Source organism: Semicossyphus pulcher, unplaced genomic scaffold, assembly GCF_022749685.1.
Source record: "Semicossyphus pulcher isolate SPU_LCO1_2020_fin unplaced genomic scaffold, fSemPul1.0.p SCAF_13, whole genome shotgun sequence".
NCBI lineage: Eukaryota > Metazoa > Chordata > Actinopteri > Labriformes > Labridae > Semicossyphus > Semicossyphus pulcher.
Window position 1 is genome coordinate 14,877,059 of NW_027211637.1, and position 118,727 is coordinate 14,995,785.

Genomic DNA, 118,727 nt, shown 5'->3' on the forward strand with positions numbered 1-118,727 from the left:
ATGTTTTTTTAACGTTCCAGGCTTGTAAGGTCAGGTCATTTATTTTAATTAGTATTTTAAGAGATCCCATAACAAAAAAGACATTTACAATAATAGTAACAATAGCAGTAATAATAATACAAAATAAATAGAAAAATAGATAAAAATAAGAAAAAGACAAGACATAGATGAATATAAAGGGAGAGAAAACAAAACAACTAGAAATAATTACATTATCAGTTTATAGGATATAAATGATTAATAGCTCATTTTAAGTCAGAGGATACATTTTACCCACATAGAAAACGACAGGTACCATAAATACAGTATGGGTACACATGCATACTCATATATTCCCTCATACCCATGTGCTAGGAGAAAAGCATCATAATTATTACAATATATAATACAATATTCCTCTCTCTTAACGAACACACACTTTTAAAATTTGAGTATCGAGTTAGATTTTTTTTAAATGGCAAAAATAGTAAGATAAGATAAAATGATCCTTATTGATCCCCACGGGGGAAATTCATATTAATGAAGAAAAATAAATAATAACTTGCCCACTACAATAAAGGGGCTTCAAAAAATGCAAGGTAGTAAAACAGTCATGTAAAAGAAGTAACTTTCCGTGGTAAAAAAAGAAAACAAAAATAAAAACGCATATAAATGAGCACAAATGTAAAAATGTATACTACTTTATTTTGTCCATGGTCACCTTGAGATCCTGTCTGCACCCTGCTGCTCTTGTTTTGTTTTTTAGTTGTGTCGTGTTTTTTCTTTCGTTCTTTCATTGTAATGTTCAATGCCATAAGCTGTAAGGAGACAGGACATTACATGGTTTGTTATTGTGTAGAAATATATTTCAAAAGCACCAATAATGATACGTATTTTATTTGTAAATAGATCTTAGATCTCTCATTACATAGTTAACTATATTGATTGAATGCTTGATTAAAAGTCTTGACAGGTAATGTCTTAAATAGCTGTTTCTTCCAACAGTCTGAGCAGCTGTAAACAGTGAGTGGCTATTTCTTATACTTTGTAAATGATTAATATCAGAGTATCAAATTTGTCGCCAATATATTACCTGTCCATTTAATAATACATTTTATTGACGCATAATATCACAATACTGTATGATGAATATTTAGGTATTTTGCAGAACAGATCATTTCTCACCCCCGTGCTCTATTGCTTACTAAACTGACACCTCGTATTTATCAGCAGGAAAACAATGCAGAAGCACAAATTTAATCTTTAAAAGGCAGTTCACGGTAACACATTGCCTTACCCATCAAACACGTAAGCTTTCCATTGTAGGAAAACCTGAGACCCTCAGAGAAAAAGAACTGTCAAAAAATAATCCTTAAATTAAATTATAATACAAATTTAATTAAACTGTGTTGCTGGTGGCCACCGCTTGCCTTAAGTTACTTCATTATAAAACAGCTCTTTGGGCCCACAAGCCCTTCATAATAATGTAACAATTTGTGACATTTTTGAGTGATGAGTAATGCTTTATGTCCAGCAGCTGTTCAGTCTTTGTTGGCCTAGTTGTGGTTCACCAAAGAGTCCAAGTGTAGAAAGGTTTAACGCATTAAAGCAGTGACCTTGTGTGAGGGCAGGAATTTAAAGCTTCTGCATTGCTGCAGCCCGGAGAAAAACTGCAACCCTTTTTTTTAGTGTTTGCAGCAATGCAGGGGCGCATTGCCTTTTACTGCGGTCTGCAGCAAACACCTCAGCATTACCATCAGAATCACACATGACAATCAGTTTTAAAATGAACAGTTTTCAGGAGAAGTATTAACAATAGATACACAAAAGATTCAGCGATTCTGTAGACAAAGTCAGTTTATTCTAACTGAAATATTCAGCTGCGTCTGCGTTTGCTGTGTGTGTGTGAACGCTTTAATAAATGTGCACCTGTCATCCAGGTTGTTCTGCCTCATCTGCACTCATTAGTTCTACTGTGGTCGCATGGCAGCGCTATTTTTTCAACGGTCTTCAAGTGGTTTTTAACGCTGCAAAGTGGTTTATGCAACACAGATTTTTAATGATGATGAAATGCATGTGTGCCGTGAAAACAAACAAGACAAATGACAAAGTAATTCTAAAGTAACTTTTATTTACTCCTTTTTCACAGTAATAATTTATAAGATGAAGAACTGATTAGCTGCATCTAATAAAGTAGGAATCAATCATATTACTGTTAATGTGCAAAACTGAATTAGCCTAAGTGACAAAAACTTTGTGCATTTGCAGCCAGAAAATACAGACTTTTACGTCCTGGAAAGATGTTCTTTCTTCATGAGGGATTTTAGACTCTCTCAATGGAGAAATAACCATGTAGGTTTAACAAATTGCTGCAGTGAACAAAAACATGCCTGGAGGTTGCTTTCAGTCACAAGATGGCAGCAGAGGATCATAAAGGAAAGCAGTGCAGTTTGAAACTTTGATCCAAATTGTAAATATTGTAGAGGCTGTTAACTAAAAGGCCCATGCTCTCAGTAGATTTATCTTCTCTTATTTCAGTATCAGCTCTTGTGTATTTCTACAGCATCAGCACACATGTAACAACTTACAGTAGCAGCAGGATCCAGGTTTAGCTACAATGCTGACGCTTTCCTTTCCTCTCCTTTTTGTCATCGCAGGGCCTGTTATTGCGAAGAATTTCTGCGGCAGTATACTTGCTGATTGCTTCGTTCTCACTCCTCACAACAACCAGCTAAGACACTGCCAGAGAAACACCCACAGGAGCCATGTCCAACCGACCGTCCCCTCCGCCTGCCTCCCTCCCAGCAGGGTCCTGACTGCTCTCTGCCACGGACGTCCACCTGTGAGTCTGGCACTGCGGACGCTTGCACTGTTCATGCCCAGCTTCGTGGTGAAACGGCCTCACACTAAAAAGCCCCCGGGGGTGGTGTTGTCCTATGCCAACAGCCAGAAGCTCTAAAAGAGAAGTAGGAAATAATGATTGAGTTACAATTAGTTCACTGAATAACCCGAATTTAACCTGATAATGTCAAAAAAGAAATCTTGATTTAAGATTTAAAGAGGCACTCTCCCCTGCCCCGCTCAGTTTTATATAACTGCGATGCATTGATGAGTCTACGCTCCGCTGCCCAAAGTGACCTAAAGCTTTTTCCCGAACAGATCCTTCATACTCTTCTAGCCTCTTGTGCAGCATCACTTTAAGTGCACACAACTTGGGCAAACACAAACAGCCCCCCCAAACTAAGAATAGACTTGCCATGACTCATGATGTTGCAACAAAAAGCTCAGTTTGATTCAGCTCTTATCTACATACGTGTGTGTTTGTGTCTGCGGCTCAACCCGTTCACATGAGTTGCATATAATGCAAGCGTCTGTGTGGTTGTTTACCTAAAGGGCAACTACTAAATTCCCCTCGCTATCAGTTGCGTTTGCTTGCTGCAGTGCTATTTTTGGGCCAGCTGACCATTCCATACTGTCCTCCCCCTGTGGACTCTACTTTGCTGACAGGACAACATGGATACTAGAGAACGATCTGCAAATGAACACGGGGAATTATAAAGCAGATAGAGAGGTGCTGGGACACAAGGGTTGTTTGGGAATCATACAGTCTGAAGAACGTCCTCTGTTTGGTGTATCTTCACAGTTGGAATCCGCAGATATGCTATTTGTAGCTCTCTATGTCTGCTTTGGGTGTATTTTATGACGCATTTTTGGTTGTATAACGGGAAATTCCAAGCTATATTTGTGGTTGGAGCATTTTGACCTTATATGATGTAAAAGAATTTCGACTCTTCTAAGAAAAGATGTAGTTGATGCTCTAATGCAAGCACATGACACATTGCCCCAGGTAGTTACACTAACTATTTGTCCGCCTCCTTCTTACACACTCGGAAACATTTAAAGTCCACGGACAAACACAGAAACTCCTCTTGACCTGCTTTAGGATGCCAAATCGCTGCATCCGTGTCTCTTTGTGGCGAGCCAGACGCTGCCTCCACCGAGCACATGATGACAGGAATTCCTTCCTGCTCAGGGCTTGATGTAATCCCTAATGCAGGATTGAGGAATGCCAGTGAAAACAACACCCTGCTTGCTAAATGAATGACTCTCTGCCTCGCTGCATCACACAGCAAACAGCAGCAGCAGGAGCGGCGACGAGCCTCGACTCAAAAAAACCTGTCAACAAATATGTTTCAGGCCTCCGGCTGGGTTCAGCGTTACTGTCAGAATTACGTCTCCCTTTTTCTGTATTACCGGCCAAACAAACACAAAATAAGCTGTGGGAAGTGTGTTTACAGATATTGGTGTGCGGTACGGATAAATATTGAATGAGTTAATCCAGCAGGAAAATTGCTTTCAGGTGTGTCAGATTAAAACCCATGTTTGACACCTTTATTTAGCCTTTTGAGTTGTTATACTTATATTACCTAAATATGCCTTAATCGTATATGTATTAATATCAAAGTAGCTTGCAGTGGATTTCTTTTATGTCCTAAAATAAGCAATGTTTATGACAAGTCAGTGAGTGCTGACGCAGGAGTGTATCACTGGCACAAATAAGGTGGAGAGCAAGAGACACATCCAGAGGAAATAGCATTTTAGGGCTGCTCCTACTGTAATGATTCATTATCAATTAATCTGTCAATTATTTTCTCAATTAATCATTAAATCACCTTCTCTCGAATGCAAGGACGCGTCCTTAAAAGTCAAATTGAAAATTGAAAAATAACTTTATTATAATATATAACTATTTCAACTCTAACACAACAATGTTTATAGAATTTGGATATTTTAGTTAATATTGTCAGATGCTTAATCATCTTAATCAGATAGCAAAAGTGTTACCAAATATTGTAATCACATTCTGATTAACCTTTATATTTAATCGGATGCTTCCTCTTCCCCCTGATTTAATTCATGCTTTTCTTAAAATTAAAATTAAATTATCTTATTTAATAAGGAAACCTTCTTCTGTTAATATGACCTGAAACACTGCTGCATCGTGCATTCCGCAATTTACTTGGATTATTTTTTTAGAGAGCAAAATATAGTATCGTCTTGTAGTGATTTTTGGTGTCATTATTTATAATTATTTTTATTAATAGTTTCACACAAGAATAAAAAAGATACAGAGCACATAAACAAATGATAAAAGCATGTGAGTGGATGTGGTAGAAACCTGTAAATGGCTTATATAAAAACCACATCCAGAAGTCATGTAAAAGGTAATACAAAACCACCAAGTGTTAAACTTTGAACTATACATTTTCCTCACCCCCCCGCCCCCCCCAAAAATTATCTATATATTATATGTTATGTCACTATATGTTAGTCCTATACTGCAATTCGTTTAGGTCACCATCCATCCTAATAAGTCTATTAAAAACATGAATATAATTCTGTTGTATTCATGACATGTTCGACCTACAGACAACAACCTTTCCTCTCTAACACAGTACATCCCTCATCACATCAACACAATAAAGAAAACACACACATACAGATATAAAGTACAACCCCGGCTCCTCTACACTAAAAAAGGCTGGATCCCTGTGGAGGCTAAAAACACTCACCCAGCTTCACAACATATTCGACTCTGTGCAGTGTTCTCCACATCCTCGCTCCTCTCTCCGCCGTGCATTTCATGCTTGTTCTGGTGTCAGCTAACAACGCTCACACAGGCACACTTCCCTCGCTCACGTCTCTTTCTACAAACCTAATCATCTTATGGCTCACGATGACATTAGTATTTACTGCAGAGGCATGTTTTCTGAACAATGCTACACATGACACGCACACTGATGGCGTAGCCTCGCCTGAGGTTCACGTAGCAAAAGTGTGTGCATTGATTTAGCTTTTTCAATTAATTTATTTATAATTTAAAATTAAAAACCACCAATATAGGCATTTTACTTTGATTGAAAATGATTAGAAGTAATAAGAGCTTTTATTCTGAACATTTGTTGTGAATTTTCTGAGAGTGAATTGTTTTCATCAGTATTCACTGATCAGGATTGTAAGTCAAACTGCAGTGTGTTAATAATTCAATGGTTTTGAGTCTTACCCACATCGCGCACCACCCCTGGTTACCAGAAAACAGAGTTGCCCCAGTAACTATCAGCCGACTTGACCACACACAAGTGAAAACACGGGTGGTAGTACAAAACGCACTACGTAGTTATTAATATGAGTTTTTGCTTTCAAGCTTATCAGTCACATTTTGCAATTAAACAGTGTTTTTCTGTACAATGTGTGTATTGATGTATTATGTGATAAAATAAGGCTTTTTTAATTCTATCAGCGTTGGTCATGATTGACAGACGTTTTCATGAGTATAATCAATTTTAACCACACACAAATCACTTGTGAGAATCGAGGCTCTTTTCATCTCTTTGCTCTGTTTTCCAGGAGGAAGCGACGGCCTGCCGGGTGTCCTGATGGAAACCAGCTTTTTTTTTAAGAACAGAAGAGAAAACAATAATAAAAACAGCTGTCCTTTCTGAGAGAATCAAACTGTGGTCGGACAATGATCGTTGAGTCCCCGGGGGACTTGTGAAATGGTCCCTGGAGGCTGCTCTGTGTGTGTGTGTGTGTGTGTGTGTGTGTGTGTGTGTGTGTGTGTGTGTGTGTGTGTGTGTGTGTGTGTGTGTGTGTGGAGGTTACTGTGCCACTGTGTGATTGGTAACTGTCTGTTCGGGTGTATCACAGTTCTCTGGTTCACTAACCTTTTGTACAGTTACCATGGCATCATGTTAGCATCAAGACTCAGCTTGGATGCTTTCAAAACGCTTCGAGCTGCAAACTTCAAATTCTCATATATACTTAGATCATATTACAGTTCTCGTGAAGCAGATCGAAAGGCCTCAATTTAGTATCTTTTAAATTTCCTGCACTCATTAATGTTTCTGAAGTTTCACTAAAAAGTAAAAGTGTGCTGTGCTGCTTCTCTCTGCAATAACAATTAACCTCCACGCTCACAGAACTGCTCAATGTAATATAAGATGTCAGCAGCTTTAATTCAAACACTTATATCCACTCACCAAGCAGCCGTGCAGCTCCTCCATTCACGCTCGTCTCCAGCCAGGGCACCCTGGCGTTGACATCAACAGGAGTGTGTCCACGGGTGCTGCAGGGCTCTCCCATCACGCGGGTCACTTCACACTGGCAAACTGTTGACCACCAGCCTCTCACCCTCTTTCCCTCTCTCTCTCCCACTCTCTGTGTTGCTGTCTGTCTCTGCTTCACTCAGGAGGAACAACAAGTCAAGGCATGTTCCAACACGCCACCAGCAGCCAGGCCGGGTGCATGAGCCTGCTCCTAGACCAGAGGGGGAGGAGCAGAGGATCAGAGAGGGGGGAAACCCAGGAAAAAAAGCCCAGCATGACTCAGCCTGCTTCAGTCGGTTAGCATACTCTGCTTACACTTTGAACACTTTAACACATGAAGGAGTTACGTCAAGATTTATTCTCTGTTTGACATTTGTTAAGTAGAGTTCTTTGGTAATGCACAGTTATTAGTCTGATGTGAGTGTTTGAAAGAAGAGCATTCTTAAAACAGACAGACCCGTCAGATCAACTTTATTCTATCAAAGATCCTAAAGAGTTCAGCTACACACACTGACTTCTTTCTCCTGCCCACAGTGTCGTCTGTATTTACAGGCTAATGCTAAAACCTCAGTGTCACTAGTGAACGCTGAATGGATGCAAGTGAAATGTATTTGCAGTGTTGCAATTCATTCATACTCTCAATAGCGAGCAGTCTTGTTTCGTCCAGCAAAATAAATAGTTTATAGATGCTGTAAGTGTGCATCAGCTCTGCATGCTAATGAAAGCTGCTGATTCATCGAATCATCATACACGGTAACCAACAGTAGGTCACATCAATTACACATGGAGCCCATCATGCATGCTTCAAGAGATATGTAAAGCTGGTGAAATATTAATATTTCCCTGGATCTGTGATGTTTAATAATGTCATATATGAATCTAAAACAGTTTATTAATGCCGCAGAGAAATCATTTCCTACCTGATAGATCACACAGATTTATATTTACAAATGTACATTTGAGTCTAGTTAGCCACTGACACATTAAACCGTACAAAATGTGCAGACTCATCACCATCCATAAGTGCTAATTATGCAGAGCCGCTCTGATGCTTGCTGGGTTTTTTTTCACTGGAGGAGGGGTGATGCCAGTTCATCACTGCTGTAGTGGAAGTTGATCACTAGGCAGATTCTGAGTGCAGCAGCAGGAACCAGCTCAGCAAAACTCACCTGCTACAATATGGTCCAAGTCTGGCTGCCTGAGCATCTCTAAAGCACCGTGCTGTATATCACTGGTGCTGCTCTCCACTGCAGCCTGTCAACAGACTGATGACCTTATCAATGAAAGAGCAAAGTCACTATGATGTTACGCCCAGAAAGAACTCAAAGTACTTTTAAGCTCCGCTCCGAGGTTTGTCTTCTTCCCGCTGAATGCGACTAGAAAAGCAGAACAACTTTGTAAAAGAGCAGGAGAGGCGCATTTGCCTGCAGATAGTTGCTTTAATTTATTAGAAGTGGTGATGCGGCACTGCACTGCATTGCACAGCAGCGTTTTGACTTAGCGCCAGCAGTAGTTTCACCAATTGAGTTGGCTCTTAATTTATGGATGCGTGAACTATCTGTTTGCACAAGAGTGAAATATGGACCATCGCTGAGCGGGGCCACTCACAGGGAATTATTTTCTGCTCTTTAACAGTTAAATCATCACATTAAATCGTAATTTATGCTTCTTCCTACCTGGGACACAGACTGCAGCCGAGGCCTCACTCTTGCATCTGTGTAAGTCGGGGGGGAGTCGGGGAGGGGGAGGGAAGGAACCCCTAGCCCAGCAAGTTCAAAGCTTGCTGCATTGATTACATCATCGGAACTGGAGTGCTGGAACGGGACAATGCACCATTGGGGGGGTGCAGAGGGAGGGGGGGGGGGGCAACCGGCTAATCTCACCATTGCCTACCAGTGGAGCTCCATGAGCAGAGTGTGTGTGTTGCATGTGCATGTGCATGTGTGTGTGTCTTTCTTTTTCTCGGCTAGTCCGGTCCAGAGTCAGATGGCCTGCTCTCCCTCACATTTACCACCACTGTGTCACGTGACTGAAGGACCGTCTGTGTCTGGGAGAGAAGGATGTGCGTCCCTGTATGTCTGTGTGCGCCTGTGTGTGTGTGCATGTGTGCTATTAGAGGCCAGCACTGCAGGAACTCAGCTGCTGCAGGACACTGCAGGATTGCTGTTCTGCTGCTGGCTCACTGGCTCCTGCTTTTTTTTTCTCCCTCTTGCTCTCTCTTCTCTCTCTATTCACTCAGGCAAATTGCTCAAGGAGGATGGTGAGAGCATGTGCTGCATACTTTTTCAGCAGGGGAGAGGGGGGGTGAGAGGAGGAGAAAAGAGGAGGACGAGGAGGAGTAAGGGAGGAGGGGGAGGAGGGAGGAGGGGGGGGGCGAATCACAGAGGTGCAAAGCATGCCGGTGAGGCGCTGTGCTGGGCAACTGTACCTCTGAGAGAGACTACAGTAGAGAAATTGGAGACGAGGAAGGAGGAGGAGGGAAGACGAGGAGAGAGGGTAGGAGGTGGGGGGAGGGCAGAAGTGAGGTGCAAGGAACATCAGGTGAGTGCGGCAATTTCCTTTGCTGGCGGTGCAGCACCCACCCTCAGTGAAAGTGTGAGCAGGAGAACTGCAGATGTTCCAAGATGATGTCAGGCTCCGGATGTGGACCTACAGTTTGCAATCACTCTGATCCCCCGCGCTCGCCCGCCTGCAGTGGGGAGAAACCCAATGGCGATAGAGATGCATGGGTCTTCTGCCTCACAAAGACCCAGCTGGCGACGCAGGGTCGACTTTTTTTTCAAGGTCTTAGCACAGTTACCTGAGGTGAACTCAGAGCTGACCGAGCGTGCGTGCGAACTGACCCGGCTGGATCCATCATCAAAACTCCCAGACAGCTTTCAGAGCACATTTCCAATACTGACTCACTTTTGTATGAAGCTTTTTCGCCCACAAACTATTTTTACATGGCCTTTGAAAAGGCTCGCACTTGAGCATAGACAGAGCAAAATGGCATAAAATACAAAAGTAGCCACATTGACTTTCAGAGCAAGAGAGTTGCTGAGTTGCTGCTGCTGCATAGGTATTACCAAGTTCGCTCTGAGAGACCTTTCATGTCTGTTTTTATCCAAGAGACAAATCTAAATGTAACTCAATGCAAGTACAAACGCCTTTCTGCCTCACAGTTTTTTTTAAAACTTTAAAAAAAGACTCTTAAAGATCTGCACTCTTCCCTGATATTCACTCTCAGGACGGTAGAAGAGTCCCAGCAGCTACAGCTCAACTTCATGACTGCAGCACAGCTCCCCTGTCCCATGCAGGCCACTGTAGCCTCATTCTCATTTCCGCATTCAGACACTGACAGCCCAGCACCCTTGATACAGTAGATCCTTCTTACCAGTTTCCAGCATCATATTCGCAACTAACACATGCTGCTAAATATAAACACACAACTAGCAGGGAAAAGTAGAGAGCTGGGACTGTCTGTCCTCTCCTCAAAGCTAAGTCAGCAGAGAGAGAAGTCTCCTCTAGACGAGGAACTCTTTGCATCCTGGTTATTTTTTTTGTGTCCTTGTGTCAAATGGCGAGTCCTCTCAACCAGCCGCTATCTGACACGCCGGCTGCTATTTCCAGCCTGTACCATGTGTTAAACATGGATGAGGGAGCAGAAGAGCCTGACTGCTAACTGGCTGTCTGCTGGCTGGTTATTACTGGTGCAGAGGAGGCTGACACTGATGAGACAGAAGCAGCCAGGAGCTTCAACACTGCAGGCATGCACACAGACATACGTACATCAACTCCCGTAAGGCTGATTTAAGAAGTAACATCCTATGCAAAAAGACAAGCACATAAGGAGACAACATACAAGGTGAATAAGAAATAAATGTATACCTACGGATGAGTCTGGGACCGCATCACGCACGGGGCGGAGAGGAGGAAAACTTCTCTGCACTCACTCTCAGCCTCATGCTCGCTGGTGATGTGCTTTCATGGCGCGGCAAAGTTGACTGCAGCATTGCCTCCTGAACAGAATGACATTGTTTGCACTCTCTCTCTCCCTCTCTCTCTCTCTCCCTCACTCCTCCTCCTCCTCCTCCTGTACGCGCTCGCTCCCCCTCCTCTCCTTTGCACGCTTGCTGGCAGCACAAACTGCACAGCTCAGCAGTGTTCCCCCACTGCCGCAGCAGATCCTGCATGAGCTCTGCGTATCTGAGTGGGATGGGACTTTTAAAGGGGAACGCAACCTCCAGGGTCAGTGTGTGTGTGCACATCCTCAGCCTGCCCTCCTCTCCTCCCTGTCCTGCTCTGCACCCACCCCCAACCCCAACCCCCCCCCACATAACACCCCCGGAGAATCATCAGTGTAAAGGACTCCTCACAAGAGAGACCCCCTCCACGCACACATAACTCTCCATCCCCTTTTATTCATTTCCACACTACAGCAAAAGCTGCTTTGAGATATGAGTGTGCTCAAACCTCTATGAGGAACGGTTTGCTCCACAGAGAGGCCGTCTCCACTGGTGTGCTTTGAAACTCATCACTGAAAACTAATTTTCCCTTAAAATGTTTGGAAGAATTTCTCCAGGTATGTGCTGTTTAAAAGATTAAGTTTAAATAAAAGACGTCAACATAAGATCAGAAAATGTGACACTTTGTCAAACTACATTAAGAATATCGCAGATTTATTCAACACTTTTAAACCAAAATTAACATTTCTCACTTGGTGATAAACAAAAACAATGTGCTTGATTTATTTTACTCTTTCGCAATTACTAAGAATTATATTTCAACAAAGCACACGAGGTACGCAGCAGGATTAGTTCACCACACATTTTGACTAATGAGCAATAATCCTGCAATCGTTGAGTTTATGTCATTATCTGAAAGCTGCTATCTCAACACAAAGATTCCCAATTCTCACAGGTACAAAATCCTCGTCTGTAAAGTGAAATGTCCTTAATCTGCATTTCCTCTTACCTGCCTTTCATTACCCAAGATGCACTGCTGTACTGGTGCTATTCTGCAGTGCGCTAAAATATAGAAAAATCTTGACCAACCGAATTTGTCTTTTGCGCGTTGCACAACTCTGCAAGAGTGAGATCATCCATCATTTAGTCAGCCAATGAGGTTGAACTTCTCTTTCTGCAATGTCTTTACTTCTCGGAGGTACTCCCTGCTCTCAGTGCATGGGCTTTGCATTGATAATGGTCGCTCCATTAAGAATTCTGTTCGGTTTAGGCATCTGCGTCTTGGTCGAGCTCTGCAGCAGTGCAGCGGTCTCTGCTCCTCACTGCAGGAGTGCAGCTTTTTTTCCCCTTTTTTTTTTTGCATGACTTTGTTCCGCCTGGGCCCTCAGGTGAACTCTGTGATCTCTCCTCCTCTGGTGAAAAATTAGAAACTGAATGCGTCTAATATTAACCTTGAACCCTGCAGGTCATAGTCTTTGCTCACCTGTTTTAAGCACATTAGTTTATCCTGTATATTCGTCAAGGCTTTTTCCCTGATTAGCTTGTTTCTCTAATCAGATACACCACAGCTGGGTCAGACTGCTGAATCAGCTAAACTCACATAATTGAGCATCCCTCACTATTGGGGGATACATAAAGCTGTCCGTCATAGCCATCAGCTGAGAGCGAAGCATCATCCCCTGCATGTGCGATCTGCATGCAGTGCTGCAACTGCATCAGTCTGCAGAATCTCGCAGCATCTGTCCTCTCCTCTGTACTCTGTGACACCGGGGGAAAATGCTCCCGCCAGCATATCCCTCACATAGCCCACGCTGTTCTCCGTAATGGCATCCCCTGTGATGAATAAGCCATGAGGAGGGGCCCTTTTACACGTCCTATTAGATTACCTCCCTATGCTTTACCTGGCTACTGTCACCTCATCGCCTCTGGCTTTCCACTCTTCTTAATATTCCCTCTTGTTATCCCAGCCAAGGGCAGAATGTGCAAATGTGTGTTAAGGCTCATAGATCATATGAGCGTGGAGATTCATAGTTGACTCTTCTGTGCAGTTCATTGAACGAGTACATACACGGCACTCGCTCATGTTTATGATCCGCATTAAGGTCTGCGAAAACGGCCTGACTGTTTGCAGTTTTGCAGTTGATAGGAAATGCTTACCACAAATGGTGAGTGTGTTTTTGTGCCTGGAATCATCGCGTTATGTGTTATCAGACACACGCTGTGACATAATTAATGCTCATCAGAGGGAAAAAAGGGAATCTGTCAGGTATGGACAATCTTAACACACGCAGATAATGGAGTCGAGTCCAAACATCGGCTGGTGAGTTTGTGTGTGTCTGTTTTTTGCCATTCACAGCCCATTCCTCGGCTCCATTGATCTGTCCGGAAAAGATAATAGACACATTGATTTACAAGCTCAGCAGCTTGCCTGGTTTACACATCACCTCAGACTAATTCTCAATAGTCCTCAGTCAAGGAAGAGAATTGCTTGGATTGACGACTGACTCCCAGAGTCTCTGAAGCTGTTTGTGTGCGCAGCAAAGCAGAATTTATTTGTAAAAAACTGACAAGATCTAAAAGAAAAGGATTTCAGCAGGAATAAGTGCTTTTAAGGGAAATTCTCAGGGGAAATCTGACATTTCCAATGAAAAAAATAGAGCCAGAGAGGAGGTAATAGAGGCTAGCTGGCAATAAATTAACTTCACAAAAATTCACCCTCTCTGCTCGCTCAGTTAATCTGGAATAGAGGGAGTTTGACTGATGGATCTGATTCTGTGGAAGAGGGTGAGAGGTGTGTTTCACTGCGCCAGTGCTTCTTTGTTGACCTCATTTTGTGAAGCTGAGCAGATTCCTCCTCCAAAAGGAAAAAGAACCACAAAAGAGGCGGAATCTGTTTGAACAGAAAGGACTGTAAGCAGACAGGAGTACAAACATTTACGGAAGAATTACTGTTTATTTCAGTCTCTCATTTGATAAAAGAACCACTTACCGCGTTATTTAGCGTTTAATTAAAGAAAGAGGTTTCTCCCTCAGTATGAGAGAGACAGTAGTAAAAAGGTGGATTGCCATAATGGTTAGTGGCTGTACTTCTGACAGTCAGTGTCAGCAGCAGCTGGTTTGTCTCTACTGTGGTGAGAAAAACACACTTAGCTGAGGCAGACTGGAGCTGGGAAAACCGTGATTAGGCCTTAACTAAACATTAAAAAACAGAGTTTTAAATAAAGTTTACTCTTCAGCATACTGTGCATTAAAGATGGCGGCAGTAATGTTTACACTGTGAGCAGTGTTTCTCTGTTCAGACTTTGGACTTTGTGTCCATCTTATCTGTGGCATTGGCAGTAAACTATAAACCAGATACATTACACTTGTCTCATGGCTAATTTGCACTCCTTTACGCTGAGCAAACCCAAGGCAGTGGCTGGAAGAAAACAAAATGATCATCTTAAAAGGCCTCAAGGACCTCACTTTGATGAAAACCATCCTTCAGAAGGAGCTGCCACAATCAATCACTGTAATGCTGCTCTGATTTTCTAAGCATTAATCTTTGTGTGATAGCAATACAGAGAACAACTTAAGGTTTAAAAGGAAATGTGAATATGAAACTTCATTCTATTGAATTCTATTGACTATAGTCTCCAGTGTTGTTTGTATGTCATTTCCATCGACAGAGATGACTAGCAGCTTGTTATTTTGGTCTTTCTTCCCTGTTGCATTGTGCTGTGCGCTCCAGGTTCTTGGAGGAGTGTTCCATATCCTCAACAACAACCCATGTCATCTAGAGATGTGTGTTGACTCCTGGCCTACATTCTCTGCTGCCATTTGTTACCGTCAAAAACAGGTATAGCACACAGGGACAAAGATAACTTATAGGCTCCTCCAGAGTGGCCTGCTGATGTCTGTATCGGCCTGTGAAGTGTTTCAGCAGCAGCAGCAGCTCCGGGTTGATGCCTGACATCTGCACCGTCTTCACCAAGAACCAGACGACTCTGAGAAGTCTGCTGCTTAATGAGAGAGTCGTACGCTGGAGGGACGGACTCATATTCAGAGGTAGTGTTAAAGAATGAGGGAGTAACAGATATGAAGTATGTAATGTGATCTGAAACACAGGTCAGGTAGGCCATTTATTTTGGATGCACTTGTTTGTTATATTTGTTGAAATGTATGTTCTGACAGCAATCAATGAATTAATTCTCTGTAAGAAGAGAGAGAGGATCTGTTGTCTGGCTGCGGCGTAACTGTAATAAGTCCCTGCATTCAATTCATGAGGACCTAATGAAACGACTAGATGCCTTACCTGCCTTTCTACCTACGACCTGATTACCTCTCCCACTCTCCCTTTGCACTTATTGCACAGGAGCCGAGTCAAAGCACTGCACTCCTCTTCCCAGCCCTCTCTCGTGGACTCGTCCTGCACCATTAGAGAGGCAGAGCACACTCGTGTGTTTTGGGGGAGAAGCTTTGACTTTTCCCGGTTTGACACTTTTAAAATCTAGCTCACTCTTGCTGTTTTTTCCTCAGAATGCACCGTGTAGAATAATTATTCATTAATGTACGACCTATATAGTCTTCTTAAGGAATAATTATTCCTTTAAGTAAATTGTAACTGAGGTACGCTGCAGGTATATAACCTCCCTCATTCTCTGATGAGATGAGCTAAGAACATTAAAGATAAGGCCGGCTGTATTCTTATATTTATGTTAATGTCAATAAATCCCATTGACAGATGGAAACTAATCATTCATTAATCACAAGTCTGTTTCCCAGTACATCAGCCTCTGTGTGCTTCAGCCCTGAAACCTTAAGTCACTAGTGAAGACATTATTCTTTAAAGCTTCTGTGAGGAACCTACGGTTTGTGTTGATTTTGCCGACCTCTGTGGACAAAGCCGTACCTCTTATCACTTTGCTGATTTTGTCCTGCACATGCTTAAAGGAGCAACTTGCCCCTGGGAAAAGCCACCGTCAGTCAAAGCTGGTGTTCTCTGTAATCGATAGAAGCAATAATATTTGAAATTGGCGCCATAGCTGTGGAGAAAGTTGTACAAACAGCTTGTAGTTTTGCCCATTCTACATTCCTACAACACCCAGCGTGCATTGCGCCCCTCCCTCTGAAAGGAACGGCCCAGCGAGAGGCACTGGAGCGAAATACTACCGTTTTCCAGTTAAGGATATTGATCGCTGCAGGCAACGGCTCAGAGCAGTACAGAATCTGAACTACGACATGAAAATGCTGGTGAATCATCTAAAAAATCTTCGGGTCTGCAGTCTACATTTCAAACCTGACGATCTTGAACGAGACATGACATCAGGGGCAGGCGTCCTAGATTGAGAAAGTGTAGTTTAGCAAGCTCCCTGGCCTCCGCCAGATGACGTGTTTTATGTAGGCTAGCGGAGGTTTTTCAGGGCCCATTGGAGAAGCGGATAGTGTCCTCCAAAGACACAGAGCAAACTGCATTTTTTTATAGCATAATGGCTTCCCATAATAGCACGATAGGACTGAGATAGAACTGGCCCTTTAAGTGGTGGTTTTTAAAAAAAAATCTCATCCTGCTTTCTTTAACAGTCATATGTCTCACTTTAAATTTTTGCCCTGGAAAATGTAAACAAAGGCAGTGTGCTTAATCGCTTCGTCTGACACCTACCCCCCACCAGTGGTTTAAGAATAACTATAAAGAAATAATATATCTTGATGATGGTCTGGTTTGCTTTTGTAGGTCATAGAGAGTAATCAGAATTCATTTTATTCTGTTTCATGTCCAGCGAAAAATTCCTCACAGGAGCTTTAAAGCTTGTTATTTTTCTAAAATAGCTGGGCATTGTAGTTTTTAGCAAATGTTCTCAACAAGAGGACACTATTTTCACCAGCGGATTAATACACATTTGGTGTGCTCGTGAGTTTTTGCAGCAGCAGGACAGCCTGCAAGGGAACAAAACAAACTACACTCACTGTTGAAGAAAGAGGTCATTCAGTGCACTAGTGTGGCTCATTGAATTTTTTAAAATAGTGTTCATGATGAGTTCATTGTTTTTTTTCTCCCTTGGAATTTGTTTACAATACTGAACGTAGTATTTCACCAACCGTAAATGTGGAACAAAAGCAAATACCGGATACCCACTATGGTGAAGTAGTAAACTTCATCACTGAGTGTACTCGCGACGAGCACAGCATGTGGTTATAATGCTTTTATAAGTTTAGGTCATATCCTTTTTACCCATTTCAAACCACACTGGAGTATTCGACAGTGAAATGTGGAACATTCAGATATGTTATGCTGTTTAGCCTTGCATTTTCAATCAAGCTTGCAAATTTTAATGTGTTGGCAATTATTAAAACCTACAACATGATAATACAACCAACTGACTGTTCATAAATATCTCCCTTAAAATACGACGTATATTGTAATGTTGTGCAATACAGTATTTTAACACTTTTGATATCAGAGCAAATTCAGCCTTTTTTTAAGGAGTTATAAAAAGTTGTATTTTTCACTGGTCTGGTTCTGTCACATGTAATTTCATCTTACGTGCTTGAAATATTTGCGCAGAAACTGACCGTATTAAGCGAAAGGCCGTCAGCCATGATGTGATTGATGAACACAAAATACAGTGTCTTTTTCACTGTCATGTGTCAAATTTGGTGCCCTTTTATAGTACTCAGTGTTTTGTGCCAGTAAACTGCCTGACCTCATGCTACTTCACATTGAAATGATTCCAATTAGTTTGAGGCAGTGTTGTGTACAGATTTAATATTTTGGAAAATTTAGAGGTCTGATATCAGATTGGTTTTCTGTGTTATTTGTAGATACCCAGAGTTGAGGTGTGAAACAGTGTTTGGAAAGAAAAATCTGGATTAGTGCATAGCCATAACAAATAAGGCGATTAAAAACAAACTGTCACTTTGCTTGTGTTTGTGAAAGGTATACCAAGCTCCCATTGTCATCTCATCAAAGAACTGGCCTCTCTTCAAGGGTTGGATATCACGGAATATGGAGGTTATAACACCTTCATACACCACAGCCTGGGGAGTATGGACAGGTAAGAGTGAGTTTCTGAAATATATTTGTGATCTCAGTTTATTTATTACAACTCCTTTATCCATGTATCCACTTTTTTCTCTGTGGCGCAGGAAGGCGTTACTGCTGCTAGTTTCCTTTCTGCACGAGTCCCACGCTGAGCTGGTGGACGCACACTTGCCTTATGGAGGCAGCCGGGAGAGTCTCAACCACGTGAGAGCCTGTATCCGCCATCTGCCAAACCACTGTGTGACGGATGAGGAGGGCCGGCCCGTGTCCTGGATGCTGTCCGACGAGCTGTGTGAGCTCAGGATGGCCTACACTCTACCGGAGTACAGACGGGCCGGCCACCTCCTGGCTCTGTCTGAGGCTATGATCCGCAGGATGAGCTCCGTGCGGCTGCCCATCTACTGCCACGTCAACCGGCAGAACCAGGCCACCCTCAACGCTGTGACCTCACTTGGCTTTTCCGCTTGTCCCGGTATGGAGAACATCTCAGTGCTGCTCATATGCAAGGACAAAGTCTGACGTAATCAAACTCATGACTATAAAATCTAGTGAATGAGTGAAAGCCTGCTGGAAAAGTGATGTTTTATTGTGAAAGAGGAAAATGTAACAATCACTCTCCTTGTTCTGTCATTCCTGTTTCACTAAACGACTCAGAGATGCTGTGCCGTAGATGGTTTAGTCTGTCTCTAACAGCAAACTGCAAGTAGCACAAACTCAAAAATAACATTTGTGTGGCCTTAGGGTGGATTTGATGGATATGCCAGCCATGCTGCTCCTTTTTACTCACTAAAAAGGTGTAGAAATGTCTCTCAATATGGAACAATTCTCTAAGAAAGAGGCAAATCTATCTAAAGTTTGACCCACTGGCGTGTGCTGCTCCGCTTTTCTTGTAGAAAAGACTTCTTAATCTGCAGATCACCAAAGGAGGCTCTGCTCCACCTGGGACCCCTCCCTGGAGGTGTGCTGTTCCACTGCTGATTGCCTCTCTGTATTTTAGCAGCAATGCACCATTCAAGTCTGCAGGCAACTTGACAAATGAGCAGGGATCTGAGCGGAGGGGATACTCGTACTGCACCACACATCCTGTCCCATCCACATCCCCCCTGTCCCGCAGTGGTGCACCTCTCTCCACTGACGCCCTTTCCCTTCTCTAAATCAGCCAGCGCTCTTCTCAAAGTCACACAAGTACGGCACACACTAAATGCATGTTTGCTGACGCATGTGCGTAAAAACATTCAGTCTGATCAAGCCTGTGCATTTGTTGTGCTGCGTCTTTATTAATTTAAACTTTGTTGTCATTTAATACCAAGTTGCACCAATTATAATTCTAGCTCCTTTTTATACTTCAGCAAACAATTATGCGATCAACGGAATTGGCAACTATTTTGGTTACCAATCAATTGTTTTAGACACTAATTTTACCTTTTTCCAGCTTCCTCTTTTGGAGGATTTCCTGCTTCCTTTTTTCTTATTATAGTAAAATTAATATCTTTAGTTTTGAATTGTTTAAATGTGTCAGCCTAGTTCTAAGAAACCACAATTACACAATTTTAGACTAATTGTTTTAATGAGAAAGTAATTATCTGATAATGAAAAAAATGGTGAATTCTCAGCCAAATGTGTAAATTTAATGTTCTAATCTTTTAAAGAATATAATATATGAATATTTTTTAAAAGTTTATTATTTTCTTCCTTTCTCTCCAAAATGAGACCATATTTGGTAAACATTTTAATATTACAAAAACCAAGCAGGGAGGCGCACAGTAATTTCAATATGAATTGTTTCGTCACTGCGCCTTTTGAATAACGTACAGCAGAATATAATAAAAAAAGTAATCAGAGAGCTCGTCAGAGGTCAGTACAGATTGGGGGATTTTCCTCACCTCACTGTCCATTCACAGTACGCTCATAACTGGTAAAGATGATTTTGTTCTCTATTCAAAGATTCCTTCTTTACAAAGCCAGACGGTACAGGTCTAGTATTGCATTCAGCCGTCTACTGAAACATGATATATCTTCTCACCTACAGCATGAATCTATTTAAGTGCTCACCCTTCAATACAGTCAAAGAGTAGGACGATTAAAAAAAGGCATTGGGAGGGTTTTATTCAAGCTGCATCGGCTGCAGATCTTTACTCATCTTAAGGAAGCCTTGTGAGTCAGCGAAGGCGCAAAAAACTGAGAACATGAAGTACCTGACAGCTGAGCTGCTTCTGTGGCTTCATCAGTATGTTGCCTGCAACTGCAACCACCACTTGAGGACAGCATCCACCCACTGGTCCTCCTTAGAAACTGCATCCCATAACGAGTGAGGAGCCGAGTGTCTGACGCAGCATGCGATCATTCACCTTGGCTGCGTGTGCTGCTCGGACTTGCTTCGGTGCAGCTGTCCACACATACCCCCGCACCCCACTCCACCCCCCCTATAGAGGCAGTGCACTCTGCCAGCCGTGGAGTGGGACGTACTATCGATCCTGCTGAAATGATGGTTTCTAAAAGGGAGGCAGTAAGCATGTCTGCACTCCCCTCCTCCACTGTGGAGGGGCCCTGAGATATCACCGAGCTCAGCACATTGCACCATCACCGTATGGGAAAATGGGATTTTCACTGCGAGACAAGCTGAGGGGAAGGTAATTCAAGTCGCCAAGCTATGTTCTCCACCGAGGATGTAAAATGAGCCTTTTTACCTTCAGATGCCTCATACAGTGGACAAATAAGGTCATTTTAAATGCCCTATTAATTCATTTCAGTGTCAGAGAAATATGAGAAAATGTGCATGAGGGCTGGAGAGAGGAAGGATGTGAAGAGAAGCAGGATGTTCATTCAGCATTCAATAACTCATATTTGCAGCTCTTAGCACTTGGATGCATTCTTGCCATCATGTGCAACTTCTATTATTCGATTCTACGATGAATTTCTTGTTGTTCTGAATAAGTGATTATTTGACGAAGCAGAGTTTTATGGAGACTAAGTTACTAACCTAAAACGAGGCTCTGGACCCAAAGCAGGAGGTGTGCGTTCAAGAGAAACCACTAGATGGCAACAGAGGCCTAATGTTCCAGGTGAATTTTGGTGCACCTTTATGCTGCGATTCACACAGGGCTGCAGATTTACAGTACAGTCTGAGCAGCATCTATAGCAGTCAGTTTACACTAAAAAACTAAATAGTATTCATAATAAATAAATTACTGGGGTCGATGTCATAGAAAGATATGAATGGACCCTAGTTGTTGAAAGGAGCTCCTGTCACTGAAGATATTTGCCTGAAAGATTAGACATGACTGCATCAGCTGTCCGGCACATGAAGGTCGCGTGCAGGGGGCATCATCCTTGTCGATTCAAATTGCCTGTCAGTCAACATACTAGACATTCCCCAGGGGTCAGTGTTTCAGTCATCGGGGTATGATAGTGACATGCTTAGCAGCAGTGACTGATGTTTAGGATCTCCTCCTTTCTTAACATCGTTTCTCAGCTTTTTTAAACCCTGTCAGTGACGGACTGAGTGGCTTGAAGGTCAAGCTGAACAAAAAAGTGCTCCAGTGTTTCAGCGTGTGAGCAAACATGGGTCAATGGTGCTGTAATGTATTGCTCCTGCTGAACTCGGTCATATGGATGTGTGTGTGTGTGTGTGTGTGTGTGTGTACTTGACAGATTGGAGTGTGAATGATCAATTATGGTCCCTTTCACCAGCACACATCACATGTGTCACTTAGGACAATCCATAATAGCATGATTCTGTCCTTGAATACGTTTAAGGACACACAAGTTCACACCACAACACAAATATCCTATTGTTTTTTGGTAAAGCCATTATTAAGCACTTAGCACTAAATGTAAACATACCAGAGGATAGGCTTCCACGGTCGTTGTACAAGACCAAAGCACCTGGTTATAGTTTCACTCTAAATTGATGTTCAGTTGTTGCCTCAATAGTAAATTACCAAAGAAGTGCATGAACAGTGACAGCTTGATGTCCTACCTTATGTGTTCAGCATGTTAGCCAAGTGTAGTCTGCAGTTTAGATTGCACAGAAAAAGGTTTCTTAGTTGGTAAACTGAAGTTAGTTTTATATTGGGAAAGCCTTTTTTTCTAAACAATAATATTTCAATGTCAGTTTATGTGTTAAGAAGGGGTGTGTGCATCCTATATTTCGTCAAATAGTCAAAGTTAATCTAATAACTTTTTTTTCTGATCAATACATTTGGAAACAAGATATAATATTTCAATACTCAAGCAATATTCAATAGTATATTTTCTTGTAGCTATAACAAGAATCACTTTTCCCTGATGGCCAGCTGTGAAGCAAAAATGTTCTTTTTACACTCTAATTCTTGCATAATATGTATATGCATATACATATTTTTTTTGTAGTTTACACGTTTACGTTATTATGTTTTTTTGTCAACATAAACACTTTCTATAGTCTTAAATTTATTGATATTTATTGTTACTATTATTGTTGTTGTTGTTGTTGTTGTTGTTGTTGTTCTTCTTCTTCTTCTTCTTCTTCTTCTTATTATTATTATTATCACTTAAAAAAGGAAATATACATGTTGAAAAAAATGATCATACATAAGTTAAATCTCCACGGAAAAATCATAAAATGTGGTTATATAAACACACACAAGGAGGAAGAGTTGTGTTAAAGGTATTTATCTTTTGCTATCTAACAATTTTTTCAGGATTGTGCTTCAGTAGCTTTCATGAATATTTAAAAACCTCAAAAACAAAACACAGCATCCGCATAAACTGCTATACCAACATGAAGCCAACTTTGCTCGGTCTGCAGCCCGTCAGTAGGGAGGTCCTAATCTAGCATAGCAGCTGGGAGCATTTTACCACGTGATGCGAGAGATGTTAGAGAGCAGCCATCATCATTTCACCTAATTCATGACCAGCCTGAAATGGTAAATGGTAAGACGACAAGAAAAAGGAAAACTACGATGGAGTAGGGGAAGACTGAAGCCTATCCTGTTTCACTGGCTCTCAAATTAAGAAGGTCTGTTTGCTGTGTGCTTTTCGTGCCCCTCTCCCCCTGTTTTCCGCTCATATGGTGGCTGCCGAAGCGCTTGTTTCGGTTTCTGTGTTCATCCTTACATCACATTTATGTAATTGATATCGAAAACAGCAGCCGTATAGGTTTACCTCTTCCCAAACGCTAAATCAAGACGGGATAATGAGTTGTTTAGTGTTTACCGTCATCCCTCATTAACATTAGCCATGTTTTGTTGCTGTCTATGCTAACACGGTTCACGCTGTTTGTTGTGTAACGAACCTTTTCGAACGCGACCGAGCTTCAGGTAAACAGAAACAATGTTGCAAATCAACGGTTAGTAACGTTCGTTTCAAGCGCTGCTCTTGGCTGTGGTCGCGCGTGGACGTTCGTTGAGTTAGGGGCACACGGCTTCTTGGCCCACGAGAGCTTGTTTAAAGATGAGCTAGCATGACAAGCTATTATAGGTTAACAATCCAGTAGGCCTGCATACAATGATTTGCCAGTTTATCAGGTGTCTTAAATTGTTGCTCTACAATACAGCAGCTATTTCACTTTCATAAAAGTTACAATCAGTTACGTTTTATTTTAAGATGTTCAGAGAGTTGATTATTCAACTTTTCATGGTAATTGTTGCTGCAGTTTGTGTTACTTTTTACTTATGCTGCTTGCATTATACTGAGAGGTGTTTCTGTGTTGTATTATGTCCATCCACCTTGATATAAATGTGGTGTCCTGAGAAGCACCGTCCAAGCAAGTAAGGATAGACAAAATATTAGAAACACATCTCAGTATTGTATAGTACAGTTTAGGGTAATAGTGCAAACTACAAAAATGGCCAGACTTGCACACTGTTCGTTTTAATTTATTTTTTAATAGGATGTAGAACATCAGAGACTTAAATTATATTCTGCAACACTTTTTTACGTAACACATTCATGCTTTGTACCGATACAATGGATGACTTTGTCTTTGGTAAACCTTACTTAGCAGGTCAACAAACAGGCTAGGGTTTAAGTTCAGGTGGGCCCAGTCTAAATTGGTCCTTACAATACAGACAAGTGTTTCCTTGGATCAGCAAATCCAGCTAGCCCTTCCTCATGCATTTTAATAAGTTCCAAACCAACCCAGGGGCCCAGGAACCCCAAACCAGCCCAGGCCAGGATCCCAGCCCAAATATATCCCTCCACAAGCCGCCTTTTCTACTACTAATGGGCATGTTTGTTTTGAAGTCCAAGGTAAATGTGGAGAGACCTTTTATTGTTCGGTTAGTTTTGATTTACTTGTGTGCGTTGTAAGGTGGCCCTTTGCCATGGCGAGGGGGAATAGTAAACTCTTGGCTCTAAAAGTGTGCAAATGAACATGTTTCACTCTCTCTGAATGCTGGACAGGCATTGAAAAAGAGATTGTTTACATTCAGATGCTGGCCACCCGCTGCTTGCTTTTTCTTCCCCCCTGTTTTCCGATCACTGAGGAGACATGACCCATTTAAATGGTTGTTTACTTGCATTAGAAGAAGAGCCAAAGCACTTCTCAATGAACTCTTGTCTACAATTCAATTAGAGTGGCCTTCCCAGCAGCACAGTTTTCCACATTACACAATGCTCTCTTTAGCCTAGCTGCAACACAGGCAGAAGTACGAAGAGCAGAAAGCAGCAGTAGTCGGTCACACCTGCACCTACAAAAGTCACATTATATATTTGGGATATTGTTCCTAACATTGACTGACAGGTATCTGACCAAATATGGATTATTATATAATAAAAAATACCAGATTTTTGCATTGAAGCTGCTGGCATTCAGTTTGAAATGAAACACAGAAAGAAAAATGAGCCTAAGGCGCTGATATATTTAGGCTTAAGGTTCCCTATCATAGCTGCTCATTGTAATGGAGTAAGCGAGGTGAAGGAAAGCAGGTATTCATCAGGCTTTTTTCTGCGTTCCTGAAACCGGTTCTGCCTCAAAGGAGCTGTGGTCCAGCAGTGTCTCCCTCAAACACGACAGAAGGTTTTTTATTTCTTTAAGCCAGACGTTTTATTACTGCTTTCCTGTTGCCCTCTGACTAGACAGGCATATAATAAGAAATGGCTGGAGTGTTTCCCCTCGTTTTTTTTCCTCCTATTTTTGGAGATTGTGGGAAAAGTAGCTGAATAATGTGTCAACCCAATGAGGGCCTGGGATGCACTTTATTTTTCCTGCTTAGCACTGCTTTTACATTCATTGGCTTTTGAGAAACCAGCGCTATAGATGACATTCATACCATATTACCAAATCACATGTTAATTTTATGATATCCTCCCTAAGTGGTTATTCCACCAATCAATGTTATCACTTGACTGAGACAAAGTGTTGTCTTTGTACACACACACAAAATATCAAGATGTCCTCTGTGTCAGTATGACAGAAATTTCTAGAAAATCTGGAGGAAGTTGTGTAAACTTGAGGTCAACTACTCAAATAATGTTTAAATGTGTTTTTTATGTTTGTGTGCCTGAGTCGTAGATGAGTCACCAAGCTAAACAAGCAGATAGAAACATGGGTGGTAACCTGTTCTACATGTCTAAACATTAATAGGAAGTGATGATGTGTACAGTAGGCCCAAGGTAGCACTTTGCCCTTCTCACAGACATTGTATTATTATTAAAGGAGCCAGATTTTCTTTAACTTTTATATTATTGTTACGATGAATCTCAGTGTATCACCGACATGTTTTAAGGTCTCTTTTGGGTCTCCAGATTTTGACTTCAGATGCCACATTGGTCATAACTATTTTAACAATGTCTTTCGCGGCAACTGTGCAATTGTATTTGTGTAAATTTAAATTGTGCCGGCTAATTAAGGCTAAACACAGTCTATAAGGAGGGGGCATTTTTGGCTGACTGCCGGGGTCAGCCCCACACATGGGTCTGTACGTAACTGATCGACTGACTGAGTGACTGACTGTACTTTCACAACCGTAGAGAGAAAGTGAGAGTTCATCAATGGCAGACCATGGAGCATATTGGACCTCCACTGACACGGCTCTCTGTCTATACGGCTCTTGATACTTTTTTTGGGGAGTAGGCGGGGCTGCTTTGCCGCTGTCCTCACCTTTGTCCGCAGCACGCACCTACTTTCAAACACGTCGTCATCGGCCTCATGAGGACAGTCCTTGTAACACATTGCCCACAAAAGTGCACATTGACCTGATGCGGTCAGCCACATACTAGGTTTTGACCTAGTCTTGTTGTCTTTCTTTTTCTATACCGTAAGTGAAAATATCCAAAGACAGAAATTATCCAAACATAATGCTGTACAGCACAATTTAAGAACTTTATGTCAAAATATTTCAGCTGTTGGATAATAAATGTCATATTTCCTCGTATAAGACGAGCTTTAAGGAGCATGTGTGCTCTGCTTTTTTAATTTTTAATTACATTTTAGCAGCCATTTTTTTGATGGTGCGTGCGGTATTTGTTAGGCCTATGACTGAGGTAATATGTAATTTTATGTTGTGATATTGTTATGTTATAAATAGTCAGGGAACTGTTTACGGACAAATGACCAGAAAAGAATATCTGTATTTGTCTTGTTTGCAACATTGCCCTCAGTTACAGTACAATCAGTAACGCATAAGAGATAGCAGCCTGGTAATAAACAACATGGCAGCATCTCTTATCACTTATCCTGTCTCATGTATATACTGTAAAATGTACCAACTGGAGTAAGCCGTGTGTTAAAGTGAGTCTAGCGCTGATTATTTTCAAGTATCAGAAACTTGTTGGTCTTGTCTGTCTTGGTCGGCTCGACGTTATTGTGAACTGGTTTGAAGGGAAATTAGTTCACACAGTCGATGAGTCCGACAGCTCCAGACTTTATATGAACTTCAGCTGGTTGTGGGCAAATATGTCACCGTGATAGTGATGTATTAACCATCTTTACTGAGGCTTGTGGAAAGAAGGCCTTGGTCAGCAGGCACATTTTTTTCTGCTGTCGCTTAATGATAATGTTATCAGTGTTTTTCAGTATTTAGGTTTACAACTCAGATTTCTCAGGTCATGGGACTCTGCCTTCTTTATGTTTCAGACGCTTAGCATCACATGAGAACAAAGCCACTTTTGAGGCCGCTAAACAGCCCTGCGGTTTATATTAGTTGTTGTCCACAGACTACAAAATGGATTAAAACATTAAGTGCATTTTCCATTAAATATTCTCTCGCATAGAAATGGTTTTTAAAAAAGCAGTTTGAAATGTTATTACAGAAGGGTACCATCAAAGGGCATGGTGCAGGCAGATTGATAATGTGTCTTCTGTGTAGCTTGCTGCTGTGTTTTTTGGATCTGTTGCTAACATTTCTGCAAGATGGCTCATGAAATGAGTCAGTAATTATCGTGTTGTCTCATACGCTCTCATCTTTTCTAATCTCTCCAGGTAGGCTTCAAGCAACACCTGGTCTGACCTTGGCTGTCTGAGTCTAGTAACACAAGAGCACAAACCTGCTGCTTGGATTGAAGGAGCACAGTGGAGGAGAGGGTCTGAGGCTGATTACTCCCCCCGTTAGTCTTTGAGGAGGGGGGAGGAATAGGAGGAGGAGGAGGAAGAAGGAGCTGCTATAACCACCCAGAGCATGGGGCAAAAGGTCCCAGGTGGCATTAAAACCATTGATATGCGGGATCCAGCATTCAGCCCCCTGAAGCTGGAGCTACAGGCCCTGAGTCACACCAAGCCGTCTCGACTGGACCTGCTGCTGGACATGCCGCCGGCCGGCCTGGACATCCAGGTCCAGCACTCGTGGAACAACGACGACCGCTCGCTCAACATCTTCGTCAAGGACGACAACAAGCTGGTGTTTCACAGGCACCCTGTTGCGCAGAGCACAGACGCCATCCGGGGTCGAGTTGGCTATACGAGGGGACTGCATGTGTGGGAGATCAGTTGGGCGATGCGTCAGAGGGGCACGCACGCTGTGGTCGGAGTGGCTACAAGTGACGCCCCGCTACACTCAGTGGGATACACAGCTTTGGTGGGAAGCAACGCAGAGTCCTGGGGCTGGGACCTGTGCAGGAGTAAACTCTACCACGACGGCAAGAATCACCCGGGAAAAAGCTACCCGGCCTTCCTGGAGCCAGACGACACCTTCATTATACCAGACTCCCTCTTAGTGGTGTTGGACATGGATGAGGGGACTCTGGGTTACATAGTGGACGGACATTATTTAGGGGTGGCGTTTAGAGGACTTAAGGGCAGGAAGCTGTACCCGGTGGTGAGCGCCGTGTGGGGACACTGTGAGATACGAATCCGGTACATAAATGGACTTGATCGTAAGTGAAAACTTCACACTTTTCTCATGAGAGATGGTGTTCTCCCATCATTTTGAAAATGTCTTCTTTACAGCTCTTACAAAGTGTTGCATTTATGGACGTAATAAACAAAGGTGTGACGGTGCTGGGTTAGTCAGACTGTCTAAGCAGGGCAGTTTACTGCAGGCATGGTTTCAGCATTACTGTCTCTGACTCACATCAGTCTGGCTGCCTCCCTGGCTATTATGTAAAGCAGTTCATGTTCTCTGTTAACATGACATTTATATTCCTGCCTTGCAGTCCATATAACATTTAAAATGATCTTGGTAAGGAGATGTGACCTGCTCCAGCTTTTGTCATGAACTGTACTTTGCCTTCGTTGTTGACTAGCCTGTGACGCCTCCATTATAGATGGTGGTGTTTATTAGTTTATAATCATCCAGCCGTCCTTTATGTTCATGTACAAAACAACAATCTGCTTGGTTTCCCCCACTGACAAATATAAAATGGTCTGTAATTAGATTAATTCCAATTATTCAATGGCAAAGGGGTCATGAGCTTTAAATGAGGAGACAAAGGTGCTTATCCAAACATGCTGTACTACCCACATGTCCCAAGTGCTCTGTGCTCATTAGATTTTTATGCTCAGCTCAGATTCCTCGACCTAGTTTAGGCCTGTGGAAAATAAGTGCTACAGATGCAGTGATATGCGTCAAAGTCTGATTTGATTTCGTATTCATCTTGTTGTTGGATGAGGAGACAGGGGGGGGAATGTCCCATCTTATGAACTGTTGTTGGAGGCAGTTTGTCTCACAATATGTAGTTAATCTTGGATACTGTATGCCGAGTTGGCACTGCAGTAAAGGACTGGCTGCCAGTAAAAATCATTACCACTCTTTGTGCTTTTTCTGGCTCAGTTTACATCTAAATAAAGAACTAATAGTAAACGGCCATAGAGCTGGATATTGATATTTTGCAGGCCTGTAGGCCATTGGGAATTTTGTAGTCACAAATGTTAGCGCTTTTAACAAATAATAGTTTGGGCAGTGCGTGCTACATTTGCTGCATTTCATTTATAGATGGAGGTTCTCCATATTCCACACTCAGAGCAGGAGTGAGAGATCCACCGCAGCACCCAGATGTGTTAATACGACCACTGGGAGACGTTCAGCCGTTTCATTACCTGTGGATTTCACATTAGTGCAAACCTGCTCCTTGAATATCCTTCTACTGATGGGACCTGCATGCACTGAGGAGTCTTGTATTAGAATTTCATATTTCTTGTTCTACGTCACAACATTTTTGATTATCAAACTGACTGCAGGCAACATAGATGGGTAAAATGTTTGTAAAGTTATGGTGCATTTTTATTAAACACAAAAATGTGTTTGAGGCACACAAAGGCTCTTATTTTGTCCTCTTTGGCAATACAAGATAAAGCTTTTTATTCAGTCCAGTTTCTAATCTCAGAGCAGATCACTCCCCCTCTGGGTTTTATTTAAGCTTGTGTTTCCGTTCCCTTTTAGATTTGACATTTACATCCTCCTGAAATAAGATTCAGCTTATGCTTACAGATAAAACATGCTCTTCCTCCCCTCTTGTCTCCCTCCAGCTGAACCCCTCTCTCTGATGGACCTCTGTCGACGCTCAGTGAGGGTGGCGTTAGGAAGAGACCGTTTGAGTGAAATCCATAGACTGCCTCTGCCTGTCTCACTCAAGAACTACCTACTCTACCAATGACGGCGCTGACGGTCTTTCTCTCTCACAAACACACACACCTGCCCAGCACACCCTCGTCTCTTTCTCTTGTTTCTCTGGGATCCTTCTTGGGTTGAACCCGTTCGGCAACATTGCTCGAGCCTCCAGGACTGACTCAGCCTTCGACAAGTATGCTTCTGTGTCAGCGTTTCTTATCCTGTTTTTATGAATCTTTGCAATTGTACTCTCTAACTTTATTAAATCAGGAATCACTGAGCACTATGCACATGCTGATCCAAACGATGCCCTGACAGTCACCACGTTGGTGCACCTCCTCCAGTGTGTAAGTAAATGTGGCATGTGTGGTCGGCATCTCTGCTGTGAGCTCCAGACTTTATGATTATGAATTTCTGTCTTGTAGACTTTTTTAATTTTAATGTTAGTGGTTAAAATAAAATAAAACTGTGATGGAATCAAACCTTGAATGTTGGTACAGAAGTCCACTACCAGTATCTGACCACAAGGTGGCAGCACAGACACATGTCGACCTGTGCGTCCTCTCAAATTGAGAATTATAACATGAAATTGTTGCTTTTAAAACTTCTGCTTTTTAAATTGATAATAGTTATACAATTGTTATTTAAACATCACAGAAAAGAGATGCCGTCCACTCCACAGTAAGCCTGTAGTGCAGTGGGGAATGAATGCACTGTGAGGCAGCGGGAGAGCTGCTCCGACCACTCGCTGCACTATCAGGTTTCACTGTGACAGAGGAGTGTGCCCTATTGCTGACCACCAAGGCATCGGACAGGAACATCATCAGCAGAAACTTTAACGGAAGGATAATGTCACTGTGATTATTTGTAGCATGCATCTGCAGGAATTTTTTCTCAATACAATCACAAAGTCTTTTTTAAAAAAATCTTCTGTCACTCCTGCTTTCTGTAGTGCAGTACGGTAGTTTTCAAACACATGCTGTCGGGGCCCAAGAGTGCTGTTTTTCCTTTACATTATAATTCAACCAGTTTCTCCATCAGCTGATTTCACTGGTTCGCACATATTCAGCCAGAGAATGGAAACTAACCAATGAAATAGCCACAAAAGTGGTTTACTGGAATGAAAACCTGCTACTCTTGGGTCTCACTGGCACATAGCTGAGAACCATTGATGTAGTGTTTGTGTTTTAAGACATGTAAAAGGGGAAAAACGGGGTACATTATGTTGGTTAATGACGTTTTTTCCTGAATCAGCATACTTCAGATTTAAGGCACCATTACGACATAAAAAGACAATCCACAAAGTGCTGCACAAATGTAATGAAAGAAGTTGAGATTGCCAACGTATTGTCCAATGCCATATCATAGCCCTGTTGACTCTAGTATTTTAAAATGTGCAGACACGGTCCTGACTCAGCACTCGGCTGATGTGGACCCACTGTACCACACCTTTACTTTTCCTTGCTTGCAGCTTCCATTTTATTTGTATTCCTTGTTGTAGATTTGTTTGTAAGTATCTATTAAAGTTTATTTCAAAGTATTTACTTTTCATTGTGCATTGTACAGCAGTCTTCTGTGCAAAGGTCAAAGTACAAGGGATTGAAAAATATTTGTTGCAGTGTTTAGGTGAAATCTTGCGAATGGAGGCTTATTGCGCTATTATGGAGTACAATTAACACCTGAAAATTGCACTACGTAAAGTTCATACAAAACTAAAACTGCACATTAACACGCTCGTGTCTGAAAAAGCACAATCTCTTTTAGACGTGGAAAATGCAACTTTTACATACATAACATAAGTCCCCTTTAGTGTATGTTCCGTACGGCTTCCACTTCAGAAATAAGGAAAAAAATAAAATGTTTACTGCTTTCCTCACAAGGTTTACTCTGAAATATAATGTGACTTTAGTTGGTAAGTGCATTCTGTGCACTCTGAATATGTTATGTTCACCCACAGACAGCTTGTGGGTGTGTACACAAACGGTTTTTCAGTCACACTCATGTTACTTTTGATGCCGCAGTAAACCACAGGTGTAAATATTATTGATGGCTGAATTCCATTTAGCTGCCTCCTTTCAGTGTCCTGGTGTAACATGCTGCCAGACTGATGATGCAATGTACTGAGAGACATAAAATAGACCACAGCCATTGTTTGTTTGTTATTAGAAACGCCTGTGTTTTTCCACACGCCTGCTGTGAAGAGGGCCTATTAGCGCAGGACATGTTGCACTTCAGCAATCAGCTTCAGCAAGTACATGGAGTTTGGTGAGCGCACAATGCCTAATCAAGGGTCTAATCAGCCAAATAATTGAAAACACCTGTATGAATGTGCAGGGCCGTTAATTTCTCGAGGCAAGAGAAGTTTATTTGCACAGTTCCTCTCATTAACAAGGAAAGCCACAGTACCTTACATAAGGCAGAAATACAGGCCAAAAAGATGAGAGAATAAAAGGGTTTAAAAAAAATTCCAGTGAATGACATGAACACGGTACTTTGCTTCAAACATACTTACATAACTTGTGTACTGCTTATGTGTGAAGTTTGACTCTGGGGACTGAAAAACTGGTTTGGAAGGTTCACAACCTGGCAGTAGATTGGCCCTAAAACACTGCTTTGCAAACTGACAGAACAATTATAAAATCAATCCTTTGACAGCCAGTGTAAAAGGTTTGAGAACTAGATGTGATCTTCTCTCATAATCTTGGCGTGGACTCTGGCAGCTGCGTTCAAAATCTGCTGCAGCTTTAGGGAGAAACAATTAAAGGCACAAGTGACAAACCAGGAATGTTTTAGCACTTGGAATGATTGGGATGTAACCCCCCCTCTTCATTCCCCATCTAATGTAAAAGTTTCACTGCATGCAGAAACTTAGACAGAGGACTAGAGTACACATATAGGATGGTATTTAGCATGCAAAAGTATTCAGCCACACTGAAAACTTGTATTTAAAGACAGTTATTCGACTGTTTGTAACTAAGCAATCCTATTTCGGTCACACCACACTATTTCATAATGTCCAACGTTAAATTTACGTCCATAAATAGTACATGACTGTCTTCTAATGTTGTTTCCAGCAAGATGTTCTTTCCTTCCTCAACGTCAGTAAGATGTGAGTCTTGCTAAATGAGCCACATTTATACCGTTTACATCACTAAACAGGTCCTGCAGCATAAAATAGAGTAAAGTTGACCCTGTACTTAAAAGTTTAGACCTGTTAAGTCTTCTAAAATGTGTACATGAGGTTCATTTAGCACTTGGCAGAACACAATTACCCTGTGCAACACAGTTTTATTCCCCGCTGCTCCCTTCTTCAATAAGGAATGTGTTCAATTTATTTGTAGTACCTCGTCTCGTCTGGTGCATAAAGAAAGGAGATAGGCCTATATTATATATATGTTGTTTTTTTACTACAAGCTGCAAGAAATGAATGTAATAGAGTTTTAAATAAATATGTTTTTACAAACTATCACCTCAAACATTGAGGTTTCGTCATAACTTCAATGTTTTAAGCAAACAAAAATGAAGTATTCATTATATTGTAGCTCAAAGGGATATGGTCTTGTTACATGCTAAATGCAATAGAAGAAAATAACTAGCAGGTTTACATTAAAAACTATGGGGGTATGGAGAAAGTTGAAACAATTAAATGCATTTAATTGACATGAGCCAAGCACTGAGAGAAACCAACTTCTAAGGGGGAAGGGAGTGGTGGGGGCAGCAGGGGGGGATTTGAGCCTCTTTCACTGATACGGAAACAGAGACATTTTAATTCCTGTGATGGTTTGAAAATTAACATAGGGCACAGTGTTAAAAGGCCAAAACCAATAAACTGAGACAAAATAAAGGGTGAAAAAAGTAAAAAGGTGACTATAGAAAAAAAACTGAATTCAGCTCATGAACAGAAGGAAATAAAACCATACCATTTTTTAGATGTCTCTTCTCCACAGGTCGCGCTGTAAGGAACAGTTCTGTCGCTGCATGTTGCATATTTGGTCACTTGGTGTCAGCCTTTCCAACTTTTGACTGTGAAGATCATCCAGTCTTGTTGTAGCAGAGCACTCTGGTAAAAACCACAATCCCAATGTGACTGACAGTTAGTGGTGAAAGAGGTATTCAGCTGCAGTACTTTAGAAACAAAAACAAATACAACGTGAAATAAAAACAAAAGGAAAGAAGTACACATAAAACATGAAAGGGATCTCAAAACAGTTCTTACTTTGCTTACAATACATAAATACATTAATGAATAAATAAATAAGTTACTTTTACCCACAGCTGGGAAAATATATGAGCTTAATACTATTGGCTTTATGTTTCTTTTTCTTGACTCTCCTCAAATGTCAGTTAAACTTAAACCTTCACTTAGACTGTTAATGTTCATAAGATTTATACAGACTTGTTAATCAATACATGAAATGCAATACCAAGCTAATAACTGACAGGATTTGACTCCATTGGAAGAACTTAAATTTAGATCTTTGACAAAGGGCAAATTAAGATAATCCCCAGTTCATCTTGTTTACAGATTGATCACAGAATCAATCTTTACTGTCAATGCAGCGTGACAAAAATGCTGTTATGATTTCAAACAGGACACAAAGCAAGTGCAGCTGGTTAGACGAGGATGTTTTGACACAATGGTACACATGTTATGGTGCAGACATAAGGACAAACAAGGTGCACCCTATCTCTGTCAGGTCAACCTAGATATCCTCTGGGGGAGAGCAGGAGTCACATTCTAGCTCCTATTACTCACCGGTGGACAGCACATACCGTGACACCATGTGTCCTCTGTCGCACACATAGAGTCATACGTCGTCTCCAATTCAAATCAGGGACTTTGTTGCTCTCTGGGCTCCCTGCCGAAAAAAAATGTGGTTGTTTATCTTGATTTTAATCAGCCTGTCTGTTTCTTATCAGAGCAAAATGCACCATTATGGCATGTGCAGGATATTTCTTCATAGATTTTAGACATCAAATGCATACAAGTCAGTAGGGGTTATTTGTGTTTGCAGTTTGCATCTCTCCCCCATAATATACCAAATGTAAGTTTTTAGTCTCTCTATGTCACATTCTTACTTGAGTTATCTTTTAAATCTACTTAGTTTTAAAATGGGATTTTGCAGACATTTTGTAATATATGTTTTTAAAATAATTGTCGCTCTATATTTATTTGATATGTTAATGTATTCACAAGACTATCTACAGGTATTACTTAACCCAGATTCCCGCCATGAATGAATACAAGTCTAAGATTAATGTTGTTTGAAAAAGTTTGTATTTTGCACTGAAACTAGTGAAGGTCAGGAAAAACTCAGAAGTCCAAAGTATTGTTTTTCGGATCTTTGCCGCTAGTAATTATTATGCAACATCTTGAAAAGGACACAGCACAAGGTGGCGAGCACGTGTGCCAACGTCATAGACAACACCCCCGCCCGGCCCACTGACGTAAATGTGAGCAGATCTTCAGGTCATCCTGCCTCTCCGCTCGGCCCACCGCTGACAGCTCTACCGAGCCGGGAGAAGGAAAGAAGGACGGCAGAACACTGGGATCGTAAAATCGTCGCTTTATTGTTTTGTTTTCGATCTTAAACGCGATTTTAACAGAAACAAAACACGAGTATGGTGGCTGTTTGAAAGAGAAAAAGATGCCGCAGAAAGACACACTGCTACATCTCTTCGCCGGGGGGTAAGTCACCACTGTTAAAATAACTCAAAGGTTAGGGTACAATTCGCGACCTAAGGTTACATAGGGTTTCCTATTAAAGTTATATTACTTATAAATTAGATAACGTCTGGAAAGCCAGAGTGAAACAAATTTGATACTAGTTCCTCAAACGCAGTTTCAGCTGTTAGCCTCTGAGCTCACATGTACACACACATGCGAGCTAGTTCGCGTTAGCACAGCGTGTTCTTTCTGTAAGACTGTGGTTTCTTTCACTCTGCACTTCGATAGACGCATTGTTTATGATGTAAATAACTAGCTGAAGTTAATGATTCAAATCTGTACAAACCCTACCAGTTTAAAATCATAGCTAACCACCCGGCAACATCTTTTATTTCCACTGAGCAGCAGCGAGCCTCACCGGAAGTCTGCTAATGTCTGAGAGCTACCGTAAGCTAGAAAGATATCACCGTGTTTGTACAGCTAGTTTCAACCTAATTATTCAGAATTAAACTATAAAGGTTGTTTTAAAACGTTATTTAAAACTGACGCTTATATTTATACTATTTATAATACTCAACTCAAGGCTGCGCCTGAGCTTCCAGCTGAGCATTCGGTCGCCGTTGTGGCTGGACGTGGCGCAGTCACGAGAGTCGTTAGCCTGTAGCCTTGTGATGTGCTGCTGTTACCTAACACTGAAGGTACACTTGGCCAACAGCCATAGCTCCAGCAGCTCGTGACCACCTGGCTTGATTATGCTATTAATAAGCCTGGAATTTTAATATTCAGCACTGTGACATAACGGAGAGCTGGATGGTCTCAAGTTGATGTTAGGTCACATTTAAACAGAATCAGCTCTTTAAAGAACGACGCCATTTTACCCTTGAAGTGTTTTGATGAGCCTCTTGGTTATATGGATGGATAGAAAGACGGAAAGAAAGAAATATGTACTTTATTGATCCCAAACTGGGAATTGTTGTGTTACAGCAGCAGGTTATCAAAGTGAATACATCGGAGGAGAAAATAAATACACCGTTAAAATAACCTTAACACTAGAAGAAAGGAAGATGTACATCCAGGAATTCTAACAGCAATGATAAATAATAACCTCAACTATATTCATCTAAAATACAGTGTAAACTAACATATATCTGAAAAGTAAACCTCGAGAGGAGGTGTATGTTTACCTCTGCAGTGTATAATTGCTCGGGAAACCAGCTGAGCTTGTATGACAGCATTGGTCGTTTCTAAACTAGGTTTTATATAGCAACTCCAATATAACAACGTCAATACTTACTGCGCACAACGTAAATGTATTTACGCATTCTTGCTATTTCAGAGGACCCAATCTTTTGCAGCCATTTCTCTGAATTTCTTATCTTTGTGGTCAGTGGTCACGGCCACAACGCATTATTTCAACATGGTTACCTTTGTTTGTCTGATTCGCTTATGCAATTTGGAGAACATAATACACTATCAACTTTAGTTTTCAATACTTTACAATAATTATATAGGGGTCGACAGTTGACTAATGATCAGTGAATAGACAAGTAGGTCGGGTGTTACTATCCCTTAAATGTTTGACTCTGTCCTTCAGGCACAAGAGAGTAACACAGCAGAGGCTTAGTTTAATCTGTTCCAGGCTTCAAAGCTCGTCACTGGTGAGGTTAATAAGAGGAGACGCATTGTATAACAAAAGATGCACCAGTGAGAGCTATAAAGAACCTTAATGATTGTTTATGCTGAAATTGGAAAAAAAGTGATGTTAAAAACAGCCGTTCGTCATTTAAACAGCTCTTTCTAGGTGCAGTTACAGCGTCTGCACCATAAAAACCCTGTGCACCCAGTGTGTTGGGTTAACTCTGAGTATTTCCACTGCAGGGCAGGAGACTGCTTTTGACCATAATTGTTCATTGCACTCGGCCTGTAGCTGCACAGCTGTATTGTGGTGGAAAAACACTCTCCTCAGTCTTAGCTGCTTTGAATAACCAACCAAATTATAGAGCCATGGTACTCTTACCAGGATAGCCGTTGTATAACAAGTATCAGAACATGCATGCATTGACTCATAGTGCATTGTATAGTTTATTGCAAGATCTATTATCCCTAATTTTATGTGATCTCTTTGCAGGTGTAGTGGTACGGTGGGAGCCATCGTGACCTGCCCCCTGGAGGTGTTGAAGACACGGTTGCAGTCGTCTGGCCTCGCCCTCCGACCCGTCTTCCAGGTCCAGCTGGGCACGTTAAGCGGTACCGGGGTTATCCGACCAGGGACTGTTACACCGGGGCTGCTGCAGGTCCTACGGTAAGACGCTTTTTAATGTTGTTGTGCAAACAGTGCTGCAGCATCCTTTTCCCTTGAGGCTTCTATGTTTTCCTACATGTAAACAAAGGCACAAAGTGTTCCACCCTCACAGATGGTGCACTTGACTGTTTTGTCAGGTTTACCTTGCGGGCGCTGACATAATTATTAGCTTGTGATTTTGTTGTGTAAGTGGTATCTACTGACTCTTTCCCTGCTAGGACCTGCGTGTTTCGGCATGTCAGAGTTAATGATGTAATAAATCAATCAAAATAGCCATTTTTCTTTTGAACAGTTGTATAAAGTCCTGTGCTTTTCCTTGGGATTTAGTCCATGGGAACACTTTAGAGAGCCTATCATTTGCTTTCTGCTTTCGTTGTCTCTAAATGAAGGCCTTTAATCCTGTCTCACATAAACCGAGGATTTAGAACACAGTATCCTGTTCGTATTTAGTCTATCAACGGCTGTTTGGGTGCTGTTGGTGCTGTTTGGGAAAACATGCTATCCCACCAGGCTATGTGTTGGGCAGAATTTTTAGTTTAGTAAGATTCCGCTTAAAGACTTAGAGCAGCCTCAGGGGGCCAAAAGAAAGGAGGGCCGGTTTTAAACAAGGCATGTGTGAGTGTTAAATTACACTCGGATGACTGGGGCTTCAAACTCAACTGGTCTGGTCTGGTGGTGTCTGCTGTCGCTGTTAAAATTACACAACCGTACGTTTTTTATAATTCTTTTAAACTATTATTTCCATGTCAATTGAGGTTTTATGCTAGTTTCAAACGTACTTTGGCTGACACAGGGCATGAAAGCTGTCTTTGCATTTACAGGTTATGATATCAAACATGCAAGAAATTAATTGTGAGCCCTAACCCCCCCTCCTGCCATTTAAACTTAGATTGGGCCCTCCTTTGACCTGAAATGAGGTCATTATCGTGTTTTCAAAAAGGTCCTTGTCTGAGAAGAGGTGTTGGATATCCGTGAGAGAGACATGTTGTGCATTACAGAAATCGCAGTTGTCCCGTCCCCCTTTGCGTGGCCCCAGGCTGACCAGTCTGTCATCCGGTGAATGAAGGTCACTACCTTCAAAAGCTGTGGGGGTGTGGCTGAGTGACAGGCCAGGAGCTGCAGAGCACTGGGTGCTGTGTAAAAAGCCTCCTCAAGTGACCAGAACTGGCCCAGCTATCATACTCAGTCTTATTATAGACATGGAGATATTCCAACATGTAACAAATTTAGAGTCAGTTTAACATGTACAGATATGTCTGAATAAAAACTGTTAATATATTAAGGTGTTTTGATGATTGATGGCTGTTTATTTTTGTTTCAGATCAATCCTAGAAAAAGAGGGACCAAGATCACTTTTCCGTGGCCTGGGACCGAACCTTGTCGGCGTGGCCCCTTCAAGGTACATCTTTAGTTGATAAGCATCTTTCCCCATTGCAGTTTTGATTAACAAAGTCCTGAAACTATACGGCAATCTCAGTTTTAATGATACCTGCCTGTTCAGGTAAGTGTTAACACATAATAAAGTGGCCCTTTTGAAAACAATAAAGAAAGCGGAGGCTAAGAAAGCCACAGAGTGAGGCACACTGTTGGTTTCAAAATTTGGTTTCATGTATCGGACCACTTCAGTCTTATCAATAGGGACCAAAATAGAAACATGCTTCAGCTCTTTGTTATGTTATGAGTTTTACTTTTATGTAAACGCCTTCTGTTCCCCAGAACAGACGTTTGTTTTTTTCGTTTTTCACGACACAAAAAAAAGGAACCGGTTTTGACTGCATATATCGTGCACTTGGTGGTTGAAAGCATTAAGTGGCTTTGTAAACAGGAAGCTTTTGTCATGGCAACAACTTCCGAGCCCCCAACCCCTCCCCTTCAGCCTTACAGTGTTCAGGTTCAGTTAGTGTAGACTTCAGTTTCTGTCAACATGAGCAAACTCTGTATTAAAGTAAAGGCTCTCTTGACTCGAGGCAAATATGATATTGCACAAATAACGAAGTATGTGTGAGTCATGAGGTACCCAGAGTTTAACAGAGGCTGTAATTACAATAGCTGGATAATTATTGATCTGATTTTAACGTTTGTGTGTGACTCTTTTACACTAAGACTTCCGTGAGTACACCATATGAAGTTTTCATTTCAGCTGTGTTTTTAGTGTCAACAAATGTTCAGAACTTTGCCCCGTTTCCTCATGCTTGATGATCTAGGAAGTTAACTCATAATATAACAGTGAGACACTCATAAAACAAATAGTCCCCCTGCATTTGGCACAACATCCTGATTAGACTTTGAGACTGATCAACTAAAATAAAGGCCATGGGTTACATTTACTTTGCCCATGGTTAATGAGTAGTCGCAGCATAATCCTTTACTCAGTAAACCCACTGCCCCTCAGTTCCACTGGCCAACTTGGATGGGCTAACATTCACAATTCACAGCAGCTCTGCGGGCATCTGTGGTGCCCAGTGCTTATTCAGCCCATTCTGGTGCAGTGACAATTTGTTCCAGAAGCCAAGCAGGGAGGGAGAGAGAGAGAGAGAGAGAGGGAGAGGGCGTCAGGGAACAGACTGCTCTGGATGCACTCTGTCAAAGGCCAATATTACATAATATCCCAGCTGTTTATAAAACCTCCCTCACATATTGAAAATGCTTTCATATTCAAGCACTGTGTGTTAATCCTTACAGCTGAGTCCTAACCAGTTTGTTCTCTGTGTTTCAGGGCCATTTATTTTGCTGCATACTCGAAATCTAAAGAGATGTTCAATGGACTGTTCGTGCCTAACAGTGGAGCAGTGCACATGTCCTCTGCTGGTTGTGCAGGTGAGCAGTTAGCATGTGTTACATACTGCATGTAACAGACATCACAGTTAAACATAATACAGTCCAGTGCACTGCAGATACTTCTAAAGGTTGTGAGTTTTGTGGATATATTAACAGAAGGCCAACATGAACCTTTATTGAGTTCTTTAAAATGATCCCCTTTTATATTTCTGAGCTAAACAAAAACACTTTATTATGAGCTACACTTGGAGAATAAAATAAATCTTCTGTTATGTCACGGCGTAAAACTGATTATGCTTCTTTTGCCCCCTATCTTTAGCTTTCGTTACTAACTCTCTGATGAACCCCATCTGGATGGTCAAGACCAGGATGCAGCTGGAAAAAAAGTGTGTACACTCTAAACTTCACCTTTTTTAGCTGTAGACCGACTCTAGCACACTGCTTTGAGTCTGTGTAAAACAATCTGACCTATTTTAGGGACTTTGCGGTCGGAAAGGTACTCCATGTAAAGTGACCTTGTAATGGAAGTCTTTAACAGAGCCCTCCTTCACAGCACTGTCCTTGGTCTATGCAGCGTGTGAGCCTGAGCGTGTGATCTGGATCCATAAATACACAGAGCTGACGCACTGGTCTACGTGCAGGGGAAGAGTCTATATTTACATTACCGTGTACAGGGCAGTCGTTTTATGAGAGGTCAAAGAAACGAGTCTGTAAAAAAAAACACCTGTCCTACCCAACAAAATGTTTTCTGAGAGAGAAGGACAAAATGATGAAATTCAGTCAAGGTTATAATAGTTACTCATTCAACCCAATAAGGAAACCATTATTGATGCTTCTTTATTAGGTTAAAATTTGACCAACTGCTTAAACAGCAAACACGAAATTGACAGTTTTCAATGTGATAAATAAAATAGAAAGATGCGAAATACATTTGAAAAACTGCTTTCTTTAAAAGTCATATTATAACGTGAAATGTTTGTCAAACTTGTTGTGCTCTGGCAATTTCTAATGGGCTCTCACTTTCGGTATTATGTAGACTGTTAGGATTATAAAGAAAGGAGATAGATTTTCATAATGAACACATAAAATAGTTGTTGGATCATTACTAATAACCCCGACTTGTTTGACTTTTCAGAGCCAGAGGAGAGAAGAAAATGAACGCACTGCAGTGTGCCCGCTATGTTTACAACACTGAGGGGATTCGGGGCTTCTACCGAGGCCTGACAGCATCGTATGCCGGCATCTCGGAGACCATGATCTGCTTCCTCATCTACGAGACACTGAAGAAAAACCTCGCTAAGAGCCAGTTAAACTCCCCGAATAGTGAACAGGAGAAAGGAGCATCAGACTTCCTGAGACTGATGCTGGCAGCTGCTTTTTCAAAGGGTTGTGCGTCTTGCATAGCCTACCCACACGGTAAACACATTGTTTGCTTCTTGCAACATGAGAACCTAATGTCAGGGTGAAGAATTTACTTGAATAACTGGTCCTCTTTTTGTTTGTCTCCACAGAGGTCATTCGGACAAGGCTGCGTGAGGAGGGCAGCAAGTACAAGTATTTCTTCCAGACCGGGAGGTTAATAATGGTGGAGGAAGGCTATGCAGCTTTTTATAGAGGACTCATTCCACAGCTAATTAGACAAATCCCCAACACAGCCATCGTCCTCTCTACATATGAACTCATTGTCCATCTGCTCGGAGAGTCCAAGTGAGGACAGGCTTGGAAGTTGGGATTTTCCTGACAATGGACGCCACATAAAACCCAAGACACACTGGGCGAGAGACTTGTGAAAATGCAGCACATACATTTTTCTTATGTGGTGCTACAGAGACTTTACTGGTGGAACTGAAGCAGGTTGTACTGTTATCCAAAGAGCTAAATGCATAATTTTATTGAAGCATATCGTAAGGATTTCAGAATATCAGAATAAGTCGAAGTCTGAGGTACTTTATTCAAACTCTAAACCTGTGAAAAAGGTCATCTTCTTGGAGGACTCGTGTTAAGTTAACTAAATTATTTTACGTTTTGTTATTTTATGACTGTTTGTTTCCTTTTATCAGTGGTAAATGTACCCACTCACACACGACGATGCAGTTTGACTCATTTAGTTAATGATGGGAAGTTGTTCAGATGAAGTGCTAGTTATAGTGCTGTTCCTTTGAGCATACAGATTATTTTGAGATTTCTGATTCACAAATACAATGCTCTGGTTTTTAAGTTTGAGAAATGTATCATATTTTTCATTAATATATATATATATATATATACATGAACATATAGTGTAAATATAAATACAGGCTTATCTGTATGTTTTCTTTGTGAAAAAGATGGTCACCTTTTACAGAATAATGACAACTTGGATGCTTACTTGACCAGTGGCTCAATAAAATGCATCAAGAAAAACATCAGTTGGTTTTTGTACCCTAATACTGAAAATGATTCTTCCACTGCAAAAAAACCCAACTATTTTTGCAGTACAAGAAGCACAGCGAGAACAGCTCTTTACTGAGGTGGCTGGTTCTTGAGTCCAAACTAATCGATTCAACATATAAGGACTTTGTACCTGGTGATGACGCAGAGATTGTGCTTAAAATTCCAATTCTGGGAAGAGAAATATTGTGTCTCCAGTCAGAGCTCTCTTTAATGCGTTTAATTTAATTCCACTTCAGGGACTCGGCATCCCTCTAAAGCCTGAAATATACAGTAAAGGCTCTTTTTGGTTATATCAAGATGTGTTTTCAAATCTTCCACACACTGCAAGTTGCTGAGAATGTGTGACTCTACCTTTATACCTGCTTTATCAACAGTCACACGTACCAGGAAACAGGTCTTGCACGTTTCTGCCTTCACGTACGCCTATAAAGAGTATTCACACGAGGACTTTTTCAGGTATCATTGTCACAATAGAATCCATCAGGCAATTGATGGGAAACCCTATTTGATCTCAGAGTGAAGAAAATACATACCAATTGATCTACATTAAATAACTGCAAATAATTCAGTGCATACTTGACACCCTCTGTCACTAAGTCTATAACTGTAACAATTATAAAGGCCTTATTCAGGCACCTTTGGCCGCAGTTACAGTCTCAGTTAGGCCATGTAGATAAGTTGCATCTGTACAGCGAGTCAACAGATTATGGATTGGATTAAGGTCTAGACTGACTTAGCCACTTTAAGGAGTCTAATGTTGTTAGGAAACATCTTCCGTTTGCATAGAAACAGAACTTGCCGTTCTCTTTCAGACTGAAGCAGGATCTCTGTAATCTTTGGCTGTTTTTTTAATGTTACCCACTTCCTTCACATGTCTGAACATAGGTACCAATGAGCAGTTTACACATTGCAATAAAATGTGATGACGATACAAAAAAAAGCCACAGGAAAGCCAAGTGATCTATGATGGGAAAATCATACAAAATCAAAAAACTGAAAAAAGCCACAGAGCATTTTTTGTGTTAGTCATATGATTGTGTGTGAAAACATTTAACAGCACAGACATGAATCAGATGAATCAGCAGCAGACCTTTCTTCCTCTTGTGGTTTTGGTTGATTCATGCACATTCTTTCCAACTGGAAGGACCAGGCGAGTGACCAGATGGTTTAAAGTGGGAGGACGACAGCAGGAGAACTGTGTTGGTGTTAAATCTCTGAATGGTGGATATTTGTGTTTGGCCTTCAATGGTGAAGGAGGTGTCTCTGTGAAATGTACACAGCAGGGTACAACTTTCTAATACATCACCGTTTATAAAGGCTTTTCAAGTTGTAATCAATAGGTCCAGCAATGTTAATAATTTACTACTGCTTTATAGGTCAGCTGTCAGACCATTATAACTACTTCTTAGCTAAAGTAAAAAAATAAAAAAGATCTTTAAAACATCATCATTCTGCTGCTACAAAGGATAATAAAGTCATCATATATATACTGTATGTGAATGTAACAATGAATATTGTGGGTTTTTAGTATGAAATCCCCTCTTTGTGCTTAAACAGACAAAGTTTACTTGAGGCACCAAACAGAGGTACAAAAAAGGTTGGATTTTGTTACTAATAAATAGCTTTTGTGACCCTGATAACAATTTAAAATATATACCTAATGCCAAAGTGAGAGCAAATCTGTACATACTGACCTAAATTGAATATAATGGCCATAAATTAAAGCTATCTTGGGCAACCCCTCTCACCCTCTCCACGATGAGATGTGGTAGATGGGCAGCTCATTCAGCCAGCGCATTATCCCACCCAGGTGCAGAACTGAACGCTTCAGGCGCTCCTTTGTGCTCACTGCCATCCGACTGTACAACAGCAATGTAAGCCACGGACTGTCATCATGCTGAACAGCCCCCAAGCATACAGTGACACATACAGTTCCTGTCACACTCAGGACTCTCATCACCTTCACTCTTCAGTAACTCTCTGCTGGTCCGACTTACTTATATACAGTACTTGCCATATACTGTTATATTTTTATATTATTACTTACCTCCATGGTGTACTGCACTATATCATATTATCATTATTATTACTAGTTACTGTTATATTGTATACTATATAGTATTATATTCTAGTATTTTTATTATGCTACACTACATTATATGTACACTTTTTATATTGCACCTTATTTATACTGTACAATGTCATACTGCTAAATGATGCTGTTATTACTTCTACGTGTCATTTAGACTGTCACTTATGTCACTTTGGTACACCAGTTGTATATACCTCTTATTTTATTTTATTTATCTTACCTATTCTTATTTTCTATTTGTATTTGCCTTCTTGCTACTCGTCTTTGTGCTATTGCAACAACCTAACATGCCCTCTAGCGACCAATGAGGTGGCACTGCAAAATCCCACCCAATAGGCAGCCTCTCCCAATAAAACATTTAAATCGAATCAAAACTACTCCAAAATTATTTAGAATCAATGTCAAAATCAAAATAGCAATAACAGGGACAAATATTTTTCTTTTCAGAGCCACAGAGGACATTGAACATGGGTACAATTCTTAAACTGACCCTTTAACTCAAATTCCTAAAAACACGTTTTTATATATTCTAAATATTTTTGTATAAGTTAGTTTGTTGGATGAATAAAGTGTTTGATTTGAAATTATATTTTAATATAATAATTACTAGGGCTCAGGGCTTGTAGCTACGCCCCTGTGCAGAGTGGTGACCCTCCTTAATGAGGCAGCTTATGGTCTAAATGCAGCTCTGCGGCTTGTGGTGACCTCTGTCTGCCGCAGGGAGAACGGCTCATTCCCGGGATAACCTCCTGACTGTTGACGTGAGTATGGCGGCCTAACGGCATGTAGCTCTCCTTACGTTACCTGGCTGCTCGCACGGATCATGTTATTGTGACGGCCACCGGATTCGGCAGCTGCGCGAATTAAATGTCGATGCATTAGCATGCATTACTCTGTTATCGACAATGTTTTTAACTAACTTAGCTACACCAGCGCCGTAGCTAAGGGTCATTTGGTCAAACTTGCTAACCGTTAGCTCTTAGTTTAGTTAGCCTGTCCAAACCTTTGTAGCGCACAAGCTAGCTAATGTCTCGTGCGATAACTCGCTTTCAACGGCTGTTAGCATCATCTCCACGACAACCGGCGTCCTTCCCAGCCGGCCGACTGATGGAAGGCTGAGGGGAACCATGCTGAGATTCCTCCATATCCTTTTAACAGGTAACTTTAAGCCATGGCTGCTATTAATGGTTAACTAAGCTTGTTTGCTCTAAAGTAGAACCAGCGAGGCAGCTTATGCAGTTTGTGATTATGTAACGGGATAACGTAAACGGCAATTATTTAGGCTTTAGTAAGCAATTTTGCATAGGTCGCTAGCTAAATTACATTCACATAAAATTTTTTCTATCGTGTTCGCGACTTGTAATGTCTTGTTATTATGACTTAATTTTGTAAACAATTGTCTAGTTATATTAATAAAGCGTAGTCAAACTACCTCTGTTATTAAACTACTGACATTTTTGTCACTTGTAATTAAGTATGACCAAAGACATTTCAATTTTTTATATTTAAGTACTCTAATACAACAGGTCTGTTACTAAAACTACCCTCAGAATTGTTGCTTCATATGCATAGTTGTTTTGGATGCTGTGGTTGGAGTTACCGTTTGTATCATGTTGAGGGTTGTTCCACTATTTACTTCAACCTCAAGCTCTAACAAAACGTGATGGACAATATATTACAAACATCTCCATACATCATGATATGTTTAACAGAACTATGAATTGCAGCCTCCAAAATGATCATGATGTTGCACCTGAACCTTTAAAAAGAGTTTTAATCAGAACTGAACACTTTTTTGAACATGTTTTTATTGATTTATTGTATGTATTTGTGTTTGCTGGATAATAAATCTGTTTTTCTTTTTTCCTCCTAGGCCTGTTAGGTGTTCTGTGGGATGGAGTTACTGCTTTTGGTGAGCCCCGGGTCTATATACACCTGCTTCATACATAAGTGTTATAGCACTTTCTCTATCTAAGTTATTATTTTCTGATCCACAGGAGGCGTCAGGCTAGTGGACGGGGAAAACAGATGTTCTGGCAGAGTTGAGGTGCTCCGCCATGACCAGTGGGGGACTGTTTGTGACCATGGCTGGGACCTCAGGGAGGCTGATGTGGTGTGCCTGGAGCTGGGCTGTGGCTTAGCTGAACCTGACCTTAATGCTGCAGTATTCGGTCCAGGCAGTGGAAAGATATGGCTGCAGCATGTCCAGTGCTCAGGACATGAGTCCAGTTTGACACGCTGCGCTGTTGTCCTCCACAGTATCTCTCACTGCACCCATGAGAATGACGCAGGGGTGAAATGCTCAGGTGAAACTCAGCTCTGTTGAGGCATAGCATCTACTAAAAAAGAAGTGCAAGATGGTTAGTTTCTGTGCAGTTGATTCAAGGAGGCTATAGAGTTAGCAGAAAACAGATCATTGTCATAACAGCAGCATACTCCATACATTCACTTACATGTAATGTAGTGTAAATGTACAATTAATTGGAAGGAGTTTTTTATGTAGTGAAGGTTATGGTACAAAACACAGCTGCTGATTGGCCAAAAAGGAGTGCTGTGAATCTGCACTCGATTGCTCTTCCTCATCAACCGGCTGTGTCTCCGTAAACTGAAATTTGAATTGCAAATACTGAACTCAACTTCAAGTTAAGCAATTCAAACATAAATAATTCAAATTCAGTTTATACTGCCAGATACAGTATTTCTGCCCATAGAAAAATTCGTATAATCTTAGATCCCTATGTAGAGATCTGTAGTGTAAATGTACATATGGGCAGGGAAATTAATTGGAAGGAGTATTTTATGACACAAGCTGCATCTCGAAAACCAAACTGAAAAACTTGCTCATTAAAACATTCACATTCCCTGATTTTTACTGTATCTTTTACTTTGTTTCATTAACCTGTCTTTGCTCACAGGAACCCTTTTAATGCCCACCCTCACCCTGCTGTCACCTCACACTGTGTTCTCTCCCGGGGAGGCTGTTCGCTTCGGCTGCAGTGTTCTGCTGGGTCACCACCTCAGTGACTTCCACCTGTACAAGCATGGAGTGTCCACGCCGCTGGTCACACAGAGAGCGGATCAGGTGCAGGCCATAGTGGAGCTCACGCTGTCCGACATAGAGACTTTTCACCAGGGCAGCTACAGTTGTCGGTACAGGATCAAGGGCGGCTTCCCCTCTCAGCTTCTCAGCTCTCCACCCAGCAACTCCATCAACATCACTGTGGGTGAGTCATACCTGCATTGTCTAATCCATATTAATGCACCAAGCCCATTCCCATGCCACCGTGTCTGGCTGTGCAATCTATATTAGACGTGTGATTCTCAGCCTGACTCAACCCTCAACAGTCCATCGACTAGAACCAGGTTTTATTTCCCTGTTTTAAAGGTCGTTTAGGTTTTTTATTTTGAAAACAATATTTGTTTTAACTTTTGTTTTGTATTTGTTGAAATTCTCTTAATTTTCCTATATATAGCAATTAATAAATCAAATGCTCTAAAGACTGTATTAAGACTGTCCAGCCTACATGCCTGTGCTTGTGCATGCTCTGGCTATGCACTCATTGCACATAAGTGAAGTCTTCCACAAGCTAAAGCAAACGAGCTAGTTGTTCAAGAACGACAGGTAGATTGAGGCAGTTAAAAATGACAATAGGGGCTTTAAGAAGCGAAAAGTTGCACTTTGCACACTTCCTGTCATTGTAGCCCAGCTGTCTACTACAGGAGAAAGACTTGTTCGCTGTAGTCAGTACAAAGTCACAGTGTAAGCATGTAATTATACGTTTTTTATCAAATTTGATACTGTCATTTTGTTTATATTCCATTCTACCTTGTATGGATTAATAGTATATTTGTTACAGATTGACCGTTTTTCCTGTTTGTTATAAACATGTAATCTGTTGCCAGCAGTAGTCGGGAACAGTCGTTGCTTAGTGACAGTGATTTCTACCACCACGGCAACCCGTTTGAATGTTTCATGGCCACTGTAGCCGTCGTTAAGCCACCACTGCTTTAAGTGATGCGCTGCGCTCCTCTCCTCTTCCCTCACTTTCTCATGGTCTTGTCCTGCACTTTAGTGTTAACCTAAATCTTGGGTTGGGAGTATGGGTGTTTACTTTTTACTTTTCAACTTTGGTAAGAGTATGAGAACCAAAAAAAAACTAAACAAAAAATGTATTTACCCACTATTCTGTGTAGTCTATCTACCTAATGTTGGCTGTGGCAGGAAAGGAAAAACTCAGTATTTATTTCTTTTTTTTACGTGATCACAGTGGAGCTCCTGACTCCCCAGCACTGGTACAACACGTCCACTGAGGCACCCACTGGTTCCGTCCTTAAAGGCCACAGCTTTAACATCACCTGCTCCACCCTGCAGCAGTACCCCGGAGGTTCCTTCCAGCTGCGTCTGATCCGCTCCAACGGCACAGTGCGCCAGTCCCTACCTGCCCTCACGCCATCCGTCACTTTCACCTTCTCTAACGCACAGAGCTCCAACGAGGGCTACTACTACTGCCTGTACCGGGTCCAGCTGGGTGGACGCACCTTTGTCTCCAGAGAGAGCCAGCCCCTGCCTATAGCCATCAGAGGTGAGACAGATAATATAAAAGAGACAGATGGTAGATAGATATAGATGATAGAAAGAATATTACATTCCCTCTTTTGAATAACTTACTAATAACTCCTCTCATCCTCAGACCCAGATCCAGTACTGAGTCCGATGGTGATCAGCTGGCTTGTGTCTGGTGTTACGTTTGTTGTAGCCGTCATAGTTATTATCATTGTGGCCAAGGTGCTGTGTAACAAGGAGAAGAAGCCCTCTGAACTGGAGCGCGAGACCAGAACCTGTAAGTTAATTTTTCCTTTAAACAGATCTGTAAAACATGCTTTATGTTTGTGTGTGCCCAGAGTAATAGATGTGCTTCTGTCTACAGGTGTGGACAACACTTATGTCGCCTTATCAATTAACAAGCTATGACCGGGTCTGAGGGCAAAAGATAATTAACGGTGAGGTCATGATTTGTGCATATTCTGTTGTTGATCCTCTTGTGCTTTCTAGATACAGGTGCATTTATAATACACAGAAACCCCTACACCACACACACGTGATCTCCATGTAACTGATTTTAAAAGGGATAAAAACTATTGGCAGAAATATATGTCCGTAGAAATTTGAATTCTTTATATGTCAATTTGAATTGCTCAACTTGAATAGTTGAGCAATGGGTCCACACTGGCCGTTCACTTGTGGGCACGCACACTGAGCCTCTCCATGCTCAGCAGTTTTCGAGCACGTCCCACAAACAGCAGGGAATCACTGACAGCCCCCCTGAAAGGCAGCAAGTCGTGACACCCCATCACAATGACAATCTGTCAGTTTCAGCTCCCCTTTACAGCGACAGCTGCCCCCCAGAGCTTCCCCGAGGAAAACTTCCACAGTGCAAACAGCTAAGAAACTTACTGTCATTGATTAAAAATAGAACTAATTTTAGTCCACGGCAGCTCTGGCAGGTCTCGGTAGCCAGCAAAAGTAATAATATAACTAATACTAATAATATGACTAAATATTATGAGCTCTGGTAGCTACCAGAAGCACCATGTAGTGAAGGTTATGGTACAAAACACAGCTGCTGATTGGCCTAAAAGGAGTGCTGTGAATCTGCACTCGATTGCTCTTCCTCATCAACCGGCTGTGTCTCTGTAAACTGAAATTTGAATTGCAAATACTGAACTCAACTTCAAGTTGAGCAATTCAAACATAAATAATTCAAATTCAGTTTATACTGCCACATACAGTATTTCTGCCCATAAAAAAAATCGTATAATCTTAGATCCCTATGTAGAGATCTGATGTCATTTATTTATTAAAGGGTGTTAAAAATGTTTTTATAGGTAATGATAGAAACCACACTAAATCTACTTTGATCTCATGTAGTGAAAGAATAACACATTAATACCATCAGGGAGGGGTGAATTCATTTTAAAGGCACTGTAAAATAAATAGCTGACCATATTCTTAAATTGTGAAACAGTAGTTTATTTAAATGAAGAATTCTCTTTCTGTCATTAACAGACAGAAGGCTCACACTGTGTCCATGGTGGAGAAGTCGGCAGTGGATGTTACCCTGAACAGAACTACTGGCCGGTCCTCCCTCACATCTTTGGACAAGACACTACCTGGACCTAGCTCAGTACAGTTTGAGAGGAACAGTTTTTACTCGACTTTAACAGGAACCTATCTCAGACTGTCCTGAGGTATTCTAGTGTTACTGCTGGGAAACGATGCTAATGCTCGTCTTTATACCACAGGTGTGGGGACTGAGAACGGTCGTGCTTGCTATGTCTTTTTAACGCCTCTATGTCGAGATCATGTTTATTTCAGTATCTTTAAAACAAAACTTCTTCTCCTGAGATTTTTACGATAATTTATCATGAGAAATGTTGTGGTTTTTTAGAGGTCATAGGATAATTATGGAGAACTAGAAAATGAGCTGATTATCGTTTTCACTGCCGAGGAGGATAAATAACTACTATTCTTCTTAAAATAGGAGGGTAGTCCAAATGTTACCTCTAAGAGAAAGACCCAGTGCAATTTCTACCTGGGACAGACCTTGACTGATGCAGTCTGATGCATTGATCAATAATTGATACTCCTTAATTTGACATTTTAAGCTTGAATCAGATGCTACACTTTAGACGCCATCTATGCATTCCGATGTGGTGGCACTCCTGATCTCTGCTAAACATAAGAACAAGAAACAACCTTTTTTTCCCTGTGATAACGGTTCCGTTATCTTGTTTTTTTTAGGTAACGAAACTATTAACCTCTGCCCTCGAGATAATAAATAGCAAGCATGACTGTTATTGGCTGACAGAAAGTAAAACTAATCTGTACTTAAAGTCAGTTTTGGTTTCAGGTTTACTCTGACTTGGCAACTGCCCTGACCCAGGATGTGTGGAATGAAACACTACTGTGTAAAGCTAAACGGGGAAACTGTGGGTTCTTCAGGTCTGCGTGTGTGTATGCAGTTTAAAAAACATTCTTTTGTATTTATTACAAGGTGACACTAATGAAAAGCTCCACTAGCTTATTATGATGTACTATCTTCAGATCAACGATCCTTAAAGGATTAGGTGTTTTTGTATTTTAAGTCTAACCCTACTATGCATCTTATGTCCTTTACAATATGTACATTATTGCACTTAAACGTGTGTCAAAAGAAATTGTAGTTAATTAAAATGCTGCTGTTGTTGGAGCTTCTGGGTACGATCAGTTTTGTTTGATAGTATTTGCATGTACAGCAGGTTAGTTTGTAGCATCAGATCAAGCTGAATACGAGGAAGAAGCGTATAACTTAATGATTCATTTGCTTTTATACTTTCCATTATTTAAATATTTTTGCTTCTGAATAAATTTCTTGAATCTTCAAAGGTTTAAATACACAAGCTCTTTTATTGTTTGATGAAACAGCAATACAAAACACATCACAATATCAGACTCCACAGGATATAAAGGTTGGATTATGTTAACTATCTGAATCGGTTGACTAAAACAAAGTATAAACATGTTATTAGAGTTGTATAAACAGTGTAGTTTCAGATTTCACCTCTATAAGATAACCCCCCCCCCCCCCCCCGGCAATCTTATTTAACACTGAAAAAACATTAACACCAATTATTTCCACAAAACCACTGAGGCACTTGGATCAAATCTGTCCTAACTGTACTCCGTTATATTTTGTGTTGGATGACAAAAGGAAGCATCGTTGTACCCCTAGATAATACAAACTGCAAGGCATTGGTAAACTGTACTATTTACAGTAAGCCCAGCATCAAAGGCTGTTAGACACCCTTATTCACAAGTACAATAAATCTGTAAAAAAAAAAAAAAGTGTAAGATGCTGTCACAACACCTTTTATACTGTTCAGTTACACATTGTAGCAAAAGTTTTAGTGCTTTATTTTCGATATGAACACTTTTGTTTAATGTCTTTTTTGGACCAACAGAAACAAAACATTGCTTAAAATCAAGTAAAATGAAAAATTCTCTAAGTCTAAGAGATTAATTTTAATGTAAAATATAAGAACGTATGATGCGGAAAATAGACACAAAAAAGAACTCCATATGCAGATAGATTCACTGTGAACTGCTAAGGATTAGGAGTGGATATGGCTGGTTTAAAACAACCACAATACAACAGAGTTGAGTGACGTTTGCATTGCAGTTAATGACGTTCAACAAAACCTCCATGTCTCTGTCTAAATATGAGACAGCCTATTATAATAATCCACTGACCTTAAGTTGCTGACAGCAAGCTCTTTGGATGTTTAATATGCAACTGTGGCATAAATATAGAGAGAGTTTACTTTCTCAATCAAATTTCATGGAATAGTCAGCCCTGCAAGTCAAACACTGAACACTGAACTGATTTAACTGTGAAGAGAGGAGCTCCAAAACTTTAACAGATCACCCTGAAACTATCTGCACAGGCAAACAGCGGCTTTTCAAAGTAAGAGGAAGAACCCTTTGGTGCATTTTTTAGTGACATGTCTTTCCAAAGCGGCTTCTTTGAGTGTTTCTGTACTGCAGATGGGTGGCAAATATGTTTTTTACCTTTAAGCACAAGCAAGCAAATAAACTGCAATTAAAACGCACACAAATACTGCATAAACCACAATTTAACAAATTTCTAAAATAAAGGCATCAAAATACATTCCTCATATTAAAATGCATAATAAAGTATAACAGCTCTACAAACTGAGCACAAGTAAAACAGAAATCATTCAATTCCTTTGAGGGATTCATTCGTCTCCATACTGGAAAAAACGATGTAGAGGAAGACGGCCACAGCCAGGAAGAACACAAACTGAACCCAGAGGGGGATGAGGCGAGACGACTTTGGTGTCTGTGGAGCTTCTTGAGCAGATTTGATGGGTGTCGATTTCAAATACGAAGTTCTGTAGTTGGACGGGGTGTCGTACATGTAGGGTCTGAAAGGGAGTCAGAGGAATTATGATTCTTGGATGAGTCCTAACTCCTAAGTTAGACAATATGGCAAAATTGAACCTTAATTGTCTGCTTAACTGAAAACATCTGATGAAACATGATATACTCACTCGTTGACAAAATCCCTTCCTCTGTGCTCAGGCTGTGACCTCGAGTAGTTGGAGTAGGACGTCCTGTAGAGTGACATAAAATATTATATACAGTTTGTATTCTACTCAGCAACACAGATACTGCAAAAAAGTGTGTGTTGTAAAACTCACCCATGTTCCCTCTCATTCCACTCTGGTCTTGACCTCAAATAAGACCCACTAAATAGGCAAGAAAAAAGCGATGGTTAAATAAGACTGATTAGTGTTTGCTGATTCGATTAATTTAAAAAGGCTAGGTATACTGACCTGTCCCCTGCACCGTCACTCCTCACCTGCAACATTAAAAGAAGTCATAATAAGTACTGAAATTATACTGTACAACAGCGGTCATGTTAACAATGATCAACAATAAGCCCAAAAACTTTAACTGTAGCCGCATTTAATTGACATTTACTGGCATATTTGTATCTTAGCTCTCAATAAGATTTTAAAAATGCAAATTAAATTTTTGATGAGAAAAATGTTTTGCCACCAATATTGTCGTGTGTGTGTGTGTGTGTGTGTGTGTGTACACATTTGTATTTATCTTCCATATCTAATCAAGAAGGACACTACTAGTTTTCCTTTCTCCTTCAACTCTGGTCACACTCAGAATCCATCAAGAAGTGTAATGCCAAAAAAAAAAGCAACTACTGCATGGAAAGATATACTTACAGGTGTCCTGTGCACATAGGTGACCTCCTCCTCTGAAATGAAAGCAAAAGGACAAGGCTAAATTTCAAGACATGCTTGAACAGTGCAGTTGGTGCGATTGCACAACGTCCATTCTACATTTAAAAATCTTACCCAACAGCATTTAATAAACAGCATTTCTGTTGTAAAACCATCCCCCTCATACATATTCGAATGATATAAAATATAAATTAATAAAATAGAGTCTTCTACATGATATCCGACCATGCAGGTGAACTGACGGGCAACCTGAAGGGTGCCTTGATATCTAAAGAGCCACAGTATTATAAAGAAGGACAGTGTAGCCCATACACATGGGTGACTGATTGATCATAAACGCCTTAATAATAACCGTAATAGTAAATGAGATTACTTAATTTGTTTCTGGAACTTGATGATTTCCATCAACTCCGGTTGACTTTATTTATCATATAATGATAATCATTAAATCTGCTTTCTGAAACAGAGCCCTGATACCATTCTTAAGACCGAATCCACCAGCTGTAAATTAGTTAAGAGTTGTGAAATTAGAGTTCTGGCACGGTTTTAGATTATTTTTAAACTGTTGAAGGCTTGTTTGTGTAATAGGCAGTATACAGTGCTGTTCTGAATGTGGGTGAAAGAACAACTGACACTTACCCTCTTCTCTGTAGTAAGTTTTGTCAGGTGAGGGTTTCACTCTTTTGCCTTTGGCCATGGCCTCTTTCAGCTTCCTTTCATACAGACTTCTGGTGGAGTCTAGAGTACAATCAAACCAAACAGGAATATTTGAGAAAAAAATATCACATTAGCTCAGAGAAACGCAGACACTGAACCATGACCACAGGAGTAAAGTTTGTAACTTGGCATATGGAGGCCTGTAGAGTTAGCTGGCGTGGACGTGTATTCAAAAATGGGCGCAAAGTGAACGTTAAATCTCGGCAACTTACCAACCACAGGCCCGTGCTTTATCCCGTATTCATCGAGCAGTTCGCTTATTTCCTGCGCCGATTTACTGCTTAACAAAGACATTTTCTTCTCACTTGATCTATTTGTTTAGATGTATGTTACGTTAAGTCCTTATGTGTGGTTCCTGCCAAGCTGTAGTTACGGTTGCCAAAAAAAGACAACAGACATAGCTCCTCCCACCGACAATGATGATAGCTCGTTTTGTCTGCGCGCGTGGCAAGGGACCATTCTGTGTGGAGTCCAACGACAATTTGGAGACTTAAACCCGCCCTCGTCTGTTTGGCAAGGTGTTGAAAACATTTGCATCTCCAGTCAAAAATGAAATCATTTCCGTTTCCGTTTGACATATTCTTCTTCTTCTACGGTTATCTTTGTTTATGCTGCTTTTTAAATAGCAGCGCCACCAGGCCTAGTTCTCGTGTGATGTTGACTTATACAGATTATAATATTAAAAGTTTAGCCAATTCTTATGTTATTATCATTGGATAAAAGTAGTAATGTAAAAATAACGTATCACAAGTTCGGTCATCAAAGGAATACTAAGTAGTAAGCAAAACATCAGCAAATTAGCAAAACATACACAAAAATCGCTCTTTATTCATAATAACCTTATTGAAGGTGTCATATTATATTTTGGTGTAGCCTATTATTAATGATGCAGTTACATATAGCAGTGTTAAATTCGAAACCTACTCAAAGTAAAAGTTATTTTCACACTGTGACAGGCTGTTTTGTAGTTTAGTCTCACAATTTTGTGTGTAAAATCTTTTATTTGAAAAATGACTGATATTGTACAACAGTAGATTACATAATTGTTTACCTTTTAAAGTATTTAAATATACTAAATTTCTATTACACCACTTCATAGATCCAAGATGGCGCCTTGGTGTGTTGGTGCTCTTGCACAAACCTGCACATCTGTACAGCTCTTTAACTACACCTGGTGTACATATTTTGTATTATCTTGCTTTTTTATATCTTATTCTACTTAGGTTCACTGACAGTAGGAGTGCTTCTGTTAAATTCTGCACCTAAACACCAAGTCGAATTCCTTATGTGTAAACCTACTTGGCAATATACTTGATTCTGATTCTTTACAGTTAGATTCTATACCTTTAAGCCTAATTAGCCCTGATTTAATATGCATCACTGACAAAGGTAAGGACATGACTTATCAATATGTTATACAAATATGCCAGCATTAATATAAACAAAGCAAAATCTTTATTAAGCACAAAATTACACATTACAAATAATAGACTGCAAGTTTGAAATACTTTACATGGCTTTTTTACAAGACAATATTATCATTTTAGATTTAGATTTCATCATTTGTGAGCATGAAACATATCACAGCAACCATAAATGTGGCTTCACCCTAAAAGAAGGACCCTGTGTTGAACATATGTGCTTGGTCTGTGACCAACCAAAACATCACAAGTCCCATCAGTATCACCACGGCCATCTTTAGAGTCAGCTTCAGCATGTTGAGACACTACAGGGGAAAAAAAAGGTATAAGTGAGCAGATAATTAAAGGACAAATGAACAAAGTGAATGTTTACTAAAGAACAGTGAGTGCTCACTTTTTGATTCCTGGTAGGAATTGGCGCGGCCTTGAGATCTGGCAGATCCTCTGGTATCTCAGTGTTTGGGGGATCACAAGCAGGTTTTATTTCTGTGATCTCGTTTTCAGGCTCCCGTAATTCCTTGGCAAAGACAAAGCAGTTAAATGAAGCGTTTTTGTGTTTTGCATGTGTGTTTTCATGTGTGGTCGTATGTGTCCACATGCAAACCTCAGCTGTTTCTGCAGAGCTCAGGTCCTCCTCCCCCTCTGTGGAGCTGCAGAGTGAATCTCTGTCACTGCTGAGAAAGGAGGAAGTTGTTTGGATTTGTTACAGCTCAGATTGTTGGCATTTTTTGAAAAAAAATTAAAGTTTACATTGTGATAGTGCTGCTTACCTGTCGGTTTCATAGTGAATGACTCGAGACAGTGGATCTGAACAAAACTGAACCTTAGCCTGCCTCCCTGTAAAAAAGCACAAATGGAACTAGTTGAATCCTTGAATGCATCAATCACTAAAACACACAAGATTCATCCTCACACACCTTCTCTTCCGTCCTCTCCATCGCTGTCGTCATAAAACTTGTAGAAGGCTTTGATCCTCTCCTTCTCTTGATCCCAGCTCCTCTCCTCTTCGTACTCGTCCTCTCCTCTCTGCTCCATCTCGGTGACCCCGGAAGTCTCAAGCTCAGTGTCGAAGAAGAAGCTGTCGTCCAGGGATCCTTGGTTGGAGGAGCTTGTTGTTTTCGCGTCCTCTCTCTGTACCACCGAGTAAAAGTTGACGTCTTCTGCAATCACATCTGAAAGCAGTGTTTCCGCTCTGTGTGTGTCCTCTGTGGTTAACAGCTCTTCAGACAAAAGGGTATCAGTCGTTAACCTGTCTATATCCCAGTTTAGGTCGAGGCCTGCTCCTTCTACTCTAAACGCTGCACTGCTTCCACTAGTAAGCTCCGCCTCCTCGTATTCCTTGTTGTTTTCAGGAAATTGATGACCCAAATTATCTGTGTATATATCTCGTTCCTCATCGCTCCTCTTTACCTCATCATCACTGGAGCTGCAGGAGTCACTCTCATCTGTCTCACCTTCATCATCACACCCTGCATCGCCTTCAATGAGCTCCAATCTCTCTCTGTCCTCCTCTCCTGTCACATCCAGGCCCTCATCTAAATTCCTGCTGTACAGATACTCATCTCCCTCCTCATCTGTGTCCTCACCTCCTCCCATGCTTGTTCTATCTGTCGCTTCTTCTCCAAGGCGGGCATCCTGATATGAAACTGAGCTGCCGTCAGACGTACAAGCCAAGTTGCTCGTCTGGTGTTTACTTCCTTGACTTTCCTCGACATATTCACATGAAGAAAAGTCTGAGGGATAATCTGCAAAACTCTCACCTGCCTCCTGGTGCTCCTCCCCTGAGAAGTCCTCCACTATCTCCTCACACTCCTCACTCTCAACTTCAGCTACGAGATCCTGCAGATTCTGCACCAATATTTCTGGAAACTCCAAACTGACTTTCTCTGGGCCGTCTCTGCTCAGATTGTCAACCTCCTCTTCAAAGCGCAGAGCAAGAACATTTTCGTCTTGTTCCACTTTCATGCCCTCACACTCAGACGAGTCAGACGAGTCCTCTTGCTTTGCTTCCTCAATCTCTTCCTCTTCATCTTCAATCCGGTCACCTCTTATCACCATCTCGCCTCCACGTTCAGGGACTCTCTCAAAATAGGACACCTCCTCGTTGCTCTCACTATGCTCCTTGTTTCTATCTTGAGGGCTTTCTGCACCCTGAGGGGCCAGAGGTTGTCCCTCAGCAAAGATCCTGTCCTCTTTATTACCATCAGACATTAACAAATCTCCTGCTTTCTCTCCTGCTCTCATATCTTCTTCCTCGCCCTCTTCATCGTCTCCAGAGACGGATCCTTCCTGTTCAGAATCTCCCTCTGAGCTTGTGTAATCCTCCTCCTGTATTTTCTCCATACTCATGACCCCTACCGCTTTAAAATCCTCCTCATCAGACTGCTCTTCATCATTATTCTCTGCCATGTTTACATATTTAGTTTCCATGTCAGACAAAACTGCAGTTTGATAAGCTGCTTCCTGTTGCAGAGCTTCATCTTCCTTTGTCTGCAGGTTTTCATTAGAGATGTCTGTTTTTTCCTCTTCGAATTTTTCATCAAAATTTAAACTCTCAAAGTCCAAATCTCCATCAGCAAATGATGGACTGGATGTTTCTGCAATGACACAGTCATATAAAAAACATTTCTAATTTCTAAAAAGTTATAAAAACCGTGATTAATATTTCTTACCTGCAAATGCATCGCCAAGAAGATCAGCAAAACTTTGCTCCATCTTTGCAAACAGCAGAAACACTCGTTCAAATAAGGAGCTTTATCAACACAAACATTTGTTCTTTGCCACAGATGATCTCTCCGCTCAGAAATGAACAGAGCACAAAGTACCGCTCATCTGTTGTCGCTGCAAGAAAGTGGCTTCCTGTCAAACAGACGGTGCATAATTAACACCGTGAAAGGTATATTTAGGTCAACATATGACTTCAAATGTCTCGATGATGCAAGTTTACCATAAAACTGAAGACAACAAAAGTTGTTCCTCTAAAAAGTGAACAGACAAAAGTAATGTTTGTGTTTGTGTCGCTGCAGGAACGTACCTTCATGAGCTCATGAAATGATGTCAGCTTTGATGTGGTTTTGGTTTCAGATGCACACAAAAAAAAGACCTGCAGCAGTCGAACATGCAGTTCCTTTAGGCTGAAACAGCTCTTGTAACACTGAGAGGAGTGGACTGTGCAATTCACTTGGTATTATTATAAAGAACACTTGTTATCATTTGATTTTCTTTTAGTTACTTTGATTTATTTAAAAAGCTAAGATCAGGTAAAAGTACATTTAAATTCAGCACGTCCTGGTTCGATGACGGTCGTCCTACAGCTCGTTGCGGAGGAGGTAGCGGTGGTTTGGCTTCAGGTCCACTTCTACAGGAAAATGATCGCTCACCTCAAGAGCCTAAAGTGCCGTCACAAAGACAGGATTAATGTTCAATTTAAGACACAACTTTACAGAGGAAAGATATATTGTGTTTATATGTTTACCTCCTCCTCTGTGAGATGGAAACTCTCTTTAAAGTTGAACGGCTGAGCTGATCCTGGAACTATACAGGAAATAATCTCACGTCCATGCACGATGATCCTGTTGGAAAGAAATATACTGTGAGGCCTGATCCTGTCCAACGTGAAATAAACCTTAAATGAAAACGTCATCAGTGTCTGACCTGTCATACGCGCAGTGTGTCTTCTCACGCACGGTAGTGTCTTGCTCATCTCCAATCAGCCAGCGAAACCTGGGGTCACTCCTCAGGCGCACAGCCCTCCAGCCTTTAATGGTGACGTAGCTGCAGTCGGCGTTCAGGTCCCCTAAGATCATCACATTCTGGGTAAATGACGGGAAGCGAGAGGGGAAGTTCAGCAGATTAAAATCACTCATTAGTTTAGTCATACGTGACAGAGAGAAACCAGAATGAGGCCAAGCTGAGGAAATGCAGACAGAGATAAGGATAAATGAGTGAAAATGGTTGAACCTACATCAGTGTTCCACTTCTGGTGGATCCCCTTAAAGACAGTGTACAGCTGGTCCATCTCCTTCATGGCATTTCTGGGACAAGTGTGCTGCCCGATCAGGACGAAATCCTTCAGCACTACAACAAACACACAAACAAATATGTCTTTATAGTCACTCCTTCACTCTCTTGAAGTGATATCAACCACATCATGGCAGGTTTGGGCCCATTATCTATGGTTCTCCACACTTAGGCTTCAAAAGTACTGCAGTCTTTTTCCCATCAGCTCAGATTGATCTCTGATCTTTCTCAGACTTAGAAAAATTAAGATAAGTAATGTCTGCCTGTGAGGCACCTTGTAACTTTTGTTTGGAAAGGTTCATTATAAATAGTTATTATTATATATCTTACATACTTTTATTGTTCTAGTATTTCCTGGTTTTGATTATAGTAAGGATATGGTGCTACCATAGAACATAAAGAAACTTGATTATTGAATACTGATAATTATTACTCCTGTGTGAGCCTGTGAGTGTCGTGTTTATTTTATTCATCTAAATCCAGTAAAATTGTTATTTCATTTGAGTTACCTCAAACTGTTAGGATGAACCCAGTTCGGTTTCTGGCTGCCTGAACATTTTCATATGATCATTAAAAGTGAAGGATGACAGCGATATGTAACCATTAGAACCTGTGCACATAATAGAGATTACAAACCTGGATAATGTTTTGTAATCCACAAATAAAATCCAGGTTTTTCTAAACCAGGACAAGAGCTTACCCTGCTAGCAGGGAACATAACATTGTCTAAGAATAACTTAGTAACGTTAAAACTTCAACTTAAACGTTTTAACTGCAACATTCTGAAGACATTTTCAGGATGTTATGAGGCCTGGGATGTCAGTACGCCTTATATCAAACATTTGCTCAATGTTACATAAAAACAAAGGTAAAACATGCTGACTGCAACATTCTGAGGATCTTTTCAGGATGTAAGTGTGGCCTGAACTATGAGAAAGTGAAGTATCAAAACGTTCTCCTACTATTAAAAGGAACATTCTGGGAACCAAATAAAAACTTCCTGCTCAAAACATTATCAGAACATCGCACATAACATTCTCAGAACGTTCTCAGAACAAAAAAAACAGGTTATGATGTTTGCATGTGTAGAAAACATCAAATCTGGTGTGTATAAGCACAGTTCCTTTCCCTGTTTAGCTGCTGATGTTTAGATGTCCTGTGTTTGGTCTTACGTGTGGTCGGGGAGTGAAAGCGGACGATGAAAGGCTCTCTGGAGAAAACATCGGTCTCATTGTTTCCTCCTACTTCCTGTTTAGGATACTGATAATGCTCTTTGACCTCCAGCACATTGTTCCTGCAGAAGATGAATGAGGAAAAAGTCAATATTAAGGATGTCATATTGAACTAGAATTAGCCATAGGTCATGTTTTAAATGGGTTACCTGTAGATGTAGACATACTGCTCCTTGTAGCTCTTCCTGCCCAGCCTTTCACTGGCAACATAGGAGTATGAGTTGGATTGGTCATATCTACAAACAACATAAATGACACACGTCAGAAGGTGTTTAGTGAATTTTGTTTGATGTAACTTTACATTTACTACTTTTTAAAAGCCTGTACCTGTTAAGATCCTTCAACAAAGCTTGAATCGCTTCTCCTTTAGAGTCTCGGACCTCCTGAATAAGACACAAATCACACCGAGAGAGGATCTAAGGAGCAAGGAGGAAGGAAAAAAGAAATCATCAGTTGTCTCGTTTTGTCTGGAGGTTGCTCGAGTAGTTGTACAAACCCTGGAGAGTACCTTTAGCAGAATCCCCATGACCTTCTTGTTGTGCGCCTTTGACTCCCCAAAGCTCTGAACATTGAAAGCGCAGATCTTCAGGGACGATGTGACGCTCAACACACACAACCCGACAGCAAACAGCAGAACTGCAGTCCTCATCTCGCGGAGAGTTACCACTCTGTGAGGAAAAGACAGTTTGGTAAGATCCTCTTTGTGAAACATGTTACACAAACCTCCTCACCCATCCTCTCCCACAGCACCCACGTACCTTCAGCTTCACCAGGAGACTGACCTCGGGCCAGCAAAGATCCATCTCTTCAACGACCCGCGGTGTGTTTTGGGGAACATGCAGGTAAATGTGGGAGAAAGACAGACACACAGATGTGTGTGCTGATCTGCTGCGTCAGTGCCTGATGAGAATGGAGCTTCATCTGGAACGCTTAAAACAACTGAACACGACGAACAATGGCTCTCAGAGAGTTCAGCTTTGACTGTTTTGTCTCTAAGTTTGAGTGAAATCAGACAATAGATGCTGCCGTGTGTCATGTCTGTCAGTTTCATGAACATTTGTGTAGAAGTGACAGAATATCATCCAGATTATTATGAGCAGCTGGAGGTTACCACACAGTTCCTTTACACATGATTAATGCTGAACAATTTGAATGGGATGTGATACACCTGGTATCTGAAGTGAATTTTATACATTTATTTCACAGCTATAGTTTGTAAATCAAGATTGTACACATGTTGCAATATGATTCATTATCTAAAGAAAAGTATTCATACTGTAGTAGTTGTTCCAGCTCAACTAGATACAGAAGGAAAATGCTGCTTAAAGGTTAATGTATCCGTCAGTAACGATGATCCAAGAGAGAAATGTTTTTTTTTGCATAATACAGACTTTTACTTTTGTTACTTCAGGCACATTTTGCTGATGATACGTGTGCTAGGGGCGGCTGTGGCTCAGTGGTTGAGGTGATCGTCTCTCAGTCGGAAGGTTAGGGTGTAGTGTAAAAGCAGCTTTGAGTGGTCGGAAGATTAGAAAAGCTCGATACAGTACAGTCCATTTACCATGCTAGTATTGCTGCAACTACTGAGGTAAGGGATCTCAGTGCTTCATCAAACACATCTCTTCTTCTCTTGAAAACATATCCCTTTGATTTGAATGAAACCCAAGATACTTGTGCCCTAATGATAAGGATAAGCGCTCACCCTTGTGACCTCATTCCCATACTTATAATGAACCAACCACGACCCTTAGTGGACACCGCACCTAAACAGCGCTGCCACCTTCAACAGTCATGCGAGCTCCTGGTATTGATAATGCCAATACTATCTACTCTACCACATGGCCCCTAAAGGCCCCCACTACTCAAACTAGTTAGATGTGCTGCGGCAGCCAGCACATCAGCAGGGTTATCAAGTCTGTACAAATTAAATGTAAAGGCTCACATTTTCTTAGACACCTCAGGATTCAATGTATTATTAAATGTAGATGAGTCCAGAAGTACACAGGATTTTTTTAGGCACTAGTAGGATTAGATGTTATCCAAAGAAGAATTAATGTAGGTGAGTGAATTATGAAGATATTCACTTATCAGTGTTTCTTTTGTTAAGATGAGACAGAAAACGATGTTGGCGGAGTCCCATTTTGTATTTCCTTGTTTAAATATAATAGGAAGCATCAGAGAAACAACCTGTGAGTGGATCTTGCAGTCAACTTAACCCAGAGCATCATGAACTCAAGACTCAAACGAAAAAAATGACAAACACAGATTTGTTGTAGAAAATATATTTCTTTATTTCTTAAAATATGACACACTAAAGGCTCTTTTATTTGAGCCTAGTTCCATCACCACAACAGCTTCAAGGATTACCGTGATGTTTTTATTTAGTCGCTTCTCATAGTTTTTAATAATTCAAGTATCACATCTGACTAAACAAGGTCTTTACAGTATAAATGACACCTTCTGTCTGTCTGCTGATGAATATTTTGCTGCTATGATTGAATCAGTTTCTTGAATGCTTCATAAAAGTCAGCCAGCTTGTAGCTGATTGTGCTTTTAACATGCTTTCATTGTTAAAAACATCAGAATTATTATAACATTATTATTAAGTGTTCACCTGTGTTTGAACTTTGTGCAAACATCCTACACATGCCAACATCAACCACACTTTCAGTTCCAAGTCTGAAATTAAATGAAATAAAAAATATAATAAGATAATAACAAAGTACATCCTACAAAATCAGAAACAGAATAATAATTCTGACATCATCATATCGGTCTAAAGCAGCCCGAGTGTTGAGGAGACGCCATTTTCATTAGATATTCTTCAATGCGCATCTCCATGTCTGAGTACAGGTCTTCAACTTGCTCCCTGAAAGGAGGATACCACAGCCACAACATGGCAACCTGAGCCACAGCGAGGATCAGAAGGAAGAAGACCCAGACCTTCCACCAGAGGCCACATGAAGTCTAAACAAAGAAGGAACACATGTCTTATTTTATGCTACAGTATATACACACATATGTGGTATAAAGTGTAAAAGAAACTAATTGTTGGCTCACACGCACACACACACACACACACACACACAGCTCACCGGTGTCCTGCGGCGGTGGCTGAGTTGCCGGAGCTCGTCCCTGCACTGCGACAGCCGGGCCTGGCTGGACTGACACTCATGCTCCATGGCATGCAGCTCTGTCTGCAGCTCCTCACACTGCACACACACAAGGGAAGGAACATGAGGAGATCATATTTAGCTGCAATTTGGAACATACATCTACCCTGCAGGCGATCTTTGGAAACTGTGGGGAGAAGGGGGCAAAATGTACCTTTGACTCTAAAATAGAAACAAGTCATATAAAAATGAATTGATTCATATTTCTCAATAGATTTATGATGAATGTATGTACATTGGCAAAGCTATAAGAAAAGGTTAGAATTACACTTTTTTTGGCTGCAGTCCACTGCAACAAATCCCCTCTTTACCTCTTTTTCTTTGAGTCGTAGTTTCTCCTGAGTGTGACGGAGCTGCTCCTCCACCTGAGAGCCTCTCCTCACTGTCACTTCAGGCTCTGCCTCCTCTGACGTCATCAGCCCATGCATCATTAGGTCCTGGGTCTCATCGCTGCCGTCTAAGAAAAAGAAAACTTGTAAATTAAATATTGTATCCAACAATATTTCAAATCCAAAGTAAAGAAGAAAAGGAAAGAAAAACTTGCCTGTGAGGTGCTGGATTTCTTCTCTCAGCGTCTGGTTGTCCTCCTCCTGCAGAGAAATGTTGTACTGGAGCTCAGTCCTCTCTCGTCTTAATGACACCACCTCTTCCCTCAGCTCGGCTTCTCTGGCTCTGGACAGCTGCTCAGACACATAACACAAGCATTAATATAGAAACCTCCGACCATCCACGTGGTTAGCATACAATATATTATACTGTACCTCCACTTGGCTGTTCAGCTGTTGCAGCTGCGTGTTGCTAAGATGTTGTTTCTCCCTGAGCTGTGCAGAAGTCAGCTTCAGCTCCTCATATAGTCTCTGCCATCTCTCTGCCTCTGTTTTTGTTGTACTAAGCGCTTCCTGCAACCAAAACACAAAGTATGTTTTGCTGCAATATTGAAACTGTGAAAGACATTTTTGTAGATATTTTAACAGAAATATGTCAGTGTTGACTATTTGGGTTAAAAGCTTCATATTTGACCTGCAGTGTCTCGGCCATGCTGAGTGCTTCAGTTCTCTCCTCTGTCGCCTTCTGCAGAGCCACCTTGGCCTTCTCCTCATACACCCATTTCTGCTTCTCCATCTGTATCACCACTTGCTTCACTCCATCCTTGGGAAACTTCTATAGAAAAGCACAAAGCACAGCTGAGTTAAACCTTCAAATGCTTACAGGGCGCGAAAGCAAACCAAAACCACATAGGACAATGCTTAGTAGGCCAACACAACATGACAGAGAGGAAGTGTAGAGCAGATTGGCCAGTTTAGGAACATTTTCTTTTTCAAAGCCAATTTCTTTGACCCAAGAAAACACTTGGGTTGTCGCAAAGAAAAACAATCTAATAAAAGACTCAAATGAATGATTAATAAACACTCAGTGGTTGCTCCTTTACCACCAGCTGCTGTTCTTACCTGCAGGCAGACTTGCAGCTGCGCCTCCAGAGCCTTGATCTTGTTTCTCAGCAGATCTTCGCTGCAGCGAGCCTGTGTGGGTGAGAGAGGAAATGACTATCACGCTGTAACCTGCAGATGGGAAATGAATGGTTCTTGTACAAAATATGTGACAGCACGTTCATTTACATGTTCATTTACTGTGTGCACTCAATGGTGCACAAAGGACACTCACAGCACCTGCGAGCCTCAGGAACGATCAAGATGTCTGCATGTGCTGCAACACTACACAGTAATGAGCAAGGAAAAATAACATACAAGTAACGTAATGATAACAAACCTGAGTAGGAGACAATTTTCACTGATAAAAAGCATACATTATTTAAGCTAAATAAATGTGTAGCTCTTCAGCTCTTCAAAGAAGAATGTTAAAAAAACAAAAAAGAAACAAAGGGGGAAACATCAATATTTCCCCTTAATTCATGACAGCCAGAGAAGCTAAATAAGAGCTAATGAATGCATAGCAGCTACATTAGCTTTTGACTGCCACACCCTTCCTGTTAGAATGACAGCTTGCTCTCGTCCTATGCAGTGAAGGCAGGAAGCTCCAAACCACAGACTGCACAGGCCTTCCTGAGATAGCAGCCGTTATACACTGCTGTGTATGCAACTGTGACATACTTTTTCACTGTTGTATCAACCATGAAGCCAAAGAACAACATAAAGCTAGCTGTAAGTCACTAGGGATGTGATGATTTAAGTAAACAGATGTGTGCGTACAGATGGAGAGTCTTACCGTCCATATCTTGTTGGAGGAGTTCATAAGGTTGGTCGTGCTCTCCTGGAGGGCTGCCAGCTTCTTCTTCAGGGCCTCCTCTCTCCACAGGGCCTCCTGACAGGCAACACAGCAGAGGACAAACAGCTACAACAACAAGCTAACGGGGTAGCTGGAGTCAGTGTCTTCTGTGAAGGCCTAAACCTCATATTTAGGATAAATTATGCCCACTACATCAGAACCTCTTGCACAATTTGGTACTTAGAGTAGTTCAGAGCATACAAACAAAGTTAAAAGGAGTCTTAAAGCCCTAAATTTACTTCCCTTAGTTACAGAGCACTAACTAGCTAATGTTTGCTAACGTTAACCACAGCTTGCTACTGCTTGCTACCAGACCAAGTAAGGCTGTTTCAGAAAAAAAAAAAAGCATTATAGTGTTCTAACCTGAGGGTTTAATTACCTATATAGAATAAAGGGAACACAACCACTCAAAATACGGCCCTAGATTTTCAATTTCATTTTCTCGTATGAGTCAGGTACCAGTAAAATACTAGCTAGCTTATATGTAGCTAACTATGAAGGCAACAAGATTATTTGGAACAACCAAGTAACATTTTGGCATTTTAAAGGAAAAGAGATAAAAATTTAATGATATTTTTAAAGCAGAACTTAAGTTTTTGAAAAGTGTTTCTTTACACAGATATTCAGTAAAACCAATGACCATACAGTCCATGTGTAAAACCCATAACGTAATTAAGCTACTGTGCATTTCACAGTAACAAGAGAGCAAGTAGGCTATGGCCCAGGACTTTATTAATGTTTTATATATTCACCTACTTCTTACTATGATGTGCAAGTATCATATCTTAAAGTAATAACATACAACAACATTTGTATTGTTTGCTAATGGAAGTTATTGTATTGCTAATCAAAGACATACAGTGTGTGTCTTTTAGAGAAGAACCCAGACCATCATTTTCTATTCAAATAAATATTCGGAATTTGTTGACTTACCTGCAAGAGGTCAGCTAGCACCTGGATATCCTATTACACAAGAGTTGAAATGCAAGAATCTTAGTTTAGTTTGGTTAATCTTATTTTTTTAAACATATAAATTAGATTTAAAAGTGCAGTGAATAAAGCAACAATTTAAACTTACTGATTCTCTGATGGTGACAAGACCAGAACTGCACAGAAAGAAAATATTATAGAAATGTTAAAACACTGATCACAGTTTTCTCTGATATAAGAGACAGATTTGATTTAATGTACTGATTTGGTTTAATGGAGATTTACTCACTCTGTCTGCACACTGTTCTCTCGCAGTCTAAGTTTCTTGAAAATATTTTCACTTTGGACAGAGACATTTTGGAGAGTCTTTTCTGTTTGGAGGGGCGTTTTGATGCTTGTCTTTTGAACTTTAAGAGGAAGACACAAAAGAAGCATTTTTAGCATGAAACGTCAAAGAATATTTGACAATTATGCAACTGGCAGGAACTTTACCTTTAACACTATTTTCTCTTTTATCCGTGCTTTTCGTCCTGTGCTGGTTTGATTCCTTGATGGCTGGTGTGGAGGTAGATGTTTGATTCTTTGAATGGCCTTTCTGTTGTCTTGTCAGTGTTTCATGTTCTGACCACATTGCAGCCTGAGAAATAGAAAGAAATTTTACTCCATGTGGAGAGATGAAAAATGGATCCAAAGAACTAATATTGTCAAAGGTGGTATTTACCCATTTGCTGGTGCTTGGGTCATCAGCTATGCTGCTGTTTGGTGTTAAAATCATCAACGGACGCCCATTTGAATTGGGAATATTTTGGACATTTGTATGCAATGTCTCTGATTTGCTGACTGAACTGTAATATTCCATTGAAAGTGTCTTTGGAGAAGGTTTTCTCTTTGAGGAATGGTTTGAAGACAACTCTGGACTCATTGATCTCCTCCTCAGAAATTCACGTTGCCTCTTTTCCTTCAGTTCATTCTTTATCAGTCTTGACTCCTGGTCTCTTGTAGGGCTGCGACATGAAGTCACGTTGTTTCTTCCTCGCAGGTGTTCACGTTTCTCAGCTCTGAAATCCACTATTCGGTCAAAGTCTTTTATTGGGGAGAGATGTACTCCAGTGACAACCAGGGCGTCCATGGCAGTGTGAAGGCTCAGGAGGTAACCAATTTGGAAACGGTTTACTGGTAGACAAAACAGGCAGACTTTTATGGAAAGGGGTCAAGGAGAGAGGCAGAAGTCAAAGGGTCATGAAGGCAGACAAAAAGGCATTAGCACAAGGGCTACAGGGCTAAGGAGGGGCAGTGGGAACAAGCCAGTAATCAGGAAAAGGAGAGAATGTCTGGAGCAAGAATAACAGCAGAGTTTGTGTGTGGCAGGGATTAAAGAGAGCAGACAAAAGAATGAATGAGAAGGAGCTGGCTAGAGTTGTGACGGGCAACTCTTCTGGCTGGTACAGTGCCTCCAGCCTGCAACAACAATGAATTAGGAAGTGAATTATAACTATTTATAATAATTAAATACATAGTCGAAAAATATTTGTGCTGAAGTCATACCATTTTATAATGCATATCACGTTACAGGCTGCATACAAAACAATTTCAAAGTATTGCAGGTTCAAAATGATGACTCACTTTTAGTTTATACTTTTGATATAATTTTAAAGTATAATTTATAAAGTATTTGAAATGCGTCCTCATCTTTGAGTGGCACAATGTCATTCTCTTAAATTCTGCCCTGATATTTTTATCTCAAGAGACATTCACCTGCTTAAATAAAGCAGAGTATGTTAGCAGAATGCATATACGTAAGCCAAATACAAACGTTAACAGTCTCTCTTTCATTTAAGATGCTCTGTGTTGCACAGAAATGCATTTTCTCTGTGAACCATGCAGGTCATCCGTAGGAGAAGCAGCTTAGCTTTTAGCTGTACTTGTAGGCTACTAGTATTGCAGCATTTTTAGTATCAGTAATAGAAACTGTTATAGTAGATGTTGGAGTGGTTGCAATGTTGCTGCATTAAGAAAGCTCCTCAAACACTGAATAGTAAGTTTTCACAGACAGGCCAGGCCCCGATAAAGGCCTGGGAGGGAAAATGTAGAAGATAATGCAAACACAAATTGTTGCATGATAAGCAGAAAAGTACGATAGAGCTTACCTACAACGTCATCTCAGTTACTGGATAAAAGTCTTCATGAGGTGGCCGAGAAGTTACCCATTTTCTCACTCCTCTGAAGTAGTGGCGGGGGTATTGTCTGTGTTTCACATGTAGCTGTTTCTGTTGAGCATAATTTTTCAGGAAGTGAAGAGAACCACAGCGTCATATGTTTCTCTATCTCAGCAGCCACTCGTACCAAACTGATGGCATACACGGGTGGGCCCAAGATTACACAGAGACCCAGCAAATTCCCCCTGCATGCAGTCTGGGATAAAACTCACCACATGGGAGAGATCTGTGCTGTGTTTGTGGTTGCCTCTTGGAAATTATTTTTTATAGTCTATGTTTTTATCAATAAAATGGGCCGATAACTTAGATTTAAAGAAGTTAGAAGAAGTAATAATGATAAGGAGCATGAACAAAGTGTTATAAGGAGCACAAACAGCTTAATTCTTTGTAGGTAGTGTGTATGCCTGTGTGTATATTATTTGCATTAAGCTGGCTGCCTGCCTTTATTCACATTTTACTTCATATTTATGAACCCCAAATACTTGATATTTGCATCATATATCACCTCAAATTGTCTCAATTTAAATCTTAATTGCCTCCATAAATCCAAATTCAACAGCAGGACAATGACAAATTGTATCTACAGCGCCGTCAAGTGGTCGTTTCCCTTAACAACTAAATATAGAGGCCCTTCTCTAATCTCGCGATGTTTCAGGAGGATATCTCGTGTATCCGCCATCCTTGTGGCTCTTTGCAGAAGGGCACGGAGAGGCCGAAACAAGGGTGCCCGGTTGTAGCAAGAACTCGGCACTTCATCCTTCAATCATGCTTTCCAGGCTCGTCATTGTCTCAGGTATGCACTAGTCTTACTATTCAGATGATTAATAAAGCTCAAAAGCACTACTGTTACCAAATTGTCAAGCAGGAGAAACAAAATTTTAAAGTGACTCTCAAGCTGAAGGGTAAAGTGAAGGCCGCACATTGAATGAGAGACATGCTAATGCTAGCTGTAAGTAGCTAGTGTAACTTGCTAGTAGTGCAATCTATTGGCTTTAAATTGTGGTTTATTGCCTATAGATTTTGGCAACAGTAATTGGTCATGCTCCTGACAGTGTAGCAATGTCTGTTTTTCTAGCTAACACTAACAGTTGTTAACAGCTAATACGGCTTAAGCTAACGGTAGCAAGCCAAAGCTACATTAGCTAACGTTAACTCTGCACGCCTGTAAATGTCACCTTTCTGACAGCTAGCATTTGTCTGTTTTGTGCTCTTTACCTTTAGTAAGGATAAACTTTACTGGCTTCATAATGCAAGTCCATCAAAGAAGCGTTTTTATTTTAATGTATTCACAGTGTTGCTTTTGAAGCCAGCTGATAGACAATTAGTTGAGCTTAAGCTTGTACATTAACATGTAATGAAATGGCCAGGTCATATAACTGGGTGTTTGTTGACATTTGTCATTGTAAAATAATGTACATTTCGTTTCCAGTTTGTGAGTTACACTTGGCTAACACATAGTCCTGCAGCTAATTCTACCTTCATGAAGGTTACAATAGTCAGCATGTGTTTTCAGTGAAGAAAAGTGTGGATAATTTAGATAAGATAACCAACAGATAAAACCTGACTAAAAACTAAAATTAGTTTCTGCCCTGAATTTATGTTATTGTTTATTTCTTTTTTGCAGCCAATGCCTTGAAAGGCAGCGGCCCCCTTGGAGCTGGGTATGTGTTTTATTTTACTATAATTGTTATTGACATGATTATACATTTTAGCAACAACAAGTATAAATTCCACCTGGGCTGTCCCTCTCAAGCTTTTTAATTATGTTGTCTCTCACAGTCTGGTCCAGGCATCTCGCTCCCTGCACACAACGTCCCAGAGTCTGGCCCCAGTCCCCGCTCTGCCAGAGAAGGGAGGCAAAGTCCGTCATGGCATCTTCCCAGAGGAGCTTTTCCAGCTCCTGTACCCCAAAACTGGAGTCACAGGTCAGTTGTCTTTAACCAGAAACAAGACCCAACATTTAGTAATCATTTTCTTCTTATTTGAGTTCGACTTTTTTATAGCACATTTAATAAATGAGGCAGTTCAATGTGCTTTACATTATACAATAAATTGAGCATTGAGAAGAGATTACAAAAAGGGCAAAATAATAAGAGACAGAGGGAGAAGGGAAGACAGATTTTTAAAGAGTAAAATAAGAGGATAGAAATGACAAAACTAGAATACAGATCAACAGGGGACTAAAATTGACAGTGCAACATATAAATACATAAATAGTCCCACATTTATTTTAATAAAGGCATCGGCGACCTTTAATTTTCTGAGGTTTTATTGTTTGTGAGGGCTGCTTGATTATGGCAACATTTAGATCAACACTTTTTAACACAGTTACTCTGATCTCAATTCACATGGATTCAGTCACACGGTAGAAAGCAAGAAGGATGTAATTTCAGTGGTTGAGAGCAACACAATGAAATTCGGTGATGTGTGCAGAGAATACTGATAACTGCAGACAGCATTGCAGTCCAAAGTTTAGATACTTTCACATTTTGTCGTCCTCTGTGCTGGAAATTAAATGTTAAATTGCTCCCGTACACAATTAGAAAACTAGCCAGTAGGCCTAAATACCACCCAGCCATTCCTTTGGACTATTTGTTTTAATTGCACCTTCCAGAAGGTGGTCTCATCTGCCTTAATTCATGTGAATGCAGCATGTGTCTGAGCTTTTAGGGAAAGATGAAAGTGCACGGCTGTAGAGGAAAGGGGTGCACTCGATTTATAACGCAAGAAAAAACAATAAAAATACTGTCAAATGTAATGTAGCATAAATAATTATCAACTATTATCATAATTGTAATTGAATAAAACAAAAACAAACCGCCATACTTCTTTTAAATGTTTTATTTCTGTTAACAGTAAGCACATGGAATTTGCTTTTAAGCTCAGTAGTTGAGCACAGAGCAATTCAGAAGCAAGAGAAGGGCAGGCTGTAAACTTTGCAAACCTGAGTCTCAAAATGACCATAAATGACAAATTTAACTCGGATGGATGCAGAAAAGGGTTATAGAATCAGAGTTGCATGATGATATACGGTCTTGTCTCGCTGCTGCTCTCCCTAGGCTTTCTGCACTGTAATGACATTCAGTTCAATAAAACCGCTAAAATACTTAAGCCATGGACCCTAGTTTGATCAATCAGCCTTACCCTAGTGGTAAAAATTTAATTTAATTTCAAACAACTTTGGTAGAACATTCCCCTATACTATTATGTTGAAACTGTCATAATTGTCGTTCCCTCAAAGTCCAGTAACATAATTTCATCCACAATAAAGAAACTTGTTAACTCTCTCACTAGGACCCTACATGCTGGGCACTGGTCTCCTCGTCTACATGCTTTCCAAGGAAATCTACGTCATCAACCATGAGACCTTTGCTGCCGCCTCCATAGGCGCCGTCATCATCTATGGTGTTAAGAAATTTGGGCCAAGCGTTGCAGCTTTTGCTGACAAACTGAACGAGGTAGGCCGGCAATGATATGGATTAGTGTTTCTGTTTTTGTTGCACAGAGAGGACTGTTCAAAGAAATGGACATCATTTGTGATCAGCTGCAGGCTTTCTGTCAGAGTTTACCAGTCTTCTGTTTTTTTAAGCCGCACCCCTGAGACCCTGCTTGGTGTGTGTTTGTGTTTGCAGGATAAAGTGGCCAGGGCTCAGGAGGTGAAGGACCTCGCCATGACCAGCCTCGCTCAGGCTATCGAGGAGGAGAAGAAGGAACAGTGGAGAGCTGAGGGAAGATCAATGCTCTTCGATGCTAAGAGGGTTAGCGCTATTTTTGTTTTCCAACATCTTCACTGTACATTATGTACAGCTTCATATTAACATGATAATCCATACTGATTGCTGGTAATTGTGCAGCATTCTTTGTACCTTGAGCTCCAGGAGTGAAATAGGCATCACTATGTAATCTTTGCCAATATTGACCTCTGCTGGCACAAAGTATACATTGCAACAGCATCGAAGAATGGCTAATATAATATGCGTGTGGAGCTGCAATACCAGGAGGAAAGTAGAGATATGTCTCTGGTCACTCAAAACAATAAGAAAACGATTCTCTCTAAACTGGAATACAATGTCAAGGGTGTGAAAAGAAACCCGTTAAACTATTATAGCAAACATGTAGACTAGATGTTGCAACATTGGGTTACAAATACTTAATGGACATCTTTTCCTCTCAGAACAATGTGGCCATGCTGTTGGAGACAAACTACAGAGAGAGGTTACACATGGTAACCAATGAGGTGAAGAGGCGCTTGGACTACCAGATCGCCCTGCAGGACCTCCACCGCCGGATGGAGCAGGAGCACATGGTCAACTGGGTGGAGAAGAGTGTCGTCGGCAGCATCACCCCTCAGCAGGTCGGTCTTTCTGTGTTGACTGTCAGAAGAACCCAGAACCCAAATGCGGTTTCTCAGTTTGTGTGAAGTCATGTGAAAACATTGCATTTCATTTTTGGTCAAATTTTATATTCCAGGCTGAATTTATAATAACTGCAACTGTTTGAATATTATATTTTCAGGGCTGTAAATTCAACCTAAATTCTTTGTTACCAACTGAAATGTCTCCAAAGCACAGAGTGACACAAATTGAGAGTTGGCCTTCTGGACTCTACGTCTTGTAGTCTCTCGTGTTGACGAGGCCACCCCGATAATAAGATTTCACCTTTTGAACACCAGTTTTTCAGGGGAAAGACTTTGAAGATACAAAACGTATTCCCTGTAGTTCAGTTGGGCAATGAAAAGAGAGTCATGATCCCTGCAACATTTTTTTCTTGTTAAAGTGAAACATGCGTGATTTGTGCTCATCTATCAGTCACTTATCCGCTCACTCTGCTGCCATACATAAAATTATAAATAGTATTTATCTGGATGTTTTAGACTATTTAGCTGAATTAAGCTTTAGCTGGAAATTCTTGGTTGCTTGTCGGTCCAAATCTAAAACGCATGCAGTATGCATGCTGCAACAGTATTGCAGCACACTGTGCCGGAGCCAGTGATCAACTGATACTGATACCGTTCAAGTAGAACATCTGATTTTGTGAACGTATTTGATTAGACCTTTATTTTTGGACAATTTTCTTTTAACATTTTCAGCCTTTACTTTCAACCCTTTTTTTATTCAGTTGAAAAATCTGTTTATTTACAAAGTAAAGAAAATAAATGGCTGTACAACTGTTGTCGGATCAAGAGTTAAATTGGTACTAGTGTAGAAAATTGACCAGCTCTGATTGTTTGATCATTGATTAACAAACAACAGAACCACCACCTCTTACGAAACTGTAGGATTCATGATAATTAAAATATTCTTAATTGTGAAAAAGCTTTAAGGTTTTCTAACCGACCTTCGACCTCCTGTTGTTCCTGTCTTATTTGTATATCACCAAGGCGTCTGCTTCATATCTGTGTTTTTGTGTTTCAGGAGAAGGAGAGCATCGCCAAGTGCATCTCAGACCTGAAGTCTCTGGCCAAGACCACTCAGGCCAGGGCCTGAACAGACAAGTCTTCAGAGAAGGCTGCTCTTACCCTGATTCTTTGCCCCAAGACGAGACGTTCACTTTTCTTTACAGAATAAACTATTTCCTCCTCTAAAGATTGTCTCTGTCAATGTTATGGGTGTGTACAGTATTTACACGTCAGCTGATGGTAAAATAAATGGTTCTCTTATTCAACTACAACCGGCTAGTTTGTGTTTGTCCACTTCATTAAACGTTTTATTTCTTTCAACATTCTGTATATCTTTGTTTTTCCTGTCAATGACTCTAGGCGTGAATATGTGTGGAACAATCTTGGCGTCATCATTTTTATGGCTTCAGTAGATTACGCTTGAGCCCGATGATTTGTAAGAGTATTTTCTTCAGCACTTCAGACCTTTGATCTACCTGAAGGAGATATTGTAAACCTTTGGACTCATAATGAGCCATAGATTATTCTGCCTACCACCATACCTTGAACACTTATCCTTAAATGACAAATCGGGCCAACCCTCCTGATCCGTCACTAACGTCACATTGTTGCACTTTGATCCTGTTGACTTGATGCAGGAAGTCAAGGAAATGTTCACGCTAAGCCTTTGAGGAGCAGCTGCTTTCTGCTTCTGAGAGGTCTTGGTGGAAAACCAGTTTATAAGAAGAGAAGGATGACAGCGGAGCAGAGCTGACGCTGACAGGTAAAAACAGGATAAATAAATCGTGAAGGTAATGTGTTAAAGGTTTTGTTTGAATGAGGTTAGCTAGAACTTGACTGCTGGTTGTTTAACAGCCTCTTTAGAAATATAAATGTGCTTACTCTTACAGAAAGTGGGTTTTTGTGACAGGAAAGCTCCTTACATCCTGCGTTCAATCCACAAGGTATGTTTAATTTCAACACTGATTAAGTATGTGCTACATGTTGTTTGATTAGAAGCAGGTGTTTAAGGAATTAGAAATCTTTTGAAACATAATGAGCTACTGAGTCGAAACACTCCCTAACACTGATTTACTGTTTCCTCTGATCTTAATCCCACCAGGAAGTAAAGTCTATAAGACACTGATGGATTAATAATTATTGGAACGTTGTTAATTTTCACTATCAATCTAAAACTTCTGCTGAACAGAAAGCACTGTCCCAAGAGTTACATTTATGAGATAATGGTAGATTGTAAAATAGTGTAAGAGTTGCTCACGTACAACAAATGGTTTTTAAGAGTATCGACGTCTTGCTTTAAGCTGTCAAAATCTGCTAATATCCCATCTTGGTAAACAAATCCTTTGTTCTAATAGGAGTATCTATACAACCACCTGACCTGGTTTAAAGCTCCTGTGAGAAGTTTTTGGTTGGTTAAGAAAGACACTGAAATTTATTGTGATGTCTCTAGCTGACCAACAAAAGCAAACCAGACCATCAGCAACTAGATTGATTATTTCTATATAGTTATTTTTAATGCTTGAAACCGCTGGCGGGGGGTAGGTGTCAGATGAAGCGATTAACTACAACCTGCCTTTGTTTACCTTTTCCTGGGCAAAAATGTAAAGAGAGTGATACATATGACTGTTAAATAAAGCCATGCTTTGTTGTACAAAGTTGTACAAACAGCTCATGGTTTTGCCCATTTTACATTCCTACAACATCCAGGGTGCATTGCGCCCTTCTCTCTGAAAAGAACGGCCCAGTGAGAGATGCTTGAGTGAAATACTACCGTTTTCGCTGCAGGCAATGGCTCAGAGCAGTACGGAATATGGCGAGCATATACCGGTGGATTGTCTAAAAAATCTTCGGGTCTACAGCCCCTTTTAAACTGCCAGTTCAAGGCAGGATTATTACGCCTCGGAACACACAGAGGCAGAATGGTGGGGCAAAGTCGTTCCGCCTCTGAGCCAGCATCGGAGGTAGTAATAGAGGTGTAACAGAGGCAAAACGGCGTCTGTGTAAACTGCAGAGCCGGCAGGGCGTAACAGCACTGTGTGTGTGTATTTGAAGCACTTGCTGTTTGTTTACACCTTTCGCACGTTTTGCTTCTGCAACGCCGGAACGCTATTTAAAAACACAAAATGGGGCCGGAGTTACGCGGCCCATTGTAGAATGACAAAGGTGGCATGATGAAGGAGCTTCGTTACGGCGCTGAGGCGGAACCGCAGCGTAAAAAAGGCTTACATTTCAAACCCTAGGATTTTGAACGAGACATGACATCGTAGGCGGGCGTCCTAGATTGAGGAAGTGCAGTTTAGCGAGCTCCCTGGCCAGGTTTTCAAGGGCCCATTGGAAAAGCGGATAGCGTCCTCCAAAGGCACAGAGCGAAATTGCATTTTTTTTTCTACCATAATGGCATTAGCTCCCCATAATAGCATGATCGGACTGAGGCTGAAAATCGGTGAACTGGCCCTTTAAGCATGAACAGGACAAAATCTGCAAAGAGATAAGAGGTACAGCTTTGCCCACAGGGGTCGCCAAAATCAGCACAAACCAAAAGTTCCTCACAGCAGCTTTAATATAAAACTGGTGTAATCGAGGTTACTCCTACTGTGTAATGAGAAACCTCTTCTCTTACAGGTTGGACTGCAGTGATTCTTGCAAATCGTAAAAGGCAGACGTTAAAGTTTAAAAATGTTTGGACACACTGGACCTTTCTCTTATTCTCCAAGGTGAGTATGTTTAATTTCACTTTCAGGTTCTTGATAAAACACTTATCTGTTGTGGGAACTGTGCAGCTGCTTTGAGCTGTGGGCGCATTATCTTCAACTCTCTGCACTGGTGACGATGATTGTATCGACAGCTCATGAATGTGCACACCTGTTTGATAAGTTACCTTTTATTGCACCTCAGGGGTTTCTCACAGGATGACCTCCCTCAGCAGAGACGAGCTTTCCAACAGGATGACTTCAGGAGTGCTCCACTGCAGAGAAACAACATGTCCAGACCCAGTGGGAAATCAATATACAGTCAGTTCAGACATTAAAAGAACATTAATCTAATTAACCTTCACATTTGTGAGATAGCTTTATTAAAACTATCGTTCCTACATCAGTGCAGAGAAAGGAGTACTCTGAGGAGCTGAACAAAAAACCTGACAACCTTCACGTCAGAGTGGAGGTAAATCAGTGTGAAGTCTTAAAGAAACACACATTACAAACAGTATCAACCTTCTCATCATCCATGACTGTCCACATTGACTCCACAGCACCTGTTCACCTGTGAGCTGGATGGCCAGGAGGTGAAGACGGTGGAAGGATGTGTGGCGAAGCTCAAGAGGCTGGACGGCAAAGGTCGTGTGTGGTCGCAGGAGATGATCATGGAGGTTCAGGAAGGATACCTGCTGCTCAGTGACATTGAGACAAAGGTTGGTGGCCTCTTCAGAGAGATTTGAACATGTACAACACATGGCCAGAAGAATGTGGACACCATACAATTCTGTGTTTCTTGTTAGATTTGTCTTGTTGAAACAGGAAGCTTTATTTAAAATTACAACCACAACTATCATTTAACATACTGGCTACAATAGCTAAACATCTCACAAGGTCTTTAAGGATAGTTCTGTTTATTTAAAATCAGATCCATGCTTAGAGTGTAGATGAGCGGTAAAGTGTTGAGGGTTTTAACTTGAAGAGGGGGTATTATGCTGTTTCACATTTTAAGAAATATATATATAATGTTACAATGTTGGATGTCCAGACGAAACGTGGGTGAAGTTTCAAATCTGTAGGTAAAAGTATGTTGGAGTAATCCCCAGGCTTCTTAGCTCAGTCTGCAGGCTGCTGTGAACGCCAGGCTTCAGACACTTATTTCTATACGCTGCACTTTGTGGCGTCACAAATTGCAGCGTCAGCAGGCTTCAGAGAGCTGGCCAATCAGAAGAAAGTGGGCTTGTAGGGGCAGGGTTTCTTAAAGGGACAGAGCTGGCGGAGTCAATTCTTAAACTATAAATTATGGTAAGCTACTCCACACGTATCACAGAGTGAAATATGAAGCCTGAAATTAGCCCCCTCTTTAAGTATGTTTTTTAAAAAGCTATATTTAGGCTATATTTACTACATTTTAACATTGTTTGTTTATAACATTCTAATACATTAATAAATATACAAGATATCAGACTTTGTTAGAGATAAAGACACATTTCTAGCCTTCATTTTTGTCCTTTATGTTTTCCCAGTCCACACACACACACACACATATATCGTCAACATTAAGATATATTACTAACAAAGAACTGCTTGTCAGAGAGCAGCGTATATAAATACTTAGATCTTTAATGATTAACTATTGTGACTCTAAAGGCCGAGCTCGAGGCGCTGCCTCTGAGCTCCATCCTGCAAACCAAAGCTGTGCTGGATAGCTGTGCCTACAACTCTCTGCTGACAATAACTGTGAAGGAGCGCAGTAAACGCCTCTCCCAGGTCTTCATGTTCCAGTGTGAGGAGACCGGGGTGAGTCACATTTCACCACATCCCTGAATGAACTCTTGACCCCACCTTTGACCTCCTGAAAGCCTCCAGAAGCGGAGGGAACTGTTAGTCATGTTGGTGCAATCTCTGAAATCAAGACTATTCTCTGAAACTATTTCATAACAGGTTGTTTCTGCTGATGTCACCTGGGTGTTTTACTGAGAGCAATCTTGTTTAACAGGCCAAGCTCATCAAGAGTGACCTGGATAAGGCCGTGCAAAGAGGAGGTGTGGATGTGGAACCACGCAGACCACGAGAGCCGACTGACATCAGGTACTATCACTCGTCATGAAAACAGAGGAAGGGCAAATAAAGACATTGAACAGTAAGATGCATTGACTTGTCTGTGTTGCTGATGTTCTCAGGAGTGATCTTGAGAATATAATCGGGCAATATGCTCCAGGAAGTTTCCGGCATGCTGGCCCTCGTCCCATGCAGCGAGAGATGAGCCCACCCCTACCACCTGACCGCCCGTCCCCACAGTGGATCAACAGAGAACCAGGTACAGCTTGATATTAAGTATTTTACATTAGATTTCCTATCAAATCGACACAGGTCATGGATGTGTCCTGTGCTAATAAACTCCATCAAGTGTGTTTTTGCACAAAGTGCTTTAACATTAATATTTGTTTCCAAACTGTTTATTTTGTCGCCCTGTAGAAAATATGCTTCGTCCACGGAGCTACACCCCACAAGAACCAGTGGATTATCCTGGTTTCAATGAATTAAATATTAGCCAGGAGGTCCCTTTTTCACCTGTGCAAACAGACACAGAGAGGAACACGGTCAGTACCGCTTACAACTCAAGGAAAACATACTCATACTGGCAGTTTTTCAAAAGCTTGTATTTAATAATTATGTATGCTTGTTTCCTCTTCACAGGACATTTTAAATCATGTTATAAACGATATGGAGATCTTCATGGAAAAAGTTTCTGCTGCAGCAAACGCAGGGTCACAGACAGAGGACGAGCACAAGAATAAAATGGTGTTTAAGAAGAACAGATCTTATAAAAATGGTAATTTGTTTTTTTCAGTTTATCTCTCCATGGCTTTATATAACTAAGGAAGTAATTACTGGAGATTTGACCCACAATAGGTGTAAATGTACTGATTGCAAAGATTTCTGTTTGTGATTTTCTTCACCAGCAGCTGTCAGTATGCCCTCCTGGGAGGAATACACCTCCTGTCTGCAGAAAATCAAATATGGATTCAATCTGCTGGTAAGTGCTTCCTGTAATACAATACACTACACTTTATTATACATTTAGCTGCCTCCACTGTAGTGTTAATAAATAGAAAACAATAAAAAACAACAACAACAACAAACACTCCACGTGTACACATTGAAGCACATACCAATGTCAACCACAAACAACATGCTGTATATTGCAGAGTCTCTGCAGGTGAAGAAATTGACCAGAGTTGTGTTGGAAATAATTGAAATGAATACTTCATTGTGTTGTGACTGGAAAGTGTGATTGATTGCAGTGGAGTATGACTGACAGGTTTTTGTATTACAGAGCCAGCTGGACGGGATGCTGACCAGCCCCTCTGCTCCAGAGTTTGTCCACATCTTCTTCACAAGTTTAGGCATGGTGAGCTCCCTTAAACTCATACTTAGCTCAATAAATCGTCACCCAAGGCATGAGTTATTAACAAACTCTCTTGTGAATGTTAATATTTCTCTACAGATAGTGCCTCAGTATCCTATGGACCTGCCTCCCACAGTGCTGTCTCCCTTGCTGACAGTATCGGCCCTGCGGCTGCTCAGTCTGGTGGTCAGCCCGGAGGAGGACGACCTGTGGAGGTCTCTGGGAGACTCCTGGAACATCCCAAGGTAGGGCAGCGTTTATAACCCTCACTCACTTACACAAGCCTTTTTATAAAGCTGTTAGCTTCGCATGTACAGCCCTCTGATTGTAAGCGCACATGTACCTGCCCAGGCACGCCCTATCTTGGGTGTGTGTGCTTGCTGATGTGTAAATGTGGGTTAAAGTTCATTCTGCATTCTAGTCCTATAGAAAAAGATAGTGTTGTAATTTGAAACGACTGCTTATTTTAGCTTTAAGGTGGTAAATTATATTTAAGACTTAATTTTTTGCAATGTGCAACAAGAAAATAACACAAAGGTTGTATTAATTTAGTGAATTATCCGGTCTGTTAAATCTAAAGCTACATCCAGTCGCCGGTTAACTTAAGTTATAACACGGCTGTGTAAAATACTTGATTCTGACTGGTTAATCACGGCATTCTGAGGTCTGTTATTTCTAGATAACAGACCGTTCCTATGAGGAACAGATCGTTGCTAGGGATTTGGCTCTAATTACACAATCCAAAGGACTAACTGTCATCATATCACCCTGTCAAAAGAAGTCCAGTAAAATTAATGCCCTTCAGGGTGAGACACCCTGCTCACCCTGTTGGGGATCTATTACACGATAACATCCTGCTTACTATACATTATCCCTTACTTAGCATAGAGACTGCTGACAGTGGGAGATGGTTAGCTTGAGTCTGTCAAAAGGTAAAAAAAACAAACTGGAAAAGTGACTGACATGCATCCTGTGCTGAGATAATATTACTGTCTACTGCATCCAGCGTCATAGAAACTGCAGAGGCTTCTGGTATCGATCTCCTCTAAATCTCTGCTGAAAGCTGAAACTGTTTTAAAAAAGAAATCTTATTTGGAAGCAATACCAAACAGTTTATTATTCAAACTTTGAAAATAAAATACATCCCAGGATCTGACCTCTTAATGTTTTGCTTTGTTTGCTTGTTTTGAAATTTGACTTGCAGTCTCACAGATGTATGAGAAAAGCTTACACAGAGAAGCCAAATTCTAAAGAAATGTTTCATGAGGTTAAAAGGTCACCTCTGCATAAACAGTTCCTTTTTTACTCATAGTTTTATGCCCTCTTGTCACCTCATAGGTCTCGATGGCCGGACAATGATATCCCAGCGTACATCCCAGATTTCTACGACGGCTGGCAACCGCCTCCGTCCACAAGCATGGCTTCCCAGCTCCCTTATCAGAATGGTCCAGTGAGCAGGAGCAACAGCCAGCGCTTCCAACCTGGCCAAGAGGTCCTGACAAAATTACTCAGCTTTAACTCTGATTACATTTTCAGTTCTTATGGCAGTGCTGTAAAAAGCAATATGTTTGAGACTAATGGTGTACTAATGGTGCTCTATTGCTAAATTAATTAACCCATGTTATTACATTGACAGTGTTAAGCCCTGTTGTTCAGAGCACCTCAGTTATTATTATTCATTAGATGAGTGTTTAATGAAGCATGTTGACACTCTGCTTATGAAGTTAGTTGTTGCTTAAATCACATTATAAACTTCAATGAAAAGGATGACCTATTTCTGAGGGGTAATCACAATGAGAGAAACTGCTGCCATCAAATGAGCATTATCTTAAATATTTACGTTTCCAAAGCAACATAAGACTACTTATCAGTGAAGCCATAACTACAAGCCCTTAATTCAATCAGTTTCTCAATGTTGCTTTCTGCAGCCCATGTCCAACGGTCCCTGGAACCCATCAACTCCACAGTAAGCATTATAACACCGCAGTAAAAATGACTTTTCACATTTTGTTGCAAACACTTCTTTCAACCAGCAATCACTGGGCTTTGTAATAGTCATATGCTACACTTGTTTAACAAAGTGTGTGTCTGCTGCATTTTCAGCCCCAGGGAGCCCCCACTTCACGTGCGGGTCATTTACGACTTCGTGGCCCGGAACAACAGAGAGCTGAGCGTCATGACGGGTGAAGTGGTTCAGGTGAGATGACAAACTGACAACATGCTGTAATCTAACCCAAACAATACAAGAGTTATCCTACGTGTCCAACACACATGTGCCCAGACAAAATACATTTTGTTCATATCAACCATGTTTAAAGCAATTCAGACAATTGAAACAGACTAAAGATATACAGTGTCAGCAGGTCCCAACTTGACTCACTGACATTGCCTGTTATTGTACCATAAAAACTGTAATGAGAAAAAAATGCAAAAAGAAGCTTTAAGTGAAACAACAGTATATCAATTCCTTCCATTATAATTATAACCTAAATAAACCACTGGACGTTATTAGTGACGTTCTCTATTTCAGCTCTAATTTCTCGTCTTTAATGTATGTTTTCTTACTTTAAAGATGACCTTTTCCTTCCATCTTTATATATTAGTTTCATTCATAGTTGTCATTATGTCAATATCACCGTTAAGGAGCTTCACACCTTTGGTTCTTTGGGCTTTTTCCAGGTGGTTCAGAAATCCAAACAATGGTGGCTTGTTCGCAACTCCCATGACGAAGAAGGCAACGTTCCTCAGAAAGTTCTGGAGCAGATGGAAGATTTACCGGTGAGTGAACTGTAGCTCTGCTGAGCGACCGCTCAACGGATACAGACATTTCATTCTCTTTTCTCTCCCCTCACAGCGGGACATTCACGGTGCGGTGACTCTGGACATGACCTCCTCAGCTGGAGAGGTCAGAGCCTGGCTGGAGTACAAAGGTTTCTCCAAAATGTGAGTGACATAATCCACTTTAAGTTGTTTGTACTGTAAATAAGATTTGTATTTGTAAATAAGATTTGTTTCATAATGAAGTCACATATTCTGTGTTTCATGCCTTTTCATATGCAGCACTGTGAGCAGCCTTGGCGTGCTAAATGGCAAACTGCTTCTGGGGATGACCAAAAATGAAATAAGGACTGTGTGTCCAGAGGAAGGAGGAAAGGTCTTCTTCCAGCTTCAGGCTGTTAAGTCAGCCATCGCCGTAAGTGCAGCATCATGTCTTACACACACACACACTCGCACCAGACCAAAGCACTCACTTCAATGTTTGATCCTGTTCTCTACAGCTCGCCAGTGAGTCATCAGGCATGTACAACGGTCGCTACTGACAACCTTCTTCACTTTCTCATCCAAAGATCAAAGCATGTTATTATTAGTGTTAAATTACTTCTTTAATGTCACAACCAGTGTGGATGGCTGCCTTTAGCATTTCTGTTATTTAAGGGAAAACTTTTTGTGCATAAAACCTTTTTCTTGGATTTCAATAATTTATCATCAGCAGCAATAATTGTGAGTTACACTGTAATTTATTTCACTTATAATGTACTTCTAGTTATTTCAAGTGTGTATAGTTTCCTGACTGTGATTACACCAAAATGTAAAATCAATCCAACACTATGGTTGCAACACCCTATGTTTTATTTTGTTATGATTTTTAAATGTCTGTCAATTGAGTCCCAAACTGAAATTTACTTTAATATGTTAATAAAAAGTCTGTAACAGATTTAAGGAAATTAAGTGCTTTAATTCAAATGAAAGTTTCTATCTTCATAATAAAAGTACAAACTTGGATTTATATTCCAACATTCAGATTCAACTAGAGAAAGTTTAACATGTTACAAAGGACACGGGGAAAAACATTGTCTGTTACTCTTAGTTGTTTCCCCACTTGGCCATCTTGTTGTTGACAGGAGTCTTCATGAACCTGTCTGACTTCATGTAGGCAGCAATCTTCTCCAGAGCCTGTCATGATGACGTATTGAAAAATGGCACACAATGAACATTGGAAAGAAGCAACTTTACATATCATTATTCACCTATAAGCATCACACTGAGACAGTCACACTGACACAGAAAGACAGACGGTGCATGAGTGCAGGACTTTACATTTCCTGAGTGCTACTTTCGGTGGTAAGCGACGGATGTGCTTTCTGTACCTAAAAAGAAAACGAAACATTTGAGAGTCCTCACCTCAAAACGGTTCATAAGATCTTTGAGGTTCTTGAAGTCGTCCAGGCAGGTAGAATGAAACATCCTGTGCTGATCCAGCAGCTCGTACATGATGAAGTCCACAAAAGTGATCTATGTAATGGAAAATCATACTGTAACATTAACATGTAAAAGGGAAATTAACAAGACAAGCTGCAGTAATTATTGGTTGCACATGGGCTATCAGTCAAATTAATTGCATGTAATGGGAAAGGGGTATAACCTTTAAAAAGCTCATTGTCTTGACTTGAATGAACAGTTTCAGAAACAGCAGGTGGCTGTTTTTCGCAAATATATTTTAATAGCTCTACTGTACGCTACCTGCCCAGCACCAAACTACAGACAGACAAAGTTAGTGACTAACAAATGAACATCAAAAACCTTAAGAACCAGACATTTCCCAAAGACAACTCCAAATGTGTATACTAAAGTTGCCCTATGTGTGTTGATAGGACAATGTCTGCCAATATGTTCACCATATTCATTTCATAAGGCCATAATATGTGAGATGTATACTGATTGAGAGATAAAAACCTGAGTAATATAGCTTTAAAACTGAAAAGCCATTGGTTGAGCATGGACATACCTTGTCACCTGCAAACCACTTCCTGTCTCCCAGGTAGGTTGAGAACCCCTTCAGTACACCTGGCAGCATCTCAAGGTACCCTGGCTTCATCTTGTCCTGATGTCAGAGAGACCATGTAGGCATTAGTATAGACTCAAATACGTTAAATAACACATTCAATGTTATTAAACGTTTAATGTAGTACTCACAAAGTCGGTGTAGCACATCCTCACAAAGCCGTTTCTAAAGTCCATGGCCTGGTTCTCCATGATGTCCACACGGACCTTCTCATCCTCTGTCTCTCCGCCTGTGATCAAAACAGCTTGTGAGACACTGGAAAAAAGAAAACTGATATGATGTCTCCTTTAAACACATAAATAAACACAGAACTTACACATGTTGTGCTTGCGAGCAATGTATCTCAGGATAGCATTGCTCTGCACTATCTTCCTGTCTCCATCCTCCAAGTAGGGCAGCTGAGAGATGTAGATCACAATAACATTAATAGTTGACATTTAAAATTACTTAGATCAACAACAAATAAAACTATTTTACAGATTGAACTCACTCACATTGGGAAAGTCCATTCCAAGTTTTTGTTTTTCATCGAACCAGCAGCTCTTGTCATAGTTAGGAGCTGTGTGAGAGAAATGTGATCAGTGGGTGTGTTGTCTGGATATTTCTCCACTGATTTTGTTAAAATGATAAAAGCTCATCATCTAGGAGAAAAAATAATCTACTTATTTGAAAAAAGTAAATTACCTTGTCCACAGACATAAAACTTGTCCTCATACTTGGTGCCGGTGTACTCCAGTAGCAGGCGGGCAGGCTGGGCGAGCTGCATGAGTGTGCAAAAAAAAAAATCAGGGATTGTTACAGCGTGTTGTGTTTTTATAACTTCTCCAACACAAGTCTGTTCATGAAAAGTGACGAGGACATCTGCACATGTCATGCATACAACATTTTCCCCCCATATTTTGTTAACGCTGTAGCCTCTCAACTAGAAGGTTCCCCGTTTATATCCCAGTTCAGACATAGTGGGCCTTTCTGTGTTGAGTTTGCATGTTCTCCCCATGCATACGTTGGTTCTTTCCGTGTACCCTGGCTTCCTCTCACAGTCCAAAGACATGCTCGTTAGGTTAACTGGCGATTTTAAATTGCCCGTGTGAATGTGAGCATGACTGGTTGTCTGTCTATGTGTCAGCCCTGTGACTGACTGGCGATCAGTCCAGGGTGTACCCCACCTCTCGCCCAATGACAACTGGGCTTGGCTCCATCTCCTCAGTGACCCTGCACAGGATCAGTATAGGTGATGGATGGATGGATAACTTAAGTGTCATTATTGCAACAACTTGTTTCCATTCTTGACAATTTAAATACCGTATATTCACAATAAGACACTTATTTATGTGCGTGCAATGACTTGTGAGAATGGAAAACAATGCAAATTTGTCCTCAGCAGCCTGGTGTTGAAGTAGATCCAGTGTATCAATTCATTTTTAAGGGGATAAAGCTTAAGTTGCATCTTAAAATTATCAGTTAACTTATTATGGAAAAATGACAATAAATCTGAGCTATTTATGAAGTACAAATACAGGACTCTTAATGCATTTTCTCAAAAGTGAAGTCTTATTCACCTTGCTTTGTTTAATACAACTTTAACCTTTTATCAAATACAATGAGTAATTGAAAGAAATCAGTCCCTACACCTGTTGGTTTATAGACAATCAGTTAGAGGTTTGACCTTTAAACCTGCTTATGACAATATAATCGAGGTTGCACAATGAGCTGGTCAATTCAAGCTGTTAGCTGTTGTGACCATTTTAGCCGTTACTGTTTTCCACGTCCTGCAACAAGCTAACTACAGGTGGGGACAACTTTATTTATAAGCACATTTACTCGTCCATTTAAGATTAAAAGGATACTTATGTAACTAACTTTACGGTCGTTTGTTACGAGTTGTTCAAGTGAAAACATTAGTTATCCAGAGAGAGCAGAAGCAATTTGCCTAATTGTCTGAAAACCATATGATTTACAGCCGCTGTTTTTTTTTACTTGGACAGGTTAGCTCACGTTAGCTACAGTCCATTTTAAGTCAAATTATGAAGTCGTTGTTTGCGAGCGTCACTGGTAATTATAACATTTTGAGCACGTGCAAGCGCAGCAGCATCATGTTGCATAACATTTTTTCGACCGAGGCTCTTTCAACACGCCTTTAATGATTTTAAAACACACCAACGTTATGCAAAATTATTATTTCAGTAAAAGTACATTGTAGGAGTTTCATTGACTGCCTACAGGTCTGTGCTAACGTTAAACTGCGGTCTGTTTGATGTCAAGCGGCAGCCGTTAACATCCACAGCGCTGCAACAAGGAGCTAACGTTACATTACCAACAAAGACGACAGCTGAACTTACCCCACGAATATCCCAGTAAGCCAGTTTCATTGTCATTTTGGATCACTTTTCGCACTCTCAATGTGGCTGAATGCTTCAAGCTGCTGTAACACAGTGGTGAATAGAGAGAAGGCTGGGCTGGCTCCTTTCAGACGGAGAAGTGGGCGGGGTGAACCGGGCGGTCACACACGGGTTAGCACTGTGAACCGGTTTTGTTGTATGAACAAAGAAAAAATGAACATGTCATCTCATGTGAATACGCAAATCTGTCAGGCAGTTATGATTTATATTCTTACATAAGAAATATATATGACTGACCTACAATTGCCCTTTTGTATATCCGTCAATTTCAATATTCGGAGTCAAACTGAGGCTGCAAGTCCAGACATTTCCATGACCCAGAGACAACAATGAAAGTAAGCAGTATCTTATGACTGCATGAAATGCTTGCAGGGATTACTTTGTGAATTAAAAGAAAGTGACACAAAAGGTTCTGGGGGATTTTGTGCAGATATGTCTCTTATTTATGTTACAGAGATAAAGATGCGCGTTCTACATGGCCTTGGAAATGTTAAAAAAAATACCAGCTTTTTCTAGCGCTTATCTCACCACCTTATCATCTGCTTTCATTAGTTTCAATTTTCATTAATGGCTGTATCAACTAAACTAAGTGTGACATAGTTGAACGCTCTAAAAAATAATTAACTAGCCAATAATGTTTTTATTGTGTAGCAAGTAGACACACTTGATCCCAGCACAAAAAACAGTAATACAATAAGGTTTCCTACACAATGAATGTGTGTAAGGAATTGATCCTTTGCAGCCAGACCTCATATCTTTTATTTTTGAAAAGATGGAGGTTTGTAAATGGTCAGATTTTTTTGTTTGAACTTCCTGCCCACTTTGACCCACATCTGAGCATAATGAGGAATAAAAGGATCCACCACACAATGCTGTCTTTGTTCTTTTACTCACTCGCACACATTTTCACAGAAACCCAATTATCACCCGCTGAATCTCAAGCACATTATTTGTCTTAATGATGAGTAGAACAATACACAAAACTCATCTCATGTTTTGTGTATCGTTCCTCTTAACAGTTTTTAGTTTCTGGAGACATTTTTTTTATTTCTGGCATGTACAAACTGCAACAAGTCAAGAACTGCAATTTAAACACTTTTTTATTTTCTTTTGACACAAATGTAATTAAATAATATTTCACAAAAAGCACATATAATTCTCTTGGAGGGACACGCCATGCTTTTGATCAGCAACAAATAACCCAACAGATAACATCAAGACCCAAACAGAAGGGTGTGAAGATAGAAAGTTGACTGTACTTCTCTAAAATGTTTGTGTATTTGGCAATAGTTGAACTTTTGCACGGACTGAAAACTGAAAAACAGATCATGCATGACTCACTGTACTATGACTCGGAAATGTTTTAAGTATCTGGACAGATGGTATCAGTTACAGCTCAGACAGTCAGAAGAAACAATGTCACGAAATAAGATTCAGTATAATAAGATGCTACCACTGAGTAGCTTTACTGCACACCAGAACAAATATTGACGTCATGCAAAAGACGATAAAAAACAGCAAAAATATGACACAGAACAGCTGTGGGACGTGTAAATGTCAACAGGAGCAGGAATACTGCAGACTTTTCTGCCTGTTGTAAAGCATGAGGTATTGTCCCGAGAATACTTTCAACCAAACAGGCCAAATTTGACTAATTTGACAATAAATATTCTGTAAAAGTTTTTGCATTAGCCTACATGCTAAAGACATTTTGCTGCAAAAGTTTATAATTTGGTAAGTAGTTGAGTAGAGCCTGGATTTTAGAAATACTCATCAGACTGCTTCCTGCACCCGAATAAAGTTTGTGTTATTGGGATTATTCAGTCTTTATTTATATTCATATTTTTAATTATATAAAGTCGGGCTTTCAAGGAAATTCTTCTGTGTTGGATTGCGCCAGCTATTCATCAATGCTAAGTGTGTGAAGTTTTTCCTGAATTCTTAATAGATGGATTAAAATTTGTGATATTATGAAGTCAGGTCTCACTTTTAATTTAGGATTAAGTCTATACTTCCTATTTAAGGCTTATGTTATAAATGAATCAGTTGCTAAGAAACATCTGTAGCTGTAAACAGGGCGTGACTGTTATATCACAAGCTTGATCATTTTAGGATTTATACAGTACTTAAAGCTCAGCTGCCAACCCTTTGTCTACAGAATGACTTGCACAAAGTTTTATTCACATTTGCAGTCATGCAGAAATAGTGTCCGGAGTGGGGCAGCTTTGTATGCAGTGGAAAATTTCTGATTGAGGTGACCTTACCAGTCATGTTATCTTTGCCAGTCTGTGAAAATATGCAGTAACAAGCAACCTGTTCTTCCTGTTTTAGTAAATTTCCACTTTAATGTACAGCTAAGTTTGGTTTGAGCCCTTAACAGCTGGTGCGAGCAGCTCCTGAAAGTCATACTAACAAGACTGAAATGTAATGTCTGAGGTTATGCCAGGTTATGTAATCCTTTCCAGCAAACTTGTTAGGAACTTTTACTCAGTAACAGACCTATAAAATGAACTGTGTTAAAAATGTAGGTCACTGCACATTTGGATGATTTGTTAGGCTCTTACTAGAATAATTTGAATATTTGGTGTCTGAAAATACTTGTAATGGCTTAAGTAAATACCCATCATGTGTATGTATTTAGCTGCAGAACGCAGCTCCCCGTCTGTCACTAAAACCCTGTTATGGCCCGGAGAGATAGAAAGATCATGACCTCAGTTTGCTCAGTAGTAGAGTCCTGAATGTAGATAGAGGCTCTTTACTTAAAGATCGTTCTCTAACTTTAATCATGTGTTCAATCTTAAATGACAATATTGCTCAATGCTTGGTACTTTTAAATACAGACTTTGTGCAGACAAAATCTAGTCGCACACCATGAAAATATAATAATTTGAAAATAAATAGATCAAGAGACATTGTGAAATCACCATGACAAATTAAACAAAACAATGACTCAGCGAAACTAAAGGAAAGTAAACACGTTGGGTACACAGATTGTAGGTCCTCTCTCTTTCCGCCACAGTAGCAACTCTCATAAACATCTTGTGACAAAGCTTCTCTCTTTTCACACGTGTGATATGTTGATATGTGAATCTGTACAAAGTCCTGATGTGCAAACAGGGACTGTGGTGTGCTGAAGCATGTTCACTTCTCTCCCTGCACAGCTCCCATACACAGACTCCCCTCCTCCTCGATGGTCTCCAGCTCATCTGTGCGGATGGCCTGTGTGATCAAATTCAGCTCCTCACACATGGTCTCATACCGGTACGCCACGCGGATGTCAGGTACGTTTGTGCGTCTGATGTCGTTGCTCTCCTGCCCCTCCTCGATGTAGTTTGGGCCGAGCCAGGAGCTCTTCACCTGATCCAGAGGAGGTCAGAATAAAACAGGTAAACAGTCTGCAGAATGTAGACTGAGACTGTGCTACAGCTCGACAGTAAAACTGGATAATGTGTAATGTGTTATAAGATATAATCGACACCTTGTGAGAAAACCCGCTCATCAGCACACTGTTTCTGGCCAGCTCACACATGTCGCAGGAGCTCAGCTTCCACACCTGAGCCGCGATGCTGTACTCCTCCATCAACGGCTCCTAAAGAAAGAAACATTTAAGTATTGTTAATAAAAAAAAATTTAGATGTGTATTTAGCCCCGCCTGTGGTAACAGCAAGTGCATTTTAGTGATTAGGGATGCACCAATACCGATACCAGTATCGGGTATCGGGCGGTATTGGAGCTTAAGTACTCGTACTCATCGTACTGCTACTAAAGAGGAAGGAGTTGAACTACTCCACTACATTAATTAATTTTCAGATTCAGATTACTAATTGAAAATATAATCAACCAATAAACCCTGTTTAATTATTAAATATTAGTGTGAATTATCCAGTTATAAGGTGAAATCAGCTCTGAGGATCAGAGTATTTCTTCCACCGCGTGAGTCTCAAATTCTGGTCAAAGGTCCTATTAACAGTATGTATGTAATGAATGCTTTATTGAAAACAGGTGTGCAGGAGGAGTGAGCTAATTGAGCCACTATACTCAGTGAAATGACATTATACAACAGTTAGTTCCGACCAAGTAACCTGGTTGGATAAGAGGCATTCCATGAGTGCTGATATAAAGAACAACATCACTGGAACTTCTCACTCTGTGTATCACTCCGCCTCAGCCAGGTGTTCTGAATACTGTACTGTGTATGTCTACATTAATCAAGCTGGTACCTCTGAATCACACAGCAGACTCTTATTTCACTGGTTGATGATAAATTAAAACATACAGATAAATGTACATAATAAAAAAAACGGGATCAGTGGTCACCTGTCGACACAGAGTGCAGGAGAATGTTTGGGTTGCTTGGCAACAACAGTCCAGTTTCAGATAAGTTGTGGAACTAGTTGAGTTGGTGAAGCAATAAATGTTGATTGTTACTTTTTAATACTATTTGTCACATGTGTAACTGTTGTATAAAAGCAATATCACACTTGAGGTTGTGATGTTGTAGTAAATATCATTGGGTGATATTAATTGAGTTAAGATGATCTAAAACATATAACCTTAGTACCATCATAACACCAATCATAATCTTACATGATTAACAACACTTATTTGTGTAACGACTTATTTGGATGTTTGCCAGGTTCTGCACACTGACCTTGGTGAAGTGAAACTGCAGAGGGTCGTCTGTGGACAGAGACACCATGAGGCCTCTGGACAGGTACTCTGGCAGAGGGTTACGATGGTAGCTGAGGAACAGGCTGTTATTGCTCAGGGGAGACATGGCGATACCGATCTGAGCCAAGTAATACAAGTACTGCAGCACGGGAGCCTGGAGGGACAAAAGGCATAATGTTGTGTGTTGTGATTAAAAAAACAACACACTATATTAAAGTATGAGTCTGAACAAACCCCGCCGACGGCCTGGCATGATTACTTTTGGATTAAACTAATTTCCTCATGGACTCGGGGACTGATAAACTCTCCTCTGTGTGTCAAATGAAGCAGCTGTCAGGATATTAAGGTCTCACCTTCCTGAGCAGCAGCCCGTGAGAGATGTTCTCTGACAGCATGAAACCAGACACCAGGTGATGGATCGGCCCCGCCTCCCCACAGTGAGGACGCAGGACGAGCGTGTGAAAGCCCCGCTGCCTGGGACGAAGAAGACACAGATACAGGGAGGATGAGGTCAACAGATTAAATCGAGGTAACGCTCGGTTAGCTCGGTTGTATGACAGATAGAAGAAAGAATGAGTCCAACTGATCGCCCCCTTACTAACTGTATTAACTCTAAAAACACAATTATACAATCAGGGACTGCTGGCAGATAACAGCAGCCAGTTCGACTGAGGAGCAGCAACGTACCTGCGCAGGTGATTCAGCACAGTCATGTTTGCATACATATAGTAGAGGTAGTAGGAATAGGGCGGGTTCTCCTCCTCCGTCCAGTTGACGGGCAGCGGACTGTCCAGGTTGAAGATATGTTGCTCTGGTTTTGACTCGTCGTCCACACTGTCGAAACCCACGACCTGTGAAAGGGGCCGACAGGAGAGACATGAAACACTCAGAGGTCAGGCTACATGTAAAAGTAATACAAGGTTCCATGGCAAAAGCTACGTACGTGCTGAAGGAAGAGGTGTAGCTCTGGGTGGCTGCAGGGGTTCACAGTGACCTCGAACAGAGGCATGAAGATGTTCTCCAGCATCTCTTGAAAGTTGGACAGCTGTTTCTTCGTGTGGTAGACGTCACTATGACAGGAGGATACAGGTGTGAGATCATGGTAATGTTACCTTTTCTGTACGTGTTTCACTTAAGTAATGTGGCTGTTTGTAAACATCAGTTAGGGCTACCCAGAGGTGGGGCAGTAGTAAGATCTTTTATGCAATTAAAAGCAAAATATCACCACAAATAAAATACTTTTGACAAAGCATGCATTCAAAATACTACTGAAGTAAAACAGCCATTGAAGTTTAACTCTCAGGTTCCTCAGGCTTTAGATATAACTTTTGGCTTATCCAACTGTAATAACTAAATTAAATATAGAGAGGGTAGTTTAATTAGTTAAATATCTGTCTCTATTGTAATATTTTATTTATTATGATGTGCAAAATCTCCATTATTTATTATGCTTGCTTTATTGACCTAAATATAGACCTTCTAGTACCTATCCAAGCCCGTTACAGACTTTTAATAATTTAGTATGTGTTTACTTGCAGCAAGTATTGCAACTGGTGGATGTGAAGCTAATTTCAACCACTTTATATATTATCATTATCATCATATATTATAATTGTTATAGTGGAGTAGAAGAAAAAAGGTGCATAAAGTTGAAATATCTAAGTGCCTCAATATTGTATTTCAGTAATTCACTTGAGTATCATACTTCAAATCAATGGGGTTACTCACAATAGCCGAGGCACTTGCACCAGCCAGCGCACATTATTGGAGTAGACGAGATGTTTCACAGCCCATTTGGCCAGTTTGTCCCACTCGTCTCGGGAGCGGCCGTAGATGGAGAGCCGGAGCTCCACGTTCTGGTACTTGCTCTCCTCCAAGTCGGCCATCACCTCCTGAGAAGCAGGGACACAAACAGTCAGCAGGGGGTGCCAGGGACTCATACAGTCATACTACAGGTATCCCATGACAGTGATTCAAGTGTGAGTGAGCACCTTAATAATGTGACCAAAGTATTTCCCCTCGATGTGGTTGTCCGTTTTGATGAAGATCTCTCTCAGGATGGACTCGCCGATGGGATTGTATTTGGCATTGAACTTGTCGAAGCGATGGAAAGTGTTGCGGTCCTGCAAAAAGAAATTTAACAACGATTTAAAAAAGGATTTTTTTAACTGATGTTAATGATTTCAACAGTGTCAAATAGTTTTTAACCAGGCAGCACTTATGAGCTGATTGACTTTTTATCTATCCTTTACATTACTTACTGCGTGCATGTCGAGCGTGTCCACACTCAGGTCAAAGGCCGTCAGGTTCATGGTCTCAAACACCTCCATGAGCGTCTGACCCTTTCCTCTTTCCACATGAACAATCTCCTTAGGATACTTCTTCATTGCTCTTTTGATAAAACGCAGGAGGTGCTTCTGGTTCATACAGGAAGAAGCGTGAATGTGCGTGTCGACCTGTAAAACAATCCAGAAAAGGAAGACAAAAAGTGAACCACTGGGGTCTGGCTCTGGATTCCAACAAACACTTGTGGTTAGGCTCAGTAGAAACAGCTCTCAAGTTCACCTTACGGATATTGTAAAAGTCTCGATGTGGGACTTTTTTCTGTGCTGCTAACTCTTTCATCTCATTCAGGAGGATGTGCATCTGGAACTTGGAGCTTAGATACTGCAGACGCCGATAGCAGAAGGACTTTCTGTGGCAAAGGGAAACAAAAATAAAGTGATAGGTACTTTGTTACGCAGTCTGAAAATGAAATAAAAAAGAATGATCCTAATAGTTTAATAAATCTAAAATGCATGAGATACACAATGATCTGTATTCCTAAATAATGAATACTTACACTGGTCCGTTGATAATGAGCGCCATCATGACGTTCATATCAGCGATGTACTCCCGCAGGTCTGGATACGGCAGCTCCAGCTCGGTGCTCCTGTAAAACAAAGAAACTCTCGGCTAAAAACAAAATTTGTGCGACTGAAAACAGACAAGCTTATTATCAAAATAAAAGCATGCGTGCACCGAGTGATTCATCACAGAAATCTCACTTTTCCATAGTGTTCCTGGTCGTGTACACATGCATGACACCATCCACCATCTTGCAGCCGTAACCCATGTCAGGGGGCATGCTGGCAGGGTCCTGGTTCTCATACGGGTGCGTTTCAGAAACAGGTGGGTGCATTGTGGCATCTGAGAGGAAGCACAACGTTGCACTGTGTCACGGCTTTGAATGAGGTGAGAACACACATGCAACCAAAGTTTGATTCCAACAGGCTGCACGCTGTGACAGCAGGTTCAGGGGTGTGTGACAGATGGACTGTGAAGTCTGTGGATGTGGTGGTTATGTCTTAATGTGATAGCACCACAGATGACACAGGACATGACTTCTACTTCAAATCTAACATGGGATTACTACAATAAAGTAGTCAGGAACTCTTTTATTATTTATGATTATGATTCCTAATTTTGAGCTACACAAACAAAATGATTAAAAGTAATATTGTTTGTCATAAAAGGTCAGAAAATAATGAGAAACATGCCCGCCTAAGGGTTCCAGAGTCTAATGTGATAGAGAAGAATATTCAATTAACAAAGATAACAAAAGGAAAGAAAATACAAATCCTCAAATTTGAGGAGCTGGAACCACAAATTGTTTTCATCTTTGCTTGAAAAATGATTTACATACTTTGGGATTAATAAAATTCTACTTGTTGGAGAGTAATTTTCCTTCGATTAAGCATTTCAGCACAAATCAGGACCTCCTGTTTCCGGTTCATGCCTTTTAAGTTGTGCAGTAAATGAGGATGACATGACTTGTTGTGCTGCAGATCTGCACGTGTAAATACCTGCACTGGCTGCCGTCTCTGGGATCTCCTCCTCGTAGATTTCCAAGTCCAGAGGTCTCTCGCTCAGCTCCTGCAGGTAACGAGCGGTGGTCCTGCAGAAACTCTGCAGCGACAGACCCATGTACTTCTGTCTGATGAACAGAGCCTTCACCACACATTTAGCTGCATCCAACAGATCTGTGAAGGGAACCTGGATAAAAGAACAATAGAATCAAAGAAAAAGAGAGGAGGTGTTATTTAATAGTGAGAAACACCACCACAGATGAAATTATGTGCCAAGAACTTCTCTTACTAACCCCACATTTCTCCTCTCCAGAAATACTGACTCGCTGGTACTCTTTCTCTGGCACCAGTTCTCTCTCCTGCAGGTCAGGAGCTTCGCTCTGCTCCTTCATGTATCTAATAAAAGACCAGCAAACAAATGCCTTTATTTTCTCTTCTGCTAGATGACACATTTTATGCCTAATACAAGTACTGTTTTCTACAGCATGGGGAAACACTCACTCCAGGTCTGTGGCACTGTCAGTCTTCATGAACTCCTGTTTGGCTCGGAGCAGGATGTCGGGTTCAAACCTGAGCACAGAGAGACGGAGCTCACTTTTGGAACATCATCAGCTTCAGGATATTAACTAACCAACCTGTATTTCCAACTCGGCACTTACTTGACATCCTGGCTGATCTGTCGCTCGAGGCGATGACGCCTCTCCTCCAGCTGTTCGATGGGACTGTCCTCTGGAAATTCATAGGGGGCGCTTCGCATCTCACTCTCCGCCAGGGTGCGGGAGAACAGCTCCTTCACAAAGACACAAACACAACATTATGAAACACATGAAGCTGCAAGCAAGTTTAAAATAGATACTAAAACAGTAGGTGAATCACTGAGTACTAACCTCAGCAATCTCCTTGTACTTCCCGTCCATGGATGTACGCAGGTCAATGGATTGTTTCAAGGCCACAGGGATCCCAGGCAAGGAATGCTGGGAAGTGAGGAGGTGGCGAGCACCACGGAGATCAACTAGAGATAAAGAACAAGAGAGGGAAACAAATCTTAAAATGAAGATTTTGTGCATGTTTGTGAATATGGAAGAATCTCTCCCTGTAATGTTTCATGCCATCTTTCTAGATATAAAAGGCGGCACATTAAGGCTTCAGTGCACACGGCAAATCATCTCAGTTTAGGGATATGATAACTCAGTTAAGCTGGAAACAGCTGCATCCCATTAACTGTCAATGAGCTTATCAACCTTGATAAAAATAGCAAATGGCTTCTTGTTTACCCGGCGAGGAAAAAGTATCCTCGACATAGATATGAAGCGGCTAAATGAGCCTAGTGAGAGCACTCTCTCTTTTGAATTCTTCATTCCTTCGACTTGTAATGAATTCACAGTAACCAGAACAGTCTGCAGAAGCGTGTTGTTCCTCCATCAGTGGGTCTTTACACAACAGAGGAGGTCTGAGCTCAGCAGCTGTTTGTGCCTCAAGACACAATGGACCATTCAGGTGGAGAGCCCATCAGCACATACACCGGCTAATACCCTCCATTGTTGCCATTGCAAGACTCAAGTTTTATACAAACCCAGTTGTCATGGAAAGGAGCGAAGGGAAAATGAAGGGGGGTGGTTATTGGAGGACTGTGAGTGGATGCTCGGAGAGATTATGAAAACAGAGGTTGGAAACAGAAACAGGAAGGAGAGACAAAGCCTTCACTGCTGCATCCCCCCTGCGTGTAAATGTAGCAGCCTACCTGCAATGATATTAATCTTTCCTTTCGAACGACGCACCTGCCACTGAAATATTCATCATCCTGCTAAATATTTCATCCTGTGAACGCTAGAGTGTCAGTGAGCCTGTTGTGTGTCAGTATTTATAGACCATACACACAAGAAGGTCAAAGAGGGCAAACTGTGTGATACAGGCAGCCTGTGCTTTCTTTGTAGTATTGTGCTCCGTCTAAATTAAGCCTGATTTATTTAACGCAGCATGTCTGAGTCTGTCGGCTCTATGGGGACAGAGAAGGAGACCAGAGAGGCCAATTAACTGGGGCTCGCCAAGAAGCTTCATTAAGTGGTACAAAACACTCGGTGAGGCGGCGAAAAACTGTACGAAGAGAGAAGAGGTGAGTGTGTCATCAATGACCACGTGTTTCTCGCCTTCTGCTTAACACTGTCCAATCAACACATCCCACTCAACACGCCCAGCGTTTGCCTGCACCACAAGGAAGCAAAGTCAATATATATAAAAGAGTGTGCAAATATCTCAGACTGAAACACTCGAGGGAAACGCAAACCACTTCAGTGTATAAATATTCAAGTGTGCTCTTGCTTTGACCTTTTAAAGGATGAGTAGTCGAGCTCCGACCTAGAGCTCAGAGTCTGAGAGAGGTAAAATCACACTTTATACAAGGAAAAGGGACTTTAAGGAAGATGATACTTTTAACCAAATAAGAAAAATAGTTATGCTAATCCTCTCGTGCCAAAATAAAACATTAAAAGACCTCATGTCGGGCGTTAGGAAATACTGCATTATGAACAATTTACACACAAATAATCAGCAGACTAGCTGATTAATAAAGTCATAGTTTCAGCACAAGCTAAAAGTCAAATGCAATAGTAATGTGTCGTCTGCAAACATGACAGGACACATTTGATTAACCATGCATATAAAAAATGGACACCATTAAAATGATACAATTGCAAGCTTCAATTGCGAACACCACGATGCCAAACTCTCCTCCAGCCTCTTCCACAAAGTCGGGTCACAGATAGACGATCGGAGCGAGCACGTCTGTGCAATGCAACGTCTGGCTAAGATGCTATCTCTGCTGTCAGTGTGAGGCATATCAATTCATGGTGATAACAGCGGACACTGGTGTGGAGGGCAGGAGGCGACCAGCGGCAAAGACATCCACGCCGGGCCGCAGTAAAGCCGAGCCTAGCCAAGCCTGCCGGGCCCGGAGCTAATCCCCTAATGGCTGCTATATTTGGATCAGTAGCATCTATGGTTACGCAACAACTCATCCCCCCACTGTTGGAGAACAAAACACTCCATGTTTAGCTTGAACATAACCTAGTTGGCTGAAGCTCCTATTGATCTGATCGGAGATTTAATATGAGCTTCAGGAGAGCAGCATGAGTGCTTATACATCATAAACTACAAGCCTCAAAACGAGGTCAGATAGTATCAGCTCGCAGAGGGACGTCCACTGCATGCATATTTCAGCAGCAATAACTCCAGTCGAACTCAAAGCGGATGGTGCGAACAGAAAAAAGTCCTCGGGGATGAGATCACAAGTGGAAAGTCATCCGAAGCCTACGAGCCAGAGGGGAGCAAGAGGTCAGAGGTCAAGAGACATCCTGTGGAACTTAATCTGCAGCACTGCTTGTTTTTCCTTCTCGCCTTTGTTGTCGCCTCTCAGCAAAAAGTCCCCCGTCTGAATAGATAAAACATTTCAAGCATAAATGAATAAATATTGGATGATTACGCTTAAATATCAAGAGAGTCCCTTTTTTTATATCTCTCTTCTCCACTGAGGCAGGCCATGCATCATCAAACACTGTCTACCTGCTTCCATTGACTATGCAGATTTGGTATTCAGCCCACAAGGAATGCCTGTGACTCACAGTGAAAGCCATTCTTACTCACAGCTCATGCACACATGTGTCAGTGCTGCTGAGGAAGCAGGTCTTTCCTGAGATTTGTTATAGTTTTAAAAATGTCAATACTAATGGCGATGCACACCAACGTTATAATGATATCATATCATACATGTTGTCTGCAAATCCCCTTAGAAGACAAGGGTCTCAAATGTTACTGCACAATTGTTTTAAACTCACTGACTTTATAGAAACATTAGATGTTGATATTGATACTTTATGCTACAGATACAAAGTATTTACTATAAAACTAAAGTAACATAAAGTTAAACACCTAGTCCTCTTGATGAGGCAGTTTGACTTGACACATCAAAAACTTGCTGTTCTGCACACTGTTCAGTTAAAGCTCTGGCTGCTCACTATCATATAACAAGTCTCATGTCCAAGGGTCAAACTCACACACACACACACACACGCAGCAGGATTTAACAACCCCTCTGCTCCTCTAAGGGATGCTTCCTCCTCCAGCATCTCTCGCTGGCTCTGCATCAAACAGCTGATGTCTCTTCGGATGTGAACTCAAATTCTTTCTATTGCCAAATATGTTTGAGTCTCTGCAGCTGCATGAACTGCAAGTCTGCAGGCTGATGTATTCTTGTCTTCCTGTGTTTCCTTTACTGCTGTCTAAACCGTAAAAAAATGCTTAAAATGAAAGAAAAAATGCCCACTGGCCTTAAAAACAACCTTTGATCAGATCCCACAGTAGTCAGCACAATGCATCGATCTGCTCTGCTTCTTTGTGCACAGTTGCACCTTCACACCGCTTCCAAAACACATGAGAAAGCTAGTTTGTGGGACAATCAATCGACACATATTCTCCTCTGCACTAAAGACAGCACTGCTCAGGGCTATTGCACAAAGCCGTCAAGGGACAGGCAGAGGAGAGTGGCAGTGAGTGTGAAAGAGGGAGAGGAGAGAAAAGGGGGGAGGGTTAGAGGGGAGGAGAGGAGAGCGTTATTTGTGCTTTTGCACAGGATGGGGGTAGTGGAGCGTACCTGTCTCCTCAGAGTCTGCGTTTACCAGCAGCGAGCAGGGCCAAGAGAGGAGAGGAGAGAGAGACACAGAGAGAGAGAGAGACAGGCTGTCCTGGCAGGGAGATGGAGCATGCCCAACAGCAAACGGCCCAGGATGGCGTCTGCTGTCCTTTCAAGACGGGTTTACATGAGAGGAGCGAGGGATGGAGAGAAACAAGAGAGAAACACTTCAAACACTCACAGTCTAATGACAAAACTGGAAAAACACACACAAGCGCTCAGACGTAAACACACTCACAGAGTCAGAGAGACATCTCCTCTATTCCCTATAATCTGTCCCTGTCATACATACAAAGAGCTGGTCCAGCAGATCCATGAACTCCCCCTCACATCCCAGTGTGTGACCCCCCTCTGCTCTCTTCAGGCCAGCTGTCGCTGCACTCGCTGCCTCTGGAGCTGATCCTCCTCATTTAAATGCCTCTGACATCTATCTGGGATGTACCACAGGAAGGAGAGGAGGCGGGGGGGAGACGACGTACATCACAGGCTAATGTCTGTTCTCCCACAGTGAGCTTCTCTTACAGCACCCCCCTCTCCTGTACTCTGTCCTGTGTGCTGTGTTTTGCTGAGGAGACCATGTGTTCGGGATGTTTGTGTCGTCTGTGTGTGTGCGTGAGAATAAAACGGTGCAGTCTCAGCTGTAAGGTTTGGGATTGTCATGGTCCGTGAGTGTGTTTTTTGCCAGCTGAATAGCAGCAGTCTGACGGTCTGATAAATGAGTCCTCTCACATGAGTAAAATTAAAGGGCCAGCACGTTGTCCCTATTAAGGTTGCAGCAGTAATTTCTGAACCATGCTTTCCCATGGCGTAAACACAGAGCTGTGTGTGTGCTAACACATTAATTATTTAGTGAAGTGGTGCAGTTTCATGCCACAGAATGACAAACGATTGTGAAATCCCTCATTGTGTCTGCAGTGTGCGACTCGTATCTCTCTTCTTATTGTACTTTTGCACTGAATGTAAATGTACTCAGGATAGCAGATGCAGCTGCATGCTTGGCTTGCAAAGAATTACTGCGAGGCTTATTGAGTTTCTCAGAAAGTGTTACCGGCCGTGTTGACCGAGCCTGTCGTTAGCCAAGATTTTGTAATCCCGTGAATTTGCAACCAATGAGTAAAAGAGGCTTTTAAGCACAATGAACATCAGTTAGTGTGAAGAGTTTGTCCTGCCTTATCTTCTCTTGCTCAACGCTGTCAATAGTTCAACTCCAGATGTCTTACTGAAACGTGGAACTAAAAGGCTGAATAAGAAACCTTTTATGCAACAACAGAGGTCTGTGAGCTGTAAACAGGTTTTGGCTATACGTGCAATAATAGATCAATTATTGTGGGTTTGTTTTCCTCATGGATTTGATGACAATAACAACAATATTGTCAGCAATATCTGCTTTCATCATCTGTTATCACAGCATAAATACTGTGCATTGGTCTATTTTAGGCCCTCACGCATTCCACCTGATGTTCCATACACTGTACATTATGCAAGCAGGTACATTTATAAATCTATATAACTATAAGGAAATACAATTTCAACATAAACCAGTGACCAGAACATCACATACTACAAATAACACACATTTACCTCCTATTTCCCAGCTTACGGCAGAGCTGCACTTCAACCAGAGTAAACAGCTGCTGACAAACTGGACAGAAAAACCTCAGGCACTACAGAGTGTCAAAAGCAATCCGACTACAAGCAAATAACCACTCGGCCTCCCAAGGTTAAATCACTGTGGGTGTTTCTTTTTTCAAAGCCACTCAAAGCCAAAATTGCCTTCAAGAGGGTTAATCAAATTGTTGTGGCCCCAAGAGGTGCACAACAAACAAGACTGCTGTTCAAAGACCTGACTGGTAGAGCTGCATGCATTCAGAGTCAGACCAGGCTCCCTCTCATGGCCGAATGCTGCATGACACACAAATCATCTCTCATGGTGTGAGGAGGTCAGTGAGAGAACAGGTGAAACTGTACAGGCTGGCAAAGCATTCATCTACAACATTCATTCATTTAGAATTCCAAGATATCAGCAGAATAAACTATATGTATCATCAAAGGTGAAAGGGACTCTGCAGAACTCATTGCACCACCGGGGGACTACAGAGGAGAAGAGTCTAGTTAGCTTTATATTATTTTATATATATATTTTATTATTATACACAATTCTTATTTATTTATGTGAGTACATTTTTATATTTATATACTTATAATTTTAATTTTACAGTTAAGTTTCAGCTGGAGCTAATCTTACGTAGTTTGTGTGGTTTTGACATTTTGATCTAGCAGTGCATCATATTTTAAAACTTGATGATAACATTTTTTTTAAGGCTGCAACTAATGACTATTTAATTATTACTTAATGTTAGGGATGCATGATTTTTTGCTGATAACCGAAATGCTGATATTTTCCAACCCTTTTTGTCGATTTCGATACCGATATATTAGGCACATGTTTTTTTCACCTAATTGCAGGAAACATGAAGTCTTCCCTGTAGTGGAACTGATATCATGCCTACTCTTATTGTAGTGGCCCACTGGCAGATGCAGAAATAACATAATACAGTGCTTTATAAAATGTACACATTCACTGGGCAAGATAAGAAAAGTACTTAAACTTAGGATAAGTACAAAATGCCACATTTATGTAACATTTTCTTTCAAATAAACTTTTAATATTCATACAACTTAGACAGGTTTGGATGATGCTCTCCCTGAGACAATCCTGACAAGAGCCACAACTAGGGCAAATTTTAACTACTGCACAGAACAAATACATAAAATGAAATCAACCTTGCTGCCTGTTTCGGAAACTTTGAAACACTGCCCGCAGACATCTTGCACCCTCACGCCGAGTTAATGTCGTAGCATTAAGTCAAGCTTTTTTAAGGGAATCATCGAATATTTAGGCATAATTTAAATCTAAAATAATTAAAAGCAATAATAATAATATCGTGCATCCCTACTTAATTTGACAATTCAATTGTTGAATTTGACAAAAGAAGAAGCAGATCCTCACATTTAAAAGCCGGAACCAGCAAATACTGGACATCTTTAAATAACTGAAACCATTAGCTGTAGATGAAAAAAGTTGCTCTATGACTTCATGCGGATCGACATGAATTAATCATTATTATAGTCCTAAATAAATAAAAAAAAGGCTGTGAAATAAATTTGGTGGAGCAAAAAGTAAAAAAAATCCCTTTGAACTGTGGAGAATTTAAGAGTAGCATCAAATGGAAATTTAAAGTTCCTCAAAGTTATACGCATGTAGAAGATTTATACATTTTAATTATAAAATGTACTCAGGCATTTCCAGTAATGAAAAAAAGCACATTTGACAAAATGTGGATATTTCAGGCACTACTCACTGGCTTAGACTTAGAGTCAACAGCAGCATACCTTTCAAACACGAGTCCTGCTCTCCACAGGTCGATGTGTCGCAAGCACAGTTTGCACCAGGTATTTTCTGTGTCTACTGCATCACCACAACATTAAGTATGAGCAACATTACAACAGAGAGGGGGTCCCACCCACAGGGCACAAGTCCACGAGACCTCTGAAAGGCCAGATGTTGGGCCACATGAGTAACAGAGGAACGGGCAGTAAAAAGTGTTGAAACAGACGTGGGCTGAAGGTTATCACATGAGGGTGTGCTGGGGTGGGACTCCCGGGGGTTTGTCAATCATTAATTACTATTGGAGGGGCTCTTCCATGTAATTACTGTATATCGGTTCATGACACAGGCTATGACATGTGTTGAGCATGCAGCGGTGACAAGGTGTGACACAACTTAAGGAGGCCTGAGCAGGAAGTGGGCGAAGTACAATGTGTACAAAGGTCATTTATCAGCCTACTGCACTGATGAAATGACCATCCTATTCCAGGGCTGACTGGAGTAAGTCATAGTTATTTCATGTTTTATGCTGTTGCAGAATTCCCTCCTTGCAGAGATGGAAAGTAAATCAAAACATTTACTCGACTTCATTTTAGAGGCAAAGACTGCACTTCCTTACAATTATCTGACAGCCCTGATAATTGAAGGTTACAATTTTACACACAAAAAATATGATTAGTGCTCTCGAGATGCAGCAGGACAACCAGTCATTTACATTTATCAAGTATCACATAATCAACAGGAACAGCCTTTTTATCATGTATTTTGTATGCTCTTGTAAAAAGTTATAACCTCTTCTGTAAGTACTTGAAAAGTTGTGTATAATTACTCTTATATTTATTACTATTACATTCACAAGGGTCTTGTTGCTATAAAAGCTGTTTATGTTCACTCATCAGCTGCTCCAAAAAGTCCTTTTCATTTACTCTGATTTATATTGTTCAACAAGTGCATACAGCACGAGGCACAGAGCAGGCTAAATGGTGAGTAGGTGGCTCTCTAATCTCAGAACTACCTTTTTCACAGCCAGAGAAGTGATTCACGCACTGCTGAGTTCACTCTACAAACCCTGCAATAATGTGCTAAATATGGACAAGGATACGCCTCAGCTCTTCACACTGTAAATGCACAAAAGGCTGTCTGCTAAACATGGAGAAGTGCACTGTGTGTTAGGATGTCTGTAACCTTAACAGAAGCCTGAGCTCTGAGTGACTCACACTCATTTAGTGCTGAAGAGATACTGCAGCATTATCCCACATTTATTCCACTCTGCTGATGGATGTGCGGAAAGCTCATTAGGTTGAATCTGAGGGTTAGGTTTCGTATTAAAACAATCTAATAAGCCAAAGCTCCTCCAGCATGCTTTGCGTCAATTAAAATAATCGTTAGGCAGAGAAGTGAAATCTAAATGTCAGACAAATAATTTATGATCCTATTATAAGAGCCTGATTTAGGAAGAGCAATGTCACAACGACACCAGCAGTCGCTCCATCAGCCCCTCAGTCTCCAACGATCAAATGATCGTGTATCTGCAGCCTGTTTCCACTTCATGTATTGCTGTTTACATGGACCGTACTGTACAATCTGCCCTTTAAAAAATAAAACACAAAGACGATGAGTCATCTAAATGTCATCTTTGCTTACTCAGATTGGTCCCCTGGATGCTTTAACAGCATAAAATGTGAATGTTGACTGCAGAGACTGCAGAGACTGCAGAATCTAAAAAATAGAGTTTCATGTACAGCTAAGACTGCCTCTTATCATTCCACCATCTCTATACTTCTCCCAGTGTAACAGCTGTACGGGCTGTAGATGAGGTTAATCACAGGGAGCATCCTGATGGGAGGGGAGGGCTGGTGAATCACTTGTTGTCAGGGTTCAAATGAATCTGTGACAGTCATCGTACGGTCACAGCATGTTTGGTCCCCAGTGGCAGCATGACCTGAGTGTGGGAGACTTTTAAAGATACAGTACAAGTTTATGGCGGCATTTCTATGTATTATGCAAGTATAATATTTGACAAAAAAAAATAGGCCCCCTGCCAATAGGGGGAGATAATACAGTATTACCTACTTCTGATACAAAGGATCGTCAAAATGTCATAAAATCATTTTCTTGACACAGGTAGAACCATGTTTCTCCGTCTTATATCAGGACATTAATATGTAATTTCTGGATGTTTTCCCAGTGGGAACGACAGATATTTTCACATCACACTTTCAAATCTTTCCTTTCTAACAGATGACATAACAAGTATTAATGGTCACATCCTGCTGTATAAGAATATCCCTATTTGCATGATATAACTCGCACTAAATGAACATTTCAGAGAAAATGTGCTCATGTTGACACTGAATGAACAGAGGAGGGGTATCTAAATAGACGCTACTTTTGGTTCATATGGTCATTCTACACTCTTTGTAGTTTGGATGAAAGGCTCATCGGGCTGTGTGTACATCAGAGTGAAGGCTAATCCTCTCATTCAGCTGGGGCTCTAAGCGTGAGGTACCAACCTACTACATATTCTTTCCAGGCCAAATACTGACGTCAGGCCAAATGAAAAACACGGCTAACCAGCTCTACATCGCTGCTCTCAAGGTAAAATGCTTGACTATAGGAAAGAGAAAAGTCATAGTTTGCATTTTTCACCTTATACAACATGTTTTCACAGGGTGACACAAGGCAAAGGGTCAACAACTCAGGAAATATGAGTTTTCTCCGAACAACAACTTGTGCAACATTTCAGGAACATCAAAGTAGTTTCATAGAGTTGGCTGTTTATTGCAAATTGACGCTAGAGAATGTATGCATGCAAAATGTGCTATTTATATAAAAAAATAAGCCTGAAAATAAGGGTGGGGTAAAGCTAGAAGCCAGCACACTGACATGAAACTGCAGGGTATAAAAGCCAAAATCCTCCACATGCAGAGAGCGTCCTCCTTAATCAACAGGTTTGCATTTCCCCCAAACTACAAGCAGAAAGTTGAAGAGATGAAGCATGTGTTTTCTGCTCTAAATGCTTTAAAACCACCAGAAGTAGAAATAGCCATTAACTCAAATTTAAAAATGAAAATGCACTGTCCAGATTCACAGGACCTCACGTTCAGAATCGATGGTCCCCGCTCTGCAGCAGGACCAACACACACACACAGGGACACACACACGCATACCAAAACCCACTCACCTGTGCTGGCTGTGTACTGCAGGCTGCCTCGCTTCCTGAAGGGGGACAGGGGCTTGCTTTTTGCCCCGGCTGCGGTCCCAGGGGGCAGATTGGAGGACATAATTCCGGGTTGTGCAGTTCGACTCGGTGCTGAAGGAAAAGATAAGCACTGAGTGAGTCAGAGCTGCGGAGGACTGTGCGTCGGAGAGCCTCGGAGTGAGAGAGCACGAGGAGGAGGAGAAGGAGGAGGGGAAGAGGAAGGAGATGGAGCACAGATGCTGGGAGCTGGAGGGGGCTTGATTGCAGTCAGCGCACGTTTGTGCATGTGTGTTTGTGTGCTACTGCTACGTGCCTGTGTGCAGGGATTTCCAGACTGGTTGGCAGCATGGGGCTGCGGAGCATCCCTCTGCAGCGAAACAGGTCCCGCCCACCTCCGGAAGGATCCCGCGCCTGAGCTGCAGGGCTGGTGGACTTTGAGGGTGGGGGGTGTGATGGGGAGGCACGACTTACCCCCTGCCGCGCATTAAAACACGTGCGCGTGCGCGCACACACACACACACACACACACACACACACACACATGGAAATAGCGTATCCTACAAAACACACACAAGCAGTGCGCAGTTCTGCTGTTGCCATGACAACCACAAATCTCTGAATAGGAAAACCGACGGGGAGAAAAGTTGTGTTACGCTCACAGAAAAGCAAACAAGAACGGACAAACTTAAATGCTTCTATAGCATGGGATTTAATAATAATATTGGCAGTAATCATTATAATAGTAACAGTCAGTGTGACGTGAAAATAACTTAAATAGACTACAAAAGCATATGCATATAGGCTAATAATATTCATTGTACAAATTTAGCCATGCTAGCTGTGTGGCTCTTTGGCTATGCATGTCTGCCAGTTGGACCACTTTGGTTCAAACTGAAAAACAGACATTTGCCATGAAATTTCATTTCCCCCCAGAGGATTAGTGCCTTTATCAGGTCAAAATGTGTTTCATACTGACCAAAATATGGCGTAAAATGTAAGACCATTCCTTTAAGTCTCACCTGTAGGTTACAGGCACATGTTAGCATGCTAACATGCTAATCCACCAGTGCCCTGACCTGTAAACATTATACCTGCCAAACATCAGCAAGTTGACAGTCACCGTACAAGTACACCGTTAAAAGAGCTGCTAGATTGGTTGTCGACCCTTAGTTTTGTTAATTGATAAACAAAATATGAGGATGTACTTATTGAATTTGACAGAGATCAATACCAGGTAACAGGCTAGAAAAAATAAGTATTACTAAGACTAGGCAATGAAAATGAGACTTAACATGGGGCTATAATTAGCTTTCCAAACTTTCAAGTGAATTTATAAATCCAAATTGCATTATTGTTTTTATTAAGCTATTATAGGCTATAATAAAATAACTTTAGTCTCTATTGAGCAATGATTGTTTTATCAATCCTGTTAATTATTGTTGTGGCTGCAAAAAACACTTAGCCTTTATTGTTTAGTTTTTAAATGATCGTTTAAAAGTGATGTTTCACAATGTCTTAATATTCAATGTGAAATCTCCCACTTGCTTTGTCCAACCAAACAGGCCTTACTGCATGTATGGACATAACATAAGGTATAGAAGAGCAGCAAATCATCAGTTGAGAAGCGCGAAACCAGAGAAGGTTGAAAAATGCTACATTTTTTAAAAAGACCTAATGATTAAAAGATTACTAAAGTTGATGCTTATCGATTCACAGAACAATCATTTAAGCTCTCATTGTTTCCTATATGTAAAAGTACATTCGACAACTATTGTATTGTTCTGCTCCTGCTGCAGGCCTGGACCTGAATAATGAGTTATCTGTGAAAATCAGAATATTCATTATCACATCTATATTTATCATTTGATTATTGTGACTTCCACTTCACATAAGCCAGTGAGAGGAGAGACAGAGTGAAAAGAGAGCACTGTGAGGTCTAAGCCAGCCTGCTGTGGTAAGTGTTCTCCTCAAACTACTCAATGGATTGCAAAATCTTAAAGGGTAAAGAAATATAAAGTATAGGCGATAGACTGGCTTGACTAATTAATAATTTTAATCAAATTTAACAACACATTCAGTGAATACAAGCACCAAAGAAGATGTAATATACTGTCAAAAAGTTATTTTGCTATAAAGAGAGGATACAATTTAAAAGAAAGGGAGAAAAAGGCAGCAGATTGATGAATGATGACGTAAAAGAAGAGCATCAAAAACCGAGCTCTGTAGCAGAGGTCTGTGCACTGTGGAGTCAGCGCCCTCTTGTGGTTTTACTGCAGTCGGACATTATTAATAATGCACCACAGAGCTTTAACAAAGACATATAACACCAAAATCAATTCATATATACACACAGGATATAACCTCTTTATAAAAATGTTCCACATATAAGTCCAGTAATGAAAGATGGTGTTAATAATGAATATGTATTATCTTCAAAACAGGTCACTATGTAATGTTTAAAATGCTCAGTGCATTTTGTCCCTTATGTAGAAGTAAAGATGCTATGTTGTTATGCTAGGTATGGCCTTTAAAAAAAAACAACTGTTTAATGTTAAATCTATTGTATGCTGCTACCTGTTTTTATAATGTTGCTACCTGTTTTCTTCTGCGGCTGATGAGAGAACCACCAATTGAGGTATACTTACTCCATATTTATACATATTTAAAGTAAGGTTTTTATTTCTTTTTTAGTCTCTTTTTTTTAGTTTATAGGTTTTCTACTCAGAGTCTATACAGTAGTTTTATATCATAGTGTTGTATTTTATTTTATTGATTTCTTTTAAACCTATCTATTGTCATTCCTTTTCATGTACTAACATGCTCCGGAACAACAATAAACCTCCTTGAATTTATTCATGTTTATTTATTTGTTGTTTCAAACCTTAATTATTCATTGATAAACATAATGTCCCATAGAAAAAAAACACACTGTAGGCTTCATTGTTGTGTATGAAGCAGGAATGTTCACATATAGTTTACAGGCAGGTCTCTGGTCTCCCTGAGGAGAGAAGACAAGTGTCTGTGAGATTTAAGATGAAATCCATTTATGTTTATTCTATGTAAAATGTTTTTAAATGCTTTCAAGTAAAAGAAGATAAATTGGTAATGTCTAACTAATACGAGCATTAGGACTGAGACTCATTATACACTACCAGTCAAACGTTTGGACACACGTTCCCATTCACTTGTATGAGAAAATGTGTCCAAACTTTTGACTGGTAGTGTTTGTATATTGTATGTTTAAAAGGAAATGGAAAAATGTTTATCTAGCTAAAAGCCTGACTTTAAACAATCTTGTTATTACAATACAAGTACTGATAAATCATAATATGACGTTTTCTTTAAACACATTTAAGGACTTGTTGTCTTCCCTCAGAATATTCTTCTTGTTCCTGGTGTTTGTGGAGTTAAATCATGTTTCATTATTCTGCACAGATGTTTGTGCAAATGCCTGAAATGCATTTTTAAACCTCTCCACAACGTGGGCGGCAAGAGACAAAACACTGGGGTCTAGATGTTGTGGTCTAAGGGCAGGGGGCAATCTTTTTCTAGAGATTTAAGAAACCTAGTCATGTGTCTTAAATGTAATGTTATTATAGAGGAACCTCTGTCATATCAGCAGGGATCAACACTGATAAGATGATGATACAAGGTGTGAAAAAGTGAGAGTGAGTAGGTCTTAAATGAATGATGTTGACAAATCCAGAGATTGTGATGCAGGAGAAGCTGATCAGGTGACGAGTGATTTGTAATGCGAGGAGGACATTTCCAGAGCAGATGGACGTGGGGAATTTCTCTGTGATTTCACTTTTGGACAAAGAGCTGCTCAGACAGCAACAGAGGAGTGAGCAGATGAATGAGGATTAAGAGTCTGATGTGCTGTATCCATTAATAAAATCACCTTAAGTCCACTCTTGTGCACCATGACTTCTTTTCACTTGTTTCCTCTCAAGTTAATCTGTCTGTGGTTAATCCCTCTTCAGCTGCAGGAAAAAGTTGACCTTGGACACACCATGCCATCCTATGTCAAAGACACATGTGTACATACAGTAAAAACATGACCATTGTGTGAGGACACAATTTAGATGTGTATTATTTACTTAGACAGGAGGGCTGTGTATCCCAGCATGCATTGTGCAAACAGCCAGGACAGACCCTGCAAAGACAAAAAGGGTCTAAATGACATTGTCAGAGTTTGCTCCAAGATTATTGGAGCCCAACAAGATGACCTTTGCTCCCTTTGGAGGAAGCAAGTAGTCAAGAAAGCAGAAGGAATAATCTGTCAACCTGACCATATCCTATTCAAGGATTTCCCACTTATGCCCACAGGCAAGCGGTATTACATGCCAGCACGGAAACGAAGATATCCAAACTCCTTCATTCCTTCTGCCATTGTTGTAGTTGTTGATGCCTGACTGTGACGTCAGCCTATGCACTTTATCTGTTCCATCTATTTATTCTTCTTTTATTCTTTTTATGAATGGGTAAGATTGTAAAAATGAATTGCCCTCTCGGATTAATAAAGTAGGTGGCAATATCTGTTACAGGACATGAACACAAACATTTGACCGAGGTGTTTTGGGGTTGTGGGAGGAACCTGGAGCAGCAAAGATGGATGAAACTTGAAAAGGGAAACAAAGTTAAACCCAGAACCAGAGATTTAGATGTGAGAACTGAGCCAACATTACTTTGTTTTTGCTGTGTGTTTTGGATAGAATAAGATTAATACGTAGGATTTCAAAGCGGCAACAGAAAAATAAAGTTATTATATTTTTTTTTTATTCTAAAGAGGTACTTTTTCCTAATATTTGAAGTTGTCTTACTCGATTCTTCCCCTTATCTTTTGAATCTTGATGCTGATTTTGACTCATTAATGCTGACAAAATGTATACAAATAAAATCTACATATATAAACAATGCAAAAAAGTTGTGATTTTCTTGTTGCAATATAAACAAAGTTTTTTTTCTCCTTTTGTTCATGAAAGGATACTGAGATATTACATGCTTGAATAGTTTGCATTTTGCAACATGTGTGACTTTGGTGTTCTGCTTTTGTTTTTGTGATTATGCAAATAAATATAATGTGGATCAATAAACATTTGAAAGATTGTACAAAAGAAGAAAATTAACATGCTTAGTAAGTACTAACAGTCAGTGGTTGAATCACAACGCCTCGTGTGTAAATGCTGTGGAGTCACCCAGGTTCCCTCCTGCGTAACCAGTGGGAGTTCACTTATTTATTTTGCAGACTTGTAGGAAAGCTTGTAGACTAAACCACATGAGCTCATCAGTAGGTGGGAACCTCCTGTAATGGAGCCTGCAGAGGATTTAGAGAGTAACATCGCCACACACAACACTCAGGAAAGTAAAGAGGATTTATCTGTCAAACACAAATTACCTTTATGTGAGGGGACACTTTAGATTTCAACACGGCTTTTACAGGAATATAATTGATTAAAGCAGAGATTTTTGAGATCTCTCTGCTTCTTTATCTGCCTACTCTCATTATTTGTGTGTTTACATGTTCGTTCATAGATGCCTAAACTTACTGTAGTGTTAAATTAAAGCAGGAGAATCAGCTCTTTCTTGTGTACTTACGACCGTGATATGAAGATTTTAGGATTCATAAATGAGAGCGGGCTCACTGTGATATAAAAAAAGTGCTACTGTTTCACTGACGCACCTTTTTACTGAGCTTCCTGCTTGACCTACTTAAATAAGTGTTAAAAAAGCTGCATTCTTTCCATCCCTCTCTGCACCTTGATGTATAACAGTATAATTCTAAAAACACAAGTCCTACATACTTAATTTCCCTACTCTCCATTATTGCACCCTCTGCCCCAAAAAGACGCCATGTTAAGCCCCTGCCACTCGGGTTGATCTGAGGCTCTGTGGGTAATCTCGTCAACAGATCAGAGAGGCAGGGACTGAGCACAAAGCAGGGGTACGACATCCAACGCCTAATGGGATTGGCCGCCATCACTAGATGTGCTGCTGCGATTAGCCTCCTTGGAAGCGTTCAGGGATTTAGGCCTCAAGGACCCTGCCCCGGGCAATTAGCACTACATGCTTAGGCAGAGTGACGTGAGTGTAATGCTCCGTACAGGACAGAGTTGAACTCTGACACGGTGCTGGGATGTGAGGCCGTATGAAAGGGAAAGGGCTTTATGATACATGACAGTGGATACAGTGTTTAAGCTTGTGGTTGGAGTTGTGTTTTAAGTGTCACAGCAGATTGTGTAATGAGGGTTTTGTAAGCTTGACCTTGCATAGATATTTTCAAAAGAAGGGTTTTGACTTATTTGGAGCTGTTGTAAAACTTCCTGCAATCATTTACTTCTTTTCACCTTCATACACGTGTCACACTTTTTCCTCTTCAGATATCCCAGTCTGTCAATCCTTTAGCTGCCCGCTGAGCCTATTTGACCCTGACGTCAGTAAACGACATTCGTACTGTCTGGCAAAAGGACAGACCGAGCTCTGTTAAACCTCCTCCTCCTAGTTACAAACATATGACAATAATACATGCAACATTTACTAAAAGCATTTTGTTTCTAATCCAATTATTCCCATTAAGTTAAAGATGAGATGTCGTAACCTCCCTTTGTCAGATTATATTCAATTAAACAGTTTTTATGAGGTGATGTAGCTGCTGGGTGTGGCTCCAAATCAAAGCCACAGCCAACACTACAAAGTTACAATTTCATTTAGCAGATGCTTTTGTCCAAAGCGATGTGCGTCTGAGAGTTCACTGCAGTCTGATGTGCTGCTGAAGATCACTCCATTTAAAAATATATAACAATGAAACATTACAGACTTACAAGAATCAATTAAAGAATAAGTAATTTATTAATTAGAAGATATTTCTATGACACAACACACAGGTGGTGTTAATCTTAACTACATATGTTGAAGTCATTAAGACTCTTAGAAGGGGGTTGCAGAACACTGACCAGAATCCACAGTAGATTTTAATGAATTTTTTAATTGATCTTACATTTTAATCTAAGATCAAACATTGCAGCAGTAGGAGTCTGGGACTCCAGGGTCTGGGACCCAAGACAAAGAGAAGAGAAAACAAAGGAAGAGGAAAGTTCAGGGAACTAAATGTCTAACACTGCAGCGTGATAAGTGAAGGAGACTGGCACTCGAGGGGAAAGAATTCTGGGAAAACTAAGTGCACTTAAGAAGCGTATAAGACCAATTCTTGTCTAATATTTGACTATATTTTGTATTCTTTAATTTAATGTGTTATTTCTGCTTTTAACTGTGTAAAGCACTATGCATTGCTCTATGTACGAATGGCCATAATAAATAAACTTACCTTGCATACAGAGAAATGATGACAAGAGTTTGGTCAGGGCCAGGACACTATTTTACAACTATCCCAGAAGTCCTCTGTCCCCTCACTCCTTGCTGTACACTCATAATATGTCACACTATCAATTTTTATTTATATAGCAAGAGTTATGTCATGACACTTAGAACAGGCCTACACGGTACTCTTTGTGTTATTATTTATCGAGATTCATCATGAATCCACCATGAGTGAGCATATGTCAACAAAGGCGAAGAAAAACATCCTTTTAACAGGTATAAACTTAAGCAGAACTCATTGGTAGACAGCTACCTGCCTTGACATGTCTATGTTTTGTTAGAATATGTCATAAATAGAGCACAAACTTGAAGAAAGAAAGGAAATGGAGTGGGTATTGTTTTGTTTTGTTTTGCGTTGATTTCCTGTTTGTGTGTCCTAACAAACTTTATCTGTCTAATTTAGGCTGAAGCCTCCTTATCTTCAGCTTAACTTAACACTGCATAACCGGGACTGTGGGTTTTTGGGATCTCCCTGGTTTCATTAAGAAGGGGGGATTACAGTATGCCAAGCACTGCTCATGGTGGATTCATGCTGGGTCTCTCTTTAAGTAATGTTTTGAAGAGTACGGTACTTTTTGTAAAGTGTCTTGTGATTACTTTGGTTATGATTTGGTGCTATATAAATAAAAATTGATTGAGTATGTATGATCATGTAAGTATTGTTTGAAGAAACCTGAAACTATCCTTTAAATTTACTTTTACTTTACAATGTCATCAGTCACAGATTTAATACCTGACGCTTAAGATTTAATGATGCTTTACCTTGAAGAACATAAACAGCCAAACAACAACTTTGTCTAAAAATACATGAATACGATTATGCAAATTATAATTTAAAAGGGAAATTATCTGTTCACCTCAGTGCCAACACTTTCCAGAATGTACAATCATATACCCTGAGATTTGTTCTCAAGTGATTCAGCAGGAAAACATGATTTGGTTTGGTACTACAACCTGCTGTGAACTGAGATGCTCCTGTCTCCTAGGTTTTTTTTTGGGACACGAGTGTTACTAAACTAAACCAAACACTCAGCATGTTCCTGACGTATTTGTTGGCCAAAATATACGGAGGCAACCTGTCTTCTGACTGAATTAGAACCCTCAGATTCAGTATAAGTCCTCCAACACGCAAGGGCGGGAACAAAGCAGCCCTTAAGACAAGGCCCACTGACCTCCACCCATCAACCCTGCAGGGCTGACCTGTTCACAGATCATCTGCTCCCGCACTGCAACGACACGTTACTGTTAGTCTTAAAACTTCTGTCTGAAATAAAAACATGAATCTTTCTGTATGTTTGCTCCCAGTGCTCCCACTGCTACAGATGATGTAACTAAGGAAACACATTTAGGTCATGTCATCGCTGAGAGCCCACCAAACAGCAGAGCGCAGTGACAGTTGCTTTATTTAGCAGGCACCACACCACCTGGGATTTAACCGTCTTAAGTATAAGAAGTTTATGAGAACTTAATGCCTCCCTCCCTGCTCTGTCCATGTGACTGACACTGAAGTCAGGAGAGCGTTCAGGAGGGATGGAAAGAGCATCACCTGCTCTCTGACTCCAAACCACTATTTTATTTTAATGGGCAACATTTTGATCTCTGTCAGTTTGTCAGGTCAATATGTTTAAACATGGTTACCATGGCAACATATAGATGTAGGTACCAAAGTTCTAAGTTAAAGTGTATTTCCTCTGTCTTAACACTGC

The 118,727-nt window shown here is 40.8% G+C and overlaps 12 protein-coding genes across 19 annotated transcripts; 6 read left to right on the plus strand and 6 right to left on the minus strand.

Moving 5' to 3' along the window:
- The first annotated feature begins 13,792 nt into the window (after positions 1-13,792).
- LOC138589359 (glycine N-acyltransferase-like protein 2) lies at positions 13,793-18,572 on the plus strand. Its single transcript, XM_069659622.1, has 5 exons — positions 13,793-13,816; positions 14,763-14,870; positions 14,947-15,079; positions 18,000-18,066; positions 18,158-18,572. Exons 1-5 carry the CDS (start codon positions 13,793-13,795, stop codon positions 18,570-18,572), a joined length of 747 nt encoding a protein of 248 aa, XP_069515723.1.
- A 4,341-nt stretch (positions 18,573-22,913) lies between these two features.
- Positions 22,914-31,570, plus strand: spsb1 (splA/ryanodine receptor domain and SOCS box containing 1). The gene is made up of 3 exons (XM_069660234.1): positions 22,914-23,052; positions 27,457-28,346; positions 29,938-31,570. Exons 2-3 carry the CDS (start codon positions 27,653-27,655, stop codon positions 30,063-30,065), a joined length of 822 nt encoding a protein of 273 aa, XP_069516335.1. The 5' UTR covers positions 22,914-23,052; positions 27,457-27,652; the 3' UTR covers positions 30,066-31,570.
- Positions 31,571-35,509: 3,939 nt separating this feature from the next.
- Positions 35,510-43,140, plus strand: slc25a33 (solute carrier family 25 member 33). Its single transcript, XM_069660246.1, has 7 exons — positions 35,510-35,708; positions 37,816-37,989; positions 39,311-39,388; positions 40,706-40,806; positions 41,087-41,153; positions 41,903-42,183; positions 42,279-43,140. Exons 1-7 carry the CDS (start codon positions 35,668-35,670, stop codon positions 42,476-42,478), a joined length of 942 nt encoding a protein of 313 aa, XP_069516347.1. The 5' UTR covers positions 35,510-35,667; the 3' UTR covers positions 42,479-43,140.
- Positions 43,141-46,067: 2,927 nt separating this feature from the next.
- On the plus strand, positions 46,068-52,716 carry LOC138590397 (uncharacterized). The gene is made up of 8 exons (XM_069661026.1): positions 46,068-46,450; positions 47,166-47,204; positions 47,290-47,598; positions 48,208-48,516; positions 49,561-49,875; positions 49,984-50,133; positions 50,221-50,293; positions 51,360-52,716. The coding sequence occupies exons 1-7, from the start codon at positions 46,420-46,422 to the stop codon at positions 50,262-50,264; spliced, it is 1,197 nt and encodes a 398-aa protein (XP_069517127.1). The 5' UTR covers positions 46,068-46,419; the 3' UTR covers positions 50,265-50,293; positions 51,360-52,716.
- A 199-nt stretch (positions 52,717-52,915) lies between these two features.
- LOC138590398 (uncharacterized) lies at positions 52,916-56,260 on the minus strand. The gene is made up of 7 exons (XM_069661027.1): positions 56,044-56,260; positions 55,754-55,852; positions 55,097-55,128; positions 54,689-54,714; positions 54,554-54,601; positions 54,404-54,466; positions 52,916-54,277 (listed from the first exon to the last, which is right to left on the minus strand). Exons 1-7 carry the CDS (start codon positions 56,123-56,125, stop codon positions 54,067-54,069), a joined length of 561 nt encoding a protein of 186 aa, XP_069517128.1. The 5' UTR covers positions 56,126-56,260; the 3' UTR covers positions 52,916-54,066.
- Positions 56,261-57,269: 1,009 nt separating this feature from the next.
- On the minus strand, positions 57,270-60,555 carry LOC138589456 (aspartic and glutamic acid-rich protein). 5 transcript variants are annotated; one of them, XM_069659739.1, is made up of 7 exons: positions 60,287-60,555; positions 59,925-60,111; positions 58,170-59,849; positions 58,023-58,089; positions 57,857-57,926; positions 57,647-57,769; positions 57,270-57,557 (listed from the first exon to the last, which is right to left on the minus strand). In XM_069659739.1, exons 2-7 carry the CDS (start codon positions 59,965-59,967, stop codon positions 57,441-57,443), a joined length of 2,100 nt encoding a protein of 699 aa, XP_069515840.1. In that variant the 5' UTR covers positions 59,968-60,111; positions 60,287-60,555; the 3' UTR covers positions 57,270-57,440. The 5 variants fall into 5 exon arrangements, with proteins under 5 accessions (XP_069515840.1, XP_069515839.1, XP_069515835.1 ...); XM_069659738.1 differs by having other exon boundaries at positions 57,647-57,923; XM_069659734.1 differs by having other exon boundaries at positions 57,647-57,926.
- A 5-nt stretch (positions 60,556-60,560) lies between these two features.
- dnase1l1l (deoxyribonuclease I-like 1-like) lies at positions 60,561-63,307 on the minus strand. Its single transcript, XM_069659623.1, has 9 exons — positions 63,263-63,307; positions 63,013-63,066; positions 62,832-62,887; positions 62,654-62,740; positions 62,445-62,566; positions 61,217-61,329; positions 60,907-61,064; positions 60,728-60,824; positions 60,561-60,641 (listed from the first exon to the last, which is right to left on the minus strand). The coding sequence occupies exons 1-9, from the start codon at positions 63,305-63,307 to the stop codon at positions 60,561-60,563; spliced, it is 813 nt and encodes a 270-aa protein (XP_069515724.1).
- A 1,477-nt stretch (positions 63,308-64,784) lies between these two features.
- traf3ip3 (TRAF3 interacting protein 3) lies at positions 64,785-71,146 on the minus strand. Of its 3 annotated transcripts, none has more exons than XM_069659742.1 (14): positions 71,042-71,146; positions 69,612-70,063; positions 69,383-69,527; positions 69,180-69,297; positions 69,039-69,066; positions 68,894-68,923; positions 67,901-67,996; positions 67,126-67,197; positions 66,698-66,838; positions 66,439-66,576; positions 66,222-66,357; positions 65,989-66,134; positions 65,600-65,716; positions 64,785-65,471 (listed from the first exon to the last, which is right to left on the minus strand). In XM_069659742.1, the coding sequence occupies exons 2-14, from the start codon at positions 70,017-70,019 to the stop codon at positions 65,271-65,273; spliced, it is 1,776 nt and encodes a 591-aa protein (XP_069515843.1). In that variant the 5' UTR covers positions 70,020-70,063; positions 71,042-71,146; the 3' UTR covers positions 64,785-65,270. The 3 variants fall into 3 exon arrangements, with proteins under 3 accessions (XP_069515843.1, XP_069515841.1, XP_069515842.1); XM_069659740.1 differs by having other exon boundaries at positions 71,038-71,146; XM_069659741.1 differs by having other exon boundaries at positions 69,612-70,348; positions 71,038-71,146.
- Positions 71,147-71,789: 643 nt separating this feature from the next.
- atp5pb (ATP synthase peripheral stalk-membrane subunit b) lies at positions 71,790-76,776 on the plus strand. The gene is made up of 7 exons (XM_069660170.1): positions 71,790-71,899; positions 72,731-72,767; positions 72,886-73,031; positions 74,401-74,564; positions 74,739-74,864; positions 75,281-75,460; positions 76,521-76,776. The coding sequence occupies exons 1-7, from the start codon at positions 71,872-71,874 to the stop codon at positions 76,590-76,592; spliced, it is 753 nt and encodes a 250-aa protein (XP_069516271.1). The 5' UTR covers positions 71,790-71,871; the 3' UTR covers positions 76,593-76,776.
- A 2,404-nt stretch (positions 76,777-79,180) lies between these two features.
- eps8l3b (EPS8 signaling adaptor L3b) lies at positions 79,181-86,030 on the plus strand. The gene is made up of 19 exons (XM_069659624.1): positions 79,181-79,218; positions 79,400-79,515; positions 79,602-79,666; positions 79,755-79,913; positions 80,848-80,997; positions 81,197-81,288; positions 81,381-81,517; positions 81,676-81,800; positions 81,898-82,033; positions 82,164-82,237; positions 82,538-82,612; positions 82,709-82,854; positions 83,948-84,101; positions 84,538-84,575; positions 84,713-84,806; positions 85,289-85,387; positions 85,464-85,552; positions 85,670-85,802; positions 85,888-86,030. Exons 1-19 carry the CDS (start codon positions 79,181-79,183, stop codon positions 85,927-85,929), a joined length of 1,962 nt encoding a protein of 653 aa, XP_069515725.1. The 3' UTR covers positions 85,930-86,030.
- Positions 86,031-86,324: 294 nt separating this feature from the next.
- Positions 86,325-89,923, minus strand: LOC138589539 (glutathione S-transferase Mu 3-like). The gene is made up of 8 exons (XM_069659875.1): positions 89,792-89,923; positions 88,137-88,212; positions 87,947-88,011; positions 87,769-87,850; positions 87,584-87,681; positions 87,396-87,491; positions 86,792-86,902; positions 86,325-86,563 (listed from the first exon to the last, which is right to left on the minus strand). Exons 1-8 carry the CDS (start codon positions 89,825-89,827, stop codon positions 86,474-86,476), a joined length of 654 nt encoding a protein of 217 aa, XP_069515976.1. The 5' UTR covers positions 89,828-89,923; the 3' UTR covers positions 86,325-86,473.
- A 1,010-nt stretch (positions 89,924-90,933) lies between these two features.
- ampd2b (adenosine monophosphate deaminase 2b) lies at positions 90,934-109,753 on the minus strand. Of its 2 annotated transcripts, none has more exons than XM_069660086.1 (18): positions 109,627-109,753; positions 99,258-99,382; positions 99,030-99,160; positions 98,872-98,940; positions 98,664-98,766; positions 98,368-98,557; positions 97,570-97,711; positions 97,365-97,454; positions 97,088-97,217; positions 96,784-96,978; positions 96,514-96,645; positions 96,251-96,414; positions 95,466-95,592; positions 95,210-95,373; positions 94,876-94,996; positions 94,503-94,676; positions 93,330-93,440; positions 90,934-93,208 (listed from the first exon to the last, which is right to left on the minus strand). In XM_069660086.1, the coding sequence occupies exons 1-18, from the start codon at positions 109,724-109,726 to the stop codon at positions 92,993-92,995; spliced, it is 2,484 nt and encodes an 827-aa protein (XP_069516187.1). In that variant the 5' UTR covers positions 109,727-109,753; the 3' UTR covers positions 90,934-92,992. The 2 variants fall into 2 exon arrangements, with proteins under 2 accessions (XP_069516187.1, XP_069516188.1); XM_069660087.1 differs by lacking the exon at positions 109,627-109,753 and adding an exon at positions 103,016-103,084.
- Positions 109,754-118,727: the final 8,974 nt, after the last annotated feature.

Coding starts and splice junctions, on each gene's coding strand:
- LOC138589359 (XM_069659622.1), top strand. CDS start 13,793: ATGGATCTGATTCTGTGGAAGAGG. Junction 14,871..14,946: donor TTTGTTACCGTCAAAAACAG/GTATAGCACACA, acceptor CGGCCTGTGAAG/TGTTTCAGCAGCAGCAGCAG. Junction 18,067..18,157: donor AGCCTGGGGAGTATGGACAG/GTAAGAGTGAGT, acceptor TCTGTGGCGCAG/GAAGGCGTTACTGCTGCTAG.
- spsb1 (XM_069660234.1), top strand. CDS start 27,653: ATGGGGCAAAAGGTCCCAGGTGGCATTAAAACCATTGATATGCGGGAT. Junction 28,347..29,937: donor GTACATAAATGGACTTGATC/GTAAGTGAAAAC, acceptor GTCTCCCTCCAG/CTGAACCCCTCTCTCTGATG.
- slc25a33 (XM_069660246.1), top strand. CDS start 35,668: ATGCCGCAGAAAGACACACTGCTACATCTCTTCGCCGGGGG. Junction 37,990..39,310: donor GGGCTGCTGCAGGTCCTACG/GTAAGACGCTTT, acceptor TTTTTGTTTCAG/ATCAATCCTAGAAAAAGAGG. Junction 39,389..40,705: donor GTCGGCGTGGCCCCTTCAAG/GTACATCTTTAG, acceptor TCTGTGTTTCAG/GGCCATTTATTTTGCTGCAT.
- LOC138590397 (XM_069661026.1), top strand. CDS start 46,420: ATGCTGAGATTCCTCCATATCCTTTTAACAG. Junction 46,451..47,165: donor CCTCCATATCCTTTTAACAG/GTAACTTTAAGC, acceptor TTTTCCTCCTAG/GCCTGTTAGGTGTTCTGTGG. Junction 48,517..49,560: donor CTCCATCAACATCACTGTGG/GTGAGTCATACC, acceptor ACGTGATCACAG/TGGAGCTCCTGACTCCCCAG.
- LOC138590398 (XM_069661027.1), bottom strand. CDS start 56,125: ATGTCTTTGTTAAGCAGTAAATCGGCGCAGGAAATAAGCGAACTGCTC. Junction 54,602..54,688: donor AGTGACGGTGCAGGGGACAG/GTCAGTATACCT, acceptor TTGCCTATTTAG/TGGGTCTTATTTGAGGTCAA. Junction 54,467..54,553: donor TGGAATGAGAGGGAACATGG/GTGAGTTTTACA, acceptor GTCACTCTACAG/GACGTCCTACTCCAACTACT.
- LOC138589456 (XM_069659734.1), bottom strand. CDS start 59,967: ATGGAGCAAAGTTTTGCTGATCTTCTTGGCGATGCATTTGCAG. Junction 57,927..58,022: donor ATTCACTATGAAACCGACAG/GTAAGCAGCACT, acceptor CTCCTTTCTCAG/CAGTGACAGAGATTCACTCT. Junction 57,558..57,646: donor TTCCTACCAGGAATCAAAAA/GTGAGCACTCAC, acceptor TTTCCCCTGTAG/TGTCTCAACATGCTGAAGCT.
- dnase1l1l (XM_069659623.1), bottom strand. CDS start 63,307: ATGGATCTTTGCTGGCCCGAGGTCAGTCTCCTGGTGAAGCTGAAG. Junction 62,741..62,831: donor TTGTTGAAGGATCTTAACAG/GTACAGGCTTTT, acceptor TGTTGTTTGTAG/ATATGACCAATCCAACTCAT. Junction 60,825..60,906: donor ACACACTGCGCGTATGACAG/GTCAGACACTGA, acceptor TCTTTCCAACAG/GATCATCGTGCATGGACGTG.
- traf3ip3 (XM_069659742.1), bottom strand. CDS start 70,019: ATGGACGCCCTGGTTGTCACTGGAGTACATCTCTCCCCAATAAAAGAC. Junction 69,067..69,179: donor GAGAACAGTGTGCAGACAGA/GTGAGTAAATCT, acceptor CTTTCTGTGCAG/TTCTGGTCTTGTCACCATCA. Junction 68,924..69,038: donor TTGTCACCATCAGAGAATCA/GTAAGTTTAAAT, acceptor CTTGTGTAATAG/GATATCCAGGTGCTAGCTGA.
- atp5pb (XM_069660170.1), top strand. CDS start 71,872: ATGCTTTCCAGGCTCGTCATTGTCTCAG. Junction 72,768..72,885: donor AGCGGCCCCCTTGGAGCTGG/GTATGTGTTTTA, acceptor TGTCTCTCACAG/TCTGGTCCAGGCATCTCGCT. Junction 73,032..74,400: donor CCCCAAAACTGGAGTCACAG/GTCAGTTGTCTT, acceptor CTCTCTCACTAG/GACCCTACATGCTGGGCACT.
- eps8l3b (XM_069659624.1), top strand. CDS start 79,181: ATGTTTGGACACACTGGACCTTTCTCTTATTCTCCAAG. Junction 79,516..79,601: donor CAGTGGGAAATCAATATACA/GTCAGTTCAGAC, acceptor TTCCTACATCAG/TGCAGAGAAAGGAGTACTCT. Junction 82,855..83,947: donor GACTCCTGGAACATCCCAAG/GTAGGGCAGCGT, acceptor GTCACCTCATAG/GTCTCGATGGCCGGACAATG.
- LOC138589539 (XM_069659875.1), bottom strand. CDS start 89,827: ATGACAATGAAACTGGCTTACTGGGATATTCGTGGG. Junction 88,012..88,136: donor GTTTTATGTCTGTGGACAAG/GTAATTTACTTT, acceptor TCTCTCACACAG/CTCCTAACTATGACAAGAGC. Junction 87,851..87,946: donor TTGGAATGGACTTTCCCAAT/GTGAGTGAGTTC, acceptor TACATCTCTCAG/CTGCCCTACTTGGAGGATGG.
- ampd2b (XM_069660086.1), bottom strand. CDS start 109,726: ATGTCCTCCAATCTGCCCCCTGGGACCGCAGCCGGGGCAAAAAGCAAG. Junction 99,161..99,257: donor AGTACAAGGAGATTGCTGAG/GTTAGTACTCAG, acceptor GTCTTTGTGAAG/GAGCTGTTCTCCCGCACCCT. Junction 98,941..99,029: donor CAGATCAGCCAGGATGTCAA/GTAAGTGCCGAG, acceptor CTCTGTGCTCAG/GTTTGAACCCGACATCCTGC.